Source organism: Phaseolus vulgaris, chromosome 1 (genome assembly GCF_000499845.2).
Source record: "Phaseolus vulgaris cultivar G19833 chromosome 1, P. vulgaris v2.0, whole genome shotgun sequence".
Lineage (NCBI taxonomy): Eukaryota > Viridiplantae > Streptophyta > Magnoliopsida > Fabales > Fabaceae > Phaseolus > Phaseolus vulgaris.
The window spans coordinates 50,291,074-50,418,422 of record NC_023759.2 but is presented as its reverse complement, the minus strand read 5'-3'; the positions used below and the strand labels follow the sequence as shown (position 1 = coordinate 50,418,422).

General features: G+C 30.3%; 12 protein-coding genes and 2 non-coding genes across 24 annotated transcripts; 11 read left to right on the top strand and 3 right to left on the bottom strand.

Annotated features, from left to right (window-relative positions):
• Window positions 1-8,164: 8,164 nt before the first annotated feature.
• LOC137815177 (homeobox-leucine zipper protein ATHB-6-like) lies at window positions 8,165-10,418 on the top strand. Its single transcript, XM_068618248.1, has 3 exons — window positions 8,165-8,820; window positions 8,918-9,300; window positions 9,765-10,418. Exons 1-3 carry the CDS (start codon window positions 8,751-8,753, stop codon window positions 10,200-10,202), a joined length of 891 nt encoding a protein of 296 aa, XP_068474349.1. The 5' UTR covers window positions 8,165-8,750; the 3' UTR covers window positions 10,203-10,418.
• A 23,194-nt stretch (window positions 10,419-33,612) lies between these two features.
• On the bottom strand, window positions 33,613-34,035 carry LOC137816121 (uncharacterized). The gene has a single exon (XM_068619211.1). The coding sequence runs from the start codon at window positions 34,033-34,035 to the stop codon at window positions 33,613-33,615; it is 423 nt and encodes a 140-aa protein (XP_068475312.1).
• A 4,559-nt stretch (window positions 34,036-38,594) lies between these two features.
• On the top strand, window positions 38,595-40,251 carry LOC137815181 (histone H3.3). 2 transcript variants are annotated; one of them, XM_068618255.1, is made up of 5 exons: window positions 38,595-38,796; window positions 39,284-39,355; window positions 39,435-39,511; window positions 39,596-39,686; window positions 39,787-40,251. In XM_068618255.1, exons 2-5 carry the CDS (start codon window positions 39,284-39,286, stop codon window positions 39,955-39,957), a joined length of 411 nt encoding a protein of 136 aa, XP_068474356.1. In that variant the 5' UTR covers window positions 38,595-38,796; the 3' UTR covers window positions 39,958-40,251. The 2 variants fall into 2 exon arrangements, with proteins under 2 accessions (XP_068474356.1, XP_068474355.1); XM_068618254.1 differs by lacking the exon at window positions 38,595-38,796 and having other exon boundaries at window positions 39,245-39,355.
• A 469-nt stretch (window positions 40,252-40,720) lies between these two features.
• On the top strand, window positions 40,721-42,679 carry LOC137815182 (histone H3.3). Its single transcript, XM_068618256.1, has 5 exons — window positions 40,721-41,183; window positions 41,448-41,519; window positions 41,618-41,694; window positions 41,798-41,888; window positions 42,203-42,679. The coding sequence occupies exons 2-5, from the start codon at window positions 41,448-41,450 to the stop codon at window positions 42,371-42,373; spliced, it is 411 nt and encodes a 136-aa protein (XP_068474357.1). The 5' UTR covers window positions 40,721-41,183; the 3' UTR covers window positions 42,374-42,679.
• Window positions 42,680-45,305: 2,626 nt separating this feature from the next.
• LOC137815180 (WEB family protein At5g16730, chloroplastic-like) lies at window positions 45,306-47,842 on the top strand. The gene is made up of 2 exons (XM_068618253.1): window positions 45,306-45,870; window positions 46,296-47,842. The coding sequence occupies exons 1-2, from the start codon at window positions 45,339-45,341 to the stop codon at window positions 47,609-47,611; spliced, it is 1,848 nt and encodes a 615-aa protein (XP_068474354.1). The 5' UTR covers window positions 45,306-45,338; the 3' UTR covers window positions 47,612-47,842.
• Window positions 47,843-50,013: 2,171 nt separating this feature from the next.
• On the top strand, window positions 50,014-55,184 carry LOC137815175 (lanC-like protein GCL1). The gene is made up of 5 exons (XM_068618247.1): window positions 50,014-50,505; window positions 50,596-50,774; window positions 52,023-52,134; window positions 53,126-53,596; window positions 54,639-55,184. The coding sequence occupies exons 1-5, from the start codon at window positions 50,359-50,361 to the stop codon at window positions 54,957-54,959; spliced, it is 1,230 nt and encodes a 409-aa protein (XP_068474348.1). The 5' UTR covers window positions 50,014-50,358; the 3' UTR covers window positions 54,960-55,184.
• A 1,335-nt stretch (window positions 55,185-56,519) lies between these two features.
• Window positions 56,520-63,702, top strand: LOC137815172 (uncharacterized). 2 transcript variants are annotated; one of them, XM_068618241.1, is made up of 17 exons: window positions 56,520-56,751; window positions 56,854-56,942; window positions 57,193-57,259; window positions 57,364-57,479; window positions 57,773-57,839; window positions 57,997-58,045; window positions 58,171-58,256; window positions 58,379-58,626; window positions 58,712-58,767; window positions 59,238-59,323; window positions 59,775-59,867; window positions 60,371-60,731; window positions 60,915-61,429; window positions 62,079-62,313; window positions 62,385-62,647; window positions 63,392-63,416; window positions 63,556-63,702. In XM_068618241.1, the coding sequence occupies exons 1-15, from the start codon at window positions 56,590-56,592 to the stop codon at window positions 62,639-62,641; spliced, it is 2,487 nt and encodes an 828-aa protein (XP_068474342.1). In that variant the 5' UTR covers window positions 56,520-56,589; the 3' UTR covers window positions 62,642-62,647; window positions 63,392-63,416; window positions 63,556-63,702. The 2 variants fall into 2 exon arrangements, with proteins under 2 accessions (XP_068474342.1, XP_068474343.1); XM_068618242.1 differs by lacking the exon at window positions 63,556-63,702 and having other exon boundaries at window positions 56,525-56,751; window positions 60,371-60,479; window positions 60,510-60,731; window positions 63,392-63,554.
• A 761-nt stretch (window positions 63,703-64,463) lies between these two features.
• Window positions 64,464-68,291, bottom strand: LOC137815174 (ras-related protein Rab11A). Its single transcript, XM_068618246.1, has 2 exons — window positions 67,798-68,291; window positions 64,464-65,046 (listed from the first exon to the last, which is right to left on the bottom strand). The coding sequence occupies exons 1-2, from the start codon at window positions 68,028-68,030 to the stop codon at window positions 64,608-64,610; spliced, it is 672 nt and encodes a 223-aa protein (XP_068474347.1). The 5' UTR covers window positions 68,031-68,291; the 3' UTR covers window positions 64,464-64,607.
• A 4,391-nt stretch (window positions 68,292-72,682) lies between these two features.
• Window positions 72,683-81,954, top strand: LOC137815173 (uncharacterized). Of its 3 annotated transcripts, none has more exons than XM_068618244.1 (14): window positions 72,686-72,972; window positions 73,049-73,118; window positions 73,648-73,790; window positions 74,084-74,185; window positions 75,132-75,203; window positions 75,290-75,381; window positions 75,476-75,557; window positions 75,672-75,764; window positions 75,973-76,037; window positions 76,561-76,573; window positions 76,658-76,738; window positions 77,596-77,704; window positions 77,801-77,927; window positions 81,762-81,954. In XM_068618244.1, exons 1-13 carry the CDS (start codon window positions 72,787-72,789, stop codon window positions 77,899-77,901), a joined length of 1,209 nt encoding a protein of 402 aa, XP_068474345.1. In that variant the 5' UTR covers window positions 72,686-72,786; the 3' UTR covers window positions 77,902-77,927; window positions 81,762-81,954. The 3 variants fall into 3 exon arrangements, with proteins under 3 accessions (XP_068474346.1, XP_068474345.1, XP_068474344.1); XM_068618243.1 differs by having other exon boundaries at window positions 76,658-76,765; XM_068618245.1 differs by lacking the exons at window positions 77,596-77,704; window positions 77,801-77,927; window positions 81,762-81,954 and adding an exon at window positions 77,284-77,471 and having other exon boundaries at window positions 72,683-72,972.
• A 3,318-nt stretch (window positions 81,955-85,272) lies between these two features.
• Window positions 85,273-104,476, top strand: LOC137815170 (uncharacterized). Its single transcript, XM_068618238.1, has 31 exons — window positions 85,273-85,429; window positions 85,659-85,781; window positions 86,056-86,213; window positions 87,164-87,208; window positions 87,354-87,432; window positions 87,544-87,617; window positions 88,605-88,711; window positions 88,858-89,040; window positions 89,314-89,517; window positions 90,204-90,432; window positions 90,520-90,591; window positions 90,681-91,030; window positions 91,180-91,372; window positions 91,788-92,034; window positions 92,113-92,452; window positions 92,875-93,055; window positions 93,177-93,317; window positions 93,444-93,705; window positions 93,831-94,286; window positions 94,899-95,362; window positions 96,485-96,621; window positions 96,725-96,906; window positions 97,012-97,392; window positions 97,762-97,887; window positions 98,770-98,835; window positions 98,912-100,695; window positions 100,794-101,073; window positions 102,014-102,247; window positions 102,778-103,302; window positions 103,385-103,517; window positions 103,886-104,476. The coding sequence occupies exons 1-31, from the start codon at window positions 85,361-85,363 to the stop codon at window positions 104,140-104,142; spliced, it is 8,082 nt and encodes a 2,693-aa protein (XP_068474339.1). The 5' UTR covers window positions 85,273-85,360; the 3' UTR covers window positions 104,143-104,476.
• A 634-nt stretch (window positions 104,477-105,110) lies between these two features.
• Window positions 105,111-105,195, top strand: TRNAM-CAU (transfer RNA methionine (anticodon CAU)). The gene is given in 2 exon segments: window positions 105,111-105,148; window positions 105,160-105,195. It is a non-coding gene; the product is annotated as a tRNA-Met (tRNA).
• Window positions 105,196-105,889: 694 nt separating this feature from the next.
• Window positions 105,890-111,044, bottom strand: LOC137815171 (chaperone protein dnaJ A6, chloroplastic-like). Of its 2 annotated transcripts, none has more exons than XM_068618239.1 (8): window positions 110,821-111,044; window positions 110,289-110,419; window positions 110,001-110,142; window positions 109,790-109,847; window positions 107,743-107,785; window positions 107,351-107,399; window positions 107,186-107,266; window positions 105,890-107,101 (listed from the first exon to the last, which is right to left on the bottom strand). In XM_068618239.1, the coding sequence occupies exons 2-8, from the start codon at window positions 110,393-110,395 to the stop codon at window positions 106,256-106,258; spliced, it is 1,326 nt and encodes a 441-aa protein (XP_068474340.1). In that variant the 5' UTR covers window positions 110,396-110,419; window positions 110,821-111,044; the 3' UTR covers window positions 105,890-106,255. The 2 variants fall into 2 exon arrangements, with proteins under 2 accessions (XP_068474340.1, XP_068474341.1); XM_068618240.1 differs by having other exon boundaries at window positions 110,835-111,013.
• A 1,711-nt stretch (window positions 111,045-112,755) lies between these two features.
• On the top strand, window positions 112,756-112,847 carry TRNAY-GUA (transfer RNA tyrosine (anticodon GUA)). The gene is given in 2 exon segments: window positions 112,756-112,792; window positions 112,812-112,847. It is a non-coding gene; the product is annotated as a tRNA-Tyr (tRNA).
• Window positions 112,848-114,525: 1,678 nt separating this feature from the next.
• LOC137815169 (probable LRR receptor-like serine/threonine-protein kinase At5g10290) lies at window positions 114,526-121,936 on the top strand. Of its 6 annotated transcripts, none has more exons than XM_068618233.1 (12): window positions 114,526-114,950; window positions 115,090-115,239; window positions 115,818-115,950; window positions 116,306-116,377; window positions 116,763-116,906; window positions 116,979-117,050; window positions 117,149-117,214; window positions 118,104-118,174; window positions 118,279-118,410; window positions 119,563-119,904; window positions 120,624-121,018; window positions 121,485-121,936. In XM_068618233.1, exons 2-12 carry the CDS (start codon window positions 115,167-115,169, stop codon window positions 121,797-121,799), a joined length of 1,815 nt encoding a protein of 604 aa, XP_068474334.1. In that variant the 5' UTR covers window positions 114,526-114,950; window positions 115,090-115,166; the 3' UTR covers window positions 121,800-121,936. The 6 variants fall into 6 exon arrangements, with proteins under 6 accessions (XP_068474334.1, XP_068474333.1, XP_068474335.1 ...); XM_068618236.1 differs by adding an exon at window positions 116,139-116,181 and having other exon boundaries at window positions 114,686-115,239; XM_068618235.1 differs by having other exon boundaries at window positions 114,689-114,950; window positions 115,821-115,950.
• Window positions 121,937-127,349: the final 5,413 nt, after the last annotated feature.

Below are 127,349 nucleotides of genomic sequence, written 5' to 3'. Positions count from 1 at the left end.
AAGCTGTATGTATGTCTCATGAATTCTTAAGAATTTATAACGTTAGAAACTACATTAAAAACACATTTTTCCTATATTTAAAAAAAAAATCAATAATATTACTATGTAAAATTTGGTAGATTCCATTTACTTAAAATTCCGCCAAATTATTGAATTATTATATAATATAATCATGAATCATATATTTTAAGAGATAAAATAAGAAAACGTATAAATTGTTTGGATTTTACTACCATAAATAAATAAAAAATTATTAAATAAGAAAATATAAAATTCTTTAGGTATTCTACTCACTAAATTATATATTATATATGGTCATTTTATTTTAAATTATGTATGAATATATAAAAATTAAAAAATTATACACATCATTTAAAATTTTACTTATTACTTTTAAAAAATATGTTTAAAAAAATTAACATATAAATTCCTTTACAATTGAAACTACTTATAAAAACTATATTTATATGTGTAATTATATTTTAAACTTACAAAAATAAGATATAAGATTATTTAATTATAAGATTGATTTGAAATAGTATTGAAATTCATTTTTGAAGATGACATATACACGTATAAATATATATATAGAGAGAGAGAGAAACAATAGTTCCAAAACTTTTTTTAAGATCAAAATTGGAGAGAAGCAGTTTAAAACAGTTGAGAGAAAAAAACTAGTTCGAGACATTGTATCAAGTGTACACTTAGAGGAAAAAATATATAAAATATTGAAAATATATAAATATGACAATATAGAGAATAAAATTTGTATTTGTCTAAATTATATATTTTAATCTATAACATAGTGCATTTGAAGAAACCTAAGAAGAAGGTTCAAGTTTATGTTTTCTAGGTTTCTCACACTTTTCTTTTTCCGGTGGAAATTAGGGGTGGATGTGTCATTTTGCTTTATTTTATCTAATAATAATACTAACCCTTTTCTCTTTAGTGTAAATAATATTCCAACCTTCAACTAAGGATAAATTTAATATAATATACATAGAGTAAACAACTATGAATATATATAAAAATAAAAAGGTAAGTTTCAACTTTATCGAATCATTGATATTTCTTCATAACAATGGAAGGACACTAATCTAAAAATATTATATGGTATCACATCATATAATATAATGTATTCACATTTATTACTTCTTAAAATATAGAAGATATTAAAGAGTCAAATTAGTACATTTAATATATGGTGTTACATCGTAATAAAATCTATATTTTTTAAATATTAAAATAATATAATTTATTTTTTTTATAAAAAAAACTTTGAAATAAATTATGTAGAGATATAGAAAAAATATTTAGTATGAGATAATAATATTCACTTTGAGTGTTTTATGTTGTGTTTGGATGAACTAATGGAGTGACAGCATGGATAGGGGCGAGTGAGAGGATTTGTGTTTGGAAACGAGGGTACAGATAGGAAACAAAATAGATGCATTTTGCTTTTCTATCAAAGATTATCAGTGATGTACACATAAGATGTATGTATTTTACCTTAATACCCTTAACATAACATTGCAACAGTGGATGCATGAAATAATATTGGTCATGTTTGGAAGTGACGGTGCAGACAGGGAACAAAACATTTGCATTTTGTTTTTCTCTCAAAGATTACCAGTGATGTCCACATAGGATATATGTGTTTTACCTTAATGCCCTTAACATAACTTTGCAACAGCGGATGCATGAGACAAGATTGGTCATGTTTAGAGGTGATGGTGCAGATAGGGAACAAACTATATGCATTTTGTTTTACTCTCAAAGATTACCAGTGATGTCCACATAGGATGTACATGTTTTATCTTAATACCCTTAACATGATTTTGCAACAGTTGATGCATGAAATGAGATTGGTCATGTTTGGAGGTGAGCGTGCAGATAGGGAACAAACTATATGCATTTTGTTTTTATCTCAAAGATTACTAGTGATGTCCACATAGGATGTACATGTTTTTATCTTAATACCTTAACATAACTGTGCAAAAGTGGATGCATGAAATAAGATTGGTCTGTGACTGACACCACAGGCTGGGGAATCTTTATACTGGTTTAAATTTTGTTCTTCAAAAGCTTAGTGTACTTTCACTTATATGAGTGTTGGTATTGTGACTTTATAGTTGCAAGTTTGACTTTGTTAAAGATTTTTTGTTCTAACTAGTTTTTCTGCAGGATAATTTTTTTTTGTCTTCTAAACAAGTTTGTAAACAATTCAATTAAAGTGTTTCTTTTCATCCCGTCAAATTTATTTACGAACCATCAATTAAATTACCAAAATATTTTATCTAATTCCCCATTATTTCACAAAGCAATTTCCAGAACATATATTATGAAAAAATTATTAAACCACATCTTCAAATATATATAATATATTTCAGAAATTCTATTTAAAAAACGTTTTATTAAAAATATATTTCATGAATTCATATTTTAGAAACATTCCAAAAAAAACAATTCAAAAGTTTTTTTTAGAAAAGGTAAAATATTCTTTACAAAATTTATGAAGTGCAGATTTGTTTGGTGCAGGAAGAAACACCCTCCAATTAAAAACGAAGTTATATGGAATTCATTAGGCCCAAATCCATTGACATATTGGCCCAATACCCACACGGGCCGAGTAAAACAAAAAATTTAAACAATGAAACTTGTATATAAATTTTTAAAAAATACCCATTATTAAAATATATACATGTTAGCAACATAAAAAAATGAAAATGATAAACTTAAAACTTGTAGAAAATGTTCTACTATAGTTCCCAATTGAATGGTTTTAGAGGTAAAATATAAGAACTATTGAAAAGTAAAAGTTTAAACATAGATCATTATGAAAAAAAAAATCTTACAACTTATTCCTACCTCTACCATTCTGTTTGTTAAAGTATAATTATAAATATTCGTTAAAAAATTTCAATTAAAGTTATAACAAGTTCATAATTAATTGGAAAAATGTGTGTACTTTATAAAATTTAATCAATATTTTTTAATAATATTTAATTATAACTAGATATTTGAGTCCTTCGTACTCTTTCTCCTTCTTTTATTCTTCACTTATGTCACTTGATAATATTTCTAGTACGGGTTGTGAAATCTATTTTTTATTTTGTTTTTACAAATATATAACACTTTATCAGTCTTCAGTTTGTTTGGCAAAGGAAAATAAATTATAAAAATATATAATTAAATATATATATCTCATTAATTATAAGAATATTATCTTACTAATTTGCCTTATTACAACATCTTTAAAACTTATTTATATGTTAAATATTTGTATGATAAAACAGTTTTTCTATCCATTACAGGTTTTAAATTTAGTTTTATTTCATCTTTCTTTAAACTAGGACAACCTTTATAAATAAAAATACATTAAAAAAACTCCACAGGTGTTCGTTTTTAATAATGAATATTTTATTTTATAAGATAAAAATAAATTAAGAAAATAATATTTTTAAAATTTAAGTGAAAATCATAATGAAAATAAAATAAAATAAAGATATATAATGTTTATTCTTCTTATGAGAGTTTGACAAGTTCTCAGGAAATTGAAAGGAAACAGAAGATAAAATATTGTAGAAACTGATTCATACATTTTGATTTACTTCAATAATATATATAATAAAATTATAATTACTTAAAATTATAAAATAAAAATATTAACAGTTATGTAAACTGACAATTAATGCAATAATAATAATAAATAATTTAAAAGTAATAAAATATGAATTAATAACTAATAATTTAAACAATATAATATCGTTTTGTTTTTAATGTAGGTATCCGTAACGATTTTGTTCCTAAAAACACCTTTATAAAAAAAAATAAAAAATAAAATAAAAAAATAAAAATATATATATATATATATATATATATATATATATATATAGAGAGAGAGTTTATGGAGAGATTAGAAAAAGAGAAGAAAAGAGAAAGGATTATGGGCTGTCAGACAAAGTTTGACTCATTTCTGCATATGTTGCTTTCGCATTTGTTTTCTCTCCATTTTTTCTTTGCTCACCCAACCAAAAAACAAAAACCTTTCTCTCTTTACTATTTTTCAAACCATTGCATTAAACACCTAATCAAATCACTTCCAGCATGTTTGTGCTTATGTAGTAACTTTATAAGTGTAATAAAAGAAACATCTATTCTATTAAATATTTTATATAAATTATAAATAAAATAAAAATATTTTATAATATATAAGTAAATTTTGATGGAATTTTATTTGTAATATTGGATTTGTGGTAACTGTCTGTCTATATAAAAAATTGAGACTCGTATAGTCATAAATTTCTCATTTGTATTTTTTTGTCTTGGTATTTTTTGGTTGAAAATTGTGACTTATGTAAATTTGATGTTCATATGTGTTTTAATCAAAGCAAATAAATGTTTTCTAATAATATTCACAATAATTTTAATATTTAAAAATATTTTCAACCTACCATTCTCATATTTTTATGTGGTTTTCAATAATAATTTTAAATTTTCTTGCCATGTATAGTTTTTTTTTTAAAATTCTTGTACTTGCGAAATGAAGGAACCGTTAAATGTATTTTTTTAATCAAGGGTATTAAGTATATTTACTTGTGAGAGAAAATTTTATATATGAAAAAATCTATATAAAATTAAATTGTTGAGATTTTCTTAAAAAGATTATACGAGAACATTTCGCATTAATAAATCTAGAATCAATTTATAAAAAAAGTTATTTCATCACTTTCAATCCAAGAATGTCTTTTCAAAATTTATATTATATTTTTTAAATCTTGTGTTTTGTGGATGAGTTTAATATTTGATAAAACTCAACAAATAGATTGGATTAAAAAAATCAACATACCGTTGTTTATTTATTTTAAATATACATTTTTATTTTACTGTTTCTTTTACTTGTTTGTACAAGTGAAAAACATAAACATCTATTATTTTTTACTTCTATCACTTCAATATAGTATAATTTTATTTTATTTTATATTCCATTCATCACCCAAATAGTGTTCATAAATAGTAGTGATGAGTTTTTTAAAATAATGAGATTTGTAGAGATTAAAACTTAGAAAAAAACTAACTATGCCATGTGAGCTACAACATGGGGTTAATTATATATTGTTTATGTATTAATAATAAGTACAATGATAAGCACCTGAAGGTGATGTTTTTGTCTGCATTACTTCTTCCATGCATCTACTTATGATGCTAGTTATCATATTGTCTCTTTTATTTTTTAACACAAAAACTGCTTGCAAGAATGTTCGTTTACTCATTAGAAATAAATGCCCTGTTTCCAGTAATATCTCACAGCATAGACACTTAAATTTTAAAGTATTGTTCCTTCTTTTATCATAAAAAGATATTAATTTAAATTATTTTTTTAAGATAATACGTTCCATTAAGTTTAAATTAGTGTTGAAACTTATAAATTATGAAGAAATACTTCATGTTCAAAAAAAGTGATATCTATGAGTTAGCTACCAGAAAACCTACATGGAAAAGAGATTTGTGGATATAGTGTTTGAGTCCTAAGTACCCTTTTTCTGGCGTAAAAGAATTTTTTTTTATTGCATAAAGTTTTTTCTCCACGGTAATGAAAAGGTAACATTAAAAATTTCCTCTTTCATCTAAAAATAATTGAAAACAAAATGGTATGAAATAATTGAAAACAAAATGGTTGATTTGTATGTGGATTTTAATTATTTGTAATTAAAACATTGTTTACAATAATTTGTAAGAGTTCACTACAAGAAAATCATGAAATAAAAATCAATTTTTAGAGACCAAAATAATTAGTTACAATAGGAACTAAAATAGAGACCATTTTAGAAACTAAAAAAAAAATGGTTTCTAAATTAGTTTATATTGTTTTTTATTGTTGTTAAATAGTTTCTAAATTAATATCTAATTAGTAATTAAGGTTTTAACTACCAATTATTTAGTTTCTAAATTTGGTAGAAAAACATTGGTTGTTAATTAGATATCAATATATAAACTATTTAACAACAATATGAAACAATAGAAACTAATTTAGAAACCAAATTTCTTTTTAGTTTATAAAATGGTCTCTAATTTAGTTATTATTGCAACTAATTATTTTGGTTTCTACAAATTGGTTTTTATTTCATGATTTTCTTGTAGTGGTTAACTTTCGAGAAAATACAAATTATACAAAATTGTTGAAACATGAAAATTGTTTCAATTGAAAATACAATTTTAATTGTGTAATTGTAAAAGATTGTTTCTAATAATAACATGTAAAAGCTCATTTTGGAAATTGTGAAAATATGAAATAGTGTCTGAAAATTGACTTGTTTCAATTAAAATAAATATAATTCAAGATATTCATTTGGATGTTTGTATTAATGATTATTTAAAAATATAAACATAATCAGTTATGAAGGATGAATAATGGATTGTCTAAATAACATGCATAATCGATCATGGCAAGGTGATAATCGACTACCTAAAAATAAAATCCATAATCGAGTATGTATCATTTTGAACTAAAGGCATGGTCGATTATGTCACATTATATACTCACATAATCGGTTATGTGATTGAGATAATCGATTACGTTTGTTGGTCACATCACTTCTATTTTTTCAATCATTAAACTTTATTTTCATGCATGAAAACGAAGAAACCAAAGTCAACTCACCATTAAATCACAACTTAATCATTAAGAAGCAATCACCAAACCACCACTCTTAACACCACAATGCACACAAAACAAAAAACAAACAAACTCGTATTATTTCATCAACCAGCTCGTGAACCAAACACAACTCAATCAAGACTAACTCACAACACAATGCACACATAATCTTAAGCTCAAGGCATGAACAACAAAGGTGTAACGTTATACATTAACTAAATATTCACAGTTCACGCCTGAAGTATAAGAACTCTATTAAAATCTATTAAAAGACTAACTACATAAATAGTTTAACCACCATTTTAAACACATTTAATAATTAAAAAAATAAAAGGGAAAATTGGCTTACCTTCAAAGTTTAAGTATATAACATAGTTGATTAAACCAGGTTGACTTAACTTTAATTTTTATTTTATTTCTAACGTAAAATGTCTTAAGCTGTATTTTTACAATTAAAACTACTAATTTATATAAAAATAAGATAAAAAAATTAATCCAGCAGATTTGAACAAAAAATTATAAATTTTAGTCTATTCTTTTGTTTTTAATATAAAGGAATTAAAAAGAGGTGGGATTGTAGAAAAGTATTTTTTTAATGAACCAAATATGATAAACAATTATTCCAAATTACATTTGAATTATTTATAAAGTGTGGAAGCTAGACAACTAATCTCCTTGCCATTGCTTGTGGCTAGTGGTTTTGCTCTTGGTTTGTTAACATTCTCCAGGTTCATTTATCCAATTATGAATTGGAATAGGAACCCTAGTGGATAATTCTGACAGTTCCTCTAACCCTAGTGAAAAATTTGTTTTCACTTTTAATTTAAAATATGAAAATTTATTTGATATGGACTTTTTAGTACAAATTTAAACGTGAACATAATATTTTTTTTTGGCTTAAATTAAATATATTGATTAGTAGTAAGATACTACTAGTTAACTTAGAAAAAAATAAAATCTACTATGTCTCGAAACAACATCAATAATAATAATAATATAAATAAATAATAATTTTATTCACAAGGAGTAGATCTTAGCCATTCATGCATATTTTATTTCATTGAATTGGAGTTTTTTAATACTGAATGTAAGAAGCTAAGACTAATTATACACATTTCAGATAAGATTTTTTTTAGGGTTTCAACCACACAGATTTGTGATATATGTCTTTTTTCTTAAATATAAAATATTGTATGAGAAACAAATTTTAATAAGTAAATATCACCCTCAGAATAATTTAAATATTTTTTCTGGCAGGAGCGTGATACGCTCACGAAACCCAAATCTTGGGTCAGCTAAACTCATTGAGCCGAGCCGAGCCGAATAGGAATGCAAAAATATTACAACTAATTAAGTATTAATTAATTAATAATTGTTGTTATTATTAGGATCTAAGCTGAAGAAATATCACCGTCACTAAACGGTCGAAAGAATACCGGAAGCGCAACGGGCTACAACCGGTGATGAAAAGTTGCATTTGGATTGAATTTGGGTTCATTTTCATTTGAAAGCTAACCGCAGTAGCAATCCACCTAACCCCAGTCAGATTCTATCTCCAGTTGGGTTTATATAAAGGGAGTGCAATTCAGAAACTCTACCGGCTCGTGAAAACACTTCACCATTCTCACTCTTCATCACTCTGTAGTTTGTTTCTGTTCATCTTTGATGAACCAACTCTTCTTTCTTTCTCTCAGTTTCTGTGTAGTTTAACCATGCGAAATGAGGCACTGGAGAAACAGTTTATAGCATCTTTGTTTGTTTTTTTATTTAATTCTGAGAAGAAATATTGTCTGGGTGGTTTTGTTTTTGCTGTATGAAAAATTTGATGGGTAAAGAGGGAGAGGAAGTGGTGAGAAAGCAAGAAAAAAGGGGTGTTGATGGAGATAAGTGGTACTTGTATAGCTGCTTGCAAGATTGTAAATACTGGTGCTGTTTAATACACGATAGTTCTTTTTCCATGGTTCCTTTCGAGTGAAAATTGAACCTTGTCTTCTCCGCTTTCTTTTGAGATCTTAAAGACATTGACCACCACCAATAAAGTGGATCAAAACACTTTCTTTCTTCTTTTAATAAGATCCTCTGTTTCGTTCCCATGAAGAGACTTAGCAGCAACAGCTCAGATTCTTCTTCCACTCCCCTCATAACAATCTGTCCAACCCCAGGTGCTTTTAAATTCAGACACAGATCCAAGATCCTTGTTTTAGCTATGTCGGTTTTGTTAATGATTGTTATATTTATGTGGGTGTTGCAATGATGCAGAGGAACAGAGTACGAGAAACTGCCAGCAGCACGTGTATGGTAGGGAGTTCCAATCGATGATGCTCGAGGGACTTGACGAGGAAGGTTGTGTTGAAGAAGTGGGGCATCAATCTGAGAAGAAACGCAGACTGAGTGTAGATCAAGTGAAGGCTTTGGAGAAGAACTTCGAGGTTGAAAACAAGCTTGAACCCGAGAGGAAGGTCAAACTTGCCCAAGAACTTGGGTTGCAACCTAGACAAGTAGCAGTTTGGTTCCAGAACCGTCGTGCAAGGTGGAAAACCAAACAATTGGAGAGAGATTACGGTGTTCTCAAAGCCAATTTCGATGCTCTCAAGCTCAACTACGACACCCTCAATCACGACAACGAAGCCTTACGGAAGCAGGTACTGTGCAATAATAATACTGGATTTTGGATCTATCTAAAACACCTTTAGGTAATTAACTTTGAGCCACAAAATAAAAGTGCATGTTGAATTTTACTTTTTTACTATCTTTGATCCATAAAATAAAAGCAGTTGAATTTTTTCACTCATTATCAAGGTTGACCCATTTAGTCAAGATTTACCCACAAAGGTTCTGGTCGAATTTTATGCAAACTTTGTTATAAATCCTTGCTAGTGATTGTAGTTTCTTTTAAGCACCCTTTTCTATCAATAGATTTAGAAGTTTCTATGTGCAAAAGTTAAAGTTAGTGTGGAGAATTTATCTTTCTATTAGTGGTAAATTAATTTTTAGCTGATTTTTTTTCTAATAAAAGCTCATGGAATACCCTTAATCTAGTTTTTGTGAAAGTCACTTTGGAATGTTTTTGTTTGTGAATATTGAACTGAACAGAGAGTGTTTGCAGATAAAGGAGCTTAAACTGAGGTTGGAAGAAGGGGTTTCCGTGAAGGAGGAGATAATGATGCCTGATTCGGAAGACAAAACGACGATGGAACAGAGCAAGAGCGAACCTAGTTGGGAATCCGAGGAACAGTTGAACTACGAGTGTTTCAACAACAACGATTGTTTCGGAGGCGCTTCGCTGTTCCCAGTGGACTTCAAAGACGGTTCTTCCGACAGCGATTCGAGCGCAATCTTGAACGAGGAGAACAACAAGTGCAGCCCCATAACCGAAGATCTGTTGCTGTCGCCGAAATCTTCCTCAATGAACTGTTTGCAGTTCCAGAAAGCGTATCAGACGCAGTACGTGGTGAAGATGGAGGAGCACAATTTCTTGAGCGCGGACGAGGCCTGCAATTTCTTTTCGGACGAACAGGCTCCAACGTTGCAGTGGTGGAGCTGAGGAAAAGAGAAGAAGAATGGAAAATTTTGTTTGATATTGGAGGGTTGTGTTGTTGTAGATGCTGCTTCTGCATGGGGTGGGGTGGGAGGTAACATGAATAATTCAATCCCGAAGAACACCATGCTGTAAAAAAATTTCATTTCAAGTATACAATAACGGTGCAAACCTTTTACCAAAAGACAAAACCAAAAAAAAAAAAGAAAAACTAAACAAAAAGTAGATTATATATATGAATTCTGTGCTTCAAAATGTGCCAAACTGAATACATTCCATATCTTAACAAGGCATATGAAAACAATAACAATGATGAAAAATTAAAAACAAAACGGTTCTTAAACGGGTTCGAATGAAGAAAACAATTTTCTTTCTTTCATGATCGTAAAGTTTACTCTTCCTTCCTTCTAATGGTTCTTAAACGGAGTTAGAATTAAGAAAGTAATTTTTTTCTTTTTTTTTGTCAGTCGGTCTATTACTGAGGTTTGAGTCTCAGATTTGTCCCACAAGATTGATAATAAATTTTTTATTCGTTACTGTCAGGGTTGTGTTACTGTCAGGGTTGTGTGAAACTGTTTGATTTTTTTCGTGGGTGAATACTCATCTGTTTGACCTAAAATTTGTTGCGTTTTGTTTCAAATTCAGTGGAGACTATTGGGTGGAATTTCAGGAAAAAACAATTCTGGGAGAATTTTTCAGAAATTTTATGCAAACCAAACAATTTCATTATGGGTCCGTATTGCGCTTAAAAAAATTCACAGAAGCATTTTTGTATTTTTACTTTGTTTTCGTGAATTCCAAATTCATATCAGGGTTATTGCAAACCAAACAAATTTTTTATTCGTTACTGTCAGGGTTGTGTGAAACTGTTTGATTTTTTTCGTGGGTGAATACTCATCTGTTTGACCTAAAATTTGTTGCGTTTTGTTTCAAATTCAGTGGAGACTATTGGGTGGAATTTCAGGAAAAAACAATTCTGGGAGAATTTTTCATAAATTTTATGCAAACCAAACAATTTCATTATGGGTCCGTATTGCGCTTAAAAAAATTCACAGAAGCATTTTTGTGTTTTTACTTTGTTTTCGTGAATTCCAAATTCATATCTGTAAAATGGACTTCGACGCTCAAATAAGATTTAAATATCCAACATTCGATATATTTAATATTTACTTATTGTGTCTATTTATATGATTGTTATGAGTCATTTATTATTAAATTAGATAAACATTTGATATATTTAATATTTGTTTATTGTGTCTATTTACATTCGATATATTTAGTATTTGTTTATTGTGTCTATTTATATGATTGTTATGATTCATTTATTATTAGATTAGATTAAAAATGTATTAGTTAGTATTTCACATTGATTAGTCTTAGTAATCTATTTTGGGTTTTGGGTGTGATGGTGTTGGTGGGTGGTTCGGATCCTATTGATAAAAGAACAAATAAAAAAAAATTAAAGTTTTACTTTTATTGTTTATATAATAGTGCTTAGACTACAATCAGCTCTATCTCGTATTTTCTTTTAACAATAAAGAAGTGAGTTTATAAGATAGATTAATAAATATATTTTGGTTTTTGAAAATAGATTAAAAATACTTAATAAGAACATTGAATATAAAGATCCTATAATGTGGAAAGGATGTGTGGCTTGGGGCAATTCTCATTATTATGCCTGAATAGGATAAAACTTGTGTGAAAGACATGGCTTTGGTAGGTTTAGTATCAAATGCTAATTTTGATTTTTGACTTTATTCTTACATAATTCTCTGTTTTTTCCTCTCCTTAACTTTTTGTCTTCTCCTTTTCCATTAAACACGTAATTAATTTGTTTGTTTGAAAAAGAAAGGGTATTTATTTGTTTGAGAAGTGTTATTATTATTGTTGGGCTTGAAGTACTGAGTAAACTGTGTCTTTATCTGTACGAGGAGGAAGTATATTTGGTCCGTGACTCACCTGAACCTATTAACATAGCACCAACTCAAATGTGTCTGCTCTTTGTTACAACAACAACTGCATTTCCACCCATTTTTTGTCTGCTTTACCCACTTTGGTACACAGAAGTCAGGTGGGGACACAGAGGTAATTCATTTTAATGGTAAAAAAAAATATTCTTCAATTTACTTTTCTATTAAATATTTATTCTTAACGATTTGAAATTATATATTAGTTCAATAATAACTCCAACGAGGATTAAGGAAAAGAGTTTATGATTTTCACAAATTGGATTAGTGTTCTTACATCAAGTGTGAGGTTGGTGTTCCATCGCGATTCTGTCCTTAAAAGACATATCGGTAGATTAAGAAAGAAATCGGTACATTAAGAAAGAAATGTGTATTTAAATTATCATTAACCTCAACTCCCCAATAATTTAAAACTATATAATTAGCTTAGAAATTTTTTTATTTATTTTTACTCTATCAATCAAATAAACATTTATTTCATTTCCTTATTTATTTTCTTAACCTTTTTCTCTGTTTATTTTCTTTAAATCAAACATTAGCAAGAATAAAAAATAAAAGGAGGAAAGTTGATAAGGGGAAAAACGGACAACTAAAATAAATTGACGTGTTCGACTGAAAGGAAATAAAACAAAAAATATAGTGAAAAAAAAAATTATAATAAATTATTTCTATACGTTGTAATTTTGTGCAATTAGATAATCAATTATCAGTATAGTTTTACTATGACTTGCTTTGCTACTATGCTGCGCTCCATAATGGTTAATTATCTTTCTTCGTTGTTTATTCATTTGGTTTAATTTAGTTATTTTATGTTAACTTTCCAACTTTAAAAATGCAATTATCTATCAATTTATCAGCTAATTAACACCATTAGTTTTTATAAATTATATTATTATACCTAAATTAAAATAGTTAATAGTTTTCAACGATTTTATTATTATTTAGATGAAAAATGATTATAAATACGAATATTTATACATGCTTCTCTTTTGTTGGTTTCCTTGGAATTTTATAAAGAAATACACATGTGTGGTGATTTTCATCTTTTATTTTTCACTCTTCCCAAAATCATCTCATTTTGTGGCTCACCCATTCACTTCTACGTGCTTTTGTTTCATGTGAAAGAGAAATGTCATGAAGTGTAGAGAGAGAGAGAGAGAAAAAATAAAAATAAAGGTAGAGAGTGCTTGAGTGGAGTGTAAAATATCACTATTTTATATTTCTTCACGTACATGTCATAATATAGTAATAGATTATGTTGTGTTTTTGGTAACTATTTTAATCTTTAAAACCTCTCATAATTAATTAAGAGATGGGATTTTTTTTTTTATGAAAGAGTAAAAAAATTGGTTAAAAATGAGAATGAAAATGAAAAACATTCCCTGATTCGTTCACGTACATCGATTATGAGATCTTTCACCAAATCCAATGGTAAAACGAAAAAGACAAAAGATGATTAAAGAGAAGGTGCCTTAAAAGAAGTGGCAGATGATTGGATCCGAATAATCGTGTCTCACGGGAGCCGCAACTTTCTAGTGTCTCGTAACCTACATGTTACATAACTCACTTTTTCAACTTAACAACAATTTTTTCTTTTATTTAAGGGTTTTATTATAAAAATTATAGAAAATTATTTTTTCAGTTTATTTTTTATGGAGATATTTTTTTTTTTATTTTTTTTTTCAATGTTTAGATCTGTACAGGGTCGGAAGACTTACAAACACCAACATTTGACTATAGTCGACCAACACGATAAAAATAATTAAGTCTAATCAAAGATTAATAGAGGAGCAGTGAAAGTGATTAAGTACTCTGATAATATATTATTAATTAGGTTCAATAACAAAAATTTCATAATAATTATATAAATAATTACAAATTTTAATAATAAGGTACGTTATTATTGGTCATTATTTTGCATTAATTACATCGAGTACCGAAATCTTACTTAAGCGTCATAATGTTTTTTACAGGTACCATCCTAATTTGATGTTTAGGAAGACGAGAAAAAGAAGCACGAAGGAAGAGTTGTAAAACTATTTCAAAAAGAAAGGAAGCAAATGTAGACCGATCAAGAAGAAAAACAATCATTCACAAAAGTTATAAATGTTAAATAATATAAAAATTAAAAATATAAAATAATAGAATAAGTATTTATAAATCTTTAGGTTATCCTTCATTGTTTTTTAAATAACTGTTAATTAATAAAAATTCATTAAATAAATAATTTAATTCATAATTATCATCGATGATAATTAAGATTCAGTTAAAAAATTCGACATTTCAATACTTATAACGAGTAGGTACATAAAATATCTTATTTAAAGTATAATAAAATTAACAATATGGTTGTAAAAAAATAATTTAAGGTGCAGAATATTTAAAAATTTGGAGAATGGGAGATATAGTATATGTCATATAAGCTTTTTCCGCCGTATAAACACACAACGTCCTTGGCTGTCATAATTGAAAAAGTAAATAAAGTTTGGTAATTAAGGAACTAAGAATCTCTATCCGTGATTTTGCTAATTTAGTCTTTACTCCTCTATTTGGAATAATGGTGATTTTTCCTAAATCGTTTTTTCTTTTAAATTCAGTGTCAGATCCAAAACCGATTTGAGCAGGCATATCAACCAGGACAAAACTCATTCAGCATACACACGAGGTGTTTTTTGAACTGTCTTAATACTTCTCCTGATAACGACTCTTCAAAAATCAAAATCAATACCAGTTGAACTGGAATAGCACTCTCATACCAAAAAACTGAACCCGGATAGCCGATTAACCATACCGTCTAACGATCTTTCGATAAAACCAATAGGTTTAACAATCTCTCGATAAAAATCAACATTCACCTCATATTATAAGTTAAAAAAGATAATTTTAATTAAAGATTATAAAATAGGATTAACATTTATTATGTTAGATTTAATCATTATAATACAATAAGATCTCCTAAAATAATATAAATAAGAAAGGATCTCGGAGTGAAAAATAATATTATTTTAAATTCTAAATTTGACCACCTATATTAACTTCATCTAACTTGAACCTTAAAATACCTTTATATGTATTATATTATTTTAAAAATAAAAAAAAAATAGTTGAAATTAAAAAGAAAATAGGAATAGTTCGATAGACTCAAATATTCTATAAGACATGAGCATAGACTCTTATTTGTAATTATTTTTAAATTATTTATCGTATTAAGATAAATTTTATTGACAAATATGTAAATATGAGTGTGGGTGATATTTGTATTTCATTTTATGAATTTTTAAAATCCTTTTAATTTATTCGGTATTTTACTTTAAATTTTATGAATTATAACTTTTTTATTGTTATTTTAATTTTGACAAAAATATCACAATTATCGAAAATATCACGTGTAGTGGTGCATTCCACCTCAACTTTACCTGCAAACCAACAAAAACCACATTTTCCAAAAAAAAACTAGCAAAATGTAATAGTGCAACATAAATAAAAGAAATTAGGAGAAAAATATGAAAAAAATAATATAATTTTTTCGTTAGAATAATATGTGAAAGGAAGTATTCGGTATTGTGTCACGTATTCGTTAAGGAATGAGATACCTAAACTTACTAGTAAGCTAAAACATGTAGATGAAAAGATCAAAAGGTGAAAAATCTATTGAAGTTTTGAATGTCATTTTTTTAAAATTGAACACAACAAAGAATTATCCTAATTTGATGTGGGTTGAGATAGAATAAAAGTTTTGATTTTGATGCTCATATATACATTAATCATACAATGTGATGTGATTCAATAATGATGTTTATTTAGGTAATAAATATTTTTATATGATTATTTTTTTATATGAATAAAATAATATTTTTGTAACACGCTATATTATTTTTTATAAAAATATAAATTATTATATGAAATATTTTTATCATCTAATATATTTGTATATACTTATATGTATGATTAAAAAATTGTTAAAAAAGTTCAGGCAAACACATTTGAAGTAAAAAAAAGTGAATATTACTAATGATCTGCTTTGTGAAAAGCATTTGATCTTGCTTTTGTTGTTTGATCTTGTTTATTTGAAAAGGGGAAGTAGAAAAAACAAAGAAAAGATTTTATTGAGTTGAGTAGGAAAGCCCGCTAGCTTTCCTCTGAAATCCGTCGCAGAAATGCACATGCCACTTTGGTGATCCAGCGTAGGATAAGCCAAGTACATTCCCACTCATCATACACGTGTAGGGTGATGGGACCACTTCACAAGCTCCAAATATTCAAACGTGGTCCCTCCCACTCACCCCATCACAACCTCACTGACAAGCACCACGTACAATTTTTACAAAATAATAAAAAAAATAGACTCTTAATTTAACAATAAATTATAAATCAGTATTTTTTAGTGTATAATTCTCCTAATAACATTTTTATGCAAACCCATATGTTTGAAAGTATACTGGTATGCCGGTAGAGGTGATCTATTGATCGAGCTGGTTGACACTTTTATGGAAGATTTGATCGATCAACATATTTAATCATTAACGTTTAAATTAAGGTTACTGAAACTAATTTATCATTAAAAATCAATGCAACTATAAGTGTGATTCATTTCACTAATCGGATCCAATAAGGTAAGTTCATTTAAATAATATAAATAGCGCATATTACAAGAAGAAAGATATGTCATTATTACTATACACACCCGAATGTCGAATACCCTCTTTACTGACTTGAGCGTCGAACTGCCTTCTACAGGTACCTCCCTCATTTGGCATTCATCCGAGACTGAGAGTTAAAGGAGTAACGCAAAATCAGAAGAATCACAATAAAACCTTAACAAATTGATTTTTTTAGGAATACGAAGTTTTTAATAGTTTTCTAAATCTTATCTCCATGCCAAAAACAGAAATTAAAATCTTTAAGAAAATAATTATAATTTTTAGGATGGTGGTCCCACAATACGTGTGTGTGGGTCCTTTGTTGGATGGCGTATTGGTAGAGGCATGTGATATGGATCCCATCCCATCATCATCCCTTCTCTTGATGTGATATTGAAAGGGGTCAGCGTCACGTAGAAATTGGGACAAAACCCCACCACTCTGTTTGGACGCACGCACCACTTCTATGTGCCCACATACAAATATCTCCTCCTCAAGTACCAAATTTTCTGCATTCTCACACTGCAATTGCAAACTAAACCATTCATTTTTTCTAACTGCCTTCTGTCACTGCAAATTCTACAATCTTTCTTCTTCCTTCCTTCTAATTTCTTACCTACTCACAACCATCAACAACGACAAATCAAATTACTACCTAACTAACCACACGAACTAAAGAACACACAATATGCATAATTCTTTCCCCTTTTCCTCTTTTCAGGTGCTTCACGTTCTTTCCTTCAGATTAATAATATATAGACAACTTAGTATTTTTGTCATTTCATAAAAAAGTTGAAATTTTATGTAAAAAAAAGAGTTGTATACTGAAATAAGGTTGTTATTATATTATTTTCCATTTTTAAATGCCCAACTGGGGGATCTTTTCTTTAATCCCACTTCTGCAAACCCTCTCCATTAACAATAATTAATTATCACCACTGCTTCTTCTGTCACTTTTCCTCTTCATTTTGGGCTTGGGGGCAGGTTACGCCTAAGGTAGCATACTTCACTTTCTTATTGCATTTAGTTGGTTCATGACACTATATATTATATATAGTTGAACATCTGAATGACTTGTTAAATGTAATAAAAATTTGTTAAAATAAATTATAAATAATTTCGATTTTGATATATTTAATATAGTTTCAGAGACGAGATTAAAGATAATTTATATATTTTATTTTTTTCAATTTATTTCTTGAATTACTTTTTAAAAATAAAATCAATTTTCAAAACAAATAATATCTCAAATATAATGATTAATCTTAACGACACTATTTTTCGAATTTGAGGTTAAAATACTAACGCTCACTTAATATCAACCTTATTCTGTTACGCTTAATATAGTTATAGTGATGTTATTTTGTGAAATTGAAGTGAGACAACTCCAGTATCATATTAAAAACTACATTCAATTATTCATTTAAACACTTTCCTTTACTTACTTATAAAATATGGTTTAGAACACTAATAGTCGGGTCCATCTCACGCTCATCTCCAATTTTTTTAACTTCTTTTAATTTCATACTTTTAAAATATTTTTTAGCCTCTATAAAAGAATATCATTGTAGTCCCCTGCAAAACTCTGCTAATAGTTATATTGTAATTGATATGATTTAAAATGGGCAATTTAAAATAATATGTAAGACTTTAGTGAGGAGAAATGATTGAAGATGTATGTGGATGCATGTGGGGGGTAGGGGTTGAGAATATTATAAGTTGGTTTTGATTAATTTATTGTATACACTTTGTGAGTAGCAGGATTGGTGAAGTATGAGAGACGATAAATGGATTATATACAATTGATGAAGGTACTATTGAAATAGGTAATGATGAGGAACTAGGTCGTAGGGGTTTCAGGCTAAGAAATAAGAAAATGATTGTCAAAACTTTTTTTTTTCATTCCACCATATCCCTCTTTTTTATACATTTCCAGAGTTGATGCTCAATCATGAACAAGATCATGAGCGACCAAGAGAGGAGTGCGTGTGCACTTTGATTGTGCCATCTTAGGTCATGGCAAGGTTAATCATTTATGTTCAATTTTCGACTTATTGTTCGTGATGCGTATCGATTAGAAATTAGAGTCTTTTATTGTATATAAGTGGGTGCAAACTTTAACTTTATAAGTCGGTTTTATGAGATTGAGTTAGGCTTAAAGTCTACTTTATAATACTCAGGTATATAATGAAGAAGTATAAGTTAAGAGATTTTAATTGATTAATTTTAATCAATCATGGTTAAAGGTGAGGAGGTTATAATTCAATTTATATATATATATATATATATATATATATCTGATTATGTTCTACAAAAATATCACATTATCTAATATCATATAATCTAATCTAATAAATAACACGTGAAGTATTCATTATATTTTATGTTTATACTGATTTGAGCGTTCAGAGTTCGTTTCCAAAAGGTTGAATCACTAGAGCTTAAAAAAAATCACTAAAAACTCATCCAGACACCGACTGACCTCAAGTTGACTAAAACACTAATAATTCTCAAATTCTAATGAGTCCTGAATAATTTCTTTTCTTTTAAATGTAAACTAAAATGTTAAAATAGATCCATTATAATGTAAACATTTTAATATAATTCATACCAAAAATTTGTTTACTGTGTAAAAAAAACATTCATAATAATTCATTCTAATAAATTTCTTATACAAATATTAAAAAAAAACTCTAAAGGTAAAATTAAAAATAAAAATCAATTTTAGTATTATAATATTGTAACGGAAACATATTTAATATTTGATTATTGGTTGATAGTGAGTGAGAGAAAAAAATAGACATGGGTATATAAGTTGCTAAATGTTGTTTTTAGGTGATATGACTAAAGCTTGAATATAAAATATGAATTTCTTGGTGGGCCCTGGAGTGGTTGTGATGTTCACTTTAATGCTCATTATGTGAGTTGCTTCTAGATTAAATGCTGACATGCACTACTCATGCATAATCTTCCTACTGCACCCGTATATAAAATGACAACATTGTCAATTTATTATAAGCTATGCAAAATTACCAAACTAACATATCAACACGCACCAATCTTGTCAACAAACTTATTTAGGAATCTCAAAATATTACTTCATAAAGAGGAAAAAAACATTGCACATAATCACCAATTTTAGACACCAACTTCATTTTGGTCTCGTGCCGACATTGGATAATCTTGTCCGTGTTTAACAACTTGATCAAGTTTTAAGACATTTTTTTAACACGTTTCCGTTTTCGAAAGTACAAATCAATTTTTTTTTTCACTATAACTATTTTTCTTTGCAAACATTTTTATTTGAAACGCGATTGGGTATAAATATGTGAACACCTTTTACAGTAAAAATGTAAAGTTTAGTCGATTATTAGTTCATTTTATATGCATGATAATTCTTTAAAGAAAATACGTTTTTATATAAAACTTATTGGAACTTTTGTTTTTAAACGAAATTTAAAAGTAACAATATATATATTATTATTTTTTTCTTTTTTGAAAAAAAATAAAATTTTACATAAGAAGAAATGTGTTTGATATTTCTTATTTTATTAAGACACATAATTTGTTTCTCTCGATATTTTATAGTATCGGTGAGGAAAATTAGTTTTTAATATTATTTTCTTTTTTTTTAAATGTTATTGTTTTGTTCTTACACTTAGATAAGGGTATTGTAATTTTTTTTAGTAAAATTACATTATTATCTATTATTTAGTGTGTTCATTGCTCCGTCTTCTATTTTATTTCTGATTTTATTTTGTTATTTTGTAATCCAACACATGGAAGAATTTTTTTTTCTTTGGTGTGTTGTTAATTTTTTATAAGTTTCACATAACATAATAACTAACAAAAGTGCTATGTAATTTGGTATACTTACTTTTTCTTGTTATTAAAGAAAGATGTTGTGTTTTTCTAGGAAGACACATTACTAAAATTATTTCTTTTTTTTATTTAGTAAAGTACTTTAGAGAAAAATTATGAAAAATAAAACACTTTATCCTTTTAAGATTCTCCTACCTTTAAGAAAGAGTGTTATTTTTTTATTTTTTTTGAGTTATATAAGGTTGTTGTATTCTAGTTTATATAATATCTTCAACCCACAACTCAAATCAAAACATTAACATCTAATATGTAGAACTAATTTTACTAAAATAACCTTTTATATCATATTAGAAAATAAATTTAATACTAACCCATCTTCACTAAACCGTTTTATACTATAGTTTTACTTTATTTCTAGTTAGAGTATGATCTCCTAATACTTATGTGGACATAAAAGAGTGGATATTTTTTTTATAAACGGTGTAATTGAGATTAGAAGTTATCATTGTGGATAAGTGAGTGAACAAACACTACAAGAAAATCATCAAATAGAAATCAATTTTCAGAAACAAAAATAATTAGTTGCAATTGGTTTCTAAATTAGTTTCTATTATTTTTAAATAGTTTCTAAATTGGTATCTAATTAGCAACCAATGTTTTATCTACCAATTATTTAGTTTCTAAATTTAGTCTCTAAAACCTTAGTTGCTAATTAGAAACCAATTTAGAAACTATTTAACAATAATAGAAAATAATATAAACTAATTTAAAAACCAATTTTTGTTTTAGTTTCAAAAATGGTCTCTAATTTAGTTACTATTACAACTAATTATTTTGGTATCTAAAAATTGGTTTCTATTTTATCATTTTCTTACGGTGAAATCCCTACTACAAAGTGAGAATAATTAGAAATGTGGTGGCATATCCCTCACTTTGATTTGTGTTTCTTGAGATTTGAGTTTGGTGTTGGGAGGAAAAATAGAAAAGAAAGAGAAAAGAAGAAGATGTGGTGAAGCATGCAAGTGGGTCGGAGAGAGTCACAACGTGTGACAACGATAGTACGAAAGACGGAAGCAAGCAGACGCCAGTGTTGATTATGAATGATGAAAGTGACCAACACACACACATTCATTCATTCATTCATTCATACTTGACCACCGTCACTGTTCTATTCTTCACTCTTTATTACCTTTCCATCTTCCTCACTGGTCATGGTCATGGTCATGGTGCCACATTATTTGGACCACTTCAACTCTTCTTTTCCTGCCTCATAAGTCATGCGCCATCTCAAAGGCAACAATAAGGTTCCCTCTCATTTAGTGCCTTCCTGCTAAACTCAGAACACTGGGTTGGGATATGCTTCATGGTTTATCCCACAACTTTCCTCCATGCATAATCTTCTTTTGCTCCCTTTTTTACCACTACTTCTCAAATATCAACACTTTCACTATTGTTCTCTTAATTAGATGCTTTGGTGATGGAATATCCGTGAAGTCTCAAATAAAAATTGACAAGTCAAATATATTTGTGTGGTCTGGGCATATCTGGTGAAAGGTTTGTTGATTGGAAAGCTTTTTAAGTCACATTGACTTATGTTTGAGATTGAGGGTCTCTGAGATCATAGGTTGATCCCTTTAAAATAGTGAAATGTTTTTATTTTGCAGTTAATGAAAAAGATCTCATTTATTTCTCATAAAGAGAAGAAGGACGTTAATTATGTAGATTGAATGTATTTGCGGTGTTGTAATTAATTTGGGAATATAACTCAAAACACGACTAAATATAAGGAGAAGAGGGGAGAACATTTATTCTATGTAAGGGAAAGAATATGACTTGATAAAGGGACGGATAAGGGAAACAATTCTAACACAGGGAGTACTTTCAACCCATATTTTACACGATACTCATTATATTTTATACTCTTACTGACTTGAGTGTCCGATTATCTTCTTCAGGTCTCATTTCTTTGGAACTCATGAAACTTGCAGGTAACCATTTCAAAGTTTAACCAACTTCAACTACATGTTCTAGTTAAGAGACATCTCTCTTAATTAAAACAATATTCAATGGAAAAAAAGCCTTAAAATTTTGAATTCCTTACTATTTTTTATTTATGATTCACTCACAAAGATATAACTCTTGTTTTCTTCTTTCGGATTCATATCATTTGGTCCACTATATATCAAAGAATATAGATAATGATCATCTACACAATTATTCTCTAATATTATTTTTAAAGTGTAATTATTTCTTTCTTGATCATATTTAATTCCACTGCCTTTAATCTATATTCAATGAAGTTATATTGATTAACTTTTTAGAACCTACAAAACTGTGGGTAAATTTGTATTAAAAAACAAACAAAAAAAGAAGTAGTAATCCACAACTTAACAAGTTGGCACGATTAAAAAGAGATTTGTAAAAAACATGTATATTATATTACTTTAAATCAAAATTTTAACCATATGCATAATTTATTTTGAACTTAAATTAGCTCAAAATAACAATTGTTTTTGAATAAAATAATCTATTCTCCAATCTTCTTTATATTGAGAATGATTTTTTAAAAAGTGCTCATTCAAAATCTGTTTAAGAGTTAAAAGATGTACTTCGTTTGTTATATTATAAATGACCAAATTAATAGTACTTACCACGTAAATGTAATAAGTTTATTTGTTTTATCTTTATTGTGGTTATAATTTAGTAGAACACATACAAATACTCTCTCTGAATATACATGTCTTTCGAAAATAAAATTAAGTATTTATGATATTCCTATTAACTAAGGAATGTGATTAAATGATTGAGAAACATACATTTGATTCTAATAAATTGACACGAGAATATATGCATGAAATATGAATAAATTATGAAAAATATATCTATATAATTTTGATATATGCATGTAAGATTTTAAAACACTAATCTACTTATGGTTTGTGTTATGATTTAACTTTAATGTTTGTGTTCTTACAGTATAGCACATGTGATAATAATGTAGTGTAAGAGTATAATATTTTATATTGTATATTTTTTTATTAAAATTTTATGGGATATGTAAATCTTTACGAAAAGGCACTCTTAAAATTGTTTAGAATATAAATATGTGTTTGATTTCATTATATTTTTGGTTAACAAAATTATATATAATTTTAATTATATGCATATATCATTTTACCAAATAGTTAATTTTTTATTTCTATGTTAAAGCATAAAATACATTTAAAATAGTTTATTTATTATTGAAATTCAATGGAAGTATATGAAAACAATTAAAAAATGATGTGTACTTTTGTATAGTATACTGTTTTTTTATTATTTTATTGTATTATTAATATAAAAATATTTTAGTATATTATTTTTTTATACACCTCATCTCAAATATATCACAAATCCAAGTGCAGACAATATGAAGTATATTGGTCAGAGAATTCAAAGACACTTAAACCCTAAACATTTAACTAAACTTCAGTTTAGTTGTGACATTTCTGAGTTTTTTTTTTCTTATTGACAAAATTTTTAATTATAATTTAAGTTCTTTTTAGATAATATTAGTTAAGATATATATCTCCTTACTATAACATACAATGGTAGATATTTCCTTACTATAACATACAATTAAGTCATAAACACTCGGAAACACTGGTTTCTAGTTTTAGAGTGTTGTTTTTGTTAGATCTCATCATCTTTTTTCTTTTATATAGGATAGTGTTCTCTTTTCCCTTTTTTTCTTTATCTGATCTTGTTTTAAGTTATATTTCTATATTACAATCTCATATACAGTTAATTTCCATAATTAACACACTCTTCTTTTTGTGATAAATAAATAAGATTTTTTTCATTAATTTCATTAATCGACATTAAAATTATTTCACCACATAATTAAACTCCACCATGACCTCACAACTACTAATATCTTTTGATACTTAATTTAACCCTTCACCTTTCCTAGTTTTTTTTCTCCTTATTGAATATTCAATATATTGTTTGGGCTTGACCCAACTAAAACTTATCTAATGAAAGGTACCACATAAACTTTAAATTTGGAACAATGTATATTAAATTTGGAGGTTTGATTCAAAAGTAGACTACACAAAACAAACTTTCATTTTCTTTAAACATTTAGAAACCAAGACTTTCATCAATTCAAACTTTCATCTACTCAACTAAGGATTTTCGATTTAGGAATTTTACATTGCCCACACAAGTCAAAAATAAATTTTTAAGGTAAACAAATATCATTACAAGTTAAAAAAACTAAAAACTAAATTTATTTTGTAGAAATTAAAAAAAAAAACTAACACTATTAAAAAATAGACTCTAAACCTAATGACCTGATAATAGTTGGTTTAATAAGCTTAAGAAACTCTCGTGATGATAGACTCGAAATGACTCTGATATCATATTAAGAAATGAACTTTAAACTTAACTCAACCTTATAAAACCGACTTATGAGATAAGGTTTGCACCATTTAAATACTATGAAATGTTTTAATTTCTAGTCGACATAAAATCTCTAACAAAAGTAAATATTTTAAATGTGATTTGAAAAAAACTTTGATATGAATATTGTTGGGGTCTTTCTTGATCTTTCCCATTTTAATATTCCTTCTTAAAGTTTTGTTTTTTTGTTTTTGGTTAGATTGGAACCTAAAAATGAAAAGATGAGGGGAACGCCCATTTGGCGATTTTTATATATTAAAATATGGGGTTTGGTATGTGTCGTATATCGAGAGTGGGGACATGACGTTGAAAAGCAAAACCTTATTTTAATTTGCATAATAATCATGCCCTATTTTTAATTAATTATTTAATTAAACAATTTTAAAATGTTAGTCACGTCCACATCTGAAGACCCTGGCACTGCTGCATGCACTCAAACCTCATGTGAGCCGTTTATCCCAACTCACTCGGCTAAGCCCACCTTCACTCTCACACCAAATATATTTTTATATATTTTTAACTTAAATATGTTTTCCTTATCTTCTTTAATATAAAATTGTTTTTTATTTTAAATTTTATAATTTTTTATATTTGTAATAAAAAATATTAAAATAAATCATTATTGTTCCACCAGTGATCAATAATCCATATGACCTATCGATAAAAGATATGATTCACGTTAAATCACAGGTTAAGAACACTAATCTTAATTAAATGTTACAGAGTATAATTAAATGGTCATTGGACTTACACTAACTTTTCTGACAGAATAATATCCAATAGAAAAGTATAAATAAAAGGTGTCCCTCAGAGTGAAAGGTAATATTTTTTAAATTTTAAATTAAACCAATTGAACCTATTTCATCTGACTTAAACGTCAGAGTATCATTGCAGATATTTCACCCTCTCGAACCTCGAAGGAAGACAACTGGAACTAAAAAAAAAGACAAATAACTCAATATGAGATATTCGATTTCAAATAAGTTGTAAGAACAATTATAATTTTTTAAAAATAACAAACGAAGCTTTAGGATATTAAAATATTTCAGATCAGTAAATATTATAATAATAACATTAAAAATTTATTTATTAAGTAAAAAAATACCATTAATTTTAATTATTTTCTTACTAGAAATTCAAAAAATTTAAAATTTATACCAAAATCCACACACATATATTTAATTATAAATTTTATCATTTTTTACCAACATCCTTTTAAAATCTTTAACTAATTTGATTTATTTAACATGCAAATTACATTGAAAGTTTATATTTTTTATGAGATTTTATTAATGTACCTATATAAATATAGTCATAATAAACTTCTGTAATCAAATGTTTTCAAGTAATTTATGTCTTTTAACATAGAATTCGTACATATAAATTACACATGAATAATATGAAAATTCTTGTTTATATCACCCAAATTTTAACTTGGATTTGAAAAAACACTTTTCAATTATCATTTGAGTTTTGACGTGTCCAACAAAAATTATATTGGACAAAATTATTTACCCGTCAGATAAGTTCGAGTTTATACATAAAAGATTGCAAACAACCTGAAAAAAAACACAGTTTTAAAGAACTAAACTGAGTTGAAAAAGCAAATTAAATAAATCGATCTGAAATATTTTTAAATTTTATTAACTTTATTTGAAATATTTAAATTTAATTAAAAAAATTATTAATTATCATGTAGATCAGGTGAGTAAAATTATAATCCAATCATAACATTGAACTATTATATTCTTAAATAAAAAATATTACACTTTAATTATCAACTTTTTGGTTGTTTAATTATGAACCCGCCTTTTTTCTCTCTCTATAAATTGAAGTATATTTAAAATATTATATTTTTTATTTTTAAATTTCATATTAGTTGGATTAAATTATGCCTAAACTAATCCATTATACCTAATAACATATTTTGGATAAAGTACATATAATATTTCAAAGATATTAATTTTTTACTACTAAATCCAAATTCTGCAGAAAAGAAAATTCAAATCTAACTTTTTTCCCCTAAAATGCTTGTGTGTATAATAACATATTTAAATATGAATTAATATTTATTTAAGATAATTTTTCACGAAGTTGAAGTACATTTTTATATAGTCAATGACTTCAACTTTTTTAAATAAGAAAATTATTTATCTTATTTCATATTTTGATGTTATTTATCTTATTTGATTTTTTTAATATTGTAAAACTAAGCACAATGAAACATTTTTCAATTTTTGAATTGTAATAAAATAATAACTACTGTGTAACTGTCAATTTAACAATAACTTGCCATATATGTTAGAGAATCATTTTCTATAACAAAAATATCATGTATTTCAAAATAAATAAATAATTTAAATATGAAAAATATGGATAAGTATTTATGGAGTCAAGCATATCCTCTTTAAATCGAAGAATATATTTATTTATTTATTTTCATGTCACTATTTAGAAATTTAATCTTTAATAACGAGGACTTGACTCTTTACAGCCACAAGCTCAAAAGTATCTGTTTGAAACCCATATTTTGAGAAAAACGGCAAGGATGATATTTTTCAAGGACATAAAGTTATATAATATTGATAAAAAACAAAACGATAGATTACACTAATTTATTTATTTATTTAATTTTCTTTTATTTTTTTAAAAAAATATGCTTTAACCCGTGTCGAAAAATCTTTTACCTAAACCCACCAAAATGGTTTTTTTTTAGTAAAAATTGAATCATTCATTCAGACTTTTTTTTATATTTCAAATATAATTTTATACGATTTAGAGTTGAGTTCAATGACAATTTATATATTCTTCTCTACTTTGTCTATCAAGACATTTTTTAAGAATAAAATCGTAATGTAACAATAACCTTCAAAGCAGATAATATCTTGATTGATCATTACGATACTATCTCTCGAACTTAAGGTCGAAAGAAAATAAATTACAGTTTGAGGTTTTAGGTTTTGTAAATTACAGACACTTCTTATTTTTTATTATTAAAAAGTATTATACCAAAACTATTTTTTACGTTACACTAATTCACTTAAACTTTAAAGAAAAACATTATAGTGTGTACTCTCATTGTCAGTATAAGTTTATCTTAATCTGATCCAAACAAAACTAAATGTTATTCAATCTTTGGATGAAATGACATTTGGATCTAAGAAATTACAAGTGCTCACTTATGAAATGGAATAAAAAGAAAAAATACCCGTTATGTGGAGCCCACAAAAAAGAAGCACTCCGTAGTAGGGCCTGGAAGTGGGCCAGAAGGTGGGCCTAACGGTTCGTAACGTGGGTTTAAAAAGGGCCGTGCCATTAACGTGGGTTTAAAACAGTGAGACGCCATTAACTTGCCAAATTTGTCCATAAGAGTGAGAAGTGACGTAAAAAAAAAAACAGTAATAATGACTTCAAACGTGTCACTATTTTAATTTAAAAGAGTTTCAAGACTGGTTTAAATAATACCTAATTGTAACTTTTTTCTCTTGATTTAGGAAATTAAGTAAATGGTGGTTTTTTTTATTATTTGTTCTTGATCATTGTTGACACAATCATAAGATTTTGTTTTATACTAATCTCACTCGACTTCTCAGAAGATAAGTAAATGGTTATTAAAATCGCATTCAAATACAAAAATAAAATAGTGTTGATAAACTTTTCTATAAGTATTTCTAAAAATTAAAACAAAAGTTATATAAATTAAATTTATTTATATGTAAATTATGCATTGTTATTTTAAAAAACTAAAATAATATAATTGATGTGAGTTTTTTTCATATAAAATAATTTAAACTTATAAAAAATACAATTTGATATTTTTTATGTTATTTTCTTGTTCTTAAATATTTTTTCAAACAAGACCTGTTGCTTTTGCATTGTCGCGAAGTCATGGCACAATTCTAAACACGTTGAAATATGCTATTTCTGTCTCTTTAGAAAAGTGTTTGCGTGGGTTATACTTTGAAATATTATTTTTATCATAACCCATGTTATTAATTCTTCTACGCAAAAAAAAAAAATAGAGCTTCAGATGATTTTCAATTCGTTCTAATAATTGATAATTAAAATAAACTAAACTAACAAATTTATCTCACTTAGTCCATTGGAGACACTTTTATTAGAGGATTTGTATCCTCCAATTATGTTGATTATTTTGACACAATAAAATCTCTCTCACAAATTATGTGTTTATCATATGTGGTATGGCATTTAGACACAAAACTAGTATACAATTGAAGTTGAAAACTTTGTTATGAGTAAAACTATAAATGAATTACTATGGCTCATAATGATAATTGGAGAGTTGAAAGGATACAACCAAGCATTGAAGGTCTCAATATATCATAATTTCTTTAATATAATTATAAATTTTCTCCTTAATAACAAATTCTTTTTCTTGTTAGATTGGATCCCACACAATTGAATATTAAGTTTATGATGAACTTTCTCTCAGACACTTTTAATAATATATTTTTTAATTAATATGGTAATTTATTTATATAATATCAAAAAATTAAATTTTTAAGAAATATGTTTTTATGTGGTGCATATATTATAGATAATTCGAAAATAATTATAAGCTTTATCATTTCTCATGATTTTTCTAACTAACATTTCAATTAAAAGAAGTTATATATAAAAAAAGTTGTGATGTGATTCGCATACTTAATTATAATGAAGAGTCGAAGTTTTAAGAGACATAAGAGGAGCGAATGAGGAATGACCGACAACGAGAGAACAAATACGAAAAGAAAAAAAAGGAGCGATTGAGACATTAAGAACCATTGTTTCAATTTCAAATACTCTACGTCACTTTAGTTTATAAAAGTACATAAAATAATATTATATTTTGTATAATTATTTAAGTTGGAAGTTGGGGAGTTAATGGAGATGGTTTGTGGGAAGTAGACTCATCACATAAAAGAGTGTTGCAGGAACCTCATGTCCACAAATTACACCAGACACACCTGAAAACGAAATGCATCAAAATAAAATAAAAACAAAATACCTATTCAAATTTTAACCAATTCATGCTTTTACATAAACCCCTAAATCGCTTTTCAACTGAAAAAAAAACACCACATATATAATTCAAATTTACCTCACATATAATTATTTAGTAATTATTATATGTAACAATTTATGAATTCTCACAGGATTAATAAATTTTATTTTTCTATATTCTTTCAGTTTCTTTTGTTTTTCTGGATGAAAGAGCATGTCCTTTTTCTTAAACTTAAACTTATCCTCCACGTACTCAAAAGATTCTCATTTTGTCCTTTGCCCTTTGTCCACTCCATGAATCCCTATCCACCAACATACACATCCTGAAATCAACACAAATATTACTCAACGTTTATCTAATAACGTATTTATATATTTATCAATTTTAACTATTTTTTCAGACATGTGTTAAGGTAATAAAGCTGCATAAAAATTATATTTTAAAAAAATCTACAAATTGACTTATACATAGGATAAAATTTCAATCTATGAATAAATATTTATGTAGAAACTCATTAAAATATATCCATAATAATTATCAAAATATGGCACATATAATAAAATATTTGTATAGTAAATAATATTTATAAAAAACTTACAGTCATGAAATTACAAAGCAACACATATGGTATGCTTGTTAACTTTTAAAATGATTATTTTAAAATACATATCAATAAGGTTTTGCACTAAGTTGAAAATGCAGCCCTAAAAATGTAAAGGAAATGGTTTTACGTTATATTTGCAAGTGAAAAAAAACGAGATTGATTTTTAGAGGAAAAATAAAGACTTACAAATATATGAAAATAAAGTGCATCTTATTACTTAATCTGCCCCCTTAACACACAAAAATAAAATAAAATGAATACATATTTATTAATAAGATAGATAATTTTTTTATAAATATTACATTTTTTTACCCTTTTAATACTTAAAAGATATCTTTAAATAATTAATTTGTGAATAGAGGTAAAGAAATTTTAATTTTTTAAAAAACTAAACTCTTTTATTTTTTTCACTATTCACAAGAGAGAGAAAAGAGATAATTCACGGTATTTATTATTTGTGGTCTAAAGTAATTAAATTTATTTTGATAAAAATAATTAGAAATATTTTTTTATAAAAAAATTAAAACAATATCTTATATGTAGAGACTGAAGAGTAGAGTATAAGGAATTCTGTATTCTATTGTTCACTCCATATGTCTCTGCAAGCCTTTCTGGGTCCAATTTTTGTAGTGATTTAAAATGGCTTTTTTTCATAATGGGCTCCAAAATCAACTTCAGTTGGTTGAAGTTGTAACCTCATTGGGCCTGAGTTGGACCAAAATTTCTAATTACACGTCGATTCACCTTGCAATAACAGAAGTGCGGTTAACAATAGAATTCAATTCATACCAAATATTACAAGAAGATTATTAAATAAAAACTATTTTTTAGATAAAAAAATAATTAATTTTTATATTGATTAAAATAGATACTATTTTAAAGATTAAAAAATTATTGATTTTTAAATTAGTTTCTATTATGATAAATAGTTTTTAAATTGATATCTAATTAGCTATCAAGATATTTGCTATCAAATTGTAATTTAAATAATTATTAGTTAAAACCAATTATTATTTTTTAAATGTGTGTAAATTGTATTTGAATAGTAAATAATTTTTATTTTTAAACTTTATAATGATTAAAAAATATATTTTGAGTAGGGAAAGAAATTTAATAGTTTTTAATTTTTTTAACATAATTATAATGTTTCATTCGAAAATATGTATAAGTATATTGACTTGTATATTTATATTTTAAAATATATTATTAAACATGAATGAAATTTTTTGTATAATTAATTTTTTAAAAATATTGACGATTATTCATAATATTTTAAAAGTTTATTTTTAGATAAATAAACTAATTTATTGGATATCATGCTTACAAATTTAACACATTTCCCATGTCAACTGTTCTATTAAACAAAAGCATGGATGAACTGTTATTTTAAATCAAAACGATGGATATACATAAACAAAAACATGGATAAACTATTATTTTAAATCAAAACTATGGATAATTTATTATACATATGAGAGCATAGTCAATTATGTCTCTCCTTGTATAATCAATTATATCTTAGTATATTTTTAATTATATCTCCATAAGGGTTCAACACATTATTCTTATTATTATATGGCTGCCGCAGTGGTTGTGGACTAACCATGGATGCATGTTAGTTTGGAAAATCAAAAAGAAAAGATATACATTAATTTGACACACACCCAGAGCTATATATACAATATTTTATGTGATAGTTTTAATAAAAAAATATATATATAAAAAATAAATAAATTTGTAATTAAATAATATAAAAAATATTAAAATAATACTATTGTTTGCTGTGAATAGATGAATGTTTTTTTTAATGTGAAAGAATGAAAATACAAACAAAATTTGGTTTATTGCTGGTGATTATATAAGAAGATTCTGAACTTGTTTCTGCGTAGCCACAATCTCGTAAGACACGGTGTAAAAGCATGAGATGAAATGTAAAACCAGTTTAGTCTCGATTGATAAGATTTTGACATGGAGCTTCATATGCAAATACAAAGATTTGGGTTTCTATATGGATAACCGTCATAAAAAAATTGTGAAAACATAGAAATCAAAAGATATTTAAAAGTGGAAGGATAAATCACATAGTAATTTTTACAATAATACAATTAAAGATTTTGGGATTCTTCGAAAGTTTGTTTAACTAGTTTTCTTATTTTGATTGGTGTCTTAAACCCGTTGATTTTCATGAAATCTATAAAGTATTAGATAGGTTGTGTTAGAATTTGCTACTTATTCTAATTAAAATCTCTGATTTATTTGAAGACATAGAAATCATAATATTTTTAAAAATGAAATGATAGATCACTGTGCTTTTCACAATAGTATAGTTGAAAGTATAGTTTTGGGTTTCTTCTTTAACTAGTTTTTTTTACTCTGATTAGTGTCTTAAACTACAAGTTTATATGAAATCTATAAAAAATTATTAGATAGGTTGTATTAGAATTTGCTTATTCTTATCATAATAGAATCCTATTTTATGTGAAGACAGAAATCAGACCACAATTTAACTTTTACAATTATATATAATCTTAGTTTGTTTAGTTAGTTTTTCTTATTTTAATTGGTGTCTTGAAACAGTCTATAAATGTATAAAAAAAATTAGTTAGGTAGGTTGTGTTATAATTTGTTAGTCATTCTGATTAAAATATCTGTTTTATGTGATTTTGAAATTCAAGTTTTACGTTGTAGTGATCGTATAAAGATGGAGATATTCATAAATATTTTTATTATATTATTTATTTGTTTCTTGATCATAAAAAATCATCCATGTACAACGAAGTCATCCCTTCCATCCAATAAATTATTAGACACTGGACCAATTTTTACACGACATATACTCAAACTTTTAAATTTACAAAAAATAATCAATAACATTCAACCATATATCGTGTAAAAACTTAGCAAGAACCACCACCATGATCCCTTTTCTTTCTCTTCAGGTCTTGGAAGTGGCCATGGAGTCTCTGGTGTCCCTTCTCTTCAGTTTCAGCACCTTTGACCAAAACCCATCTTTCTTCCTTCCACTCACATCCCTCTCTCTCCCTCTACTCTTCGAACCAAACGCCAAGGACTTGCTCTTTTTCAAGTTCAACCCCTGCGCCGCGCACGAACCGGATTCCGCCGCCACCAACGAAGCGTTTCGCCGGAACCTGGGTCTCCGGTGGCCACCGCGACTCGAAGAAAAGGACTGATGAGGAGAAGCAGGCGAAGCAGGAGAAAAACAAAGAGGATCAATAACAGGGTTGGTGCTGTATAGCTGCGAGAGTTTTTCCCTCAAACAAGACGAACAAACACCAGGTGATTGCTTGTCGTGTGGGTGCTCCCTGCACCCTCCTCTTTTTGCCGTTTCAAACACCATTTCGCAAGGCTTCATCGTTTTCCTCTTCGCAAGTTGAGGAACCCTACGTTGCCTGGTTCTGCGTGGCGTTATTTATAAGGAAAATTCAGTGGTGAGAGATGCAATGGTAATTGCATACCTAATACACAGCACGTGCAGGGATTTGTAGTCGTGTACGTTGAAAGTTCCTGGTTTCTCACGTTGCTTTTCTTAAATATTAATGTTAGCAAGAAAAATATGATAACAGTTTTTTTTAAGGTCAAACGAAAATTATTGTTGTCGGTATTAAAAAAATGAATGGTGTTGGGATGATGAAGTATTGTGTATGCGAGAACGAGATTGGTGTGTTTGACTGTGTTCAATGCAACCCATCTTCTCGACGTGTCTATTCTGACCTAATAATATATTGGTCCAATGGGTTATTGAAAACGACGTGCAAACAGACCAAAACGGTTTAATATTTTTTACACATGATTAATTTTAAATTATATGAGTTATGTATGAGAAAGAGAGACCTAGATAAATTTGAAATTCCTTCTATAATTATTGGTATATCGATAACATCTTACTACTTCCTTTAAGTCTAGTCCCTTCCATTCTCATTTATTCAAATTTTTTTCCTTTCCTTACCGGTGTTGGATCAAAGTGATGTTAGAAAAAGTATCTAGCATTTAAAATAACTTCTTTGTATAAAAAATTTATATTGTAAAATTGTAAAATTAATAAGAGCGTACCTAAGGATCATTGTGATAGATCAAATCAATAAATATCAGTTACTAATTCATTTATAACATGATTTCTAATTTATAGAAAGGAATATTGAAATATTGATATATTAGTGTCACTTGGATTTTGTATATAATCACTACAAAAAAAAATCAGTATAATTTACGGATTTTTATCCACGGATCTGAGTCCATAGGTAAATTAAGCATTACCTACGGATATTACCTACGAACAACATTACCTACGGACATTACCTACAGATTTTGAATCCGTAGGTAAATTCAGCATTACCTACCAACTATTACCTACGGATCTTATTATCTACGGATCTCTATTACCTACCAACTATTATACATATTATTAATATTAATATAATAATTTAAATAATATAAATAGTATTATATTAATAATAATATTAATGATATTAGTAATATAATAAAATTAATAATATCAGAAATAATAACATTAATAATATAAATAGTGTTAATAAAAATATATATAAAATTAACATTATTTATAATATTAATAATATTAACATTATTTATAATATTAATAATATTAACATTATTAATAATATTTAATAATATTAACAATATTAACATTATTAATAATATTTAATAATATTAACATTTTTAATAATATTAACAATATTAACATTATTAATAATATTTAATAATATTAACATTATTAATAATATTAAATAATATTAACATTATTAACATTATTAATAATATTAACATTATTAACATTATTAATAATATTAACAATATTAACATTATTAATAATATTAATAATATTAATAATATTTAATAATATTTAATAATATTAAACAATATTAATAATAATGATGATATTAAATATATGAAGAATGTTAATAATTTTTATTTTATTAATTATATTAATATTGATAATCATACTTACAAATATAATAATAATCATAACATGACAATAAAACTTGACTGGTGTAATGGTTAAAGTTTCTATAGACATATCTGAAGGGACTTGAAAAAATGTCCATTTATTAAGTGTTTTAATATGTATTGAGACAAACTGAGAGACTTATCCAATACTCACCGTTTTTAATTTACGATGTTAAGATATTCAATTCATCACTTGATCTTATAATATTAGGTTAAAGATAAACACAATTTCGTGATAAAAAAATATATTTAACTCAAATTATTTTTAAAAATGAATAATAATAAAATATATCAAATCTGAATTTGGTTGGAGTGAAAAATGGACGATAGTATATAACAGTTGAATAACCAAAATACTAAAATCAATAAAACATGTAATTATATTAATATAAGTTAATCATCATTACCTCATTTTTTTGTTAGCAAGCTCACCAATAATTTTTCTCTGAGTTATAAAAATTCATTTGTTAGAGTATTTTGAGAATTTTGGAATCTGACTTGAGGTTTGAAATAAAGATTAGAAAAAAAATAACTCTAAAATTTAAATGATTATTATGTAAAATTTCTTACTTTCTTTTTAAAATAATAACCTCTTCAAATAGACGATTGCAAAACACCTAGTACAATCCATGGCCCTTTTTAATACCAACTTTATCTAATCAATACAAACAACTACAGTAATATAATCACCTAAATAATTTAATAATTGATCAACCTAATTTTTTTTGAAATAATTATTAGTACGAAAAATTAAGTTTTCAACTTTGTAAGTTGAATGATAACAACACTGATTAATAATCTCGAACATAAATAAATATATCATCACATAAAAATCTAATAATGTACATTTTAATTTTTGTCCATTATTTTCAATTGAATCACATTACACTTTGTTGACTTTATTGATTTTTTTTACTATAGTCTTTAATAAGTAAACTACACCGATTAATTCAAAGCTGAAGCTGTTATAACTAATCGCTTCAAGAAATTGACCAAATTATGCATTACAAAATAGAGAGAAGATTTTTTCTTTTTTTTGACAAAGTCGTTATTCAAACTTCATGCAATGTGGCATATCACATCACATACTTACCACGCCCACTTAATCACTTCTTAATTAAAACGGTTTACAATTTAGTTGGTAAATCGAACGTGCGCAAATGATTGCACAGACAAATATTTTTTTAAAATCATCACGAAGTCACCTCCTTCCATGCAATTACATGCTTATAATGAATTGGTGATAATACCATGCATTAAAAAAACATATTAAAAACTAAAATAATTTATTACTATTGATTAATTTAAATATCATTTTATAAATTAAAAAATTTATTTATATTTAAAATATATTTTATTATTAATAAAAGTTTATAAAATATTTTTTAAATTAATATTTAACTATTAATTACTTATTACTTTGTATTATAAATTAGTCTATGTTAGTTTTTTATAAACTAATTTATAATCTAAAATATTAGTAGTTAAAATCTTGTTAACTAATTTAGATATCAATTTAAAAAATTATTTTACAATTTTTTTTTTTAGTGATGTATTAACCGGAGAATAATAAAAAAAAAATCAAACGGTTTTTAATAACTTATATTATTTAACAAAGTTCATTTTTAAATTAAATTTTGTTAAAGACTAGTACTGTGCAAAGTTGTTGTATTGTATTAAAGTTTAAATTTTTATTTATAGATTGTTCTCAGAGTCAATAATCCAATGTGATATTTTATGTGAGAGTGTGCAAGTGGATATATTATTTTCTTCACTAACTTTCCTAAATCATCTATTTCAAAGGGATTTGCGATTAAAGTTTTTGATTTTGATGTTTTCATATCCAGGAAGATTAATTCAAGAAATATAACTGTTTTTAGGAGTCTGCGAGAGCTTTATCATTGATGGTTTTAGTCTTGTTAGATTAAGATATCTTGGGGAGAGAGCTTTATCATGGGTGGTTTTAGTCTTGTTAGATTAAGATATCTTGGGGAGAGGTTTGTTTTGTTATCTTGTGATGATGATGGTACTATTTTGAAGCTTATTGATGATAACAATGAATGTTTCGATGGTTTATTTACGTCGACCCTTCCTTGGGACGAATCTTTTGCGGTTAAAGAAAGGTTTGCTTGAGTTCGTTGTAGAGGCATTCCTCTACAATTTTGGAACGGTAAGTGGAGTGGTGCTTGCACAAAGCTTGATACATAAGCTCGTTCAGAAGATGGTGGTGGTGGAGGGATTCTTCTTGACTTTGTGGGTTACGATTTTGGCAAAAGGGATGGAGTAGGAGTTACATATTATAGATTACATAATCCATAAACTACTCTCATGTCTAAAATACACTAATCCTGAAGATAATCACACATTTAAAAATAACTTATGAATTTTTCAGATTGTGTAATTTGGAAGCTAATAACATATCAGATTGTTTTTTCAAATTACATAATCTGGAAGCTAGTCACATATATGGAGAAGATTTTAAGATTACGTAATCCAAGAAGCTGATCACAAAAGACTTCCATATTACATAATCCGAAATCTAATTACGAATCTAGAAAAAAGACTTATGAATTATGTAATCTTAAATATTTAAGAAGGATATTTTTGGAATATAAAAATTATGGAGGTGGGGGTAAGAACGTAAGTAGGTTTTGAAAGAAAAAGTCATTGTAATTGTGTTGAAATCCGAAAGCTACAAAAAAGGTACAAAGAGTAAATTTGTGTTCCAGAATCGTATCGAAAACGCAAAAACATTTTATGGGCCGAGACCCAAAGAGAATGCAGAAAAAATGACCGGTTGTTCCGTTATCCATATGCTAATGCATTAAACGTGGCTACAACTAGTCAGTGGAGGCAACCAATAGAAAGCCAGCAATTAGACTTCACGATCCGTGTCTTCATTCCCAAATGGCATCGCATCTGCTAATTCAAATTAAGAAAACACAGTTCCAACCATCACCAGCCGTCAGATCCGTAACGGCCATAAACACACGGGACGGTCATTTATACCCGTCCGATCATTTTCCAACTTCTCCATCTTCACGCTATATATAGCCCTTTCATTCCAAACGTGTAGAACCTTTGCATTCTTCTCTTCAAGTTTCGGCTTTGGATCAGGAAACCGAAGTTCTAAGAGGTTAGTTTGTTTTTCGCGTTCGTGTAAATTAAATTTAACTTATTTTTGGTTTTGGAGTTTGGTTAGGGTTTTCTTTTTCTCGTCCTTCGAACTTGAATCGGGTTTATTGTATTAAATTGATTCAGAGCTTGAGTCTCTAGGGTTTGTAAAATGATTGTATTATCTAATCATCCACCCCATCTCCTTTCATCGTCTGTTTAGCTATTCAATAGGTTAATGGTCCATGATTCAAACTTTTCAGTCCTAGCTTCAATTGTTTACATTCAAATTAGGGTCTATGATGTTCCAGTTCTCTGATTCGTCCACATATTCTGTTAATTGTATACACGGTGCTTTTACAACAGCTAACGGAAACCCTAAAAAATCTCTGATAACTCGTTTTATTGAGTATTCTAACTCATAGAAAGATCTTCGATTTTCCGACATCGCACTCATTTTTTTCTATATGTTTACCTGTTTTCTAATGTCATTGTTGGCTTTGGAACAGATGGCCCGTACAAAACAAACTGCTCGTAAATCAACTGGTGGAAAAGCTCCCAGGAAGCAGCTTGCTACCAAGGTATTTTTTATGAATCGTTTTGCTTAAGTAATAAAAAGTTGATTGAATAGAGGTTTGATGCTATCGCCGTTTGTTGTAGGCTGCACGCAAGTCTGCGCCAACCACTGGTGGTGTGAAGAAGCCACATCGTTATCGTCCCGGTACTGTTGCTCTTCGGTGAGTGTTTAGGGTTTTATTTGATTTTTTTCATTGTCATCTTCGTCGTTGGCCATTTTTAATAAAAATTTCCTCTCGAAACAGTGAGATTAGGAAATACCAGAAGAGTACCGAGCTCCTGATCAGGAAACTCCCCTTCCAGAGGCTGGTTCGTGAAATTGCTCAGGATTTCAAGGTATTGATGTGCTGTAATTATTCTTACAATCACTGTTTGATTAATTATTTTTTGCGTGTAAGATAACAATGTCTAATTTATGATGTTGGTATGTTTTCAGACCGATCTTCGTTTCCAGAGCCATGCTGTTCTAGCTTTGCAAGAGGCTGCGGAGGCATATCTTGTTGGGCTGTTTGAAGACACTAATTTGTGTGCCATTCATGCTAAGCGTGTGACTATCATGCCCAAGGATATCCAGCTGGCAAGAAGGATTCGTGGTGAACGTGCTTGAGGTCGTATGTTTGGTGAAATGGATGATGGATCTGTAGCTGCAGATGATGTTGTTACTCAGATTGATTGAAACCTATAGTTGCTAGGGAAAATAGCTTTTTTTCTGGGTTATTGTATTAATTGCGATAGGCAAAATTATATGGATGGTCTGTGAAATGCTAATTGTTAGAAATTGGGCATGTAATTGATTTTTCTTTCTCTCGTTATTTCTTTTTTACCGTATGTTTCATCCACACTTTGGAATTGTACTGGACAACATTCTGTTGCTATCTAATGTAGGTCTAAATCTGGTTCATGGTGTTTGTTTTGTCGGATTTATTTTTATTTGTTCATCCCCACCTATTAAATAATTGTGTAATTTTTCTTCGAACGGTCGATCTAATTAATCTGATTAGTAATGTAAACGTTGTTGTAGGTTTTTTCTTTTGATTATATTTTTATGTTTACAGGAAAACAAACTGATAATGGCAGTTTGTAATGTTTTAAACCTTCTATTATTCTGGTATTTCCCTTAAATTGCAAGGATTCTCAAGTATTTAAGGATATTAAGTGGCACATGATATTTTGTAAATAATTAAAGTTCAAATTTGATAGTGTTTTTTTTATGTAATCGTTATACTTTATGACCGTTAACTACTGTAAAGATTTCACTTTGTACTTATATTTAATAAATCTGACTGAATTTAGTTTTAAACTATCGTCAGAATATTTTTAACCAGATGAATTTTGACGACAAAAGGGGTAATTTGGTTTATGAAGATTTCAAAATGGTAATTGTAATATTGAAAGAAGTAACACTAAATATAAACAATGAGGTGTTTTTCTCGTCATGAGGTGGGCGTGAGGTGGAAGTTAGTAGTTCTACTACGCAAAAAATGCGTAATATCTCACATAAAGGAATTTTTATTCTAAAGCAGGAAGAAACAGAAAAGGCAAAAGCAGAGTAACCAATGGGAATTGGACAATTAGACTTGGCGATCCGTATTTGTTGTTTGAAATGGCATCGCAGCCGTTTATTTAGTTTGAGAAAACACAGTTTGACACTTGATAAACCGTACGATTAGAAACGAAAAAAACACACGGATAATAAATCGTATCCGTTCGATCACTGACAAACTCCTTCAGTAGTATGCTATATATAGGCTTCCACCTCCGTCACGGAGAGAGTTTTAGATTCTTTTCCCCTTCATTCAGCCGCTCTTTTGGAGAAGAACAGAGTCCTCTGAGGTTAGTTCTCTTCTTCAATTTGGCGCTTTGTTTATTCAATTTTTTTTTTCCTTTTTAACCTCTTTAATTTGAACCCTCCCACTTGCTTTCAAAATCGCGTGTGTTCGTGGAGACAATTTTGTTTTTCTCTTCTTTCATTCTTTTCTAGGGTTTCGTAATTAAACTCAGAGAGAGTTTTGAAGGTTATCTCACCCCTTAGCAAGGGGCAAGAAAGGTCCAATTGTTTTATTTTTTCTGAAATTTTGTTTGGGTTTGCATACACAGATGGCCCGTACGAAGCAAACTGCTCGTAAGTCAACGGGAGGAAAGGCTCCTCGGAAGCAGCTTGCAACTAAGGTTCGTTGAAAAATCTCAATTACTGTTCTTCTTGATTTGATCTTGGGGTTTAAAATTTATCTGATAGCATTAGTGATTGGTTCCCGTTTTACGTGTAGGCTGCACGTAAGTCTGCACCAACCACCGGTGGAGTGAAGAAACCACATCGTTATCGTCCTGGTACTGTTGCTCTTCGGTGGGTGTTTTTTTTTTTTTTTTTTTTTTTTTAAATTCTTTTTTTGTCTTGTCGTTTCTTTTTGTCTGACTATGGTCTCTAATAAAATTTCTTCTCGAAACAGTGAGATTAGGAAATACCAGAAGAGTACGGAGCTTCTGATCAGGAAACTCCCCTTCCAGAGGTTGGTTCGTGAAATTGCTCAGGACTTCAAGGTATTGATTTGTTGTAATTCTTGTTTATGTTCTTCTGTCTAGATAAACTTTTCTGTGAGTACCTTCGTTAGAAGAAAGTGAGCAACATTGAAAAGAAGATTCTTCTCGATCAATTACATTATTTACATTATTCGTAAATTTATTTGTAGTAGCTTGCTTAAATGGATAAGTATTTTTTTTCCCATCTCTGTTTTTAAAGTGTTTCTCTAGTACTATCTTACATGTGTGTTTTTTAATACTTCTTATCATCTGTATTTGCCCTTAATCTGAGTTTAAATGCTATCTTTTAACAAAGAATTGTGCTGTGGTTGCAGACGGATCTGCGTTTCCAGAGCCATGCGGTGCTTGCATTGCAGGAAGCGGCTGAGGCATACCTTGTTGGACTGTTTGAGGATACCAATCTATGTGCCATTCATGCTAAGCGTGTAACTATTATGCCCAAAGACATTCAGCTGGCTCGAAGGATTCGTGGTGAGCGTGCCTGAGGTGGTGGTAGGTTAGTAGTTGTGAAAACGAGTGGCTGCGGATGGTGTTTTGTTATTCAAATTTCGTTTTCTTCCGAGGGTAGGTTGTTAGGGAGTAGGTGTTTACTCGTAGTGGCATTAATTGTGAAATAGGCAAATACTTCTAAAGGTTGCGACTGTCTTTATGGAATTGGCTTGTAATTGATTTTTGGACATATGGGTCTGTCAATGTTTTGTTTTCACGGGATTGTGCAGCCATGTGGGAATTGTATTGGACAACCTTCAGTTGCCTTCTAATCTGGTTTAAAATTAAGTTTTCTGTGCTCATGGGATTCTGTTTGGGATTTTGATCCAACTCTTCTGCCTGTTATCATTGTTTACCTTTCTCCCTTCTCGACTGTTTTTTTTTTTTTCGCAACTTGCATATATGGAATAACTGCAAAACAAGTGTGTGTTGGATTTCGATTCACTGAATTTGAGGTATGGTGTTGATGGAAGTTTTCAGATTTAAAAGCTATGATTCCTAGGATGAATGATCATAAGGTCAATCCTGGGTGGCTTGTGATCTTTACTTTAAGAAATAAATTATTAGACCGTACTGAACAATGAACGCCCTGATGGATCTGTCTGGTTTGTTTTTGACACTGATTTCACTCTAAAATCCTTGCGTTGGTGTTTTAGGTAAACGTACCTTGTCATCGATAGGCTTTAAAGTCGCTACGATCACTTTCATTGCATCACGGTTTGTCTGTTTTGTATATTGACGGTATTGTTCTTTTTATTAGGGTATTCATTATCGAGATTTAATGGAAAAATTGATGCTTCTTTGAAATTATGTTTAATCTGACTTACTGATGTGTAATTTTAAAGTATTTAATTATTTAAATATAAAGTAATATAGTATTTTTCCAGAAAGTATTATTTAAAAAAAATTAAATACTATGTTAAAACTACGAGTTTTATAGGAGTTTTTCAAAACTAGTAATTTAATTTGATTAAAGATGGGTGAAGGTAGGTTGAGAATAATAAAAACACACATAAATCATAACCAATTTAATATATCGTTTAAATTTGATTTAACTCGACTCGGGTACATATAAAGGAGAGGGAGATTCTCCTAAGAGGGTTTAGCTCTCAAAAAGTTTTCAACCAAAAAGGCCATATACTATTATTTGTCAACTTTTGTGGTCGATAGCAAAATCATATTTTGGTTAATTCTCCCTCCACCGATCTGCTCCTAGAAATAGTTTATGAATGAAAAATCCAGTTTTAATGCATCTTAATTAAAAACACAATGTATATAATAATAAATTTAATGTTTAGTATTATTTATTATCATCAAACTCTATTAAAGGCTCTTTAATACTTTTAGACTCTTTGAAAACAAAGTATCTGGATTTTAATAATAATCTAGCTAAAATATATCTAAAAATAAAGAGACATTGGTCACTTGTCTTTAACCACGAGGCAAACAATTTTTTTCCACTACCACTTTAATAGACTACTCTAATTCATAAAATACATTCATGAAAATGAAAAACAACAGTTATTAAAAATTATAATTCTCGATAAGTTAGTCTATAATGAAGAAATCAACTTTATGTAAGAAAAGAAAAACTGTTAATAATGTTTACTGAAAGAAACTATTGAAATTGGTTTTGTTAATATTGGTTGGGATTATAAACCCATGATAATCTTTATTTATACAATAATTTCTTTCATAGGGATAATATGACTTCATTCAAACTTCATAATGTTGTGGCAGAATTGCTGATTTTTTGAATTAGCTTTTAGATAATTTTTTAAATCTATATGTACTTTAATAGAAAACTATCATTAACCATTTATACTACTAGCATTACTTATAGATAGATCTTACTTCAACTTAACCACACATTTCAAATTCACTATATCATGTGATTTTTTTCCATGCATTTAACTACAGAGTTTGACAAGAGTCCAAATTGTTTAAGTTAATTGTCCACATCATAGTGTTATCTATTTATTGCAAAATGATAAAATTACAATTTTGTTATTAAATTTTTTAATAGATATACCTCTCTTTCTATTTTTAACTAACAAAATATTCCTAAACTCTTATATCAAACCATGTAATGAAGGAGCATCTCATTCAAATATTAGGGACAAACATCTATAAAGAAAATGTCACTAAAGCACCACATGTACATATTCTTTTTTTAATACAAGATACTAGTTATATCAAAATTTTTTCTTATTTAATTTATCATTCAACTTAATATATATGCAACCACCTTTTTTTTAAGTTCTTATAACAAGTTTAATACTATATAATAATTCTCTCAATAGGGTGTTAAAGTTTTTTTTTTTAAAATTATGTGAAAGAAAATTATGAAGTTAATTTAGTTTTGATTTCTTATGATTCTTAAGCATGAAGACATTGATTGGTTAAACGAAAATCACGTTTTATCCAATTCTAATGCTCCTTATCATCTTCATTCACCATAAACAACAAACACATTATCTTTTATGAATTATAAGGTTCATGGTAAACCCGTCAACCTCGGATATTTATAACTAAACCCTCTTTTAGTTCTTATGATTTTTCGGTGTTATTTTTTTCACTATCTAATAATAGAACCCTCCTTAATGTACAATTATCTACAATCAAACATTCACTTGAGATATCCTACATGTGCTATTTACATGCACCATTTTCCTTGACTTGTTAAATTATATTTTTCAAGGCTCTCAAACTTTGTTTCATGCACTAAAATTCATTTTGGAATGGGGAACAACATCATTTTGAAGTCCTTCAAATTGTAATCACCATTGTAATTACTTGCACCTATTACTTTACTCTTGTTTGTTATTTTATTCAAGTTGATGGTCGTTGAAATAATTGCTTTCTTTCACTATACTTTGCAATGCATACGTTTTTATCTGTTCTAAGTATGTAAGTTGTTTTGAAAAGGATAGTTGGTGATCAACAAATTGACAAGGGAAGATGCAAAAACAATATTACATGAAGCAATATGATAAGAAAATGAAGCAAACGGGGGAGCAAATGAGAAAAGTTGAGCAAGAGAGAGATCAAGCCTTCGATGAGCTAAGACATATGAAAAGGATTGCTCAAGAGACTAATGTGATGATCGATGAAACATTGGCCAACAAGAGATCAAATTCGGAGTCACTTTTGTTAGAAAACCAAAAAAGTGTTCAAGAATCACCAAACAACAAATTATCAGAGAAAGATGTCTTGTTGGACAACATGAGGAATGAGATGAATAATCTTAGATCATCCGAGGATAATGCAATGACCTTGTTGTCTGGTTATAAAAGAAGAATTCAAGAGTTGGAGATTGAACTTAACAAGACAAAGGAATCAGAAGCAAATTTGTTTGACACATTGGTAATGCAAACAAAACAACTGGAGCAGAACAAGATTCTCCTTGAAGAGTCAAAGCTTGAGATAACTTCTCTTGAAGAAAAACTAATGACAGAACAATTAAGTGCCTGCCAAACCTTTCAAATTCCTGGTAATTATTTATAAGAAACTTTTAAAAGACATTTTTAATGTGATTCTTCAATAAAATAGTTCTATGCATTTGTTCACGATTAATATAGTCACACATCGCTTAGGAGTCGAGCAGAGACCAATTCCAGTTTAAATACATCTTATTCCCTTAACCCAAATCGTCTTTTAAGAATAAAATCGTGATGGAACATTGATTTTCGAAACAAACAATACCTTGAACGTAGTGATTGACTCTAGTGATGTTATCTCCCACTCTTGAGATCGGAAAAATGTTCAATATAAATTATAAGATAAAATTTAAATTTGATTAAGACTATTTTCAGAAAATATTTAAGAAACTTCATCTGTTCTTTTAATAACTCTTTTATGACTATCCAACTTTTTATCATTGATTATTGTTATGGAGTCTTTGGTTTTCTTTTGTAGAGATACAAAATAACTTTCCATCAATGCAAACTGGAGATAAAATGAAAGTTGAAGCAGAGCTAGAAAAGGAGATGTTCAACAGTGAGGAACTTTCAGAGAAGGTGAAAATCATGCTTGAAGAACTAGTCACACTTAAATCTGAACTGAAGTTAGCAACTGAAGCAGAAGAGAACAGTAAGAAGGCCATGGATGATTTGGCATTCGCATTGAAAGAAGTGGCAACAGAAGCGAACCAGGTGAAGGCAAAACTAACCTTAAGCCAAGTAGAACTGGAGCACACAAAAGAAGATGCAGAACGGTGGAGAATAATGTTAGGAACCACAGAAGAAAGGTACAAGGATATTCTTGAACTAACGAGGAAAGAATCCGACAAGAACAAGAACACTGTTGAAAGGTTGAGGTCGGAAGCTGAAGAGTCCCTTTTGGCATGGAACGTGAAAGAAATTGAGCTTGTGAATTGCATCAAAAGAGCTGAAGAGGAAAGGCTACATGCAAAACATGAATCCACAGAGGCACTTGAGGCTCTAAAAGAGGTAGAAAATAAGGTGAAAGTTTCAAAGGAAGAAAATCAAAAGTTGCGCGATATTCTTAAACAAGCATTGAATGAAGCTAATGTTGCAAAAGAAGGTGCAGAGATTGCAAAGGCTGAAAATGCTAGATTACAAGATAGTATTAACTTACTTGTTCATGAGAACGAGATGCTGAAAATCCATGAAGTTGCATCGTTTGAGAATATCAAAGAGTTGAAACGCATGCTCTCTGAATCATCAATAAAGGATTTGAAAAATGAGGATATTGATAAACTTTCTGGTAAGGAAAGTGGAAAAGAGGATAATAATAATAGTAATTTTAGGGAAACAGGAAGAAGAGCAAGAACACATAGCAATTTCTCAATGGATCATAGGGAGCATAAAGAATCTAAGAGCTTGAACAAAACTTTTAGTCTTAATTTGAAGGAGATGATAACACCACACAGCCATAAGCAACAACACAACAAAATAACAAATGAAGAACTCAATAAGGACACTAATAAGGATTCTAAAGACACTAAAGACACAGGCGATGATACCTTAAGGGGTTCGATATTTGATGAAATCGATTCGTCAGATTCTGAATCTCGTCAAGATATGGATATTCCTGATGATTTTGATCATCTTGACGAATCTCATTTTGATGATCCTGAAGGTGATAGGAATTCAAGGAAACGAAGAGCTTTGCTAAGAAGATTTGGCAACCTTATACGAAGGAGAGGTTACCATAATCATAATCATAATCATCGGAAAGAACCATCCAACGAGGAACATTTACAAACGTAACATTATGTAAGAACTACTTGATATGTTAATTAGACTACAATGTTGATAATGATTTGATTTTCAAGGTTTTTTTTAGATAATTTCCAAGGTTTTAGATATTTTTAGATCGAATTTTTGTTTGGTCTTTTGTAAAGAATGTATTTTTATTTTTTTCTTGTATGTAAAGAATGTACTTGATTTTTATTTTTTTTATGTAAAGAATTATTGCATGTGAAATGTTACATATAATTTAAAAATTAATATTGTTGGAGATCACACATCGACTAGATATTAGAGCATCTCATAGTATATAAAGTTGGTGCAAACTTCGTCTTATAAGTGAGTTTTATGATATTAAATTAGACTTAAAGTTCACATTTTATAATATGATATCAGAGCTATTTTGTGTCTATCCTAGCGAAAGTTTGTTGGACTTATAGACCACCTGCTATCAGACTATTATCGGACTATCCATATGTTGTCCCATGCACTAGCAGTTAAGATTACATCATAATGTTTAAATTCCCAAATACAAAGGCCAGTGCGAAGATTTATGTTTCATGTTCTAGTTCTAGCTTGATGCAACAACAATTTGAAGAAATTAAGTGTGGTTTTAAACACTAAATGGTAGGAATTTATTACTTTTGCAAATAGTTTAGAAAACATAAAGATTCTTATAATAGTTTAAAGTTATTTAAATACTCTAAAAAAACCATTAAAAATAATAATAAATTTCAGTATATTATGTATTTTATAAATCCTGTAAAAAATATTCAAGATAAATGCTTTTGAAGATATAATTTTTAATTAAATCAAAATGTTAGCTAGAATATAGAAACGAACTATGATAAGTTCACATCCACTCAAATTACAATCCTTTTCTTTACCATTGATTTTGCTAATTTATGTATCTAGCACGAAAAAGTTCTGAATTATTAAGATAAATTTTGCAAACTACCAAAACCAATCATAAATTATTGTGAATATAATAAATAATGATGATATATATCTTATAAAAATATAACACTTGAAAAGATATAAGAATGTTATTACTGCATAAACATCAGAGAAAAACTCATAGTAAAAATAGATTACATGAATATACTTGATTATTCTCATATATTTTCGTCACCATATATAAGACTCGTTTCAAATAAATATAATGTGAAATTAAAAAAGTACAGTTTTCTTATATTTGATTCGGCTGTAATAAGGATTAGGGTAGGAAAATTGTTTCGAGAGAATATTATTATTGTAATAAAATTAAACGGTTGGAATATTTTAATTAAAATATTTTTGAAACACGGTATAATATATTCGTCAGGTTTTAATCATGTCTAATTCTTTATATTACTATCTTCAAACTTGTGATGCTTTACACAATTAAACTGGTATTAATCACGTTGAGACTATCATAGTCCACCACGTTTATAAAAGGACATAGAATATAATATATTGTATAACAAGGAAAAAACGGACCAAATCCGCGTTAATCGTCATTTGATTTTCTTAACAATCAATGTTTATTTATTTAGTTATGACGTTAAAAACTACCACACTCTTTAGGAATCAAGATCATACCTACTTTAAATATTTTTTTTTCTTAGTTTATGAAAATATTATAGTCAAGAAAAATGTCTCCTTACTAGCACATGCAATTAAGTCAAAGAGTGGTTTCTAGTCTTAAAAGAATATTGTTTTTATGGTCAATCTTCAATGTTTTTTTATCTTGGTCTCCCTTCTTTTGTTTTCTAGTCATTTAATCGTCATAATCCTGATCTTCTGTATTTGTCAAATTTCATTATCTTCGCCCCATCTTTCTTATCTGGGAGTAAATATGAGATCTCATAAATGTCATAATTGGGAATGATTCGCTCAAAGTATTACTGGGCTCGGCTCATGATCACACACAGACCCTCAACCTCTGACGTAAGTCAATGAGACTTAAAACCTCCTTAAGACTCAACAATCTTTTATCTTATACGGGTAAGTCCAAAACTACATAGTAACGAAGTTTTGAACTCTAAGATGGTCTATCCCATTGATCTGCACCTTGGTACCTTCATCTAAAGTTTATATATATATATTTTTTAAATTCCAACAATACATCTTTAAATATGGTGAAGAGTATATTTTCTATGTTTTTATTTGTTTTTTTTAAGTTATAAAATCTATTTTTTTTAGCAAAATAAAAAATAGAGTATAAAATTATAAAAAATAATTTCTTCAAAGAATGTACAATAAAACTAATCACTTTATCAACATTTTCAATTTAAATGAGAAATTACTCTCTCATTACTCTGATTATTGAGATTAAGATTAAGTTTCATTTAAAGATATTTAAAAATTTGAAAAGATTAAAAATGATATTTTACTAATAAAGTTAGAAAAGAGGGTAAGGTAGGTAAATGGAAGTGAATTTAAGCAAAATATATGAATGGACACGGACACGGTTTCTGAACATTTTGCGGCCCACACCGATACTTTGGAGGAAAAATATCTTATCCAGAACAGCATGTGATTCGCATGTTCTTTACAGTTTCTAGCTAAAACCATAACGACAAAAGTTGCAAACGTGGCCAGCGGGTGTACCGTGTCTCCATACACCGCCACTGCACTGAAGTTCCTGGTGGACACGTTTGCACCTTCCTTAAGCCGAGGAATATGTCTGCACAGCAGCAACAAGCCATAATAAATAGGATCGTGTTGTTACTGGCCACCACTTCAAATCACCTCACTCTTTCATTTCGGAGTTCATTTTTCAGACAATGACGTCCTCAGTAGTCGAAGGTGGAAGCGAAAAGCCCAAACGCCAACCCTCTGATTTCATTGCCGAAACCATGAATCTGACGGCTGAAAACCTTTCACTCACCACTGAAACATTCTTCAGAGCAGCAAGTTCCCTCAAGGACAAGGTTCTTTCTTCTTCTTCATTTTTTTTCTGTTCGTGTTTCTGTAGAAGGATCTAGAAGTTGTTAAAGAAGTGAAAATATGGGTACGAACAGGTTGTGGAGGAAACTTGGAACCGGAGAGACCAGGTGGTTGACCCGACGGTGTATTCGGGACTGTTGGGCACTGCCTTCACTTGTTTGCGGTCGTACCAGGTTACCGGTTGCCGGAACGACTTGCTGTTATGCAGAGATATCGTTGACACGTGTGTCACCGCTGCACGTGCCTCCCTCAGGTAACTTCAATACATTGTACGAATGATGTAGATGTTTATGTGTGCTAGTATTCTTTTTTAAATATATATATATATATATATATATATATATATAATTTTCCTTAATTTTTCAATATATATTTTTATTAAAAAGTATTTCAAAATGGGTCTTTTTAATGACATTAATTATCCTTGATTGAAAAAACTGAATCATGACTGACTAATTGTAACTCCACAAATTTTAATACTAAATTATTTACAATTTATTGAAAATTTTCCAGTACTTTTTTCTTTTTTATAAATTGGAGGCACTAAAATTGATAATATACATAAACTAATTAGTAAAAAATGCATTAGCATATTAGCATATCCCCTAATCATTTTTAAGATATTTCCAACAAATTAAGCAACTTTTGGGAAATAATAGTTCGGGCATGTAATTTTGCATAGTCATTAATCCAAGCTTAGAAACAACAATTTTGAAGAAGAATTAGATAAACCCTTGCTAAAGACATATACTTGTTAAGCATGCGAGCATATATTGAAAAGATTAAACCATTTGAAAATCAATGTCAATGTGCTTTTTTCTTTTATGGAAAGTAAGATTGTAGGATTGTGAGCTGTGGCGAACTTATGGTTCTTACAATAAGTTATTGAATCTCACTGTCAAAAACAAAGAAAAGACACGATTTAATGTATGTTTTTAATGTATGTAAGAACATGATGTGCAACTTGACCATGATAAATGTTTGGATTCTGAACAAACTGACTAAGAAGATGAATTTCAAAACTTATATATGATCGAGTCTTGGTGAGATATAAGAATCTACTAACAAGTCTTTTATAAGATTCAACATCTTATCCCAAAGAAGAGGATAAGTAGTAATTACTTAAAACTTGTAAAACTAGAAAGTGTCGTAAACCAAAACGAATGTGATTTTTTTTTTTAATTTTCAATAGTTTTTTCCTTCAAAAAGGTGTGCTAATAGTATTTCTTGTAGCTTATTGATGAGTCTCCTATAATATTTGCTTAGTGATATAAATTTACTCATGAACTTTGTATTGAAAAAAATTAGGAGAATAAAACATATAAACTATTGTTGGAACTCGAGCTGTAGTTTCATAATTCTTTATTGTTAGCATTCCTTTGTTCGAATCAGTCATAAAAAAAAAAATTCTTAATGAAAAGAATAACTAACTTTAAGGTACATGATCGTTGACATTTTTGGTATAATCTTCTAACGTAAGACAACTACTTATTTGTTACAGACACGTGACTTTTTTATGCGGTAGTGGAGGCGTTTATTCGCTTGGTGCCGTCGTTGCCAATTACATGGGGGACCTTGGAAAGCGTGACTTGTTTTTGGCTCTGTTCATTGAGGTAAACTCATGAAAATGAAACTGCACCAAATTCATTTATGTCTACACTATTTTCTCTCTGTTTTTCAAGGACCACGTTGCCATGTATATCACTTTTTGACGAATTTGTTTGGTTCATGTTGTTCACTTATAAAAGCTACAATCTAAAAGAAGCGCTTTCATATCTGTTGGGATCTTTGTTTCAGACAAATATATGTTGAAGAAGGATCTGCACTAGGATTTTTTTTCAAACTTGGTTTTCATCGACCCAACTTTTTCAAACTTAGATTTCATCATCACTTCATATCGAAATGAAGAAAACTATCTCCAAAATAACTACAGTTTTTAATGATGTTTTCACTTTTTATTGAAGCATTAATTTTTGTTTTTCATAATTCATCTTTAAATTAATTACTACATCTTAATGAAATGGTTCATTTATTGAAGGAGTAAAAAAGAGATGTATTTATGGTTCTTGTGAAAGAAAATCACATTTAAATGTGGATATAAAATATATTTACAGTTAGGTTCTTTTTAAAAAATTATTTCAAAAATTTATATACATATTTTTCCCTTAATCACGCGTATTTTAAAGACAAATAACAATATTTTGAATACAATAATTGACTCATATCTCAATAAATTTGAAGTTAAAACAGTTATTTTAAAAATGTGTGGGACTCTTGAGGTCAAAATCAGTTATTCTTAAAATGTGTGAAAGAGAGGTATTGCCAATTCAATAAAGGTGTTTTTCTGTCAAATCTCTTTGCATTAAACATTTATTCTCGAACAACAATGGCTATTATTTTAGTAATATCGTTTTAAAAAAAACAGATTAGTTGATTGTGGTAAACGGAGAAGATAATGACATATAATTTTTGTGGAGTATGAATAAACTATTCTTGACTATTTTCTTTGGATTAAAAAAAATATTTATTGCAGTTTTTAATCTTGTTAGTCATAAGAAAATTGGGTGCATTTTTTATTTCTATTATGATGGGATTAATGCATAGGTGGCAAAAGAGAAAGCCCTACCAGTAGGACCAGAGGAAGGTGGTTTTGGAATGTCATATGATCTTCTGTATGGACGTGCTGGATTCTTATGGGGTGCATTATTCCTAAACAAGCACTTAGGAGAAGAATCAGTGCCAAAGGACATTCTTATACCTATTATTGATGCAGTGTTGGCTGGTGGTAGAGCAGGAGCATCTGATATTAAAAACTGTCCATTGATGTATAGATGGCATGGAACCAGGTACCTTGGTGCAGCAAATGGCCTTGCTGGTATCCTTCATGTGCTGCTTCATTTTCCACTTCCCACTGAGGATGCTGAGGATGTCAAGGGAACTTTGAGGTACCTCATGAGTAAGCGTTTTCCTCACAGTGGCAACTACCCCTCCAGTGAAGGGAATCCAAGGGACAAGTTAGTGCAATGGGGTCATGGTGCAACTGGCATGGCCATCACTTTGTCCAAAGCAGCACAAGTAAGACACAAACCATTCTCATATTCTTCATCATATACATGTGTCTTAAAAGTGTTTTTTTGAAGACAACTTGCTCATTACTTCTGTGTTTGTGCTGGTTTTTAATTAACATTAAAGTTTGGAAAATACTATCTAGTTCCCTTAAAGAATTAAATGAGGAAGGAAAGTTGAGCAACACACTCCTTTGTGATTTACAAACAAATTTCCCTAGATCAGTGTTAGCAAGACCCTTACTTTAATACTTAGTAGTTAAAGACCACCTATGCAAAGTTTTAGCTGGATAACTGTTGCTTAATGGTGATTTATGTTGCCCCCAAGTTACCTAAGTGAAATCATAAATTATTGTACCAGTTTTTTCCTGTAACTTGTAAGAAACGACAATGTCATTAGAGACAACAAAAACTTTGATATGGTTCTAGCAGTCCCTTTGGAGCTGTTTTCTAATAAAAATTAGTGCTTCATCTTTAAAGAGATGTATTATAAAAGTTTACATTTGTTGAAGGTCTACTGCTCTTGCTCTTGTTACGGGTTGATGTTTTCTGCTCTGGATCTCTGTTCTCGGTTAGATTGTTGTAGGACACTTGGTTCTCTGACAATCAAGTTACTGTTTCGGTCTTAGATAGTTTTAATAAATGTGTGTCTCGACATGATGTTGATAAACCTATTTATAAGGGTAAGGATGAGTTTGATCCTTATGCTTTATGCGCCTCCATTAACCGGTTTAATCATGTAAGATTTTGCTTTTTTAATCTTACTATTATGATGTTAGAGTGAGAATGTAGTTATTATTCGTAGCCGAGAAATCTCAGCCCTGTGTGGCATAACATTAAAGATTCAGATAGATTAAGAGAAAGAAAATTAGTAAAAATTCTTGAGAAACTATATGTACATCTTTTATCAGAAAGAAAGAAAAAAATGCTACTGAGGCAACTTCTTTCCTTTTCAAATTTCATTAGACAGGCACATTGCAGAACTGGTGCTTCAAGTATCAATGTAAACGGTAAATAGATGACACCAATTTGGTTGTGTATTTGCATTGCAGGTGTTTCCTAATGACAGAGAACTTCGAGATGCTGCAATAGAAGCAGGGGAAGTTGTGTGGAAAAGTGGATTGGTGAAGAAGGTGGGACTTGCAGATGGGGTATCTGGAAATGCCTATGCCTTCCTTTCCCTATACCAACTCACTAAAGAGAGCATTTACTTAGAGAGAGCAAAATCATTCGCTTCCTTCTTGTATGACAATGCAAAATCTCTGGCTCCTTCCAATGGCTACTCTCTCTTCCAAGGTCTTGCTGGAACAGCATGCCTCTGGTTTGATCTGCATGCACCCCAAAACTCTAGGTTCCCAGGTTATGAACTATAGATTGCTCAAGTACACATTCTACTTGTTCTGTGGATGAAAAAAGTTTGAAGGATCTAAGAATATGAGTAATATGATGTGATGGTAGCAGAGGAAATTAACATAACAAGTGTTGGTTGACTCAGAATTATATCACATAACTAATCAATAAAGATAGTTTAACCCTCTGTCCTTATCTTGTGTTGTATTCCATGTATTACAGTGAATAACATGATGCCAAAACCCAAACCAGATTGTTCTGAAAAAATTACACAACTAGAAAATCAGAAAATCATTAATAGTAACCAATTTTGAAGAAAAAAAAAATCTAAAGTTGGTATCTTAAAAACTAATATTAATTAATAATAAAAATTAATTTATATACCAATAACTTTTTTAATTTTTAAAATAATATATAATTTTATCAATATATTAATTTTGATTTTTATTATTGAATGATTTTTTTATAATATTAAATGATTTTCTTAGTGTTATGACTTCACATTTTTGTTCATGTGTGAAATTTATGTGACACTCTGTATATAATGTCCACTAAATTTTCAATTGATTTTTATTAAGTAGTTTATAATCAATGTCTACTCCTAAGTAATCTTTCATTACGTTTGTTTTTAAGTTTTAGTTTTAATAATTTTTACTATAAATATCATTATTTCTTACTACTAGTCTCAATAATCCCCACTAAATTTTCAAATTTTATTAAGTAGTTTCAATATCTACTTCTAATTAATTTTCATTAGGATTGTTTTTAATTTTTACTCTAGTGGTTTTCAGTTTTAATAAATTTTACTACAAATACCATTATTTATTGTTATTCGCCCAAGATAATATTTACTAAATTTTTAATAAAAAAAAAGTAAAAAAAAGAGAGAAAAGATTATAGATGATTTGATTTATGTAATATAATAAATATTTTTATATTAATATATTTGAAGAGTAATTTGTAAAATATTATTTTAAAAATTTAAGGAAAAATTAATTTTAAAATATAAATTAAAGTTAAAATAAATCACTACTATTTTATATTGTCGTGTACTCTTTTTATTTCGAGTTTTATATTAATAAAGCATAAAATGTTTTAAAAATTAACCATTGAAGCAATTATCTGAAACTAAGAAGTGGAAGTGGGAGTAACATAGTCGCAAACTCTTCGTACTTCGAAAAATAATAAAAAATTTCTTCTTGGTTTTTCAAAAAAGTTGTTCCTTTCACTTGTATATTTTGAAATATAATTTTTTCATTATATATTTTAAAAAATTTATATTTTAAATTCCAATGTCCAATGCAAAATTTACATTTCGAACTACATACAAGTTTTACATTAATACAAAATTTTTATTTCAAACTAAAATTTATAAAATCACAAATATTATTATTTTTTTTATTGTGATTTGAGAAGTTTCTGGATTTCAAAATCTTAAAAAATATCAATAGAATATAGGGTAATCTTGGTATTTTTGAAAGTATGGAGGTGAGGGAGGAAAATATGGTGTTGCAGATTGATTTTTTCCACAAGAGTTTGAAGGAGAAAGGCCCAAGCCCATTTCGTTTAACCGCTTATTGACCCGGGATGAATTATGGACTACCAGTGCCTTGTGCTCCCTGAAACTGAAACTGAAACTGCAAGTGCAACGCCATGGGGAGAGGAAAAGGAGGGAAGAGTCGCACTCAAAGAAAGCATTTCCAAGAGAGCAGAGAGAATGTGTGGAACTCGAAACGTGCTCGATCAGATTCAGATCCTATTCCTTTCTCCAACCCCTTCGCTACTCAGAACCTCGCTTTCGATCACTATTACAAGGTAAACCAACCTAACCAATGCTTCGCTAAGTAACATAGCGTAACTCTTTCTCTCTCATTCTCTCATTCTCTCATTTCTTTGATTTTCTTCTTTCTTTTTCAGGAACAGCGAATCGTGTCATCGCAAGAATGGGATGCATTCGAGCAACTTCTCAGAACTCCTTTGCCCGCAGCATTCAGGATCAATTCCACGTATTCATTCATTTATTTCTGTTTAAACTTCTTTTGTTTTTTCAACTGATCAATTCCATTGACTAAATTTTCAACGGATTTTGAAAACAACTATCTATCTGTAACAGAATTTCAAAGAACAGAATAGTTGCACGCGCGTAGTAACGATATTCAAATCCATTTAAGTTTGAATCTAGACTCGTTCATTTCAGTTCCGAGTTACACTGATGCTTGCTTAAGTTTATTATGTCTTTTTATTCGGTGATTCCAGTAGCCTGTTTTGTGCGGATATTCGGTCTCAACTAGAGAATGATTTTGCGCACTCACTTCAGGCTGAGGTAAGTCATCGGCAGCAATTTTGTTTAACTGTTCTGCTACTGTCGATTTTTCATGTTTTAATTCTTTGGCTCTTTTTCGTATGGTCCTGAGTTGTTATATATAGGTTGTGGAAGGGGATGATACAGCGGCTATTTTACCTTTGCCATGGTATCCTGAGAATCTTGCATGGCATTCGAATTTTTCGCGTAAGCAGCTCAGGAAGAATCAAACACTTCGGAGGTTAGTACATGAGTGGTGTGAATTGAACCAATGTTAGTTTGGAATAGATATGTAGTTCTAATTAACAGCGCAACAGCCAAAGGTCATATTGATATATTATGATTATGACTTGATGGTTAGTTAATTACCTAACTATGATGAGCACACTTATTCATGACTTGGTTGCATTTAGTTATGATTTTTGCCTTACATCAGAATGTATTTTTTAGTTAATTCAAATAAATTATTCATAAGTTAGTACTTATAAATAACTAATATGTCAATTCCTGCTTCCTATTATGCGAATCTCTCAGGTTTCATGAATTCTTAAAGGTAGAAAATGAAATTGGAAATATTACGAGACAGGAAGCTGTCAGCATGGTGGGTCTGTTTACATTTTGTCTATCATTATTCATGATCGTAAAAAAGGACTAGCTCTTGTTCTAGATAGCTGAATGGCTTAGTACATGTATTTTACTTTATGAGCTTACCTTTCGAGAATTTAACTTGTGGACACAAACGTTTGTTTGCTACACAGGTACCTCCCTTGTTTTTGGATGTACATTCAAATCATTTTGTACTTGATAGTAAGTAACTTGTGCTGTACCGAAGTGGATTTTGTCACTTTTACCAATTTTTGTGCTATTTTGTTTGTTTGCAATGCATATTTTAGTGCTTCTAACTATTTCTCTATTCCATTGCTTTTATTCAGTGTGTGCAGCGCCTGGTTCAAAAACATTTCAATTGCTTGAGATTTTACACCATTCAACTAAAGTAGGATCTCTGCCCGATGGAATGGTTTGTGTCTATACATGATGTTAATTTATTTGTTTTCTAGGCAAAATAGTCTTGTAAATATGGTCTGTCCTTATCAGGCTTCATGTGAAAACTTTATTAATTAGTCTATGCTTAATAATTAGGTTATAGCAAATGATCTAGATATCCAAAGATGTAATCTTCTCATTCACCAAACAAAACGGATGTGCACAGCCAACCTAATTGTCACCAATCATGAAGCTCAACACTTCCCAGGATGTCTCTTGAAAAAACATTATGATAAAATGGAGCTAGATCAACCAGCCCAGTTATTATTTGATCGTGTTCTGTGCGATGTCCCATGCAGCGGAGATGGCACCCTTCGTAAGGCCCCTGATCTTTGGAGGAAATGGTATTTTTCATTCCTTTCTTGGATGCATTCTTCCCCCTTATTTTTCATGGCTTAAGAAGTTAAGACTGATTTTTCTTGTATAAAGGAACACAGGGACTGGAAATGGCCTTCATAACCTACAAGTTCTAATTGCAATGCGAGGTACATTTTTTATTATTTCTACCTTTTTTAGGGTCTGGCTTCTTTAGCCTCATTTTGATGTTTCCTGTTAAGATCTGATAGATGTAAAGGGAAAATAAGGTGGGTAAATCATAATCATGGTTTAGTTTATTCGGTTGGGAGCTTGTATTGTTCCAGATAATATTGCTAAAATAAAAATAGATTTGTTTTTCTCTATAGTTAAATTGAAGATGCATTCAAGTAGAGAAGTTCTATTGACTATTGAAGATGACAAGCATTCTTTTTCTTTACACAAACAATCTTTTGTACTTTTTTAGTTTTAGTTTAAACTGACGGCCTCTTGTTCCTCTGGTTCAATTTTTTTTTTCCGTATGGTACTAGGATCAAGCTACTGCTACTATTATTATAGATGAGTATACATGAACTAGGGTGAATAAGATTTCGCTACCGAGACGATTTTTGCAAACTCAGTCACTCTATAATGTTATTAGGTGTATCTTTACTTAAAGTTGGTGGAAGAATGATTTATTCAACCTGCTCAATGAATCCTATTGAGAATGAAGCGGTTGTTGCAGAGGTAATCAGCCCCGAAATCTCTGAATTTATATTTGGTGCCAGCTGTGTTATCTAGCTTACAGTTATGGGCTTTTCAATTGAAGTATTCTATTTTCATACGATCAAGTAAATAGTTCACGCATTTATATGTATGATTTGTTTCTTCACTGATGCGGCTCTCGCCCCTCTATCAGGGATCAATTGGTTGCTTTCTTACATATTCAATGGTTTTCTTTTAATAGTATTTTTTTTTGTATGTAACATAATAATTTACTTTTTGTTTATTCAACATTAATAGTTTTTCTTTTTATTTGAAAAAAATATTTGGGGGTTTTCCTTATTAAAAAAATTATATTCAATGTGTTGGTCTTGGCATCTCTAGAATACATTAACATTGCTTGTAGCACTTATAGTATTTTTTATACTTTGTGAGGGAATGGGCTTAACCTATTCTCCCTACCTACCTATTGCAGGTTTTGCGAAGGTGTGAAGGGTCCATTGAACTTGTAGATGTCTCTAGTCAATGTCCCCAACTCACTCGTCGACCAGGTCTTAGGAGATGGAGGGTTTGTTTTTCTGTGACTATATATTGCCTTGTGTTTTAGAGTTTGAAGATAAAACATGTAATGTCTACAAAATTTACAAATAGACGTATTGATTGGCTTTATACATGGCAAAATCGAGCATGACTCATCTTTCTGGAGCTTCGGAGGAGAAAATGCCTTCATTACTTATGATTATGAATTAAACTATTTCAATGTTGTTGTGTCATGGGCTGTTATTGTTCTGGTTAGCTTATTTTTTAATTGTGTTTTGGTTGTTAATTATCTGTAATTGATTACTGGGATGTATGAACTTGTACCCATGTTCACATTCCTGGTAAAATATTAAATTTCAAACTTTCTGAATAGAACATCATTATTTTTCGCAAATGAAACTTGCATTTCTAGCAGAAGATGTTTGATTATTGTGTATTTAATTCAAATGCAGTAGTCTAGAATAGAAGGATTTAAGGTTGTTATGCAGTTGTATGCATTGAAATGCTTCTGAAGATAGTCTGGATGTGCAGGTATGCGACAAGGGGAAGTGGTTTATCTCTAGCAAAGATGTTCCCAAGTCTCATAGAAATGTAGTTCTTCCCAGCATGTTTCCAAATGGCGGAAGCTATCAGGATGTTGGTGATAGTAATAGTAATATCATCATTGAAGGTGATAGTAATAGTAATATCATCATTGACGGTGATATTAATACTGATGATGTTAAGGGACATACTGAAGAAGATGTTCAAGCAGTGGAGAATCCTGTGATGCTCGAATTTACTGAGGAAGATTCTGATTCCCCACTAGAGCGGTGCATGAGGCTTGTGCCTCATGATCAGAATACTGGAGCCTTCTTTATTGCTGTTCTGCAGAAAGTTTCTGATCTTCCTGGTAATTTCTTTTATGATTTCAGTTGTTTTTCTCTCTCAAATATTGGCAAAGAGAGTCAAGGAATTCTAGTGGATATTGGGAATAACTCCTCCTTCAAACAGTCAATTTTAATTACTAACATATTTTATGTGTCCATGCCTTTTCTTGCCATAATAGGTTTGTGATTGTTGTCCCTTTTTGCAGCAATCCAGGTAAAACCTAGAAAAGAAGTTGGGAAACAAGTTGGCGCAGCAAACCAGGGCAATGAGGATGCACAAGAACTGCATGTTAATCCATTGGAAAGTATTCCTGAAGGAATTTCAGAGGCTAATATAAAAGAAAGTGAACCAAATAAAATAGATTTGAAAGTTAATTCTGTTACATGTGAAGAAGAGGATTTCAAGGAAGTTCAAGATCCCGGCGGTGTAGAAATCATAACAAAGAATACTCCAGGCAAAAGGAAACTGCAGTTTCAAGGCAAATGGAGAGGCATTGACCCTGTTGTCTTCTTCAAAGACGAAGGAGTTATTAACAGCATAAAGGAATTTTATGGTATTGATGATCAATTTCCATTTAATGGTCACCTTGTAACAAGAAACAGTGATACAAGTCATGTGAAAAGAATTTACTATATATCCAAGTCAGTCAAAGATGTTCTGGAGTTGAACTTCTCAGCGGGGCAGCAACTTAAAATAACTTCTGTTGGCCTGAAGGTTTTTGTAAGTATATTATCTTCTCAATTATAAAGTGTTTTTGTTGTTATTGTAATTTTAATAGTTGATTTATTTATAACATATACTCCTTATTTTCAATAAATTTCACTCAATGTATAAAGTGGGGAAGTAGTAATTTATTTGCCATTGCTATAAAGTGTAGATAATTTAGTTCAAATAAAAAATGGATAAACCTTTACTTTCTCTTTTCAGAGAAGCAAAATCCTTTTAAGTAATTCCTATGCAGTAGTGAAAACAGTGACATTTGAGGACACAGATCAGGTTGGGACTTGTGTGGGTAAAGGTTACCATCTATTCATATAAATAAATTTTGTCAAACTGACTTATATTGACAAAATTATAGTGTATAAAAACACATTGATATTGGTAGTGGCATGACTTGTTAGTGTTAACGGTTCCTATTACTGTTTTTCTTGACTCAGTTTAGAATATTTTGTGGGATACGAATCATTGTAAACTACTGGGGTGTGATATTCCATTTTGTCGTGATAATTGATATGGGATTATTGTAATAATATAAAGCCTTGATGGTTTGTTTAAATTTTTATAAAAACCTAATTACTTATAAACAAATGAGTTCTTTGATTAGCTCTTGCTCTTGTGAATAAGTAAATGTGCTGCCATCATCATACAGGAAAGACAAACTTCATGTGAAGGAAGATCTGCACAATGTTCTTTCCGGATCACTTCTGAAGGATTGCCCCTTCTTCTCCCTCACATTTCCAAACAGATTCTACGTGCATCTGCCATAGATTTCAAGCATCTTCTGCAGTACAGAGCTGTAAAATTTGCAGATTTTGTCGATGCCAAGTTCGGAGAAAGTGCTGCAAACCTAATGCCCGGCTGTTGCGTGATAGTTCTGGGTGAAGGTATGCACCCGCATGAGCAGAGTAAATGCCAATTAGCCTGACTCTTATTTGACCTTCTCCTTTCTCTGCAGGGAGCAGAGCTGCTACAGGGACCCTCCAAGTGGACGAGTCAACTGTAGCCATTGGGTGCTGGAAGGGTAGAGCAAGTTTGACTGTGATGGTTGGTGCATTGGAATGCCAAGAACTGCTCCAAAGGCTTTTAATGCGTCTAGATACACTAACACAAAAGGACTCCTCCATGCATGAGGACCAACCGTCTGATACCAATGGAGATGAAGCACAAGTGGCAAACGGTAAAAACGAAGATGTGGAAGTTACTGGGTGTTAGAAAAAGGTGAATTATTACGGGTATTTAATATTTTTCACTGATTACTTGGAGTAGTCAATATAGGTTTTTACTATTTTCACTAAAAGAAAATTATTAAATAAAATTTAACTTTAAAAATCAAAATAATTAATTACTATTTAACTAAAACAGAGATATTTTATAAACTAAAAAAATTATTAATATCTAAAATAATTTCTATTATTAATAAAAGTTTATAAAATAGTTTATAAATTGGTATTTAATTATTAGTTATCAATGTTTTAGTTACTTACTATTTTATATTTTAAATTAATTTCCTATTAGTCTTTTATAGACTAATTTAAAAATTAAAATATTAGTATATTGATATCTAAATATTTTAATTAATTTCCTATTAGTTTAAAAATTTCTAAAATAGTTTCTATTATTAATAAAATTTTATAAAATGGTATTTAATTATTAGTTAGCAATGTTTTAGTTACTTACTATTTTATATTTTAAATATTTTAAATTAATTTCCTATTAATCTTTTATAGACTAATTTAAAAATTAAAATATTAATAGTTAAAACTTTAATATTTAATTTAGATATTAATTTATAAATTTTTATTAATAATATAAATCACTTATATACCAATTATTTTAATTAAATATTATTTTTAGTTTCTAAATTTAGTTGTTATTTATTGAATTTTTTTAAATGTTTATTCAGCTCCTATCCTTTTAGTCATGGCTCCCACCTAACTCATCCTTATAAAAAAACATTTGCAGAAATTAAGGCTGCCGGTCCACTCATGTAAGTTATGAATTTATTTTCTATCTTCTTTTTTTCTCGTCGTGTTATTTATAACCAAGTTAGCACAGACTTTGCTCAAATTTGTATCAATATTTCACTGCTTTTAGTGAGTTTACCAGAATTGCTTAAATTTTGACAGATGGGTCTCATTTTACTGAATCCAGTACGACATTTTGAGTATTGGAAAGTTGTTATCCGTAATATTCACGGGCCGAATGTTAGGGGTGTCAACCAATGTCTGTTACAAAATTGAGTATTTTACAGTTAAATTTTCATTTTTCTCGTTGTCAATTTTTTTTAAAAATATTTTCTTAGTATTGTATAGTGATCTTCACGCATAACGTACAAGATTGATAATTTATTTAAAATCTTACAATTTTTAAAAATTAAAGTACCATCATTACAAATACATAATTGGCTTTCAATTTAAATGAGAAGATATTTTTATTTAAAATTATAATAATTACTACCTTTTTAAGTTTAAATTATATCATATTTATTATTACGCTCGTTTTATTTTAAAGTTTAACAAATTCTACTGTCTTTAAAATATTATAATTATATTATTATGTTGCAGTATTAAAACGATAATTTTATTTGTAAATGCCACAAGATTCATTATTCCAGATTTATTCGTACAACAAGCTTCACAATAATAAGAATTATGGCATCGAGCTATATTAGGCTATGGGCATGACATCTTATAATCAACTCTATTTCTAGTCTAACAAAGTCATCTACCAAAGGATAAAGCGTAAATCAGTATCACAAGTATTTTGTTTTATTTTCTGATTAAAATAGTTTTATTCTAAAATCCAACGCAACAACGGTCAGTATTGATTAATGATATGAAACTTTTATTTAATTGAAAAATAACATCAAACATATCTAAAACAGAGCAATTAAAGTCAAGGAAGTCTAGCTCAGTCAGGATGACGAGTGTTTGCAAATCCTAGATGTATTCTATTCCTACTAACAGATAAAAACAGTGCACTTAAGTTTTGTCAACTATGTTCTACCACGAAAATTTTAATCACTTCCCTCTCCTGGTCTTAAGAGCAACTCATGCAAAATAAATTTTAAATAATGTAAAAATATACAAAAGGAAATGCACCAAACTAATAAAAATTGGTGATAGGAACACAATCATGAAATCTAGAAAATTTAAAGAAATTATAAATAAAGTGAGGATTACTGACAACACATGTTCCCCTTAGGGATTTCTTGAGCAGGACCGGGAACAATAATCTTCTTGCCAGACAGAGATGCTGAGTTGCCATTTCCCTGACTATCACCAGCCGCTAGGTTCTTCTTGTTAACAATGTTGAATATTTCCGTCAAAACCGTCATGAAGGCTGTTTCAACGTTAGTCGCTTCCAGTGCTGAAGTCTCCAAGAAAAATAAACCTTCTTTCTCGGCAAATTCTTTTGCATCCTCTGTGGGTACCTGACGCTGGTTCTCCAGATCACTTTTGTTTCCTATAAGAATAATGACTATATTCTTATCAGCATGGTTACGCAGTTCTTCTAACCAGCGAGGTATGTGATTGAAGCTTTGACGTTTTGTGATGTCGTAAACCAACATTGCCCCGACAGCACCCCTGTAGTATGCACTTGTGACTGCTCTATATCTGTACAAAAAAATCATTTATATGTCAGGTCAAACTGCAATCAGCATCCGGAGTAATGATCAGGGATAAACTTGACAATAATGTGAAGATTGAAAAAGCACAGTCAACCTAAAAGCAAATTAAAATAACTAGGGTGAAAATATACATACTGCTTTAACTTTAAACCTGACAATATAACAATGAATTCCAATGATTATCCCTACAGAAATATACTCAACCATAATTGCCAAATATTTTATTCACAACCTTTCTCTAAAGAGTTAAATAAACTACTTGAGTGATAAGCTGTCAGGTGTCCGGTATAGTAAAAAGAACAAGTAGAGTACCCTACAAAGGGTCTATTTAGACAACAAAAATTATAAGAATTTCTCGGAGAGAAAATATGAAGAAAAAACACATTAAGTTTTTCTGCGTAAGTTAAAAAGTTGTAGAAGTTTTTTATATAACTTCTCTAAATTTTTATTTTAACTTGTGGGTTAAACTTATGGAATAGTTCTTGTTTTTTCTTCTTATTCCTCTCTTCTAAAAGTAACGAGTCACAGTTTGAATCCTTTGGAAATGACAGCCCACATTATAATCCCAGCATGCTCCTAGTAAGATTGTCTACTACAGAGGATATTGTATAGTAGGGGCAAAGAAGTAAGATAATGACAATTTTTTATTTTAAATTTGTGGGTTAAACTTTTAGCAACACACACAAGCCCCCTTCAAGTGCAAACATTTTGCATATATTCATGATCTATACATACTACTTCCATGAATGGTCAGTTCAGTCACAGATACTTCTGTTTGTGTTGAAATCTCAATGTCCGTAAAGTTTTACACCCACGATTCTGTTATATTATAAAGCTGAGAAAATTAATTGTTTTAAATTAACAATCCCAAGGAAATTGGGCAATGATGATATCTAATTATAAACGTAGAAAAAAATTCAATGTACTCCTAATTACTCTCTTGTAAATAAACTCATACAACTAAACAAATAAGCACATGAAATTTTGCATCTATAGCTACTAACAACAATTATTTCACAAAAATGCCAAATATTGAAAAAACAGTTTTTAGAATAGTACAGAATATAATCACAGGCCTGTACTGACAGCGTGTTTGGTTCCACTTCGTGTACAGCCAGAATCCCGTCAAAAGGCAGGTTTAACACAAAAGTTTGCATAGGTAACTCTTGACCTTCAGGTCCATTACACAAGTATTCTCATTTCAAAATACACAACCACACGCATTGACCAACACAGATTCAAACACGGAATAGAAATTTGTAGGAATCATTTCTAAGAATTTTATTATGTTATTTAGACAATTCAATCTGATTACTATAGTATCCAAGTTCTAATAGCACACTATATGACTATATATGAACTATAAATATTCTAACTGAAGTTCTAGTATGTCCTATGGAAGGGTGTATAAACTATGAGAGGGCAGTCGGGTAGCATACACATTTTTACTTGTGAATATTATTCTATAGAATTTACTTCATTCTCAGGTAAATTGCATAACTCTGCTAAGGTAGATCGATATGTAGTTACCATCTCTTATTCCTTTTTCATGCTTAGCTCTGCGTTCATCACAGTGCACATCAAAACTCAAATTGCCTCAAAGAAAACATTGACAAAAACCAACACAGCTTGAGAAAAAGATGTTGTTCTGACCCCGGTCCAAACGAAATTAGCAGGTGATCTTAGACAATCCGGATCACTATTAATCTTTATATATGAGACACAGTTAAGCATTATCACTTCCTTTTTGTACCTATAAAATTTGAATGTATTGCATACACATTGACAGGAATCGAAGACACACGGTGATCTAAATAGTTCGAGTGCTAATAACTTCTTCCTAATCCTGGTTCCAAATGGTCCAATTAGGTCATCCCTCTCACCACACATCTCCAATCGATATCAACAGATAATTCTCTTACATGTAAGGATGGATAATCAATAAATAATCTTCTAATCCTTTTAAGATAAGATAGAGATAATTCACTTATCACTAAGAATAAGTTCAAACAGACTAATACCTCATCAATTCACATGTGATAGGTTATCTATTTGTCCCTCAACTCCGGACTCAAACATCCACCGACTAGAATCTTAGAGTTCTTGCCACATCCAACAAGACCTCGAGGCACACGATCCCTACCCTTGAGTTTGTCCGGAACGAATACAAAAAACGTCGGTGACAAGATGAAATTAAGTCTTGACTTCTGACCTCTGTAGTTGCCATTCGTCAAACTATTTCAAGGATGCGTCAACATGCAATCAATGCCAGCACAAAAAATTAAACTCCTAAGTTCAAGATCCTTCCGCCGCACGCAAAACATTAGTCAAACTCGGTTTGACTCACTTCTACAAACTAAATTGGCGGAAAACACGAAGCTGACTGAATCACTATAAAAACTTAACCGAGGATCAATTCTTCCGCCGGCCACGATCAGACAAGCAGATCAACTCAGGAAACAAATCTAACATCAAGAATCTAACTCAGTTAAACTGCGTAATAATTCGACGCGATCAGAGCATACAGATACGCACTAATCAGTAACAATTACTTCAGAGGCATATCAAGCGACAGATACAAAAACCTAACAAGACAAAAAAGATCGGCAAAATCATCCACTAAAATCCTCTAGGTTTTATTTCGAATAAAACCGCGAAACGAAACTGGCAGAAAATAACAGAGTACAGTGCATATATATATAGTTGAAGAGAGGTAGAAGACGAAGAGATAGAGAACCGTTCTTGTCCAGCAGTGTCCCAGATCTGAGCCTTGACGCTCTTGTGCTGAATCACCAAAGTGCGCGTTTGGAACTCGACGCCGATTGTGGCCTTCGAATCCAAGCTGAACTCGTTTCTGGCGAATCGCGCAAGTATCTGCGACTTCCCCACCGCGGAATCGCCTATAAGCACCACCTTGAACACGTAATCTACCTTCTGGTTCGCGTCTCCGTAGCCTCCTGCACTGGCCATTGTTCTGCTGCAATGCACTTTCTCCTTCTTTCTCACTCCCAAATTTGTGGCTCTTTCTATTTCAAATTGACGATTAATTAAGCAACTGTTTAGTGTGCAGATTTCATTTGGAGGATTGTTAAGTGTGTGGGAGCAGTAGCTCAGTGCGGTTCGCGTGACACGTGGCAATATGGTATTGGACGCTGCTCCCTATACGTTTGATTGATACGGTTGAGAATGAAATAAAATTGTGTAGTGAAAAGGAGAGAAGATGGTTGAAAACAGCTTTATTACAGTGATTACAGTTGTCATAAAGTGCGCCAGCGAATGTCTTTGCATTGGGTGGAGTTCTCTCATTGGATCGTTTTGACGGCAATTCTTTCTTCTTTTTTTTCCAACTATGTACACATGGGGATGTGGAATTCTCTAATCCTATTTAAAATTCAATTAGAATAATTATTATTATTAAAATATGTATTTTGTTATTACATATTATCAAAGACAACGGTAATAAAATATTTGTAAGTGTTTTCTTAATTAATATTATCTTGTTAGTTATAAAAAATTGGGTATGATTATGTTACGGGCAAATATAAATTATGAATAACATAACCTCACTTTAATACATCTTGCAAGATATTCCCAACTCGACCTAGAGTATCATGAGTCCTTAACTAGAAGGTAGTACTGGAGTTTTGTCACTTTTTGAGAGGCTCCATTTCGTGCAATTTCTTATTTGAAAGTGTTGGGACATGTCTAAATAATCTTCCATTGTTTAGGAATTAAATTAAGAAAATGTTTGAAAAATGGATTGAAACTGAGAAAATTATTACTATTTTTTTGTCGATTCATCACCTTTTTTTTTTTTTCATAACCTCTTTTTCTCCTACAAACTTTTTTTTTAAAAAAAAATTCTAATCCGAATGATATTTATAAAAAGGTATTCCAACGTTTAAGTAAGATTTCGATATTTAATGTTTAATACAATTAATACATAATGATGACATGCATTCTTATCTAAATTTGTGACTATTTATATAATTGTTATGAATTTATTGTTGTTAAGCCGGATTAGTGTTTGGATCATGATTAAAAACACGTTGTCTAATATTTAACAATTGTTTTAAACTTACTAATCCCATGTTGAGCTTAACGAATTTGATCATGTCAATCGATATTGTCCGAATGCTGAGATTTCTACCCCTTATTCACCCTTTATTCAGTACGAATCGGTAAATAAATCAAATTAAGATAATAATTTTTTTTTAACTTCTCAAAACACTTTTTAAAAATAATAACATGACAAAAATTTGAGTTTCAAAATAAATAATAACTAAATACCATGATTAATTCCAAAAAAGTATGTTGTATACTCTTATTATTGTTTTGACATATATTATTTATAGAGAAGGAGTAATTACATTACGTCTCAATTTTAAGGTAATGTTTTCAGGAAGCTATTTTGAACAATTTTTATATATTTAAACTACATTTGAAAAACTTTGGAGTTGGTTAGGTTAATTGGCATCCGTAAAGTGTTGGAGGGTGAAAGTAAACATAATTAGTGTAACCAAAGGATGTTCTCATCATGTTATTAGTGGTGACAATTTTAGAAAGTGTTAGAAAATATATTGATGGTTTTCGTGTCTATGTAGACATTAGAAATTCTTTACATGGGGAAATTATGGTTGTAGAAATTATGATTATTAAAACTCATGATTTTAAAATTATTAACTAAATATTAACTTTTGATATCAAAATAATTAATTATTATTTAATTAGATTAAAGATTATTTTATAAATTAAAAAAATTATCCGTATCTAAAATAATTTTTTTAAGAAAATTTTATAAAATATTTTTGAAATTTATATCTAACCATTACTTAGCAAGGTTTTAGTCATTTATTAATGAAGAGAATGTGTGCACTGACAAGTTGACTAATTTAATATTTATTCATAGAGAATTCTTTCATTGATATAATAGGCTTTCATCTCGTCTGTTCTTAGACTTTTTTGTTAATATGTACAGTCTACCTATGTATCGTTATTTTTAACATATGAGTTTTGGTATAGTCCCCCCATATTTTTATTTATTTCTTTATTTTTAATAATATTTTTTTTTCATATGATGATAAATGATTGTTGTTGTTATTTGAGGTGTCACCCTAACTAACTGATATGTAAGTAGCATAGTGATGTCTAACATAAAAAGTTTGTTATAAAGAAAAATAGTCTTTATTAGTTTAATGGAGATAACTTTAAAATTTAAAATATTAGTAGTTAAAATCTTTATAACTAATTTAGATACTAATTTATAATGTTTATTAATAATATATACTATTTTAATTTTTAAAATAAAATATAATTTAGTTAATATAATGATTAATGATTTTTAGTTTGTAAATTTGGTTATTATTTAATTATTATTTTTATAATGTGAGGAGAGTATAGGTTGAACATGTATCATACTATGCAATTGGTTGTGCAGATAGTTTTACAAACAAAATGATTGATAATAAGCATGATTTTGTTTTGTTTGATCTTTTGCATCCTATTCTTGTTATAAATTTTCTTGATAACTGATACAATCTCTCACGACTTTAGGTTTGGATAATTTTATTCTCTTTAGAGTTTTTTTATTTTTCCATTAATATTATGTGGTTTTCCACATATTTTCTACCATTTTTCTCTCTTTCGTTATGTTATGATATTTCTATGTAACGACGTGTAATTGTTAAATTTTCCAGTGATAGCATTTTCAGAATATTAAAATCTCACAGTGATAACGATGTTCAATATGTGAGTTTTTGTTTAAAAAAATCACAATACATGGTTTTTTTTAAAAAAAAGACGTTTATTACTATTTAAGTTTTAAATTTTTTATTATAATTTTAGTTTCTTAAAATATGTTAAATTATTATTTAAGTCATAAAAACAAAATTTAAATCAAGATAAACGAGAAATTACACTTTTTGAAAAACTTTTACATTGTAAAGGAGTTAGGCAACAAGTGTCTAATAAGTAAATGACATAATCTCCAATATTGACTACAAAATTCTAAATTACAACATCCAAAAATATTATTAGTAATATTAGTAAAAAGTTGTAGTTGACACTGATCGAAAAATAATCATGTCAAAGAGAGTTGAGAAGAGCATAAAATCAATACAAATTTGTAATATTTGTAATAATTAATTAGTTATATTTTTATTTTATATTTTCAACAGTTATCTATTTTAATATTTTCTCATTCATGATTGAGTTTTCAGTTTAAAGTTATCATCTTTGTTATAAGATTTCTTTCACTAATTTAATTGGAAATTTATGGAAACGATTTTGTTTACAAAGAATTTTATCATTACATATGAATGATGTTGATATTTTTTTCAATAAGAAGATAAATATTATATTTGTGTGATGAGAGAAATAAAAGTTCAATAACTAACAAGCGAAAAAAAAAGGTTTAGAATTTAAGTAAAATCGTTTTGATATACATTTTATTAAAAAGTCACATGCACTTTTTACATAAATGATATATCTAAACTTATATGCTTTCGAATACTAACATTTTTTTTTAAAATTATTTGAATACCATCAAATTTCAGTTTTTTATTTTAATTTAATTTGACATGACATTTTTGTACCATTTAAAATATTTTATTGAATATCATAAAATTTTACATATTTTTAAAAGATACTAATTTAATACATCCTACAACTCTAAGAAGAATTTTTAAATAAAACCCTACATTTTTAAAATTTGTAATTAGATCTCTAAACTTTTAATAATTTTTAATTAGATTTCTATACACATTTTCGGTAAGATTTCAATACCTCAATTAAAAAAACTAAATAATTTAAAAATTAAGTCGATAGTTTAATTATTCAATAAATTTCCATATTATTTATAGGGAACCTTGTTTGATTGTATTTTTATTTTAAATTTTTTTTCTGTGAAATAATTTTCAGTAACTAATATTTAGAGCCACGGAGCAGGAAAAGAGACTGAGGCAATGCAAATAAATAATATGAATATTTCACAGAAAAAATAATAATCGAGAGTTTAAATAACTTATAAATGTTATAATTTTTATTTCTTAAAATTATTTTTTACTAAAAATATCCTTATCAAATAATATGTTTGTTAAAAACATATAATAGTTTTTTTTTTAATTTTAATTTCACCTTAATCAACTTAACAAAAATGTCCCTTAAAAAAACTATAAAAAAATGTAGTTACAGACCAACTTAAAAACATCTATAAGAATAGGAAAGTTATATGGCAAATTCTTCCACCATCCAACTTTTTGAACCTCTACACATCTTTAAATTTCCAAATATTATTTTTTATTTTGGAAATAAAAATTTAGAATTAGAAAAAAAAATGTTATAGAAAGCAAATGTAGAAAAAACAGTTTCGAAATTAAATATATATACATATATATTGAAAAAAAATTAAAAATATATTTCAAACGAGAATGTGTTTTTATTTGTATTTTTTTATTTAAAAACATTTTTGTTATTTCACGTAAAAAATAAGATGGAGGTTGAAATTGATAAGTTGCAGGTAATAATTTCCAAGTTATAAAATAGAAGATCTTTTATTTCTGTAGAAAAATTAAAATCTCAAGCAAAATAGGTATATGATTTATTTTTTTTTCAAAAATGTCTGAGAATGAAAAGATTAATTTTACCTAAATTTCTCATTCACAAAGGATCTTGGTGAGAGAATTTTCTGTGTGAAAACTTGAACACTGTTGTTCTGGTGCGAGGGGACATGGAAGAGTTACGGAATCTAGAGAAAGTGCAGAGGATGCTGGAATTCATGGATTCACGAGGCGTTTCAAACTCCAATCACCACTCTAACCGCTTCCTCGCTAATTTCATCATCTTTATGATCCAACCCTGCGAAGGCCTTGATATCAACGACAAATGCTGCGTGCTTTCCTATTTCATTCCCACAGTAAGTTCCGCTTCTTCTTTTCATTTGCTTTTGCATTTGAAGTGAAATTTGAAACTGCTTCATTTCGCTCTTGCAGCTGTCATCTTCATTCCTCGAGGACGCGTATCAACACCACCATTTCACCACCAGCAGCGAACAGAATTCTGGTTCTGCACTGCTATGCCTATTTTATCATGTTCATGTGTGTTTTTTTATTAGGTTTACTTTTTTTGTATCGGATCGAATGTTCTGTCTCAGAATCGCTCTTTATCTGGCTCCTGTTAGAAACTTAGAAAAATAGATGTAACTATTAGTGGCATTATGATTTATCCGGGTTTGTGTTGCTTAGAGATATTAGTAGCACTATTTTTCTATCTCGTTTCTTGATTTCTCTGAAATGGAAAGGACACTAGCTGAAATTGGTTTTGTAATACAAATTTTGTAACTAACTATGAAGCACGCTAGTCTTTCATTTGCTTCACACACATATACATAAATATCCTACACGTCTGTGATACTCATACTCTCTTAGATAACCATATGAACTATCAATGATTGGGGGGTGCATTAAATGCCTTCCACTGCTGCCTTACCATAGCGTTGCTGATACTCATACAATACTTTTCAAACTTTTTGTTCATATTTTTGTTTCGTGTTTTAATTCTATTTTTATGATATTTTTTAATTTTATGTTAGGTTTTCAACAAAGTCCTGTAGGAGATGCTTTGGTTAGTTGCAATCAGACGAAAGAATACAGTTTATTGCAAAGTAGTAATGAAAACATGGCCGTGGTTGGGCTGGACTCCATGCAAATGGCAAATTCCACCCTTGAGGATTTTGTAAGTCTATATTAAAAAATAACATTTTGCTGTGATCTTGATATTTTGTTATTAATGCTTGATTAGGTTAGAAAATGTGAGTATTTGTAACAGATAAACTTTATTGGTATCCCTATAATATCATGTTTATTTTATGCCATCAATTACCACATTTTTTGTTAGATGAATAAAGTGGCATATATCGGGTCTGCAAGAGTAATTTCGTGGAAGGCTTGATTCGATTTAATTAACACTCCATGCTTTTAAAACTTGCTTTGTGATCCTGATGTTAATTTGAACCCTTTTTTTTTCAGTGCAGATCTTATTTTATGTTTCATGGATTGGATGTCAGCAAGCCACAATCAATCTTCAAATACTTACCTATTCTTTCATTCACAGAGAGCTATATTTATCAGGTATATGCTAGTTTGATGTTATTAAATTTGGCCACTCATTTATTATCCAAGTCAATTATTGTTTTGAAGGTGTACGGTTCATAAATGTGGTTCCACTGCGTCTGTGGAGCTAATCAATGAGCCCAAAAGTTCATGCAGATAGAGGGGAAAATAGATAGACCTCCTGAAGCCAGATGAAAGGAAAGGCAGGTGGCTATGAACTGATTGACCTTCTTAAGAGCCATTCCACATGACATCTATTCAGGATCAATGTCATTTTGCAATGACAGATATTTAGTGCTACTATGGAGTGACTGGTCAAGGCATATCTCTTGAGTGTGAAATAACGATGGTGATAACAGACATATTGACCTGTATGACTCTGTCGTTTTGGGCTTGGCCTATATAAGGACCATCATTTCAACTGTCAAAATGATATCAGTTATCTTCCAATAACAGTCCTAATGCACACATGATACTTCCCATTTCGGACAGGTGCTCAATGGGGTTTGATGTTTACCCTAGGTGGCACAAAAGCTCTTATCCGCACGTTATTTTTTTCAAGTGTCTCATCTCAGCAAAGTCAAAGGTCAAGTAATGCACTGTAACACATGAAATACTATTATTAAGGAAATATGCACTCCTCAAATTTCACTACACTATGCAGTCTTGCACAATGGGCGTTTCTTGCGTTAAGATGCTCAAATATCTATTCTCATACCTCAGTGTCTCAGTGGATTACTTGGCCTTTGAGTTTGTGAAGGTGGATTTTTTATGCAATATTGCATTCAACTAATGCATGAGGGTGAAGTGGACTATTTTTCCCTACTAGGAAGCATATGATTTGACAAAAAAAAATCATATTTGTTAGTGTTACTTTGAGACTTAGTGATATATTCCAATAGTAAGTATAAAATCTGCAAAAGCTATTATTTTTTTCTGAGAACCTGTTTCCGTTATGATGCAGCTTGATAAAATGAATGAGAAAATGTTACAAACACCCAACAATGAAAAGTGTGTATATGGAGAAAAAGATAAGGTGATTGATTTATTCAGTGGCAATTTGAATGTTGATGATTAGGTATTAACTTTCAATTTTCTGATATAATTTAATTTTAAATGTAGAGAGAAATCGATTTATTTGTTTCTTGCTTCTCAAACGACCCAGTTAGACCACTTGTGACGGTTCTTGAACACAAAGGCCTTTTGACAGAAAGGTCTATATTCTGCACTCTATACCTTACATTTCCAGGGGAAGAGTTATGGTTTAGCTTAATTTGGTTCATTGTTCTTTTTCCTTGATGAGATAAGGATAAGAGAAGAACTTAGACAGGGAGAAGAGTACTGGGCTCTGGAAAGAAAACTTTGTTCTGCACTAATAAACAAGGAGGAGGTAAACATAATCTATATGCATTTTTAATTTTCTTCAGAGTGTATATATGTTGATTCAAATCTTTTTGAAGTTTCTTGTTTGTAATATAATTAATTATTAATTATTTCTACTCAGATTCTTGTTGAGGATGTGATGAAGGCTGTTCATTTAAAGTCTTTTGATTATCGAGTTCTAAATCTTCTTCTCTATGAACTGCAAGGGACCAAGGTACAACTGATTTGCAAAAAAAATATTTTGTGGATATTGATTTATTCATCTCCTTCTTGACATGTTCACACACACAGTTTGTGAGTTAGGCATTGGTTTTCTTCTAAAATATTGTGAGCAACATAAATTTATGCACAAAATAACATAAATATTTTTAGCTAAATGTATGAATTGAGGATAATTGTGTTCTTCTGAATCTTTTCGGAAGGTGGAGGAATTGCACATGGAGTTTCTCTCACTTTCGGAGTTCCTAGTGGAAGTTTCTGACGATCTGTAAGTACTATCTTTTGTTTCAGTTGGTTCTACATATCATAATATTCCATACTTGAGCAGAATTTTGTTGTTATTATTTATATTATTTTAAACAGCTTATAGGTGTTGAGTAAATTCATCAGCAATAACTTGTTGATCCCTTTTTTTTTGTTGTCACAGCACACACTACAATTTTTTGTTGTGTATTCTCTGTATATTTATATATGAAGAATGCATTTAGTTACAAATAAATAGCTGCATTAATTTTGGCAAAAGAAGATGATGGCATTATACTAATTGATTTTGTATTTCATTCTGTTCACTCCAAAGGTATCCTTTCTACAATAGAAGTAGTAAAATTCTTTACCCAAGAAAGATAGCCTAAGACAAAAACTTACCTTGATTTTTCTTTTTGCTTTTTTGCTGTTGTTCAAGTTTCACTTATTTCTGTAATTACATATGCATATATAGATTTCAGCCTTATTCTAGTTATTTTTCAATTTATAATTTTATTGAACATAACTTTTCTGTCATGATGTTGCAGGTATGATTATGAGGTATGTTTTCAATTATCCAAATCTTTTAACTACCATCTGTTGTAATGTTTTCTGAATCTTAATTTCATTGAAACCCTCGTTCAGGATGATGTTTTAGAGAACAACTTCAATATTTTGCGCATGTTTATCCGAATATATGGACCTTCAGCTGCTCCTGCTATGCTGGTGAGAATGTCAAACTGTTTACAAATGGTACTGCAAATTTATATACTTGCTAATAGAAATCAATATGTTCTGTTGAAGTTTATTGCTTAGCTGATAACTTTTTGGTAAGAATTTCAAAACTTTTTAATTGAACCACTTTCATGCTGTATGCAGCGGGAGATTAATATCCACCTATTATTAAAATCATAAATACTTCAGTAAAACACTGACATTTTTAAACACACTATTACTAGGTGAAAGCCCATCTAGTCCTACTAAGAGAGAACAGGCCCTTATTATTTAGCAGGACCAGCCTGAGACCTTTGTTGGAAATAGAGTGTCATTTAATGTTCTAACATTTCTCTTAAAATTTGCTAATGTAAAGTCAAATAGATAAAGCGTGGTCCAGCATTTCACATTCTTATTTTTCATTTTCTTTCAGGATTGTTGAACTAAGTACCTAAACTAATGTGACTTTTACTTCATAGTGTCATGCGTAACCTAATTGTCAGACATGGAATCAGGGAGTAACTAATTTATGATCACTCTACCGCCCACTTTTACAGGGAGAGGAGGTGCAATTAGAGTTTGGACTCAAACTTCGTCGAGAATGCATGCGCAGATTGTATAGTGAAATAATATAATATTCTTGTTAGAGCCTTAGAGATCATTGTCATTTCTCACCTATCTTGAGAGAAGAAAAGTTCTATCAATCTAATTTTGATAATGCCATGTTGTCATCTATCTACATACACAATCTATATTGTTTTTTTGCTTGTATGGATGAGTTTTTTTTTATTCCTGCCTGTTAATTACAATTGGTATAGTCATAGTAGCTACTTGTTTAATGGATATAATGTTCAAATTCTGAATTCCAGGCAAAATACATTAGTGAGGCTGAAGAAAAGTATGAATGTTTATTGAAATTACTTGATCCACATCTCTCTCTGAACTACCAGAAAAGATGTGTAGAAGCCACTAAAGAAGGTAATTTGCTGGAGTCAGTCTAGCCATTCTAGAAGTATAATTATACGATAACATAACCATGTCCTTCCATTGTTTCTTGGCGATTGAATTTTTTAGGTGGAAAGGTATCAGAGCACCCTCTTGGCACTTGGACTATTCCAACTGTGATTCAGGATGAGGAATTATATAGATTACAGTTGAAGTCAGAGAGTTCGTGAATATGAACTTGAACTGTGTCTACAAGGTAAGCCTTCCAATTCTAATGTTTTCACCAAGTGTCTTTGTCCTCCCAATGAAAAGATGATCTCGCACACGTGATGAGTCCAAGTTGACATGTTGAAAGTAAAAGGAAAAACAGACACACATTATAGGACTTGCAAAAAGATAAACTTAAAAAAGTTATGTTAGTGATTAGCTGTTTATTTTTCAAAAAACTGATTTTGCTTTAGCTCCAACTATGATTGATAGTGGTATAACTATGAGACACGTCAGGAAAGTAAATATATGTTTTTTTTTCCTGTTGGTTTTTGAGATAGATGTTTTTATCTAAACTATTACGGGAAAGGGATAAAGAGTAATCTTATTAACCATTAATACTTTTATCGGAAGAATTAGTTCAACAACATTGAACTAACATTACTCTGCATTTAATATCAAGTTTGACCTAAAATATTCTTTCAAGATAACATGTATTTTGAAAAAAAAAATGTAATTTTGGCACAGTCAGTCCACTCAAATTGTATATTTTTTTCAATAAAGAAGGATAGGAAAAAAAAAATAATGTTACATGATAGATTGTATGAAGATATATTCTATGTTTGATATAGTTAAATAGGAAATTTGTCTCAATTTGGAAAAATTAGCTTTAAAAAAAGAATGAACTATGTTTCAAAGTTCAAAAGAACTTCTTATCATTTTCTGGTCTTTGCAATCATGGGATGTTACTTGTTACCTTGAAATAGTTATTAATGTAAGATAACAACATAACTAAATGCAGGTCACACCTTACTAATGGTGACTAGAGGGATTGTTTAAAAATATTTAATATGTATGATTGTAGATGATTTATGAAATAATTTTTACACTTAGTACATGATATTAAATAAAACTGATTCTATTAATTTGACTGTAAAATTGATTTTGAAGTAACATAATTTTTTAAAATAATCTTAATTTATAAAAGTTAATACTAAAATTATGACAAACTTTCTAAAGTTATTTAAGTCAAAATTAATTCAGACTCATGATTGATTTTCTCAATCTAAAATCATATATATAAATATTTATATCAAATTAGGTTGATATTTTAACTTAAACCAAACATGTATGAAGTTAAGCTTTAAAAATTGAATGTGAGGAACTGAAGAAATAAAAAACTCAGTACAGAAAAGGTTTAGCTAGTTACAAGTCAAGATAAAAATCCTTTGCACGACAGCTTTTTCTATGTCTCTATCTGCATTACCTGACAAAAAATATGCATGCCCTGTAGCAAACAAATTGATACCAGATTCAATTTTAAATTTTTGAAACCAAATTTAATGTGCAACCTTATTGTAAATTAAGTAAAAAAATTATTATCTAGACTATGATGCAATTAACCAATTGCTTTATAATCACCACTGAATTTGGGTAAGTACACAAATTCTTATGAAAACAAATGTGATAACACATTTATGTCAACGATTTTTTGTTAATATATTTTAATTAAATAATTATAATCATTTTTACTTTATTTTATTTTATATCTGATTTTGGATTTATTATCTCCTACAAGCATAATAAGTTTTATCCTATAAAATATAAAACTAACACACCTATTAAAGAGACAATATCCTGTCTTTGTCTTTTATTCCACATTTTTGTATGTCAATTACAATTAATTGAATTCCAAATTGGAAGTCTCAGAAAAATTCTAGAAAACAATAAAATATATTATTGTAATTTCTCTGTAATGACAGTGTGAACAAAGAAGAAATACCATATTCTGAAAAAAAAAAAGCAGAAATAGTTTACTGTTTAACGAATTTTTTTTAATCTTTTCACTGTCGTATTCCCTATCTGTTTCTCAGTGCCATGTCAATCATCCCATGACAGCTTTGGGTAATTGCAAACTGTGTAATCACAGCAAGAATCTCCAAACCTGAACAATAAAATAGTCATATGTACCCTTAATTTTATTTTTGTTTTATTTGTTACAATATTAACTGTTTATCTATTCTTTTATATTTGAGTAAATTCTAAACATTGTCAGATTATAAGCATTAATCACTTTAGTTTTTTATTTTAAAAAAATGTTAGAATAAAATACTTTTTAAAGGTCTTAACTATAAATGTCATAAATTTTATTTAAAATAATTAATACTTATTATCTTAAAGTGTAAAATTTAGGGTTAATGTAATCAATTTGATTTTATATTTTTTTAAAAATAGACAATCTAAATATTAGTTTCTTTTAGTATATTTACCTTATTATTTGATACATGTCTCTTAAAGTTGTTATCAACAAGTAATTTAAGGGTGTTGTTGATTAAACAATATTTTATAAAGGTTATCAGATTTTTTTTTTACTTATTGTTTTCATTAAATATATAATTTACTTTATTTAATCAAGATGTGCAGTGTGTAAGGACACGTGAGATTAAAAGTTCTAAAAATAAATAAAAACAAAAAGTGGATATTTTTTTTTCTTTTTTCTTTTGTACACTAGAGGCACCGTGAGACTCGTGAAGTATATTACTGCACAAATTTGAATAAATAAATAATTTTACTTATAACTACTCAGTTAATTCTTGAGAATCGGAATTGGTCCCTAATCACTAAATAGAAAAAAGAAGTGATGTTAGAAAAATTTAAATCCACACTGATAAATTATATAGAAATTCATACCAACTTTTCTATTTATTGTATTAACTTTGCACCCTTTGCTGCATTCTTGGATTATAGAGAACTTCAATTTGATTATTCTTTATTATGATCCAAAATTTCATGAAGTCTCACCATTATCTACCCTTCATAAAATATTAAACATGGTACATGAAACTTCAATATGTACTTGTCCTATTTATGATGGCAAACCACTAAATCATTGTAACTTCTTAATTAGACATTATTAATTTCTTCTTTCTCACGACTTTGTTCAAGTACAGAGTTGAGTTCTTTTTGTCTTTTAGGTTTCATTTTCTAGTCCATGTTAATGATACTTTCTTGTTTTCCTATCATAGAGCACCCCTTTGCTTGCATGAGTAACCATAATGGGATTGAAAAAACTTCTAATTGTGAAATGTTAATTAAGTCAAAGGTACTCAATGCTCAGTACCATGACACTCCTAGAACTGTGACAAAAATTAGATAGCCTAATAAATGCAAATTTTAACTACCACCTGCCATTGTGTGTTTTTAAATTTTACCCACTCATACACACAAAAAAATTTCTCTTTCCACCCTGCTACTTATAATCAGTCACAACTACTATTAGATCACTGGCCAAGGTGTCCTTGATACTGATGTGGATTCTCCCATTTTGTTTACCTCTATTGAACTGTTCCTTTCACTTTTTCTGTCACAGTCTGTGCCCTCTCTTGCTGTCCATTGTCTACTGTCCCTCTCTCTCTCTACACTGCCAACACAACGCGCACCCTCTGATCGATGCACATCCTCTCCCTTCTCTCTATAGGCCACAAGCATAAAAAGTATTCAACACTCACAAAGCTAAAAATAAGTTCCCAAAGCCATTTTTTTTCATCTCCAACTTGTAGTGTTATCAGTATCTCACAACACAACTCGGTTAACCTTTAAATTTAGTATAAGTGTTTGGGTATAGATTGGGAATGACATCAAGAAATGACATGATAGGCATTCATGATCATGTCTTCACTCAATCTAATTCAGAACTCCACCACCACCATCTTGCTTATTACAATTATCATTACATTTCTACTACACCATCTGCTATGTCCAGTTTCTTGTTTCATACCACCACAGCATGCAATTCCTCCACGGGTAGGCTTTAATGGAAGTCATAGTTTTGCTGTTGTTTCTGTTAAAAAATGATTCAGTTAGGTTTTTTTGTTGTATGCAGGACCCTTCATATGAGGAGAAAAACAGATTAGGATCAATGCCTCCTACTTGCCACAACAAGTGCAACCAGTGTCATCCATGCATGGCAGTGCAAGTTCCATCCTTGTCTAGGAATAACCGAGTCCACCCAGTATCTATCTCACCGAGTGCTGCAATGCAAAGTTTCTTTCTCCAGGGTAACAGGTACTCCAATTACAAGCCACTGAGTTGGAAATGTCATTGTGGTGACCAATTTTTCAACCCTTAGAAATTGTATTATGTACTCATGGAGGTAGATTCTTCTCACATCTGTAGGATGAAAATTGTTCCTCTTATTTTTCTTTTGATAAATCACCCTCAAAATTGTTGTAAACTTTTCCAGCGGTTTATGTTGTTCTTTCTGAATTAGAAGTAGAGATTCACCTCATAACCAGGTGAAATTATTTATAATAAACAAGTGTATGGAATATCAATGTGAAAGTCCAATTTTACTTCTAAAATAATGCAAATCACTTAAAAAATTGTACCTTGAGTGTTTTTCTTAAATTACTTATGATATTTTTGTTGAAGGGTCAGTGAGATTACTTAGATTTGCATAAGGGGTCATTTACGGCATCATTTATTGTGTGTATTGGAATTTGAAATTGGACAGAATTTGTTACAACCTGCAATCCGACTTTAAGATGGTGTCTTAAATCCAAATTTTGTGAAAGTTTACACACTACTTACTAATTTTTGTGTCTATAATAATAACAATTTCGAGTTTTTGGCTAAATATTTAAATAGATAGTGGAACCCAAATGCATTATTGATTTGGGACTGAAAATTCTTTGTATTTGTGAGAGGCCAAAGTAGTTGTATCCCCTGTTTTCAATGAACTTGGAATTGTAACAAGAATGCATTGCAGTTTTAATTCCATGTAAAGCATATGAACCCTGCCACCTTTGTTTGTAAAATGGAATATTGGTTGATCCATACCAGAAATTATTTTTCCAAAGGTTTATATATCCCAAAAATAGTTTCTGAAAAAGGATAATTTTGTAAGAAAAAAAAAAAGTGTATATTGTAAAAGTTGAAAATGTAGTATCAATGTTCTAACTTTTGTCAACAATCAATCCAATTAAGGATACTCTGTTCTGTTTTATAGGTCAATATCTCGGCATGATCTTCCTTTACCAATTAAGGATGTAGACTTGGAAGAAAAATAAATTTAGGCTTTTACTTCATGAATCTTCAATATTACTAACTGCACCCCTTATTAAAAGAAAAAAAAATAATCACCCCATCATTGTTGTCACTGCTGCACCACCAATTTTTTACTACAGGAAGAAGAAGAAAAATAGAATAAGAGATAATTCATTTGGAAGCTTTTTTAAGTTCTGTAAAATTTGTTTTAAAATTTTGATCTAAAATGCATTTTATGTATTTCCAAAAAAACATTCCAAAAAGTTTGTTCATAATTACTTTTCAGAAAAGTTTTACAAAAATGTTATTTCAAAACTAATTATTAAATAAATGCATGACAATATTATGAGAACACTTACTAATGTTAGACCCATACCATACTTGTAGAAAACACTAATTTCATTAGATACTATTGATTTTCAAGGGTGCAAATTTTATGCCAAAGGTGAAGTTATTAAAAGCTCCAAACATGCTTTTATTGTGATAAAAGGTACATTAAGCAATGATTTTTGTTTGCTACAAGGCAATATAGTTGTTGATGTTGCAATTGTATCATCTTACTATGATTCAAATTCAAATACTACTTGTACGTGACTGTTTCTTCCTCCACCTCCATACCTTCTTCTCTCACCTCCATAAGTTTTCAAATTTTAAAAAATGCCCCTTTATAATATTCCAGATTACATAATTCATAAGTCATTTTTCAAATTTGTAATTAGCTACCGGATTACATAATATGGAAACCATTTTTCAGATACATGATTATTATCCGGATTACATAATCCAGAAGTCTTATTTAACTTCCGGATTATGTAATCCAGAAGTATTTTTTCAAATGAGTTTCTGAATTACATAATCCAGAAACTACTTTGTGGGAGTGACACAAAAAGGGTAAAAATGTATTTTTATGTTGTATATAGAGATGGCAGAAGAAGATATGGAAGTACAGGAAAAAAACAGTTGTCGTACGTGACATATGTGTATTCGCATATGCTTTGAAGACATTAAAAATAAAAAAGCAGAAAAAATATAAATATATAAAATATCAGAAGATAAAATAACATATGACAAATCAAATTAAGAAGATAAATATACAATATATAAGGAAAAAAAATAAGATAAAAATATATATAATTTTTTTTTTCCTTTTTCATACTATAATAAATAAATAAAATTAATAAAAAGAAAACGAAGTTAGATATAAAAAAAAATTAGGAAACTAAAAAAAATTATGCAGGTCAAGAAAAAAAAACGAATTACCAAATTCAAATTAGATTCCCACGACACCAAATCTGAAAGTTACCATTTTGCTATCAATGGGATATAATAAATAAATAATTTTTTTCTTTCACACAAATTTTGTATGATTTCTCATACTATATGATAATATAATGTCAACAAGAAATTGTTTTTATCATGTGCAATAATAATGAATGAATGTCTGTTATCTTTTTCTTTTTTAGTTATACTTTCAATTGTTGATCTTATATAAAATAAAAGAATAAGATATATTAGAAATTTTTTTAATATTTCAGTTAAATTCAAAATGGATCCAAATATATACAAAGTACTATATATTTAGTCAAATATAATTATATTTTCAGAATATTAATTTTTAATTTCCCATTACTGGTTTTACTAAAAACATTTTAAAAAAGAAGTTAGTTATTTTTTTTTAATTTCTCCTAACTAAATTAATGTTTAGTCACATATGATGAATAAGTATTTACCTAAAGATATTTAAATAATGAGAAACTACTAGGAACACAGGGGCCATAGAATCTCTAAATTGTATTTTTTATCTGTATGATTATTATATTTATATTTTTTTTAAAAAATAAAGAAATAAAAAAATCAAATAAAAAAATAAAATAATAACTAAATTAAATAATAAAAAATAAAAATTATAATTTGTAAAAGGTGAAAATATATAAAAAAAATGTTTCATGTCATAAAAAATATTACACGTTTAATAAACTGTTTCTACAAATTACTCCATATTTAAAATTTAAAATTCATAATTACTTTTTACGAAATTACAATATATTAATAGTAAAATAATTTTTTTTTTAATTAATTGTTAAAATAATTTTATTAGATATAAAAAAACAGTTATTTAATAAATATTTTAAAAATAAAAGCACTTAAAATATCTAAAATAAAAAAATAAAATAAGATATTAATAAATATAAAATATAAACAAATTTTTGTATATATGAAGATTTTTCTTAATATAATATATAGGTATAAATAATAAAAAACAACTATGAAAATAAAGTTTTAAAAAAGGTAAGTTAGTATAATAGCAAGTAGAAATTAAACTAAAATAAAAATAAATTTCGTTCCCTCCATCAATTTTTTTTTCTCGTAAGAGAAAAGAAGGGCAAAACCCTATTCTCTTCTCCCCTGCTTCTCTGCAACTGTAAGGTAACACTCATGGCGACGGCTTCACATGCTCGAGCTGTGAAGTCTCTCAACAAGTCCCCTGGTCGAGGCCGTTTTGTCGTAAGCTTTCTCTCTCTTTCTCTGCGTTTGTCTGTGAGCTTGTTTGTTGTTTTGCTAAAATCCTAAACCTCGGCGTTGTTATAATTTACTTCGTTTTCGAATTGATAAAAACCTTGTATCACAACGTTCCTGAAGGTTTTGTTGGAAATTTGTTCTCTGTATTCTATGTTGTTTTGTGTTGTTTGCCCTGGCATTTATTTTTTCTAATTTTGAAAAACATTGAATACAGTTCAAGTCATTCTCGGAGAGAGTAGATGAGATTGATGTCAATGTATATCGAAGTCTCGAGAAGGTCAAAGCCGAGCCATCTGAGGGTTCTTCATTTTTTAGAGACTGCCTTATAGAATGGAGGGTATGTTCTAATATAAAATTCCTATCTGTTTTGCTCTCCTCGTTAGACATGTATTTTATTTATTTGGATTTGCTGAACCTTATTCTGCTGTTATGAACAACTAACTTTAAGCAATGACAGATGATAAGGTGTTGCATGCTAACCTGAATTGATTCTTGTAGAATAAAAATTGTATGAAGAGAAAAAATTGCCCATTTTTGTTATTAGCATGATTGTCTACTCCCTTTCGGTTAATCTTCATATAAATTATTTGCTTTATTTTGTCAAAATACAGGAATTGAACACCGCCGAGGATTTTATTTCATTGTATGAAGAAATCATGCCTTATACACAAACATTGCCCCTTGTGCTGTTGCACAAGGAATCTTTAATCACAAAGCTTCTTTCTAGGTTGCACATTAATGCAAGGCTATCCCTTGATGCAATTCTCAGGTATGCGAATGCCAATCTTTTTCAAGGATTACTTCATTTCTGCATGATTTGGAATTGTATTGGTTTATATGTCGAAATGGCAACAATGAATAAATCATATTGCTATGTTTTGAAAATGTTGAACACGGTAACTTTTAATGTGATTGTGGCAACTATTTTTTATTCATTGTAGTAACAGCAATTTTGGTGCATTCATGACTTTCATTGAGGACCAATTATTAGTTTGAGCATTATGTGCACATTGATTGGTTCATTTGGTATTCTTTTTGAGTGGTTGAATTCGGTTGTGGAAATTGTTGATTTTCTTAGTATTGAAATCTAGTCGTATAATTTTTCTGTTCTAATTACAATATACTACAGTAAATATTAAATAGTATTATTTTTTTATAGTCTGATTTATACCAGTGTTATAACTTGGTCAGAGCAGTGGGTTAATGTATCCCTGGTTGCGTCAAGTATTTTAATTGGTCAAAATATATGAACCAATATATGTTCAAATTTCCAAAAAATTCGTAACTTGTAAATTTCATACTTCTAAAAATTCTAGAAGAATTCATTCTAATCCCATAGCTTAAAATTCTGGGAAAATTCTCAACATACTGGCTCACTTAAAATTTGTCTGCCCTGACATGTCTGGCCACTCAGTTCACACTGGTTCTATAACATCTCCTATCCAACAACCTACTTGAAACAATTATATCGATGGTTCCTTTATAGCATCTCCAATCCAACAGCCAACTAGAAACTATTATATCAGGATTCCTGTTCAAACTGGTTCAATTGCCTGGTTTGAGCTGATTTTTTAGCACTTATTTAACTGACTGATATAACCAGGTAGGGTTGAACTTAGTTAATTAATGGCTGGTTGTTTCTTTTTTCAGTTTTTTTTTTCTGGTGTTCTATTGTTTGACAGCTGCTGCCAATAAATCTCAAGTCTTTTGTTTTTACAGGTTAATTGCTGCTTTATCCAGGGATCTGCTAGAGGAATTTGTTCCGTAAGTTGCCTAACATTTTGACTAGATTTGGCTCTCTTGGGTTTGCCATTGTCAATTTCCAAATCTTGCATAGCACTTGCACAATTATATTTTAATGATAATTCTCTCATGGTTTTTTATTCATTATGGATATGGGTTTTGCTAGGCTATTGCCAAGAATTATTGATTCTTTAGTATCTCTTCTTGAGAATGGTGGTGATAGGGAGCCAGATATCATTGAGCAGGTATATTCTATGATTTTGGAAATGTTATTATGGGGCTATCTTGCTGTTCCTTTCTTCTTTGGTAGTTTCCTTAGTTCAGTGTGAATTTTTAAAATGTTTATTTTTATACAGATATTCATATCATGGTCGTACATCATGATGTATCTGCAAAAATATCTAATACGCAACCCATCAGAGGTGCTCAAGTGAGTGATTCAGTTTTTGCTCTTGTAGTTTTTGTATTTCTTTTTTAACTTAACTATTCTGCAACCCTGAAATTCTTTGGAATGTGTAAGCAGACCTGCACCGCTTTGTTAAATCTGAAGGGTTAATTTAATTTGCATTAGATTGAATATGGACCAGGACTAACTACTTACACTAAGTTTAGCGCATTTCATCAGAGAGTGTTGAGCGTAACCTTCATTGGGCATTTTTATAATTTATTTTTGTATTATAATTTTTAGATTTCTGAATGAGCAATTTTGTAATGAAGTAGAAATCAAGTTGTACCATAATCCTAGAAACTGTAATTTATACAAGTGAGACTTCAAATGTAGAAAAATAAGATTAGTAAGTTTTGAACGAAGTTTAAAGCACTGTTTCTGGCCTAATTGCATGTTTTGGTTCTAGAAGAGGGATTGTGCAGTTTGAAAAGGAGCGAAAGCATTTCAAGCAGCTAAATCATAAAACTTAGACTCGGCAATAGATCCTCATGCACAAAAGTTGCACAACTGGTTGTGTCATTTCTTTCTTTTTTGGGTCATATAGCTTTAATAGGCTCAATTGTTATCATGCACATTGATTGAAAGTGTCCGCAAATGAGATAGCCAGCCATTTTACCAAAATGTTGAAATTGTTGCCACCTTGCTTACATCCATTGCTGGGAAAGTTGTGTATCACCTTTTTATTTGCAATTTGATGCACCTCAGGATACCTGATCATATTATCTCTAAGGGTACTGGGGTAACACTGCTAGGTCCTAGGAATGGGAAAATGGATGCTTCATCTAGGGCTGCTAAACCCTTTATTGGGGAACTTGGAAAAAGTTATCTTGACCAGTGAGATAGGTTTGAAGGACAAATGCTTGATTATATATATAGATATATTGTTTATTTAGCTTAAAACCAGCAACTGAATTAAAAATATGATTTTTTCTAACTTTGGAGTTGTTTTCTTGACTTTGATTCTTCAAGGGTCACGTCAAAACTTAGGTATTATCCTAAGGAATATGTCCAGCAATTCATGGCAGAAGCTATGTCATTTGTTTTGAGGAATGCCCCAGACGAGCAGCTTGAAAGAGGTATTCATGCCATTGACTACTTTTTGTTGTGGCTACTTCGGTTTCCCCATTTTCTCTTGTTAAATCTCTCTCTCTCTCTCTCTGTAATTAAACTTCTGTTGATTTGTTTTGTGATTGCAAAACTCCTATTTTGTTTTATGGATCAGGAATCAGGAGAGTAATTGATGATGCAGTGAAGAAGCCGTCTCCGAGTAGAGAATCAGGTGTTGAGGCATTGCTTTTTAATATTATGAAAGGTTACACATCTAGGTTCCATTCAAAAGCAGGGCGAGTGTTACAATTGTTGACCAGTGAAGCAATTTATCCTATTGGTGACAAAGCCAACCAAGGTAAGCTTGTTCTCTCAGATACTCTAGCATTTTTCTTTTTCTTATTATATATCCCCTGTCCTCATCTAGTGGGATGGATAATAAGCCTTTTATTGTCATATCATATCTCATAAGTTTCTCTATAATATTTATTAAAACTTCTGGGATTTTTGAGAGAGTGATGTGTCCTTTACAGTGGTCTATTGGTGTTTGGCCATGTGTAAATATAATTTTGTGATTTATTTGTTATACCTTGTACCATATTGTTTCTTATATCTACCTGCTTCTTTTCAGATTCAATGATCATTCTGAAAATTGTTAAATCTGTCTTCAAGAAACTATGTGAGAAGATGGAGTCTAAGGAATTGAATTTGGTATGGAATTGTTTATATAAGGAAGCAGATGAATGTCTTAATAGTGGAAATATCAAGCACTTAAGACATATTTTATCAGTACTTGTGTCAACTATAAAGATGCAAAATGGGCAAAAAGTGTCTGGTAAGTTGAAATGTTTTGTTACCAAACTCTTCCTTTTTGTCTGTTCTGCTAAGTTGAACCAGTTGACAATGGCAATGAACTATGGTAGTTTTATAGTGAGCTAATCATAACTTTGTATTGTTCAATACATTAAATTTTATGTTCTTTCAGGGAATCTGCATAATTCTTTTCTATTCTTTTTATTATTTAAATGTTTGGAACCATTGAGAAGGAGCATGTGCCTAATCGCTTAGGTCCTGGAAGTGTATGGTTAATCCCTTTCAACGAAGTGGGCTTACTGGATCTGAACTGAACCTTTTCCTCCTTTAAGACTACAGTTTGCCTATCAGTGTCCAATTCTATCATTACAATTTTAATTCCTGGTTTTGTTACTATATGGTTATATATGTATGACTTCTGCATGTGTGCTATTTGGCTTATCTTCATCACTTATTAAGAGTACGTGTATTAATTGGTAATAAAGAAGAGTTGGTGAATTGGTTGAGTTGAGTTCTTTTCTACTGTAAGGGGGCTTGGGATCATCTTTGATATTTTTTTTTGGTCAAAGAGTGGATTGTGCTAATAGTAATTCTTTACCTTAATGTAATGTTTTGGAGATAGGATAGTGCACATTTTCTTTACTTTAGAAAGTTGCTTGAGTTGTTGATGTGATTTTCATTGATTTTAATTGCATTTACTTTTGGCAGATTATAACCCTGTGTTGAAGCTAGCTTTGCGGCTTGTGCAGACATTTACCAAACCTTATGGAGTTATTGATTCAGAAGATATGCATTTAGTTATTGATAGAATTTTGAAATTAATGTTGGCAATTCTCAAAGGACTCTGTAATTGCAATACCTCAATGATATCAGAGTGTGCTCTCCAGTGGGCTCCAATTTTTAAATCATCTCCAATTTTTAAATCAGGAAGCTCAAGGTAATTACTGCAACAGTGAAATTGCAATATTGGCATTCTCTTTAGATTGTCTCTATACCTCTTGACATGTTTGAGCTTTGGTTCCAGTTTGCTGTGTTTCATTCGAGAACTGCTACAGGAGGATCTTTGTTTACTTCATTTCAGAAGTAATGCTATAAGGTAACCTCGTAATTCAGTGTGACTTTGCATGATGTAATTGTTTATCATACTCTACATACATCAATATCTGACTTCTGTGACTTGGTTAGTGCAATGAATGATTTGATGGAGATTTCAGAAGAAGAGGTCATACATTTGTTACAGTCTTTCTGTGAGAAAATGCAATTAGACACATGTAACTCACACTTTGTCGATGAAACAAGTGAAGAAGCACCACTGGCTAGAATTTGCAGTCGTTTGCAAGAGATAATCAGTTGTTGGATGGGAAAAATAAACGATATTGTTCATGGTGATGTATTATGTGAAATTGATGAAGGAATGTTGGCACATTTGTGGGGAGCTGTGAGCTGCTATTCTCATATGTCTATTGTTGGTGGCAAGCCATCCTTGATGGTGGAGCTCATGGATGCTCTAGATCATTTTCTCACTGCCAAAGATGGTATTCCTTCATTCCTCTATTCTTTGTAGTATGATTTTCTGATGAATAATTGTGTAAAAACTATGTCTAGGTTATATTAAAGCTGGTATTCCTGTGTAGAAACTATAATTTCTTATGTTATTTTGTTTCTTTCTCTGGTTTTCCTGCAGGTTATATTGGAGATATGTCTAAAAGGGCCTTGGTAAGCATTATAGGTGCTGCATTAAGTTCTTACAACAGATTGTACAACAACAGTTTCTGTGGCGCTGACCAAACTGGGAAGTTTCTAAGTTTTGCAAAACGATATAAGTCGTCTCCACCTGTGTTGTTGGCTGTTGCTGGTTATTTGGAATTGAAGTATGGGTAGGTGAACATGCATTAATGTTAATTGCTTTTAGACATTTGTGGTTTTCCACTCAAGTATACACCAAATTTGGTGTTTAAAGTAAAAAAGAGGTCAATTTAGTCCTCAAAATTGTAAAAACGTCATCTAGTTCCTAACATCACCAAATATCAGTCATTTTAGTTTATACTTTAGTATTTCCAGGACTAAAGTAACCATTGCTTTTTTCGTAGTATAAGGGACTATATGTATGCTGTTTGGTAATTTCAGTTTCTAAAATGATATTTTTGTAATATTAGGCACTAAATTGAGCACTTCACATAACTTCAATAAATAATTTGGTGTTATTCTCTCTTCCATTCTTTAGTAGTTCAATTTTGTCTATATGTTTATTAATAATAGTTCTTGTGTAACTCTCTCACTTTCATATCACAGTTCTTCATTGGAAGACAATGGATGTAGACTTTATCATTCAGAGCTTGAAGAAAAGACAGCAGATGCAGTGGCCATTTTTTCTGATAACTTGCATCATTCAGACAAGGAGATTCGCATTTCAACCCTAAAAATACTTTGCTACTATAAACCTTTAGTTTGGGAAAATTCTTCCGTGGATCAGCCTGCTGATATGAAAAGGAAAACTGAAGTTTCTCCAACTTCCAATGCAGATTGCACAGAAAATAATGTACATACCTTTAAAATAACGTTGCATTTTTTTTAAACTTAAGATTTGGTTTGTTATTGTGTTTCTCTGAAATGACAGGCTCTGCTGTTGCTCCTTTCCCTTGAAACGACTCCTATTTCAATTTCTACAAGCAGAAGCGTTCAGCTATTGATTTCCAAGATTCAGATGGAATTATCTGCTGGAAGGGTTCCAAATGTTTATGTGCCTCTGGTTTTGAATGGATTGCTGGGCGCCTTGAATAATCGATTTAGCTACTTATGGAATCCTGTATTAGAATGCATTGCTGTCTTGGTTAGCCTACATCTTTTACGTGTATGGGATAGTGTTGTTGATTATATAGAAAGGTGTCAAGCAATGTTTCTCACCCCTCATAACTTGCACGGGAATGATAATGGTGCATTGTTTGATCATCCAACTGGTATGTTTGAACTTCGCCAACATTGTACATAATGTTTCTCATTCCTCTTCCATTTATTTTTGTGTACAGGATGTCCTAGGTGTGAAACTTGGACACTATTTTATATATAATTGGTAATTGGTTGGTGAATTTGACTTGAGTTTAATAAATTCAATGAAATTATATGTTTGTATTTAGCTGAGTTGGTAAGACTTTATAAAAAAAAAGGATATATGTTAAGTTCGTAACTTTTTTGTTAAAAAAAGTTTAAATTCATAACCTTTAATAATACCAATATAAGTAAAAATAACTAAATTTAGATTGTTTCCGTTTTGGGGTGGGTGTTATGTAACAAAAGGTTACCATTTAAGCTAGTCTTTTGAGATTATGTTAATGATATGTCATCCTGCACGCTTTGTAATCAAGTTGATTTTGCTTCTCAGGTCTGCTTGATTGTTTCAAATCTTTTGTCTGTCATGCATCTGATAGCACACCAACTGTAACAATATTAGCACTATTACTGCAAGCTTTGCAAAAAATTCCAACTGTTATCGAACCCCGCTCTCGGCAATTGATTCCTTTATTTTTGAAGTTTTTGGGCTACAACACTCTTGATATTGCAAGGTAAGTATTTGCTGTATTTTATCCCCTTCATGAAACATGACATTGTATTTTGTGAATCTCATAAATTTTACCTAGATTACTGTACTTGACTATTTTTTTTCCTTTGCAAATGAAACTGCAGTGTGGGATTGTTTGATTCTGGTTCTTGTGAGGGCAAAGAGTGGAAGACCATCTTGAAAGAATGGTTAAACCTGTTGAAGCTAATGAAAAATCCTAAGTCATTTTACTGTAGCCAGTTTCTTAAGGAGGTTCTGCAGAATAGGTTGATGTTCAATTCAATTATGTATCTTTTAGATTTTGCAATGTTTTGTTCATCACTTAAATGAACTTATCTAGAGGTCTCCTTTCTTAAACTTATTTATTTTTTTTGTTTTTGGGCATTTGGCAGGCTTTTAGAAGAAAATGATCCTGAAATACAGATGGGAGTTTTGGATTGCCTGTTAATCTGGAAGGATGATTACATTTTACCATATACTGAGCATTTAAGAAACTTGATTAGTTCCAAAAATTTAAGGGAGGAACTGACAACATGGAGTTTGTCGAGAGAATCTGAATATATTGAAGAATGCCACCGGGCTTATCTTGTGCCATTAGTTATCCGTCTTTTGATGCCAAGAGTAAGAAAGTTGAAAGGACTTGCATCTCGAAAGGTATACTCAATTTGAGTATGTTGAGGTTTTTTTATATTATTGTCATCCTATTTCTTTGATTTGTCACATTTTTTTTTCATTTGCCTTTTACTTTGTAGACTAATGGTTTGTCATCTTATTTTCAGAAAGCAAGCATTTGCCACCGGAAAGCTATTCTGAGTTTCATAGCTGGACTTGATGTCATTGAGTTGCCTCTTTTCTTTGCATTACTGATAAAGCCCTTGCAGATAGTGAAGAAAACAAATGGGCCTGCTAATTTGTTTTGGACTTTACCTACAGGTTCCATTGATGAAGTTCAAGATGGTGCTTTGTTGGAATATTTTACTGTCGAGAATATAGCAAACCTATCCTGGAAAAGGAAATATGGTTTTTTGCATGTCATTGAGGACATTTTTGCAGTTTTTGATGAATTGCATATTACGCCCTTTCTTAATCTTCTAGTGGGCTGTGTTGTCCGGTTATTGGAGAGCTGCACTTCAAGTCTTAATGCAAATTTGAACAGGCTTCCTTCAGAGCAGCACAATTGTAGCACTAACTCAAACTCTATCGGGGAGGACAGTGTGCCAACAGACCAAATCCAGGTAATATTATATTGTGGTGATTAAATTTTTTGTGTAGTGAACTATCTAAATGAACTTGAGAATGAAATGAATGTTTCGGGGCTGATGTTGGCATAAATAATGATTAGCACAGAAAAATGGCGTGTTTTAAAAAAAAAAATTATTTATAGTTTATAATGTTTGTTGAAGACATCAACTTGAGAATGAAATGAATCTTCAGGGCTGTTGTTGGGATAAATAATGATTAGCTCTGGCATTTGGTGTGTTTTAATAAAATAAAATAAACTTTTTTATATATACTTTATTATGTCTGTTGTAGATCCCATATCAACTACAGATATGATAAAATTATAGTGTATAAGTGGATGCAAATGTTTTATTGCAAGCTGTTTTTGTAGGGTTGAGCTAGGCCTAAATCCACTTTGTAAGAAAGCCTTTTATTTTATCAATCTTTGTGTATGTTTCAGTTACAGTGATTGTTGCTTTTTTATGTTGCTTGTTTGTTGTTTCCTTCTTGTTGCTGGATGGCAAGCCAAACATTGCTGAGCTACTGGATTGAATCTTAATTTTCCCTTTTTATGATCTTAATTGTCTGTTTTATTCAATATTATTGTTTTCAATTTATTTCTGCAGATCAGTGGTAATTTGAATCAGCTGAAGGATATGAGATCTCTGTGCCTGAAAATAATTTCTCTTGTACTCAATAAGTACGAAGATCATGAATTTTGTTCTGATTTGTGGGACAGATTCTTTTCTGCAGTAAAACCGCTGGTTGAGAAATTCAAACAGGAGAGTGCTAGTAGTGAGAAACCAAGTTCACTGTTATCCTGCTTTTTGTCAATGAGTGCAAACAATAAACTTGTAGCACTATTATGCTGGAAAGAAAATCTTGTACCAGATATATTTTCCATTATCTCTGTCAGTTCCGCTTCTGAAGCTGTTATATATTGTGTTCTAAAGTTTGTTGAAAACTTGTTAAGCCTTGACAATCAGTTTAACGGTGAAGACAATGCTGCTCAAGGAGTTTTACTTTCAAATATAAAAGTACTGATGGACAGCATGTGCTGTTTATTTAGAAGAGATAATGCAATCAGGAGGTATACTAGTTGTATTTGCTTTAGCTCTCACTATTTGTTACAGACTTATTTTAACCTTCTAAGTCTGCTTGTTGCTTCTAACCCAGTTCTCAGCTTCTGGACTGGATATGGTAATTGTATTTTACTCCTCCATGAGATAACTTAAACCTCTTAACAATGATATACTGTGGTTCTGTCTTCAGAATAGAATTTTATTTTAGTTGACAAGTGGATCAGGACACGACAATGATGAATATGAACCGCAAAGAGCAGGAGGCAGAAAAAATAGTTGTCACTTATGAGCAAGTATCTAAGATCAACATAGTCAAGAGCCTTTCTCCAAATAGTTTTCCCATCTAGACCAATGTTGAAAATATGGACTGAGGGAACTGGTTAACGGGTCATTAGTTTGTTAAGAAGTTTTTTGGTTATCAAAGCTTGCTGCTTTTTTAGGTTGCTTAGAGCTTTATATTATGTTAGATATAGACCAATCATGCGTCTTCATCCAACAACTCAAGCCTGCTAGGAGAATTTATCCCTGACATATATTAGTGTCCCCATAATTAAGTGGTTAGGAATTCCTTTTTGCTTCCATTCTTCTAAATAATTGTTCTTTGCCAATGCTTCTAAATATAATCCTTTATCAATAGGATTAGGATTCCAAATGGAACAAATACTTTTGCATTACGCATTTGGCAGTTTCTAGTGCACGATGCAAAGCAGAAGAGTGAGTGAACTTGATCAGATTATATGATAAATAACAAGATTAAGTACTGACATGTTTAGGAAATGTGTGGGCATGATAATTTTTTCATATGGAGGAAACATGTTTTTATGTATAAAGAACAATTGCTTTGTCAATGCTTCTGAATAATCCTTTATCAACAGGATTAGGATTCCAAGTGGAACAAATACTTTTGCATAATACATTTTGCAGTTTTTAGTGCATGAGACAGCAGCAGAGTGAGTGAACTCAATCAGATTATTTGATAAATAACAGGATTAAGTACTGACATATTTAGAAAATGTGTGAAAATGATAATTTTATCATATGAAGGAAACATGTTTTTATGTATAAGGAACACATGTTGAAAAATGAGGACTTCAATACTTAATGTTTTGCTCTCTTTTATTCTTTGGCAGAAAGCTGATCAAATCTCCTGGAGAGACAGTAATAAGAATTTTCAAACTTTTACCCAAGTACATCAAGGAGGCAGAGTTCGCAAAGCAATTTGTGGACATATTGCTTCTGTTTTTGGAAAAGAAAACTCAAAATTCTGGTGAGAGAATATTGTATATCCACGCTGGTCTGTTTCATCCATTGCTTTTTTTCCAACTTAGTTTCTGCATTACCATTGAAATTCTTGTATGGTTATATTATAGATGTCTGGATTGAAGCTTTGCAAGTCATTCAAAATATTTTACCAACACTAGGACATGGAAGTACAACTAAAATTCTAAGTGCTGTTTCTCCAATATATATTTCGGCTGAGTTGGATATGCGTTTGAGAATATGTGATCTTCTTGATGCTCTTGTAGCTTCTGATGCATCTATACTCTCAGTGGTAATCCCTGTTCTTTTGTCTCCCTTGATCCATGCGTGACACTTTTGGACAAAGCATACCACATTCTGTCTCCCTTTAATTTTTCTGTGTTTCATTGGGATGCAGGCAAAACTTCTCCGTCAGCTGAATACAACGTCTACTTTGGGTTGGCTTGATCATGATGCTATTTTAGATGCTTACAGAATCATTAATATTGATTTCTTCAGAAACGTTCAAGTGGAGCACGCATTACTTATTTTATCACATTGTGTGCATGACATGTCATCAGAAGAGACAACTTTTATGTGTAGTGCCCATAGTTCATTGCTGTCTTTTGTTGATTTTTCTGCTCTCATCCTTCACGAAGAAGGAAACAGTGAAGAACATATGTCAGGGATGAAAAACATTGATAGTTGTTGGACAAAATCTTGCATCCTGCGTGTAGCTAAGAAATTTCTCTTGAAGCATATGGCAGATGCGATGGATGGATCACTTTCAGTTATAAAGGTACTTGTTACACTTCTGTCATTCTCATGTCTCCCTTTGTGGCACTAGTCTGTCTCACGTATAAGTGGGCAATTTGTTGCCATTCCTAATTTTAAGCATGGTGTCATAAATCATTTTTAAGTGTTAGTTGCTGTATCATAGTTGAATGAAGTTTAGGCATATATGTGCCTATAGTTGTGTTGCACATTCTCCAATATCTCCCTTTGTGGCAGTAGTCTGTCTCATATTACTAGGCAATTTGCTGTCATTCCTAGTTTTATCATGTCAAGGATAATGGAAATAGTAAACTTTTAGATGTGACACAACCTAAGTTTTAAATAAGTAGCTGTATAGTCCTTTATTTTTGTGCACTGGTTTATGTTTATGCAGGGATGGATAAAATTGTTACATCAAATGGTGTTGAAGCTTCCAGAAGTGTCAAACCTTAAATCACTTGTGGTCTTGTGCAACGAAGATGGTGAAGAATTTTTTTTTGACAGTATAAGTGACTCAGTGGTATGTTTTTTTTCCGAACATTTTATGGTTATATGTTTACTATCATTATTATGTTTTATGAATTTTTATATATTTTTAAATATTTATTTTGTGCGTATCATATTGTGTTATTTGTAGAATAACCGTATCTGATACACATTTTCGATGTGTATTGAATCTGTGCATCATAGCTATGGACACTTGTAAGTGTTCTAGTAGGATTTTTTTAGAATGACAATTTTTTAGTGTTAGAATAGTTTGTATCATCTTCTGAGGAAATGAAGATGTATTGTGATAACCAAGCAACTCTTCACATTGTTTCCAACCCTATGTTTCATGAGAGGACAAAACTCAGAAATTGACTATCATTTTGTTAGAGAAAAGTTGTTGCCCAAGTAAATTTGCACCGAGTGTTTTGGTATTAATGAACAACTTGCAGATATTTTGACAATTCTTGAGAGAAGCATGGATTCAATTATATGTTTCAAGCTTGGAACATTCAATCTGTATCCTGTAGCTTGAGAGGGAGTGTTAAAATATTATCTATCTGTATCCTAGAATCGTAGAGGAATTCCTTTCGCTTTTCTTAAGCTTCTATTGTAAGCCACTTATCCTTATATGTGAATCTGAATCAGTAGAGAGGTCTAAGTTAAGATCTCTCAAGCTTTTTTTCTCGTATATACTCTTTCAAGTGTTAGTCTGTTAGTTCCCTTTTGTACAGTATAGATAGCTGAGTCTCATCATCATTGTAAATGGGTTTTTCATTCTCTCAATTTAAAATTTTCATTCTGTGTTTCTCTAGAACTCTAAGAATTCTTGTTATTTATTTGTTAGTTCATTAGTTCCACTGTAGTAAATTAAATGCTTGCAGAATGCCTCATGTGGGTACATTTGATGCTGCAGATACGGAAGAGAGTTAAGGCATTGTCATGGTTTCGAAATGTTGTCAGTGTGAACAAGCTTTCAGAGGTAGTAACTTAATCCTTTCAAATGGAAGCATTTTTCCTACTTATAGAAATTTAATTATATTATTGTTTACTTCCAGTTCATCACTGAGAAAGTATTCATGCGGCTCTTCTTCAACATGTTGTTTGATGAGAAAGAAGAAAAGGCAGAGCATATGAAAAATGCATGCATAGAGACCATTGCTTCTGTAGCTGGTCAGATGGGATGGAAATCATACTATTCATTATTGATCAGATGTTTTCGAGGTGCATCCAGTAGTTCAGATAAACAGAAACTCTTTATAAGGCTAATTTGCTGTATTTTGGATAAATTTCACTTTTCTGAACATCCTTATAATAAAGAACCCAAGGAATCTTTGGATGGGGTTTCGGACATAGAGATGACGGATACTGACGTGAACGAAGAGATACAAGCATGCCTATATAAAGTTGTGCTTCCAAAGATACAAAAGTTACAGGATTCTGAATCTGAAAAGGTCAATGTAAATATCAGTCTTGCTGCACTGAAGCTACTTAAATTACTTCCTGGAGATGTGATGGACTTGTATCTTCCAACAATTGTTCATCGAATATCAAACTTCTTGAAGAGCCATCTAGAAAGCCTCCGTGATGAAGCTAGGTCTGCACTGGCCACTTGTTTGAAAGAACTTGGATTGGAATACTTGCAATTCATTGTCAAGGTTTTGCAATCTACCTTGAAGCGAGGATATGAACTTCATGTCTTAGGATACACACTTAATTTTATTTTGTCAAAGTGTCTTTCAACTCCAGTTATTGGAAAGATAGATTATTGTTTGGAGGATCTGCTTTCTGTTATAGAGAATGACATTCTTGGAGATGTTGCCGAGCAAAAGGAGGTGGAAAAGATAGCTTCAAAAATGAAAGAAACAAGGAGGAAAAAGTCATTTGAAAGCTTGAAATTGGTGGCCCAAAATGTAACATTCAAAAGCTATGCCTGGAATCTCCTTGCACCAGTGACTTCTCATTTGCAGAAGCATATCACACCAAAAGTAAAAGGAAAATTGGAAAATATGTTGCATCATATGGCTACTGGTATTGAAAGTAATCCCTCTGTAGATCAGACTGATCTATTTATCTTCATTGAGCGCATTGTTGGAGATGGATTAAAAGATGAAATCAGTTGGCATGAAAATATGTTGTTGAAATTGAAAGATAAAGATAGCTGTGTTAAAACAAAAAGAATTTCTAAAGGCCATGTTGTTGCTAAGGGCTTGTTGGGTTCACACCTTATTACAGTGTTTGGTCTCAGAATATTTCATAAACGTATGAAGAGTATGAAACAAGATATAAAGGATGAAAAAACTTTATCCTTTTTAGACCCTTTTGTCAAGCTTTTATGTGATGGTTTGTCTTCTAAGTATGAAGATATCCTGTCTACTTCCCTTGGATGCCTTGCTATACTGGTAAGGTTGCCTTTACCATCCCTTCAACAACATGCTGAGAGAATAAAGTCTTCTCTGTTGGATATTGCCCAGGGTTCGGTGAGCTCTAGCAGTCCTTTAATGCAGTCATGTTTGACATTGCTGTCTGTGCTTTTGAGGAACACTAAAATTTCTCTAGCCTCAGATCAAATAAATTCATTAATTCATCTTCCTATATTTCTTGATCTTGAAAAAAATCCATCGTTGGTAGCCCTATCACTTCTAAAGGGTATTGTCAGCCGCAAGCTAGTGGTGCCTGAAATATATGATCTTGTTACTAGGATTGCTGAATTGATGGTGACAAGTCAAATGGAATCAATCCGCAAAAAATGCAGTAAAATTCTGTTGCAATTTCTCCTTGATTATAGACTTTCAGAGAAACGCTTGCAACAACATCTGGATTTCCTGCTCTCAAATTTGAGGCAAGTGTTTCGGCTAGTATTTTTTTGGATATTAATATTATATTTCGTTTTTCTTTAAATACTGATTTTAACTTTTGGATATTTTAATCCTTTTGTAGGTATGAGCATTCAACTGGACGGGAATCTGTTCTTGAAATGATTCATGTTATTATTGTCAAATTTCCAAGAAGTGTGTTGGACGAACAATCTAATATATTATTTGTCCACTTGGTAGCTTGCTTAGCCAATGATAATGATAATATTGTTCGTTCTATGAGTGGAACTGCTATAAAAAAGCTTGTTAGTTCTGTCAGTCCTAATTCACTTAACTCTATTCTTGACTATGCTCTTTCTTGGTATTTGGGAGGCAAGCAACAACTATGGAGTGCAGCTGCCCAGGTAATGCTCTCTAAAATGTCTTGTGGATCGTAAGTTTATTAGAAAGCATAAACTTAAATACTATGTTGTCTCTATATATGGATAATTTTGTTTTATGTTATTTTTGGTCCAAGGGTTTTATGGTAATTTTTTCTTCCCTATTTGTGGTGTGCGCTATTGCCAAAGCAGTTTTATTTCAGCAGTATTAGCAGATGGGAAAGGGAATGGTGACATGTAGAAAGTGTTCCTCACCACAATGAGGACATGTAAAAAAATCAGTGACGACAATTAATTAGTTCACTAATTACTAGCGAATGATCAGTGATGTTTTTACTTTTCAACTAAAACTACCCATGACTATCAATGTGATGGTTAGGGGTGGGAATGTCAACTTAGGCTAGGTTTTGCTTAAAATAGGCCTGACCTATTATGAAAAATTAACACCTGGTCTGACTTATTCACCTATCAGAGGTTTGTTTTTGGGCTTGGTTTGACCTTTTTAAAAGTCCGGCCTTGCTTTTTATTAGCCTATTTAGATGTCTTTTTTCTATTACAACATGTAAATAGGCTGAGAAATAAATTTAAATAGGCCATTAGACCCAATTTTAAATAGTCAAACAAGTTAAGAGAGTCAATAGCCTAGTGAAAAAACACAAACTTAACAAGATGTAATAAAATTTATTTTATTAATAATCTGTTTTCTTTTGTATCTTAAATATTTATTTTATTTCTGATCAGAATTTTAATTTATGATAATATTATGAAATGTCTATTAATTTTTATTATATTTAAATAAATAAAGAGGCAGGATTAATAAACTTTTCCATAAGCTCAAGCCTAATCTATTTATTTAATTCTCTTTTTTTGCTTGACGTTAAACATGAAAATTATTCTGGTGTATAACATTTATAATTTTTCCTGTCTGCATCACTTTTATTGACCTCTGAAATTGCTGGCACAGGTTCTGGGGCTGCTTATTGAAGTAAAAAAGAAAGGATTTCATGAACATATAAATTCTGTCTTGCCTGTGACTAAACACATCTTTAAGTCTGCCATAGATGCAGTTACAAACAGGCAAGAGGGATTTTTAGCTGAATCTGTCATTCCTCTTTGGAAGGAGGCCTACTATTCTCTTGTTATGTTAGAGAAGATGATTGATCAGTTCGGTGATTTATGCTTTGCAGAGTATCTTGAGGTAAATCTGTGTCTATTAGATATATTTGGTTGATACTGGCGTGTATAAATGTGCTGCATACGACATGTTAGTCTATGAAATATTTTTAGATGCTTATGATGCAATGTGATATATATCGGTGGAGTGGCTGAAATTACTGGATGGAGGACTTTGACACAATTTGAGGGCTTTAGGCTCTGGCTAGGTAAAGCATGAAAAGGGTGCAATAAGCTTAGAGCGGAAATTGAATAGTTACATGCGGGTTTCCTATAACTAATTGAGAATGTCTTGTAGTAACTTTCAAATAAACTCACTGCTGGGTCTTAGCTCAATAATAGTTTTATGATGATCTAGCAATATTAGGAATGGGTTAACTTGAAAAAATTATATTTAAATGGCTTCTGCTGTGGTTCATAGCTCTGCACTAAATAGTTTAGACAGTCTTTTTCTGACCTTACAAGCGCTAATGTTGGAATAATCATAACTTTACCGTTTGACTTCATACTCTTGTATACTACATGTCATAACAAGCACACTAACATGTATTTCAGGATATATGGGAAGCAATCTGTGAAATGCTGCTGCACCCACATTCATGGATACGAAACAGATCAGTTCGCCTCATAGCCCTCTACTTTGCACATGTAACAGATGCTAGCAGAGAAAATCACGGCAGCTCCTTAAGTTATTTTATTATGAGTCCATGTAGACTATTTTTAATAGCTACTTCTCTTTGCTGCCAACTAAAAATGCCGCTCTTAAATGATTCTGACAGCAGTCTGTTGACCCAGAATATTATCTTTGCTATCTGTGGTGTCCATTCTTTGATGGGGCAAAGTGCATCTATAGACCCCCCTGCATTCTGGTCCACTCTTTCGCAACAAGAAAAGGATCAGTTTCTTAAAGCATTTGACTTACTTGATTCAAGAAAAGGGAGAACCATGTTCATGTCCTCATCTACTGCTTCTATATGTGAACCCAGCAATCAGCTGAATGTTGACAATGCTCAACGTGCATTAGTCTCGTTATTGCTCAGGAAAATGGGGAAGATTGCCCTTCAAATGGATGATATTCAGGTTGGTACACAAGCTCTTTGCGTAGTCTTTTGTTCAATGTGCCTGTGATTAATTTTATATTCATTTTGTTTGCTGGACGCAGATGGGAATAGTCTTCAACAGTTTTCGGAATATTATGGCACAGATTAGTCAGGATGACTGCCTACATTATGCACACGTGATCTTGTTACCTCTATACAAAGTTTGTGAAGGATTTGCTGGAAAAGTTGTATCTGGTTAGTTTTTCCATCTAGTAAAAGTATAAATCAGCCTAAATTTGCCTGTTTCCTCTCTTATGTTCCCTAATTTTCTATACAGTACATAGTAGATAAATTCCTACTTTGTGATAGGAGGCCATCTTACTGAAGTGTTATGTAGAATTACTTTCGAAAATTTCTAATTCGGCTATGCTGTCCTAATTTAATAATATTTGTTTTGGTGATTGGGTGAGGGTGCCCAATGTTCTATTGTTTTGTTAATTGTTACTGTTTATCTTTTCCCTGTTTTACCAAGCCCTCCCTCTAATGTTTTTCTATTTATCAATTCTTTCTCCCATTTGTTGGTGCTTGTTGACATATTAATGTGCATGTTTATTTTTTACCAGAGAATGTCAAGAAGATGGCAGAAGACACCTGTAGAAAAGTAGAGAATATTTTGGGAACTCCCAATTTTGTGCAAGTTTACAACCTTATCAGGACGAACCTTAAGTTGAAAAGAAATAAGAGGAGACAAGACGAAAAGCTCATGGCAGTTATCAATCCGATGCGAAATGCCAAACGGAAGTTGAGAATTTCTGCTAAGAATCGTGCTAACAAAAAGAGAAAGATTATGACAATGAAAATGGGGAGATGGATGCGTTGATTGAAAGGTCCATATATCTGCACTTCTAGTTTGCCACTGATCTTAGCATTAGCCAAACATTGAGATGAGAGATGTCATCCTATAAAGGTTCTTCTACAGTGTTTTCAGGTATAAACACTGTTATGTCACTGGGTGGATAAGTTTGCAATTTTCTTCATAAATTTGGGCTTAGGAGTATAATTTTGATGATAGGTGAAGAACTTGTAAAAAAGAAGGAAATGATTAGCTTAGTGGTGCCTATTTTTGAAAAATTTTGTAGTGTATATCCAAAATTTTGTTGTACAGACTCGAGGATGAAAAGAAATATAGCATTAGGGGAGAATATTCGTTTTGATATTATGTTCTTTGTTTCTTCCTTGTTCTGGTTAGTTTCATTAAAAATTTAAATTAACTTAATTGCATATTTAAAAAAAAAAAAACAACTTTTTATACTTGCGGTTTTTTTCCAGTCTAATAACTTCCAATTGAAAAATAATTGACATTGTTTAATAACATTGTTTTAAATGCATCATATATACTCCTAGTAAGTTTGGTATTAACAAAAGAGTGAGAAATTAAAGAAATATATATAATTTAATTAAAAGGAAACTAAAAAAAAATATAGCATAATCAATTATATTAAACATGAAAAATTTATTTACAAGACAAACTCGTCATGCGACTCAATAAAAAGAAATTGTTGAGTTAGAATTTTTACATTTCTTTCTTAATTCAAGTTAATTAGCTCTCAATAAAGTTAGATTGATTGTTAGATTTGATAAGTTTAAATTGGGTTGAATTTAACTGATTATAAAAAAAATGCAACGTAAAAGTTAAAATTTAGATTTGATAAGTTTAAATTTATATTGAGTTTAAGACGTATTAAGAGGATGAAACTTAATCTGTAAGTACCTACGGTGGCGAATGTACGTTTTATGAATATTATTAATGCTAAGGTATAACAATATAAGCTATTTGTCATATCAAAAGGGGTGGTGGCGCAGTTGGCTAGCGCGTAGGTCTCATAGCTTCTGAGTGATCCTGAGGTCGAGAGTTCGAGCCTCTCTCACCCCAATTTCAATTTTAAGGGTTTAATTTTACATTTCTTAGTAAAACATCATCCATTAACAATTCAATAAATTAATATTATAATTTTATTTTTATTTTTTATTTAAATTATTATCATAAGGAGTTGTCAAATCAAAGTTCCTTTTATTAGGGAAGGTGTAAAACAATATTTTTCCTTCATTTAAAGCCTACTTACTAATAAAAGTCTTTTAAATAGGTTAGAAAAATTCTGAACTATAGCAACTTCGACAGCGTAGCCAGTGGCACGAAAAAGTAAGGTGCTAAGTGTCAGATTAATTGTTTACAGAAACAAAAGCAAGAATCTCCAGAGGATTCAAACATTTTAAGAACTGCGTTAAAAACATCCGTTTAGGATGTAATTGTATTTAAGACTTAAATCAACACGATATAATTTTAAAACGTTAACGTATATTCAATAAAAATAGTAATTATAGGTCTCTGTATTATTATTATTATTATTATTATTATTATTATTATTATTATTATTATTTGGCTAAATATTTATAATTTAAGAAACTTTTTGAGTGATGTATAACCTAATCTTTTTAAAAAAAGTAATGATGCATTCAATAAATAAACCTAACTAAATTTTGATATGAAATGAACCATTGGGTAAACACCACTATCAATATGAGTCCATGCCTCAACAAGATTTTACATGAATCAACAATGCAAGTGCTAGAACAATAAGAATTTTTGGCTTTGTAAATAAATTCAAATATAATGTATTTTCAATTTTGTCTAAAAGCAACATTCAAGAAAATAAAGATGGCATTGCACCTAAGCTATAATTCTTCAATCCCTCACCCCGTAAAAGAACAACAAAATTGCAAAAGGCATATAAGTTCCAAAGAAAAAGAAAGATATCTAGTTTCTTCTGCCCTTCATATTTGCCTATATAAAATAAAAATTACTAGTAACCTACATCTACCATTCCACAGTTTCAAATGAATAGCTGCCCTGTGTTGTGAGTCAAGGCCAAGAATGAAGCATCCATAAAAGGAAATGGACTAGAAATAGAAAGGCATATAGGTTCCTGAAAAAGTTATCTCCTACCACTGGTGGCAGCAGTCTTGCCTTTGCTTAAATCAGCAAGTTCCTCAATAAGTTTTCTCTCATCTTTGCTCAGTTTTTTGGGGATTTCAACTTGCACCCTAACCAATTGATCACCCCTCATATTCTTTTTGTTCAGCAGGGGAACACCTTTCTTATTCATAACAAGTGTTGAGCTTGGTTGAGTCCCAGATGGGATTTTTAAATCCACCATGCCATCAACAGTAGGAACCTTAACTGTAGTCCCCAAGATTGCATCAATATAAGATATCTTACATGTGTATAAAATGTTTGTGTCATCACGTTTAAGCACGGGATCTGGGATAACTTCAAGAACAACAAATAGGTCACCAGAAGGGCCCCCACGCCTTCCAGCATTACCTTCATTTCGGACCCTTAACCGGCTGCCAGAATCCACACCTGCAGGAACCTTGATACTTATCCGCTTTGTCTTCCTCACTCGGCCTTCCCCAGAACATGTATTGCAAGGTGTTGAAATTTCTCCAGTCCCACTGCAAGAAGAGCAAGTCATAGACTGCTGAAAGATGCCTAATGGAGTCCTAGTCGATTGAACAACCCGACCTTGACCACCACAAGTGCTACACTTGGATGATTTGGTCCCTGGTTTAGCCCCTGAACCATTGCAAGTTCCACAGTTCTCTAATCGCCGAATCTCAATCTCCTTTTCCACCCCAAAAACAGCTTCTTTGAAGTTCAAAACAAGACTGTAATACTCATCTTCACCCTCAACTGCTCCATTCCAAGAACTTCTGCCGCCCCCCATGCCACCCATGCCCTCAAACAGTGTCTCAAACAGGTCAAAAGGATTGCTGAAATCCTGAAATTACAAAGATGGCCAGTCGAGAAACAGGAATATATGATAACAAAGTCAAATTCCTAATTGTTTTCAGAGATAACTTACCCCCATGCCCATTCCTGAACCTTTAAGACCAGCCTCTCCATATGTGTCATATATGGATCTTTTCTCATCATCTGACAAGACCTGGAAAATAATTTGAATCACAGAAGATCAATTATGAGAAGACATGCACAAGAGTTAGTTGTGTTCAACAAGCTGTAGTTTTACCTCATATGCATTACTAATTTCTTTAAATTTCTTTTCTGCATCAGGTTCTCTGCAGAAGAAAGCAAACATCCATAATAGTTCAAGCAACATTGACCACATGCACGAAGACAACACAAGACTATTCAACTAGTAAAAAATGACTTGAGATGTGATGAGGTTCTTGGCCAAAAAATTTATCCAAAAAGCAATTCAGGAAATATGCAAAAAACATAAACTTTTAAAAGAACAAGTCATGGGCTTTATAATCAAAGAGACCCAAACCACTTTGTTCATATCAACAGTGAAATAAAAGCACTTAAAACTTTAAAAGAAAAAAAGAGTGAGGTACAAGGCAAACAAAGGGTATCATAAAGTCAGTGGAGTTCATTATGAAATAATTAAAAAGAACTCACTTGTTAACATCAGGATGATAACTCCGGGCAAGCTTCCGATAAGCTGAAATGTCCAAAGTAGATAGAAATATGATATTGTCATGTTACAACAGACAATCAACACGCAAAAATTGTACACATTCAAGTAAATCATATGCCAGAACTTGCTAGTAAGAACTTCTTAATCACAACCATCTACCATTATCCTATCGTTGATGCTTCCCATCCCTAAGTTTAAACTTCTGCTAAATCAGTCCTACATTACAAAGAAATAAAAAGAAAAAGATGTATAGTCTGAATGTTATGCTTTGGGTGGAAATTTTCTTAGAGACTCTTATACCAAAGTTACAGTTGACATTCGTTCTATTAGTACAAGAGCCTCATTCCCCCGTGAACACCAAAGAGCAATAAACGGAATAAAAAAGCAACTAACTTTAAAATTTTCGATGATAGGGTTTTGAAAGCTAAGCCCTGTTTTATTATTTGGAAAAACGCACAATACACAGCCAGCCACAAAAATAAGCACTCAAGTCTTAGCATGAAGCATAAATTCCTTTTATATAAATCACAAATAAATCCTACAAATTCGAGTAGTTTAATTTAATCACTCTAGCTCCCAACTTAAGTGTAGATTTCTTTGAGAGTTTTAGCTACCTTTTAGGATGGTTTTCAGTTTGAAAATATTTTAAAACTTAAACCAGATTTTAGTTTTCTGTGGTTTCCAGTTTTACAAACCATGTCTAGCCAAATAGACAATAATAGGAGACACGACCCACAAATAACTGAAGAGTAGCCGATACTTCTCAATCATCTACAAAACCACTTTGAACTCAAACCTCTTATCAGTAACACCATTGCATTACCCTCTAAAGTCAGTATAAGAAATCATTGTCAGCAGACTGCGGAGGAAGGCATTGAGCATCAGTCAAATCATTGTCCAAGGCAATTAATGAATTATAATGATGATTGAGAAATATCATAGGGAAGGGAAGTGATTGGGTATATAATTCTGATGAATGACCAATTAGATGGACGGTGTCTTTATAATTCCAAATGAACTATAAAATCTGGATCCCTACGATTGACAAATTAATAGGCCCTAAAATATATTTCTCCGTACTTTACACGTGTACGCGGAGAAAATGGGGTTGATGGTGGTGGCGACGGCACCAAGTGATATGATGCCAAGGAAGCATATAAGGTGGTAGATATATCATCAGTAGAGATGGAGAGTGCCAGGCAATGAAAGTTGTGGTGGAGGGTAGAAGATTGTAAGGGTACAGTTATATTCCTTGCATTCAAGGCCAAGACAACCTCCTTGTAACTAGGACTAATACTAAAATGATTGATTCTTCACTGCCTACTTTCATTCGTGATGGTGGTATGTAAACTGTTTGCTTCAGTCAATCATTGGCTGACCGCATTTGAAGAACAGAATATGTATAATCTACAGAATGGGATAGACATGAATGGCAGTTAAAACTGAATCCATCAAATGACAGCTCATACATTCCATTTCAGCTAAATAAAGTCCTTCAAGTGACCAGGCCTCTTAGTAATCCATTTGGGCTTTGTCTTATGGGCTGTATAGTTATCAGGGTCACGGTGGCTATCAAATATGCTTTTTAAAACTAAAATGGAATCACAAATCCTTTTATGTTTTAAAATTTGATGTAAACATATTTTGAAAGAGTTATAAACTATTTTGACTCCATTTCAGTCAAACATGTTTTGTTTTGAAATTTGCATATAAAAATTAACACTCGACCACCACAAACGGACCCTTGAGTTTAGATTTCAATTTCAGTACTAATCCTCTATGCTTCACAACACAAGTATTTTAGGCAAACCGTCTTTTAGTATGCAGCAATATTTATATGGAAAGAGATAATCACTCATTAGTCAATGTATAGATCCTATGGGGGTAATTGATTTTCCTTTACATTGCTACAATAAAAATTCGCTCTTCATTAAGTAAATTAAAACAATATATTTGAATATATCAATTAATGATAGTAGAGGCATAAGTATATCAGTCTGAAAAAGGAAAGGACCACAGAAAATATACCACTCTTAATTTCAGATTTACTAGAATTTTTTGAGACCCCAAGGACAGAATAGTAATCCTGCAAATTAGCACACAGTACATAATGAGTCAATATAGTGAATGTTCGTGAGCGTTCCATAATGTAAGGAGACACGCTTTCAAAAGGTAAATTATATACACAAATTTAAGGAAATCATAGTTGCTTAGAAATGCATGAGTACTTAAAACTTACTGCATCTGCTCTAACTATCAACCTTGATCCCCTGCGACCATGCAAATTTTGCAAAGAACCTTTGTCAAAAAGTGCACGCGAGGAATCTCCAGAAAAGAAGCTTGAATGTGGGGCAGCCATGAAGTTTAACTTGCTTGAAACACTGCAAGGAAATTGACTTAATTTAATTACACTCTCCAGCTCAGATAACAATGATGAAAATATCATGTGTACCCATTGGGGAAGTCATTTCCAAAATTTATTCTTTAGTGATGGGCACAATAAAATTTATCAAATAGTAGGACTAACTTGTTCTTGAATGATGCAATCTTCCCCATCCCAGTCGATCCCGCAAAAATCTGAGGACGAATTCCCCATTGCGTAGCTGTTGTACTAGCATAAGGTGAAATGGCCATCTAATATATTTTCAGCAACACAATCTGCCAATAAATACAAAAATTTCACGATGAAACTCTGCTACCAATAAAATAAACAAACAAAATAAATAGACAGATAATAAAATGAAGAAGCAAAAAGCAATTCGTTAATACTTAAGTGAACCTGGTAATGAGTAACGAATTGCAAGCTAGTCCAATTCAATAATCAATAAAGCATAAACGCAAAGAATGAAGAAAAACACACACTGTATTAGATAGCACTTGAAATTTCACGCGCACAAAGGGATAAGAAGGAATTAGTGGCTCAAAAACAGGTTCGTTTGTTGTAAGGAAAAAAAAAAACAAAATGACAATAATACTCCAATCTAGAACGAAGGGATGAACAAAAACACGTATTATGTCACAATTCTGAGACACGACAAGAATGAAAAAGGAGGAGAAACCTGAGACGCTTAACCTTAACCGGTGGTGCTATCGTGAGCTGTGGAAGGTTTTAGCAGAGAGAAGAGGATAGTGTGTTGGAAATGGAACACTCTTATTCGCTCTGTTTTAAAGGATGACACGAAACCTTCCTCAAGTGGTTCACTTTTCATTCACCCTTTATATTTTCTCAACATCGTTGCCTTCTAGAACCCTAATTATATTGGGTAGGGTTCATTTCTTAAATACTAAAAGACATTTTCTTATAAAATTAAATTAATTTTATCTGTTTTTAACTGTAAATTTTAATTTTAAAAATTTAAATACCTTCATAAATTACATTAAAAATATTAAATAAAAACTAAATTTAAAAATTAAAAAAATTAGTTATTATATTTACTAGATTAAAGATATTTTATAAATTAAAATATTATTATATCTAAAATAGTCTATTAATAGAAAAAATTTATAAATTAATTTTTAAATCAATATCTAATTATTAGCTACTAAACTTTAACTACTAATTTCTTATATTTTAAATCATTCTTTAGTAATTAAAACTAAAACTTTATGTTTTATAATATTAATAACTAAAATTTTAGTAATTAATTTAGATATCAATTTATAAATTATTTTTAAATACTTTATTTATAATAAAAATCACATTAGTATTAATATTTTTTTCTCTAAATTAATATATAATTTAGTTAATATTTAAATAATTATTTTTTTCTCTAAATTTAACTATTATTTATTGATTTTCTTGTAATGTTAGTTTTTATGATATAGTAATTAATTAAATAAATTTTTAATGATCATATTTTTTAATTAATATTAAATATATTTATTTTTTACTATAATTATATAACGACATTTAATAGGTTTAATAACGACAAAAAGCCTACTATAATTATATAAATAAACACAAATTTTAAAAGATCATTAACGTAATTGTCTAATACTAAATATTAAGTGTCGAATGTCAATGTTTGACTTGAACATTGAAGTGTCATTTACAGGTATCATTCGAGTATAGATTTCAAGAAAGAAACAAGTGAAAAAATGAAAGTAACAAAAGTTCGTCTAAAAGAAAAGAATTACTTAGAGTAAATACTTAATATTTGTCAATCATAACAAAGAAAGAATAGTCAATATTTCCAATAGATACAATAATTTCATACATTAATTATAACACATTATATTAAGTCAAGATATTAATTAGTAACAGAGTTCAATCATACTTTATTTTATTAACTTGAGTAACTTTGTATCATTTGCTTTAGAACCTACTTAACTTTATCTTTCTTTTTTATTTTTGCATATAATCAGATTGTAAGAAGACGATGTCTTGAATTAGTCTTAACGTAAACTAGTTCTTTCATTTGATGAAAAAAAAGATATTTCTTACCATTTCAAAATATCGATACCGTTTAAGGTTCATTGACTTTAAGTGATAGGATAAATATTAATTTTAAGAACATGTTCCTAGAGCAAGTCTATCCCAATATAATGTGATTAAAAATAAAAAATAAATCTGTATATAATCTATTTTTAATGAACAAACTGGTTCAAAACACATTAAATGTGTTTGGCTTTCAAGCATATCTGGTATTGATAACAAATATCCTAAGTTTAGATTTAATTTTTTTTTTTGAGCTATAGAAATAGGTATGATGATTTCACAAGGAAATTAATCGTTATTATTACAAAATAATCAATAATAATAATAATGTATATGATGTTATTAATAATCACGACATGAAAAAAATATAATCATAGTGATAAATGAGATTACGGTAATTATGGGTAATGTATACTGCAATGATTTATTGAAAAATAATATATTTTTATCTCTATTGTAATACTGATATGGAATAGTGGCATTGTTCCACTTGAATTCATTATTCACTTAAAATTATACAGAATCATTACAATTATGAAAGCACTTAATTCAACAACCGACCTTAGCTCAGTTGGTAGAGCGGAGGACTGTAGTAGGAAAACCCTAGCTGAAATCCTTAGGTCGCTGGTTCGAATCCGGCAGGTCGGATTTTTCTTTTTTTTCATTTAACCTTTATATTAATTAAATTAAAATATTTAGTAGATAAATAAGTTTATTTTATTAATGAGTTTAGTGGTTTTTGTTCTCTTTGTCAGAAATAACTTTTAATATAATTTTAAAGTTTATTATACATTGTGATTTGTTTATAGTTTAACGACGGTCTATTTTTTTTCGTTATTAACTTAGACTTATAACTCTACTTTGTTTTATTATTATTGGTTTTTCAATATACTTTTTTTTCTTCTCTTTTCTTAATTGTTTATACAACGTTCAACTTTACCCATATAATGTTGCTATTCTTACCTATATTATTCATATGTATATAACCTGTAAACCTATTGAATTTTCAAATATTATATATATATATATGACTTTTGGATGGTCTTTCGAAATTATATGTAATTTCATATATCTCTTCATTAAGTATTGTATCAATAAGTATCACACAAATAGTGGAGGTGTTGAAGTGATAAAGCATTGGGTTCTGTCAAGTTTAAAATATCAATAAGGATGAATTGTTTGGACTTCAAATTTATAAATATATGTACATTTTAAAATAGCAGTTTTACATAACAAAAAATCATTTAGAAAAAGATTAGTAACTAAATTAAGCCAAACTACTGAAGATAATAATTTAAATATACTAATATCATAAATTTTTTTCATTAAGATACCTTATTAAGTTTTGTAATAATTAAAACTCGTTCTAATAGGATAACTTTTTATCGGTGGATGTATAAACATTTTTATACCCATAACAAATAAATAGTAAAACTCTTAATTAAATTAGGGACCTCGTCAAAGTTTATATTACCATCCAACAACCATTTTATTTATATTTTATTTAATTAATTTTAAGATTTTGTTAATATGTAGAATTGTAAAATGAAAGTAGGGAAAAACGTGGATTGTTTCATTAAATCAATATTTCATACTTGGGTCTCTTAAATTTGAGTTAAACCACTTCTCAATATTACAATTTTAAAAGTTATCATTTTCTACTCTTAATTTAGATATATTTCACTTATTTACCCGAATTATGGAAAAGTATACCCGAAAGTCATTACAATTATTGCATATCCTTATAATTATTATAACTAAATTCTAATTATCATAATGAAAACTCTTTATGATTGTCTAATAGTATTAAGTGAAGTAGTTAATATTGTAATTTAAGCAACGAATTACCATAATATATATATATATAAATAAATAAAAATTATTATACAATTTTCTTATTCATATTAGTAGACACTATTATATAATATTACTCTAAAACACTTATATGTCTTTACTCACTTAAACATTGAAAAATAATCTGCAGGTGAACTTTGAATTAAAAAGTTAGATACTTATTTATATTCCAGGTAAATTAAATAAAAAAATTAATTATCGAACATTTATAAAAAGAGTGAGAGAGAAAAGAAAAATTATAATTAGAGTTAAAAGGAAAAAAATGATTTTTTTTTATCTAATTAAATATTAGTTAGCCAAAATAAAAGAGTAGCCTTTGACATAAATTGGGCGACAATGATAGTGATTGAACGACAATGATTGGTCTTTATTTTCAAAGTACTACCGACTAGTGGACAGCAAATTGGATTGCTTTATGCTACCCTCACCACCCAGTATCTTACTAATATCTAGGGTTTTCTTTCTTAGGGTTAATATTTTTCTTTTAATTTTCCCCAAATTGCTATTATAACATCACTGTTCATACAAAATCAAGACTTTAATTTCTATCCACAGGGTAGTTTTTTTTTAATGAAATTAACTCAATTTGAATCAGAAAACTTTTTCATTAGCTTCTACTTCAGTTCATACTTGTTGTGTCTTCTATGTCTTGTTTATATATTTCACCTTTACTCAGCTGTTATCTATTTTCTTCATCACTTCCACACAGCTACTCCTTTCTGTATTTTACCAACAAAAAGTAAAAAAAAATCTGACTTTGACCGGTTCAAATAATGTTTAATTTTTGTCTTGCACATGATTCCACTTCTGTTCCTGGTTTCATTTGTTCTCTCTTTTTGGGGTTGACCCCTGTCTGTTAGTACTTAAGCTTTTTCCATCAATGGTTGAAAATTCACGGTTGGTAATTTGACACGTCTCATATCGCATCGTGGTTCTGACAATCTTCTTCTTTTCGCCCCTTTTGTCTTTGTATGATATTTACCATTTTTCTTCACTGATTCCAACTTAGTGGGGTGTTTTGCCTGTTCTACACTAGAGAGATGAAGATTTGTGATGTGGTAGCTGACCATAATGCACGTTGTCACTGGTTGAGTGGTTGATGAGAGTGGAAAAATGGATTTGGCTTCTGTTCTTTTGCTATTGACTAGTGTGTTCTCGTCGGCGTTGGCTGGGCTTGATTCACAAGGTTCAATCTTCTGTTCTCCTCTTCTGCTATTCAAACTTATTAACTGTTAATCGTTGAGCCAGTAGTTTTTATTTTCTTCATTTCCTTGTCTCTGTCATGTTCTGGATTTCAACTTCATAGAAATTTGATGAGATTTATTCATATTTAAACTCACTAGTATTTTTGCTGTGCCTCTAAGATTTAATTTCTTCATAATCCTTTCACACTAATGTCGCGTTTGGGTTGACCAGGTGGCACTTTGATCTATCTACATTTTGCCCTTTTTCTATATAGTTTAGAAAAATCATTTGGGTTTTTTCAATTTATGTAAATGTGCTCCATATGAATGATCGTACTTTCAACCACGGAGTAAACTATTTAGTAGTAGTGCTTGGAAATTAATGAAAATTTGAAAAATGGATCATGTACTTACTGGAAAGAAACTTTATCCGAGGGAAACAGAATTGTGTTGGCAAACTGTATTGCAGTTGAAAATGTTATGGATTTTACATTTATCTGCCTTTCTGGTTTTGTCGAAGTTGCGAGTGGATTTGGACTTTCAGTCTTCAATAGATTTATAATTTTTATGTTCATTTCAGAAGATGTGCTGTATGCGCTGAAGTTATCATTGAATGCTTCTCCCAGCCAGCTTACAAACTGGAACAAAAATCTAGTTGACCCTTGTACTTGGTCCAATGTTGAATGTGACCAGAATAACAACGTTATTCGAGTGTAAGATATTCTTATTACAATATTGGAATTCTCCACTGGCTGTGTTTTCTTTAGAGAGAAATGCTAAGAACACTTTCTCTAGTATAGTTTTCTGAATATACTCTCTCTTGTTGGTTGAAATTTATTAAAAATGACAAAATTTTATGGGTTCCATATCTTATTTAACAATCTCTCTTTTAATTTTGTAGTTTTCAATAAACATAACTAATAAGAGAGTGTATGTTAGAAAGAGTATGTTCCTAACCCTCCTCTTCTTTTGAATATTTAATTTGAAGAAGATTGTGACAACTTCAACTTCATTGGTACTTAAATATTTTATTCATAATGTATAATCATAGTTATTACTTCATTGCAGTTCACTAGAATTTATGGGATTCACAGGATCATTGACACCAATAATAGCATCTCTAAAAAGTCTTGAAACTCTGTAAGTATTTAATATGAAATATCCACAGAACTGCCTTCTGCCCCTGCCCTTTCCCATATTTCAGTTCCTAGCCTCATCGTTCTTGGTTTGTTTCATTTTAGTGTCGAGGCATGAATTCATGAAATCACATGGACACATTAAAATCTTTTACTGTGGAATATACTATCTTTTGTGTATCTGACGAACTGTAGTACACTATTCAATCATTCTAATTGTTAATTTAAGAAAGTGAATATGGAAAAATGCATATAGCATCTGCAGTGTGTATGGAAATATGCATACTTCGGTTATTTTTTCAAGAACCATACGATGCTTTACGACAAATTTTGTGCTTTTAAATCTTACTCACATTCTTCACCTTTTTTCTTACACATTCATCGTGAAGTTCTTTGCAAGGGAATAACATCACTGGTGACATACCAAAAGAATTTGGAAATCTTACAAGCTTGGTCAGATTGGATTTGGAAAACAACAAATTAACTGGTGAAATACCCTATTCCCTTGGTAATCTTAGAAAGCTTCAATTCTTGTAAGTATGGACTCTTAGTATGTATTTTCCTTTTGTAATGTCCGGAAGTGTCTAATTTTGGTCTTCAACTAGGACATTGAGTCAAAACAATCTCAATGGAACTATTCCAGCATCACTTGCCAGTCTCCCGAACTTGCTCACTGTGTATGTTAATTTTCTTTTTAAACTTCTTGTATTTTGATGTTAAGTACATTTTATTATCATTTGATATCTGATGGATTGTTCAAACTTCTCTTTTATAGTATGCTAGATTCAAATGAACTTAGTGGGAAGATTCCAGAGAAGTTATTCAGCATTCCTACATACAAGTATGTATGGTACATTAGAATTAGATACCTTAAAACCAAAATGTGAAATTCTTCAAATACCTTTTTTAACGACAATTTGATATTCCTGACCCAAGGGCTATACCTAAAAGGCTACAAAACACCTGGAAAGTGGATGCATACGTCCTAAAGAACCTATGTCTACAATTTCATTTAACACTGTTACATAATCAAATAGTAGTCTATGATTCCAGTGGTCTTCTCTGGTTCCACTTTTTGATCTTCCTCTGAAAGATTTGTAATCATCACATATTCAATTTCTCCAACTTAATTTAGAGTTCTCATTGACTGCCTTCTTTCCATATACCTGATATATAATATTGAATGGCAGCAGTTTAAGGTGTTAGTTTTTTGTCACTTCAAAGAAATATAATTTTTCATTGCAAAATACCGATCAGTTTCCTAAGGGCCCTTGTTAAGGACCTTTTCTCACTAGGTGAGGTTGGCTACATAGATCGCACAATACAATTGAGTTTGTAACAAACCAAAATTTCAGTGATATTATTCATCATGAGATCCTTTTCCATAATGTCCTCCCATGTCCTTTTTGGTCTCCCTTTATCCCTTTCTCAAGGCCTCAAGGCTAAAAGCCATGAAATCTACTTTCCTTATTTCTAGTGGCTTTCTTTGTACTTGTTCAAACCTAAGCTGATTGTCCATCATTTCCTCCTTCATAAATTTCTCACCAATATCTTGTATGCAATTATTTAGTATGTTGTTCTTTGTCGTGTCGTCACACATCTAAACTTTTCATGTTTATGGTGTCCTTGGATAGAAATAGAACTTTGTATCTAAAATTAATGTGCTGTTGCCCATTGCTTAAATAGACTTATTTATGTTCCACTCTGTTTCACTGTATTGCCCATTGCAGTTTCTCTGGAAATAATTTGAATTGTGGAGTGAGTTATCATCATCTTTGCTCATCTGATAATGCAGATCAAGGTTACTTTTGTTAATCCTTTTTTTGGTCTATAAAGTGTTTTCCTACTCCCACCCCCTCCATTTACTGGCAACAAGCTGAAAACTAGTTTTCCTTCACTTGACAGGTTCGTCACATAAAACAAAAGTGGGCCTCATAGTTGGAATAGTAACGGGTTTAGTTGTTATTATTTTTCTTGGTTGTCTGCTGTTCTTCTGGTACAAAGGGTGCAAGCGTGAAATTTTTGTAGATGTTCCAGGTTTGAGTTCCTTTTTTAGTCTTCACAATGTTTTTGTAGATTGTTTGTATAGAAGCTATTGACCAATCACTACAAGAAAATCATTAAATAGAAATTAATTTTAGAGACCAAAATAATTAGTTATTATTTGACTAAATTAGAAACCATTTTATAAACTATAAAAGTTATTGGTATCTAAAGTAATTTTTATTATTAATAAAAAATTATAAAATAGTTTCTAAATTGTTATCTAACGATTAGTTACCAAGGTTTTAGCTACTTTCTACTTTATATTCTAAATTAGTCTCTATTAGTCTTTTAGAGACTAATTTATAATCTAAAGTATTAGTAGTTAAAACCTTAGTAACTAATATAGATACCAATTTAGAAACCATTTTATAAATTTTTATTAATAATATAAACCAATTTAGATACAAATAATTTTTTAGTCTCTAAAATAATATCTAATTTAGTCGTTAAAATAATATCTAATTTAGTTAATATAATGACCAATTATTTTTTGTCTTTAAATTTGGTTGTTATTTAATGATTTTCTTGAAGTGTGTTTACACTGCCTACGCACTCTCTTCCAAGTAGATAGTGCTATAAAGTCATAAATTTATGAAGGGTATACTCCGTAGCTCGTTATGCACCATTTATTTATTGGAATTACATTTTTCTTTTAAAAAATACTGGTATCCAGCATGTCAGTAGCATCTGTCTGTCTGCAGTAATAGTTTTTCCATTTTAGAGCATTTTGTGTCTTAATGTAATATTATTTTTATTGATTAGGCTTAGTTCTTCAAATTTTAGTGTTGCAAATATGTTTTGGTTGTGGTTTTCCTTCATTTTGGTATACTGACAACTTATGGCTCATTGGATCTAATAACCACAAATTAGGATATCCTGCCATTCTTTATGAGATGCTGGAGAATGTACTGGTTGAACTATCTTGTAATGTTTTAATTGTGACAACTAGTTGAAATACTGTGTAACATTCATTTTATAAAAAGAAGTATTATGAAAAGGAAGAGAAGTAGACCAAGGCAAGGTTAATGTATACTTGAGCTGAAGAAAAAAAAAATTTAAAACAAAGAAACAGTCGAGCTTCATAGTTTAGTATCTCTTGCTAACTAGCTACTTTTAATATATATTTTTCTCATGTATTTTCAGGTGAGGTTGATCGGCGAATTACATTTGGTCAAATAAAAAGATTTTCCTGGAAAGAACTACAGATAGCTACAGACAACTTCAGCGAGAAAAATATTTTAGGACAGGGAGGCTTTGGAAAGGTTTATAAAGGCATTCTAGCCGATGGTACAAAAGTTGCTGTTAAAAGGTTAACTGATTATGAGAGTCCTGCGGGTGATGCCGCTTTCCAGCGTGAAGTCGAGTTGATAAGTGTAGCTGTGCATAGGAACCTGTTACGGCTCATTGGTTTTTGTACTACTCCAACTGAACGTCTCTTAGTTTATCCCTTCATGCAAAACTTAAGTGTTGCCTATCGTCTACGAGGTATTTAGTAACATTTCATGTTTGCATTCCCGGTCTGCTAAATATTAAGTTTGACCTGGCTATAAAAGAGATTATAATTAGTAATTACTTTTCTTCGTAACCCGGATTGGAGAGTCATGACTCATTCAAACCATTTTAACATATGATTGGTTGGATTAGGTAATCAAAAGTTTAATCTAACACATTCAGGACACTTTTGACATTTTCAAAATTCTTATAAAGCTCCAGGGTTCTTTTGGAGTAATAAGTAGTTATTGTTTTCTCACCTGACTTTGGGAATAATAGAATGAGAATGTGAGAGATGAATATGAGAATACATGTACTTTATATGAGGTGATATTTGCACCTACTTATAAAGAATGAAATGTTCTAATCTTTAGTCGATGTGGGATCTCCAACACACACCCCTCTCTCACGTTGAAAGTGACAGCTTGTGTGTAGGACAACATATTATGAGTGGTCCGATAACGGTCCGATAGCGGGTGACACTTTAAATGGTTTTGATACCATGTTAAGAATGAAGAAAATGTATTTAGGATTGATATCCCTTGTGAAATACACACATATGGGTGTTTATTTATAGATGAGAATAATAACATAATCAATAACATAATAACAGAATAATATAAACTATAAGCTTTCATATTCAACAGTCTTTAAGTTTGCTTTCATATTTTGGCATTTTAAGTGAGAATTTATCTACTTTAACATTGGTGCAGAACTCAGACCTGGGGACCCCGTTTTGGATTGGCCTACTAGAAAACGAGTAGCTCTAGGAACAGCCCGTGGCCTAGAATATCTTCACGAGCAGTGTAATCCTAGGATTATTCATAGGGATGTGAAGGCAGCTAATATATTACTAGATGGAGATTTCGAAGCAGTTGTTGGTGACTTTGGTTTGGCAAAATTAGTTGATATTCGAAATACTACTGTGACAACTCAAGTTCGTGGGACAATGGGTCATATAGCTCCAGAATACTTGTCCACTGGAAAATCTTCAGAAAGGACTGATATTTTTGGTTATGGGATTATGCTTTTGGAACTTGTTACAGGTCAACGTGCAATTGACTTTTCACGTTTGGAAGAGGAGGATGACGTGTTATTGCTTGACCATGTGAGACAACCTCATTTTAGTATCATGTTTTTTTCTTACTAGTGTCAACATGCATGGAAGTTGTGCATGCCTCTTGGTGCTTTGATGATGCCATTTTTTACTGATACAAAGTGGTTGGTGAACATATGAAAAAGTTGATTTAGCAAAATTGTGTTTGAGCGCTTTTATTGGTGAAGTGATTTTTTATTCAACACAAAAATGGCCTAAAACTGTTTCAACTCAATCAATTTGGACGCATCTATTTTTTACCTAGAGATTAAACTTGTGAATACATGTACCTGAAATCATGTTAGTTGGTAGATTCATTGTGAAGTCCAAGTCTGATAAGCTAATTATAATTGGACTTTCTGCATGCTTATCAAGCTGGAAACAAGTAGAACTATGTGCTTGTGTCTTCTTACATAAGCTCTGAATTATTCTGTTATGCCTGATGGTTACTATTTTTACCATATTTTGTTTGGTATAGGTTAAGAAACTGCAACGGGAGAAAAGACTAGATGTTATTGTGGACTGCAACCTGATGAAAAATTACATAATAGGAGAGGTTGAAATGATTGTACAAATTGCATTACTCTGCACACAAGGATCGCCGGAGGATCGTCCGGCGATGTCAGAAGTTGTAAGAATGTTAGAGGGAGAAGGGCTAGCTGAAAGATGGGAAGAATGGCAGCATGTGCAGGTTGCTACGAGGCAAGATTACGAGAGACTACAGAGAAGAATGAACTGGGGAGAAGATTCAATTAATAACCAAGATGCCATTGAGTTGTCAGGTGGAAGATGAGAAATTTAGACCATTTTTACATTTCATGTTGTAGCACACTATCACCCTTCATAAGAAGCTAATTCGATTAAAAACAGACATAGGTGTTATTGTTTTCCAACTGTAAAAAATAGGTAATAAACTTCATGTTCCCAAAATTATGACTTTTTTTTTATTTACACGAGTTTTTAAACTTTTTTTCCTTAGGAATTTACTGGAAACAGAGTTTTTTATTATGCTATGTAGCTAGTGATGAAAAGGGAATCGAATGCCAATTCATTTCTGATTCTCAGTCATAGGAATTTGATCTGTTTTATGTTTGTATGCGTTTATTATATAGCAGGTGGTTTTTGCCAGGATTAGTCAAGTGGTTGTCTAGAAAGTGTTGAGTTGTTCATATGTATATATTGTTGGAGATCCCACATCGACTAGAGATTAGAGTCTTTCATAATATATAAGTGGGTGTAAACCTCAACCCTATGAGCCGATTTTATGGGGTTGAGTTATGCTTAAAGTCCACTTCGTAATATATCATTTCTTAATGATAAAAACAAATTATATCCAAAGACACACTCTAAGTACGACTTTGTGGATGTCAAATTTGAGTGAGGTCTAATATAAGAGCATGTTACTACTATGCAAAAACAAACCAGGTTTAACAAGGTTGGTAGATGAGTAATTATTCTTCAGACGTGTCTGAGATTCGTTACTCAGTTCCATTAAAAGCTAGCTAGCTAAAGACAAGTAGTTTGCAGTGGTCATTTGTGACACTTTGTTGCGTGGTAGTTAAAGCAACGGCTTTTGCCCATTCTCGGATCTTTGCTTTCATCCTCTCTGCAGCCAAATTAACGAATTCCTCGCACTCTGCCACAAGATACAAAGGAGGTTGCTGTGGGCAAAGGGGATTCCACTTTTCTAAAGAGATCGCACATTCTTCGTAATCCATGCCTGCCATTGCCATAGCTTCGATAGACATGTTTTTTTAATGATGTCTGGTGAGAGTTGTGATTTGTGATTTGAGGTAGCAGCTAGCCACAAACAAGAGCAATTTATATAGCAGAGGAAACAGAGGTTGTTGTTGTTGTGCTTTGATTTGCGTTCGGGTAACTGAAAACTGACGAATTCACGAGTGTTGCATGGGTAAATTTCATTTGTACATGTGATTTTATTTGTCTCTAAATTGTAGGGATTGGCTTAACTTGGATGAGCAAGTACGTCATTGAACTGATGAAGCTCACATCTATTCATCAATGCCTGAAATGGAAGGGCATGCAATTGCAAGAAACATGCCAAAACCGTGGCCATTAATGACCCCACTCTCTATTCACTACCCCACTTTGCACTAAATCCAAGTTTAAAATGTGATCAATTTGGAAATAAATGCCAAGGGATAGCAAACACACGAATGGCATGGTCCCTTACGAGATTTGGGTGTTTTAATCATGGCAATTTCTTCCTGCACCCAATCAATTGTGATTGGCACCCGACGAACATTCTAAAACTTAATTGTACCCTTGTCATGTTTATTTTGAAAAAGCTTGTAGGGTGTGCTGATGCAGATGACGCCCTCAAATCTTCGCGCAACAATGGTTCCTGGCTTCGTCTTTGTTCAAGGGGTCCTTCCACTCAACACTACACTGCTGGAGAAATGTCAACGTGCGAGAGATGGTGTTGGGTGCGAGAATGACATAAACGAACTTGAATGTGTGATTGGGTGCAAAAATCACTAAACCCTAATTTCATTTTCATTAAGGATAATTCGGTACTTTTACAAATGGAATTGGGTGCAGGTCCAATTTGATTGGGTGTAGGGAGAATCAGCCTTTAATCATATATTGTCAATTTCTTCCTGCACCATATCACTTTTAACCCTTCCAGATAAAAAAATTCGTAACACAAAATTGAAAAATGCATTCTGGATAAGAATTTCCAGAATTCAAAAGTATGGTTTGAAAATTTAAATTTGGAATATTTCCAAAAAAAAAAGTTCCGAACACCCTATTTTTATTTAAGATTATTTTCATTATTTTTATGGGTATTTTTGTCATTTCCAGTAACAGATCCGTGCGTGTTAGAATTGATACGGTGCACGTGGAATTTGACTCATATGTTAAGTATGTAGAGTGCAAATTGCTGTTGAATTTAGCTGTTTTCTTGTGATTAAAATTTTGAATGATCTCTTTAATTACTGAAAATAGTGTAAGTAATTAAATTTTTTGCCATTAGACTTAGTTCAATCTGTTGTGTTTGACAAAAATAATTAAGAAGTTACTTGAAATTTGAAAAAATAGTTTTAGTTAAATTTTTTTAATTGAAAGTTCTTAATGGAAGTGATTAATGCAAATTAACCGTTTAAGAAACAAAATATTTTATTGAACATTAAAAATAGTGAAGTAATAAAAATAATTTGTGTGTATTTAAAACAATTTGATTAAAATAAATAAGTTATAAATTTAAATATTACTTTTAGTATTTAGAAAATAGTTACGCTTAGCCAACTAAAAGTAAACCAATTCACGGATGTTGCATGCCTCAACGTCCCTTCTTTGTATATTCTTCCTACACCCACACCCAATATTTTTAACCTGCACCCAACATAATTTTTTATTTCCAAAAAAGCCTTTTATTTTGGAATTGAAAATTCAAAAATATCTGAAGTTCAAAATTTAAAATTTCATTTTGGATAAAAAAATTCGTAATACATAAAATTTATTGAAAAAAAAAATCAGAAACATTCCCAAAAAAAATTCATAATTATAACCCTATTTATTTAAGAGCATTTTCGTTTTTCATACTAAAATTGAGTGCTATGCAGGAAGTAATTTTCCACTTCTTTTAGACTCTCCTTGCCAGTTTTTATTTTATTAGTAAAAATATTATATTAAATGGGAGTACTTAGTATTCAACCTTTTTATAAAATAAAACTATACAAATGTAAATTTTTAGAAAAGTTAAATTCAAAATCAACCTATCTAAATAGTACCCTTTAGGTTTATGAACTTAATCCGTGGAGATCCAACAAAAACTTCTACTCATCATCAAACATTTCACTCATGCAGAATTATGTTCCACTTTAATGCTTCTATCTGTATTTTCATTTTTTTTTTATCATATGATATGACCTCGTAAAAAAACAGTTTTCTAAAATACATCTATAATAAATAAAAATTGGACTAAATTGAGGATAAAAAAAACATATTTATTTGACCAATTGTATCACTAAAATAACCATATTTTTGTATTCTATATAATGTTTAATGGTATGGAGAGGTGTTTGCATTGATTTGTTGATCTGTAGAGTCTGATAAAATTGATAAAATTAAGTAGATTGGTCCTAAATCTCAAACATAAAAGTGGAGACATAATTTATAATATTGTTGCAAGATAACAAATCATAAATCAATGTTGCAAAAATACATAATGTAAAGTGACTAGTATTATGAACTCTTAAAATCTCATTATCTAGATATATTTAGTGTGAAAACAATATTTTGAAAATGATATAAATAAATTACTCGAATAGAATGTAACCACAAAACTTATTAACATGCATAGAAAAAATGAGAAAGGCTTGAAGTATGCTTTACTGTGTCGCCTTTCATTAATAATACTTTGAATTGACTCATAAATGACTTAGAAAAAATATTTAATGCATATATAATTATTTCACTAGACTTCACATTTTCAAATTTCATTTCATATGCAGCCAAGTTAAATGTTTCTCTATCCTATGTTCTAGTTTTGTTCTAATAACAGAATCCAACTTTATTATTGTTCTAAATTACCACAATTGCCTCCACACAAATGTATTCAATGAGGGAGTTTTACAGATATTTCTCACATATCTAATATTATATGATCTAATATTACATGATTATATTTTTTTTATCTGCAACATAAAAATTAATTAATGTTAAACCAGTGGATCACCACCATTTTTTACCAATACCATGAATATGTTACTCTGCATATTTACAGCTTAATTTTAAATCTAACCAAATTCAGAAATAAATAAATGATGAAGGATCCCTTTTTTCTCTTCAAATTCTTAGATGTACTAATCGTATATAGTTGTTATGAATTATAACTTTTTTTAATTTCATTCATAATTTTTTTTCTTGAAAATATTAGTTTTGGAAAATACAATTCTATATAATATTCTACGTCATTACAAAAAAAAATCATTAAATAAAAACAAACAAGAAAATCATTAATTAATTAGTTGTTATAGTGATTAAATTAGTGACCATTTTAGAGACTAAAAATTATTGATTTCTAAATTAGTTTTATTATTGATAAATAATTTTTAAATTTGGGGTATCTAATTAGCTACGAAGGTTTTAACTATCAATTATTTAAATTCTAAATTTGGTAGCAAAAACATTGGTAGCTAATTATATATCAATTTATAAACTATTTATAAATAATAGAATTTAGAAACCAAATTTTTTTCTGTTTATAAAATTGTCTCTAATTTAGTTAGTATAATAACTAATTAATTTTTGTTTTTAAATTATTTTTTATTTAATGATTTTTTTTTGTAATGTAATTTAAGGTTGATGGTATTAGAAACAACCCAACTCATCACTATTTCAAAAGCTATATGCATAATATTAATTAAGAGTAAGTGTTTATTTCATGTATGTCGTTTTTTATTTGATTGCTGAATACATAGAAGAACTGTAGGGCGTTTATTTAGGTGAAAAATTAAAGGTACTAGATATGAAATTTCAACCATTGAATTGAAGAAATTGTATATAATATAACCACAAGATAAAAATGCAAAAGAAACAATTCTTGATGTTTACATAACAAAACTGGTTGATGAAAGAATATGTGAATCATACAACACTATAAAGAACAAATAGAATTCAATCAATAAATAAAAGAATTTTAAATTTAACTTAATCTTATAAAAATATTTTACAAGACGAAGATTTGCACTACATATATACTGTTATATGCTTTAATCTGATGTGTGATCTTCAACCGTGACATTTTCAAGAGTGGAATGCATTATATGATGATTATCCACTATAAGAAGAATCTCTGAAACCCTAAGGTTAGCTTTGGTGTGATTGTTTGAAGCAACTTCTATGGCCCATTCGCGCATCTTCATTTTGACCCACTCCATGGCCATTTCACTGTCCAACCCTAAACAACTGCTGTAATCTCCTTTCTCAGCCATTACCGGTGGTGCCTGCAACTGTTTGAAGCTCTGTTCCAATGCACCACCATTGACTGTATTCTCCATGTAATCCATACCAGCCATTGCAAAAGCTTCAACTGACATTCACAAAACCTTGTATTCGACTTTAGTTGATGAAACCAAGTACCCAGATGGCGTTTGTAGTAGATGTGATGTATAGAAAAACAAATGTGATAAATGATTCGTAACATGCAAAATATTGAGGACCGTGGTACCCTATAAATACCATGATATCAGTGCATGTTCCTTTTTGGCTGCTAAAAAGGTGAAGCGTGCACGGGCTTTTCATGAAACTGTGTAAAATGCATAGAACACAAAACTTTGGTCTTATCTCAGCTTCAAATCTCTGACCGCACGGGTGT

Bases quoted from the DNA above. Each gene is read 5' to 3' on its own strand.
- LOC137815177 (XM_068618248.1), top strand. From the start codon at position 8,751: ATGAAGAGACTTAGCAGCAACAGCTCAGATTCTTCTTCCACTCCCCTC. The intron at 8,821-8,917 runs GTGCTTTTAAAT...GCAATGATGCAG, and splicing joins AACAATCTGTCCAACCCCAG to AGGAACAGAGTACGAGAAAC. The intron at 9,301-9,764 runs GTACTGTGCAAT...GAGTGTTTGCAG, and splicing joins ACGAAGCCTTACGGAAGCAG to ATAAAGGAGCTTAAACTGAG.
- LOC137816121 (XM_068619211.1), bottom strand. From the start codon at position 34,035: ATGGTGTTTGAAACGGCAAAAAGAGGAGGGTGCAGGGAGCACCCACAC.
- LOC137815181 (XM_068618254.1), top strand. From the start codon at position 39,260: ATGTCATTGTTGGCTTTGGAACAGATGGCCCGTACAAAACAAACTGCT. The intron at 39,356-39,434 runs GTATTTTTTATG...CGTTTGTTGTAG, and splicing joins GGAAGCAGCTTGCTACCAAG to GCTGCACGCAAGTCTGCGCC. The intron at 39,512-39,595 runs GTGAGTGTTTAG...CTCTCGAAACAG, and splicing joins CCCGGTACTGTTGCTCTTCG to TGAGATTAGGAAATACCAGA.
- LOC137815182 (XM_068618256.1), top strand. From the start codon at position 41,448: ATGGCCCGTACGAAGCAAACTGCTCGTAAGTCAACGGGAGGAAAGGCT. The intron at 41,520-41,617 runs GTTCGTTGAAAA...TTTTACGTGTAG, and splicing joins GGAAGCAGCTTGCAACTAAG to GCTGCACGTAAGTCTGCACC. The intron at 41,889-42,202 runs GTATTGATTTGT...CTGTGGTTGCAG, and splicing joins AAATTGCTCAGGACTTCAAG to ACGGATCTGCGTTTCCAGAG.
- LOC137815180 (XM_068618253.1), top strand. From the start codon at position 45,339: ATGCAAAAACAATATTACATGAAGCAATATGATAAGAAAATGAAGCAA. The intron at 45,871-46,295 runs GTAATTATTTAT...TTTCTTTTGTAG, and splicing joins CCAAACCTTTCAAATTCCTG to AGATACAAAATAACTTTCCA.
- LOC137815175 (XM_068618247.1), top strand. From the start codon at position 50,359: ATGACGTCCTCAGTAGTCGAAGGTGGAAGCGAAAAGCCCAAACGCCAA. The intron at 50,506-50,595 runs GTTCTTTCTTCT...GGGTACGAACAG, and splicing joins CAAGTTCCCTCAAGGACAAG to GTTGTGGAGGAAACTTGGAA. The intron at 53,597-54,638 runs GTAAGACACAAA...TTTGCATTGCAG, and splicing joins CTTTGTCCAAAGCAGCACAA to GTGTTTCCTAATGACAGAGA.
- LOC137815172 (XM_068618241.1), top strand. From the start codon at position 56,590: ATGGGGAGAGGAAAAGGAGGGAAGAGTCGCACTCAAAGAAAGCATTTC. The intron at 57,840-57,996 runs GTGGGTCTGTTT...TTTGCTACACAG, and splicing joins GACAGGAAGCTGTCAGCATG to GTACCTCCCTTGTTTTTGGA. The intron at 59,324-59,774 runs GTAATCAGCCCC...TACCTATTGCAG, and splicing joins ATGAAGCGGTTGTTGCAGAG to GTTTTGCGAAGGTGTGAAGG.
- LOC137815174 (XM_068618246.1), bottom strand. From the start codon at position 68,030: ATGGCCAGTGCAGGAGGCTACGGAGACGCGAACCAGAAGGTAGATTAC. The intron at 65,047-67,797 runs GTTCTCTATCTC...TTTTTTGTACAG, and splicing joins GACACTGCTGGACAAGAACG to ATATAGAGCAGTCACAAGTG.
- LOC137815173 (XM_068618243.1), top strand. From the start codon at position 72,787: ATGGAAGAGTTACGGAATCTAGAGAAAGTGCAGAGGATGCTGGAATTC. The intron at 72,973-73,048 runs GTAAGTTCCGCT...TCGCTCTTGCAG, and splicing joins TTTCCTATTTCATTCCCACA to CTGTCATCTTCATTCCTCGA. The intron at 75,765-75,972 runs GTACAACTGATT...TCTTTTCGGAAG, and splicing joins ATGAACTGCAAGGGACCAAG to GTGGAGGAATTGCACATGGA.
- LOC137815170 (XM_068618238.1), top strand. From the start codon at position 85,361: ATGGCGACGGCTTCACATGCTCGAGCTGTGAAGTCTCTCAACAAGTCC. The intron at 85,430-85,658 runs GTAAGCTTTCTC...CATTGAATACAG, and splicing joins CTGGTCGAGGCCGTTTTGTC to TTCAAGTCATTCTCGGAGAG. The intron at 89,518-90,203 runs GTAAGTTGAAAT...TACTTTTGGCAG, and splicing joins AAATGGGCAAAAAGTGTCTG to ATTATAACCCTGTGTTGAAG.
- LOC137815171 (XM_068618239.1), bottom strand. From the start codon at position 110,395: ATGGCCATTTCACCTTATGCTAGTACAACAGCTACGCAATGGGGAATT. The intron at 110,143-110,288 runs GTTAGTCCTACT...ATTTCCTTGCAG, and splicing joins ATTGCATCATTCAAGAACAA to TGTTTCAAGCAAGTTAAACT. The intron at 109,848-110,000 runs GTAAGTTTTAAG...GCTAATTTGCAG, and splicing joins TGATAGTTAGAGCAGATGCA to GATTACTATTCTGTCCTTGG.
- LOC137815169 (XM_068618233.1), top strand. From the start codon at position 115,167: ATGGATTTGGCTTCTGTTCTTTTGCTATTGACTAGTGTGTTCTCGTCG. The intron at 116,907-116,978 runs GTAAGTATGGAC...GTCTTCAACTAG, and splicing joins CTTAGAAAGCTTCAATTCTT to GACATTGAGTCAAAACAATC. The intron at 119,905-120,623 runs GTATTTAGTAAC...ACATTGGTGCAG, and splicing joins TGTTGCCTATCGTCTACGAG to AACTCAGACCTGGGGACCCC.